This window comes from Cornus florida, unplaced genomic scaffold (genome assembly GCF_030987335.1).
Source record: "Cornus florida cultivar Cherokee Brave unplaced genomic scaffold, ASM3098733v1 CherokeeBrave_3.0.0_Hap2_Chr05, whole genome shotgun sequence".
Taxonomy (NCBI): domain Eukaryota; kingdom Viridiplantae; phylum Streptophyta; class Magnoliopsida; order Cornales; family Cornaceae; genus Cornus; species Cornus florida.
Window position 1 is genome coordinate 111,669,701 of NW_026775575.1, and position 144,179 is coordinate 111,813,879.

Below are 144,179 nucleotides of genomic sequence, written 5' to 3' on the forward strand. Positions count from 1 at the left end.
CCTGATATACCCTCTTTTTTAGAAACTATCAAGTCATTAAATCCACCCAACATTTTCAACTACCCTGTAATCTTATAGAAAAAATCAAAATATGTTGTTTGCTATAAGGATGCTATTAAGTCTACAAACAGTCCAAGAATTTTATGTACCAAGTGCCAGCTTTGGAACTGGAATGCTTCTAAGTTAAGGACCTAAATACATTGTCAAGCATTTCTTACATGACCAAAATATTTAGACTTCCTTAAGCATTTCCCTATTCCAGTAACATCCCAAACCACTTAATACTTGTAAAAGCTAAAAAGTGCCGTTTCCAACAAATTCCAAAAGGTAAATAGTGGGCCTAAACAAAAAAGAGGACAATGCAAATGATTTAATTGATGCCCATAGTACCACTAAATCAAGTGCTTAATTTGCTCCCCCCTGCCCCCCCAAAAAAAAAAAGTTCCCTGAAAAAAAGGCAAAAGTATTACATAACAATTTAAAAAAATTACCGTCCTTATCTCTGATAAAGAAAAATAATTTTAAACTAATACTTTCTTGAAAGAAATTTTGCATGCCACCCGGTACTACATATATTACCATCAATATATTTTTAGGTTCCCTTTTTTGGGTATTTGTCTTCAATATCATTGTATTCTTCACAATGTAAAATACAAGGAATGACATCACACAGACAATGAAACAAATGAAGATCCTTGTGATGAAGAAATAAACCACGAATCAGACACAAAGACCACACGAGTAAGGCTGTCGTCATGATACAAGCGTTCATCATTAGCAACAAATACTTAATAGCTTCGCTATGAAGAACATAGATGTTCATATACAACATCCACACAAACTAGAGGTAAGTTCAGTTCAGATAAAAACTTTAAACGTGTGTACAATTAATTGATATCTAAAATTCATCCACCTCGAAACTAGAAGACATGTTTTTCCAAATTCTACTAAAATCTCTCTCTCCAATAGGAATGTCTTACCTTAACTTTCCAAAATAGGCATTGCTTCCTTGTGACAGATCTTGATCATCAAGTGATATGATGTACTCTGTATGGGCACCATGCCTATACCTTCGTGCTGCCAAGAGAAACTTTCCGTTATCTGCAAATGCTGCCAAAATGCAAGTCAAAACTTCAGCAGTCCGGATCATGGATGACATGGAACCATGATATCATGGTCGAAAAATTTGATGGAGAAACATGTTTGTGTCGGCCGCAAATCTCTAGCTTTGACTGATCAAAGAACCTGATATCTTCTTTTTCATTGAAGTGTATTTGTAGAGTAAGTTTTTAGTTTTTTAAAATAATATCCTGTCACTTAAAAGCCTTCAGAAGATTTTCTTTTCATAGCATCCATCAAAAATATAATAAGACGAAGATTCAAGAAAAAAATCACACTTTTATTCCACAAGAAGTGGGTGGGATATAACTTCACATATATTAACAGTTGCATATTGTTTTAGTTGGGATCGTCATAAGTTTTCTGGAAGTGGAATTATATCTTATACGGAGAGCATGCAAATAAGCAGATATGCACTGTGCAATAAAGTGAAACACAGACAGGAGACATCAATAATGACGTAGGATCTAAAAATAAGTTTCCTGGAAATGGAATTATATCTTATGCAGAGAGCATGCAAATAAGCTGATATACAATGAACACAGACAAGAGACATTAATTACGACGGAGATCTAAAATTATTAATTTTAGGATGTAGGATCTAAAAATATTACTTTCAGGATGCTATTACTCAACGCTGCCAAAATAATTATATGTCAACATAAGAGCAACCAAAACAACATTTCTTCTTTAAAATTGCAAACAAGTCACGTTCTAAAGGAAGATTAGTAAATAGAACACCTTTGTTGCATAAGTAGTCTATCTATAGATGGTCAAATTTCAGACTAAGTCAAATATGCTATAAAAAAAAAAAATCAATGGCATGTCCCTGCTAAAAAGTTGAGGTAGGAGGATTCATCAAGTGCTTTATATATGCATATCCTTTAATTACACTCTTAGTAAGTTCTATGTCAGTATTTCATTCAGTTCAAAATATTTTACCCACTTTATAAGCAGAAGAGCTGGTTTTGAAGTCACTTTAATGTGGCTCTACTTTACATCCAAAAGAAAATAACGAATTGACTTACATGGGGTAAGAGCAAGATAAAGGTAAAATGTTGAGTTTTTCTTGTTCCGTCTTATAAGACATTGAAGCGGAGAGTCACGCGGTCCCGGCTGCAAGAATATAAAACTAGTTAGACCATCAACCCTAAAAACTTCTCCACTACAAAAGTGATGTAGTGGCATAACTATAACTCAACAAGTCAAATCAACAATGGACAATGAATCCCCGAATTTCCATCTTCCAACCAAGCGGTACAATGTCAACAGTAGCACAACATTGCAAGAGAAAAAATAAAAATAAAAACAGTGAGTATACTAGGACTTGATCATTTTCTAAGAAAGATCATTGTTCACTGGTTTCTCCCAGTTGACCAACTATATATATAAGCTCAATTCCAATCCAACCTAACCATCAACAACACAGTTCAAAATCAAATTTTTTTTTTTAGAACTTAATGGCTTACTATGTTCACACAAATTAAAAAGCTTTCTTGGACATTGTTTCAGTTTCTCATAGTGAGGATCTCATTCATAACTCCCAAGTTGAAACTAGTGGTTATCTACACCAAATTTTACTTCCATAGCAACAAATGAAGTTTTAAACAACGCATTCTAGCTCAATTCACCATCAAAGAAAACCAATTTCACACACACACATATACATATACACATATCAATTCTTCGAGCCTTCGAGGAGAATTATAAAATCACAAAAAGCAAATTACCAAATTGAGAAGATAACCCGAAAAGACACGAACAATTAACTTCAATTTCCAAGCTCACACAACCATCCAGATCAATAAAAATCCTAAATTTGCCAGATCCATTACTTCACTAACAAAAATTAAATAAATAAATCACTGAATTGATCTATAATATTACAAACTTTAAAAATTGATAGAAAAAAGTAGACCTGTTTAAGGCAAGAAGGGAAGGTGATCTTGCCACTGTGAAGTGGAGACTTAACGATATCTCTGGTAACTTCTCTCCACCTTTTGCACACACAAGCGCAAGCGACGACGTTTCGACGAATCGGCCACCGGTCTTCGCTCTCTTCGACTCGCCTTATAATTTCTCCGAGGAGCTCCGGCAGCATAGTAGACCACGAACGGCCATTGAAATTTCGATCAACACCGTCCAATTCGACCCCCACCACATCACTCTTCTCGTCTCGTGTTTCCGCTTCTGAAATTTCTAGAGCTTTCGCTTCTTTGAATGATTTGGAGAACGTGAAGGATCGACTTGCAGTCCTTCGTGAGAGGATTGATCTCCTCAGAGACATCTCTATCGATATTGTCTCATCTAGAGAGAGAAAGTGCAAGTGGAGAGAGAGAGTGTGGTGAGAATGAATGAAGGAATTTTTCAGAAGAAGTGAAAGAGATATGATAAAGTATCACACTGTTTGGGATGTAAAAGACAGACGAATAAAAAACGGTTATATGTTTTAGTTTGCGAAACTGACGATAAGATCTACCGACACGTGTCTTCAATCGACGCCTGCTGTTACTTTTTGTTTCCTGACAATATGTGTGGCATAGGTAATATACTACTTCCATATTAAATTATCCCAAATTAAATGACCATTTTAAAAATTCAAACAAAATAAATACCATTTTTTCATAATTTTCCTTCTAACTTTTTAAAAATTTTACAACTTGATATTATATATATTTAATGTTTAAAGGATAATTTAGTAATTTAAAAAAAAAAATAATACATTAATTATATGTCTCTTAAAAAAAATTATAAAATCAAAGATAGACAACTAATAAAGAACGGAGGGAATACAAGACTTGGTTTACTTTGACTTGCCACAGTCGCTTTGCGCGGCTGTGAATTTACAGTCGCTTGTCATATTAGTATGGGAATCAGATTTCATTTATGATTTGTTTAGGAATTAGTTACCATTTATAAATATAAAAAAAAAAATAGAGTAAATAATCAAATTTGTCGTATTGGTGGTATTATTATATTTATGTAAAGTTTGTAATTGGAACAAAAATTTTAGGATTGATAAAAATTGAAGTGTAAATTTAAATGGTATAGATTTTATTTAACAATAAAATATATGACCCAAAAATAAACAAACGCGTGAACGATATAAATCACATGACTTGCCAGTTGGATAAAGTAAAAGAAGTTACAGTTGTAATAGGTTTCTACACCTAGATAAGTTATAAATTCTTAAACAAATCATAAATGAAATCTGATTCCTATACTAACAGGACAAGTGACTGTAAATTTACAGTAGCTTGTGGTTAGCAAAACCGTTATAATAAAACATAGGAGTAATTTTTGAGTTCCTCCTTGGCTGGTTGGCCATATGAGATTGATCCAAAATCATACCTTTTATAATTTATATGGTCAATTCCATCGTCACAAAATCAGTTTTTTATTTATTTATTTTTCATTCAAATAGTGGACAATCTCATGCACATATATTTGTGGGCGTCACTTGCCTGATATATATATATATATAGAGAGAGAGAGAGAAAGAGAGGGGGAGGATGAAGAGCCTGTCAAACTATTATTGGTTGTCAACCTCCATTTTCTTATTTTAAAGACGTTTGATATTTGAAAGTGGTGGCGGAGAAGATTGACGAAGAAAGAAAATGAGATCTCTATACAGGAGGGGTATTTTGGATATAAAAATTAAAAGTCCCTATTTACTTTTTCTAAGTTTTCTTGATGTTAAGGTCACGAAAAGTTTTGCTTTTTGTTTTTTAATTGGTCACTAAAATTTAATTTTTTAAAAATAAAAATAAAAAATTATAAACAAAATAAATTTTGGAAAATTTTATTACATATAAATGGAGTCAAAATTAACATTTTTCAAATTTATGGACTTTGACAAAAATTTGACGTACATAGGAAAAATACTATTCATTTGCCCAAACTATCTTTAATATTTTCGACTATCACTTTTGTGCACACAGGTATTATATATGTGCAAACCAAGTAATCAAAATGTTCAGCACAAAAAAGTAATACATTTGTGCACAAAAGAGGTACTTACATGCATAAGCGTGGTACATATGTATAAAAGTGGTACTTACCTACATATAAATGATACTTACCTACGTAAAAGTGGTACCTCTTATCACAAGAGTGGTATTTATATTATATGCATAAAAGTGGTACCTGCACAAAAGTGGTACTTGATACACAAAAGTGATACCTGAAGATATTAAAGATAGTTTGGACAAATGAACAACGTTTTTCTATATCCGCATTAGATTTTGATAAAAATCTATGAATTTGAAAAGTGTTTATGGACTTTGACTCCATCTCTAAGTAATAAAACCTCCCAAAGTAGTTTTTTTTTAAAAAAAAATTCCATATATAAACTAGCTTTTAACTTGTAAATTAGGTTTTTATTTTTTATACAGAATTTCCCTTCCCTTCAGTCGCCCTCTCTCTTAGGATTCATGAACTAAGCAAGTGTACCAGAATACTTCTAAAACTACAATTAATTAAAGTTAAGTCTTTTTTTAACTCTATTTTCCTAATAGCAATTTTCAAACCACTATCACAAAGTAAATGTTTTATCACACATTTACTTAGGTTTTTTTTTTCAAGAACCTTCACCTTTTTCAATCCCACTTAAATGTTAGACATGCCTGTTTTCAATAGTTAATTGTAGAAGGTATGGGAATGCTTTTAAAAAACAATTATCTTATTTCGTTTTTTAAATAAAAACAAAGGCAATATACCATACACCTTACAACAAGCATTCTGATTTCTGTTTCAACAGCTCATGTAACTACAGTGTCTATTGAGGTTATTCCAAGTGTTTGTCAAGCTAGCTTTTTTCTTTGACAGGTGGCTAAGCTTTTTTTGTAATTTTTTTGCACCCAAATCCATGTTTTTGTAATTTCCCTTTCAAATTAGGGATTATTATATATAAATGGACTCAGTGATCCATATTTACCCATACATTGAGTCAAAGTCAATAATTTTTTTAAAATGTGTTTGACCCAAAAGCTGAGGTGACACATGAAAAAATACTGTTTCATATTTCTGTTGCCTAAAATACCTTTCTTCCTATTTTATGTGTCGCCTAAAATGCCCCTTTTTATAATCTGCAAACCCAAATGAAGAAGATACAGGGGGCGGCGCACTATGCCGACTGCAGCGGATGAAGCCGGTCGGTGGATCACGGACGGAGGATGATCTGTCCGGCGAGCATGGTGGTGAGGACGACTGCGGAGAGAACGTGTCCGGTCGTGAGAGGAAGGCTTCGGCCGTGAGAGGAACGGCGGTCGGCAATACAGAGCCGGCGATGGGAATAGCTGGCTATATAAAAATGTGAGTTTAGCCATCATATTCGGTGACAAAACCAAAGGAAGAAGGATAAGAGTCTTATGAGAAGATTACTGAACTTCTTCATCGCGTCTGTTCCAGTTCTGCAGCTGATAAGTGCTTAAATGTTGCACATTTCAGCACCTAAGCTAAGGTATTTTAGTCTTTGCATCTATTGTAATTTTATGTTTTAGTCCTAATTTATGTTTATGTGTATTTCAGGGCAATAAAGTTAAAATGAGCTAAGAACGGTCCAATTAAGCCTTTTTGGAGTTAAGCAAAGATTTTCAGACAATGGCACAAAGCGGTCAATTTCGGGCCTTTGATGATGTTCCCAAAGATGGAGAAGCAAACCAAATAGCCCGGGACAAAAATGGAGCTGAATAAGGCTTAAAGGAATTTGTCAACTCTGGGGGGATCGATCCCCAGGGTGGGGGATCGATCCCCCAGGACTTAGCAACATTACAGTTTTTATTTAATTTTTGGGCTCATTTTGGGAACTGTTGGGCTTTAATGAGATTGTTACTTAAGGCCCAGTGAGCCATTAGATTAGGGTTAGTTTTAGTTTTTATTTAAGTAAAGATTATTAGAGAAAAAAAAAAGAGTTTTATTTTATTTTTTTTTTCTGTATCGTAGTATCGTATTTTCTCTCTGGAAAAACACGCGAAGAAAGGGAAAAAGAAGAACAGGCTAGGGTTTGGAAGAAAAGTTCAGAGAAGATGAAGCAGATGATGGGGATTGTCCTATCTTCGACTCCATCAACCATGAGTGGCTGATTCTTCTACTTATGGTTGGATAAACCCTAAGCATGTAACCTATTCTCTCTCTCTTTTCATACTTTTTGGGGATTAATTTATGTAATTAGTGTATAGTCTTGAATATTATGAATTAAATTCTTCCAATTGATTATCTGTATTAATCTCATATTGTCTTGTGTGCGGTTGATTGATAAACAAATTTTACACACGAATTCTTTGTTAATTGATTCTTGTGATGGCTATGCATGGTATTGCTTAGTTGTAATTGTGTTTCAAATTGATGAAAAATGCTTACATTTGATGGATGGTACTACATGTTTAGGTTAATTTGTTGTTTAATTAGTTTTAAATTCATGTTTAATTAGTTTAATTTAAGTTTAATTAATTTAATTGCAATTCAATTATTAGGTAAGTAGACCATCCATACTTATGTTTGAATTCCATACTTTTTGTCACAATTGCATTATCTTCTAGATTAATGTGTGTTAAATTTGTAACTTGGATTGATAAATCATGCTTTGAATGGGTGAATTGCACTACACTTAGTTTAATTGTCATTAGGTAGTTGATTCATGCTTGAAATTGATGGTTTACACTTTTCATTGCTCTTGTTAGCTACATATAGATTACATAGTATTATTTCCCCAATTAGTTGAAAGTGAGTGAGTTAGGGAATGTGCTTAGTGGTGAATCCTACACCCTAAGTCTCTTTCCAATCTCTTAAACTCTATTTCTTTATTGCAATCATTTAGTTTAAAATTAGTTTTAATCACAAACAAAACCCTTTTGGCAATCACAGAAGCACTAAAGTATAATTCAATTCTGGAAAACCTATAATTGTTTAGATCTCTTGGGACGATCCCTGCTCACTTCATACTCCATAGTATAAGTGTTTAGTGGTTTTATAAATTTTAAAATATGGTGCCCACTTGACATTATTTCTAAACCTAAAGTGTTGTGCATTATTTTGTGCACACGCTCGGTCGCACCATAGTTTTGGCGCCGTTGCCGGGGATCTAACTGTTTTTAAAGAATTGAATTAGACATTAGTTCTTTGTTGATTGTTTACTTTTAAGTCATTTTTATTTTTATTTTCTCATTTAATGTGCAATTAGGTATTTGATACAAGAAAGGTGAACATTGGAGCTTAAAGCAATCATTGGAATTTGGAGTTGCTTAAGGACCTTTGTAAGCAATTCTTACCCTAATTGTTCATTTTTCTATGCTTGCGAGATAGTCCTTGTTGAGGCTTTCATAATGCTTAAATATTTTATCTAAGCATAGGTCCTTGTCGAGGCCATTACTTTCATTGTCATATGCATGAGCCATTGTCGAGGCAATTATTTTATGGTTTTTGGATTGTGAATATGAATGGAGCCGTTATTTGATCCAAGTTTGAAGGAAAATTTTACCCTTTATCCTTATGCATCTCCATCATATCATGATCCTTATGAGAGTGAGTCCAATGCATTTCATGAATCATCATCATATAATGGACTTGATCACTCTTATGACTACTACCCTCCCCCACCATTTTATGAAGAACCATCTCCATTACCTTACTTTCCCGGATTTGAAAATAAAATGTTAGCTCTAATTGATGAACTTAATGAAAGGAGACAACTTATTAATTCTCATTCTCATAGGCTAGCCATGTTAGAAACTCAAGTTGAGGAAATTGCAAGTACTCTTTCTTGTCAAGAGGAAGAGGAAGAAGAGGCAAGTCAATTAATGACTAATCAAAGTGAGCAAAACATGATAATAGAAAAGCGTGAGGCAAGTAGGCTAGTGACTAATCCAATAGAGCATAAATTGAATTATGAGGACATTCCTTGTAATCTTGAGCATGAGGAAATTGATAACTTAGAGAGTGAGGAGTTGTTGACCACTATAGAGGTAGGAGAGGAAAAGGAGGAACTTGTAAAAAAGAACCTTCCTTTTATTATCCCCAACGATCCTCTTGAGGCATGCCTTTTGAAAATGTATGAAGGATGTGGTTTTAACATCGAAAGCTCCACATATGAAGTGAACTCTCTAATGAACTCCATAGCTAACTTGGAAAGTGAAGAGATGGTGATCAGTGAGGAAGAGAAAAGGGATGAAAAGAGTGCATTTCCTAATAATTCAATTGAGTCTTTGAAAGACGTTGCTTTGCCAAGTGCAAGACTGTCCATTATTGATTTCATTTTCAAGACCATTGATGAAAGGAAAAAATTGCATCTTACATCATTTCTTTTCAAGTCATTCTTTTGGGAGATGAATTTGTTGTTATGAGAAAGGATCCACTTGGGAAAATAGACAAACGGATTAACGAGGATGTCTCATATCCGGTTTTTGATTCTTTCGACTAGTGAGTCACCGCAACGTTTTTCTAGTGACATTAAACACTAGTTTTTCGTAGAGTTTCCCGACTTTACTTCTCCCTCATTTCTTTTTATTTTATTTCTTACATCTTCGTCTAAATAAAATTTTATTTTATTTTCTTCTTTTACTTTATTTTATTTTTTGTACAATTCTGCTTTCAGAAATTCAAAATAAAAAAAAAAAAATTGTAAATGAGTAATGTAGGTTGGTGTTTGATTTTATTTCTATTTTATTATTATTTTTATTATTTTTGTATATATTTCATGTTAGTTTTGATTTATTCAAAAATATAAAAAAAAAAAAAAAAATTTAAAAAAGTATTAATTAGTATAGGTTGATAAGTGATTTTATTTCAATTTTATTTATTATTATTTTTATTTTATTTTTTATCTATTTTTCATTTTAGTGTATATATTCTTTTTAGCTTTATTTTGTTTTATTTTTTTGTTTATTTTATTTATTTATTTATTTTTATTTTTTTAAAAAAAAAATTGAAAAATTAAAAAAAAAAAGAAAAAAGAAAGATCGACCCCAAAATGGGTAGGAGATCGATCCCATTTTCTTGGCAGAGAGCAACAAAAAAATAGGCCAAGTGGATTGATCCCCCGTCCAAAGGGATCGATCCCATTTTACTTATGTTTCTCCCTTCTCATTAAACAGTGAAGGAGACATTTTTTGCCTAAAATTATCGATCCCCCATCAAAGCAGATCGATCGCCCCTTAACTTTGTTGTGACCTACCTTCAATCTCCAAAATACATTCCTCTCTGTTCTCCCAGTTTCGAGTCGCCACTCTAAATTTCCTCCTGGCGTTCACGGTGTACAGGAACCCACAATCTTCCGCTGATCTCTTCTCCTCTTCCACGGTGTCGCGGCTGTTAAAAACGGCGCCATGGTTCTGAGTTCTTCTCCGCCGACGGTTTGAGTTCGCCGTTGGCTTCGCCTTTTATTTTCCGACGCGGCTGTTCGTTACTTTCCGGCGAGCATCTGGGTCATCTTTCTGAAAAAATAAAAAATAAAAAAATAAAAAATAAAAAAAAACAGCAGCGGCGTTGCATCTGCTTTCTTTCCGGCGTCGCATCTGTTCATCTTCCAGCGCCATTTCCTGGTTCTTGTTTAATTCGTCGGCGTCGCGGCTGTCCGTTTTCTTCCGGCCGTGCTTGAATCAGTCCGATTCCGGATTGGTCCTCACCGGCGAGCTTGTGACTCGTCGTTTTCCCCAGCGATTCCGGCGGCTGGTTCATCAAACGGCGTCGCGGCTGGGTTCGTCGTCGATTACAGCTTCGCATCTGTTCGCAGTTCTCCAGCGATCTCGGCGTTGCATCTGTTCACATCTGTCTCGTTCTCCGGCGATCAAGGCTGTTTCGGCCTATATTTTTCCGGCGCCATGGGTCTGAGCTATTTTTACGGCGTTGCAACTGGGTTCATTTTTCCGGCGTCGCGGGTTCGTTTCTCTCTGGCGATCTCTGCTTGGATTCGCCGGCGAACAAGGCTGCTTTTTCTCCGGCCACGATTTCCGGCGGTTGGTTCTTCCAACAGCGGTCGCGGCTGTTCATCTTCTCCGGCGAGCTTTTGGCTTCGCCGTTACAATTGATACATAAATAAAAAAAAAAAAATTTTAAAAAATAAAAAAAAAAAAAGAAAAAGAAAAAGAAAAGAAAAAAATTAAAATAATAAAAAAAACAAAAAAATAAAAAAACTAAAAACATAACATAAAAATTTTAATAATTAAAAAGTATATATATATATATATATATATATATATATTTTGAATTGATTTATTAAAAAAAAAAAATAGATAAAAAAAAAAAGTAGCATTGATGTTTAAAAAAAAAAAGGGCTAAGTAGAATTTGTAGTAGTGTTTTTAGTTATTTATTTCTTTATTTATTTTTGATAAAAATAAATAAATATATTAAAATAAAATAAAATTTCAGTAACATTCCGTCTTGCTAGAGACGTTAAACTTAGCCCATTTTTTTTATTTTATTTTGTTGGTTGTATATACATGTTCTTTTCCTTTGTAAAAAAAAAAAAAAAAACAAAAACAAAAAAAAAAAAAAATTTGAATTGATTTATTTTAGTATATATTTATTTCTTTTTAGTTTAGTATATATTTTTTCTTTTTAGTTTAGAATATTTTTCTTTGTGTTAAAAAAAAAAAAAAAAAAAAAAACTGAGAGATCAATCCCATTCTTGAAATTAAAAAAAAAAAAAAACATATCACCAAAATTTCAAAAATATGTGTCCCCGTTATGCCCTTCTGCTTAGTTATGCATGTTTTCATCTTTTACAAAGGGCTTGATATCATATCTCTTTACATCTTATTCTATATTGTTTTGGAATGTATGCTTTACTTATTCCATTTGATATTTGATGTGAGTTGCTAGTGTGGCTTTTCTAGTAGGTTTTTGCATCTAAGTTTGGGGAAGACCTCTTTCGTCATGAATCATTGCCGGACGTCATTAACTTTTGCCATCACGGTATACTCTTTCCATTTCTTTCATTGTTCTCATTGCACATTGAGGACAATGTGCAGTTTAAGTTTGGGGGTAAAGTAGCCTTGTTACATTCTACTTTAAGTTGAGCTTTAAATGCATGATTGAGATTTGAGATATATTTGGCAATGATTTTGAACTTTTGAAGCATAGTGCCTTTCAAAAACAAGATGTTAGAGTCTAATACTTCTTGTATGCTCTAGGATGCCATTTAGGGGTAAATTTTAATTTTTGACATCATGTTTGCTTTTGTGGTACACATCATCTTGTTGGTTGAAAATGCTTTGAGAGTTGATTCTAGAATTCTACATTTGCACTTGCGCACACTAGCATTCAATTTGTGGGGTACATACTTAGTTGATTATTGTTTTGGTTTGTTCCAATTGAGCTAGTATGCTTTGAAAGCTTTCATTCTTGATAAAATGACCTTGCAAAGGAAAGAAAAGAAATAAATTAAAAAAAAAAAAAAAACTGCATTCTTTCAACATGTCAACTGATTAAAAAGGAAGACAAGGGAAGAATGTAAGATGTATGATTAGTTTGAGTTCGTAGCCTAGCCATTCCGAGTCATTACGCCCTTAGGAGTGTCTTTACACTTAACGCCCTAAGACCATCTGGTTTGGGAGTCGTTGGCTCAACGCTTGTTACATGGGGTGATTAGAGAGCTTAATGAACTTGGACATTGCACATAGTCATACATAAAAAAAAATAATAATAATAAAAATAATAATAATATAAAATAAAAAAGTAATTAAAAAAAAAAAAAAAATGAAATCAATAAAAAAAAATGTTTGATTGAATAACAAGGTTCATTCAATGTCTTGATGTCTGGTACTATATCTGTATGCTAGTTTGAAGGTAAGGCTATGCCATTACTTTGATTTGCTAAGATAGCAACACATTTTGATGCCGGTTCACTAAAAAAGGATGATAGAATTGATTCAATTTGCATGATTAACTTGCTTGATGTGTGGAGGACCATTGTTGCTTACATGATGTTGAAATATTGATAATAGCTTAGAAATGGCAGAAATTTGCATACTTGAAGTAGTTTACTTTAAACACTTATTTGATATATGTCGTTGCTTCTCAAGTAAGAAAGAACTGTTGATGTTTGTGGGTATCATTTCTGCAAACCCTCACGAGACTTCACTCGTCCACTAGGGGTAACCTAGGGGTTTAAAAGGCTTGTTACATATGCTAAATGCAACCGTGATCCCTACGAAAGTGGTGTTATCTTTATTTGCTTTATTAGTTCATAATTGTATATATGTTTGTTTCATTTCCATGCTGTAGTTTATTGCTAGGGACTAGCAATATCTAAGTTTGGGGGCGTGATAAGTGCTTAAATGTTGCACATTTCAGCACCTAAGCTAAGGTATTTTAGTCTTTGCATCTATCTTAATTTTATGTTTTAGTCCTAATTTATGTTTATGTGTATTTCAGGGCAATAAAGTTAAAATGAGCTAAGAACGGTCCAATTAAGCCTTTTTGGAGTTAAGCAAAGATTTTCAGACAATGGCACAAAGCGGTCAATTTCGGGCCTTTGATGATGTTTCCAAAGATGGAGAAGCAAACCAAATAGCCCGGGACAAAAATGGAGCTGAATAAGGCTTAAAGGAATTTGTCAACTCTGGGGGGATCGATCCCCAGGGTGGGGGATCGATCCCCCAGGACTTAGCAACATTACAGTTTTTATTTAATTTTTGGGCTCATTTTGGGAACTGTTGGGCTTTAATGAGATTGTTACTTAAGGCCCAGTGAGCCATTAGATTAGGGTTAGTTTTAGTTTTTATTTAAGTAAAGATTATTAGAGAAAAAAAAAAGAGTTTTTTTTTTTTTTTTTTTTCTGTATCGTAGTATCGTATTTTCTCTCTGGAAAAACACGCGAAGAAAGGGAAAAAGAAGAACAGGCTAGGGTTTGGAAGAAAAGTTCAGAGAAGATGAAGCAGATGATGGGGATTGTCCTATCTTCGACTCCATCAACCATGAGTGGCTGATTCTTCTACTTAGGGTTGGATAAACCCTAAGCATGTAACCTATTCTCTCTCTCTTTTCATACTTTTTGGGGATTAATTTATGTAATTAGTGTATAGTCTTGAATATTATGAATTAAATTATTCCAATTGATTATCTGTATTAATCTCATATTGTCTTATGTGCGGTTGATTGATAAACAAATTTTACACACGAATTCTTTGTTAATTGATTCTTGTGATGGCTATGCATGGTATTGCTTAGTTGTAATTGTGTTTCAAATTGATGAAAAATGCTTACATTTGATGGATGGTACTACATGTTTAGGTTAATTTGTTGTTTAATTAGTTTTAAATTCATGTTTAATTAGTTTAATTTAAGTTTAATTAATTTAATTGCAATTCAATTATTAGGTAAGTAGACCATCCATACTTATGTTTGAATTCCATACTTTTTGTCACAATTGCATTATCTTCTAGATTAATGTGTGTTAAATTTGTAACTTGGATTGATAAATCATGCTTTGAATGGGTGAATTGCACTACACTTAGTTTAATTGTCATTAGGTAGTTGATTCATGCTTGAAATTGATGGTTTACACTTTTCATTGCTCTTGTTAGCTACATATAGATTACATAGTATTATTTCCCCAATTAGTTGAAAGTGAGTGAGTTAGGGAATGTGCTTAGTGGTGAATCCTACACCCTAAGTCTCTTTCCAATCTCTTAAACTCTATTTCTTTATTGCAATCATTTAGTTTAAAATTAGTTTTAATCACAAACAAAACCCTTTTGGCAATCACAGAAGCACTAAAGTATAATTCAATTCTGGAAAACCTATAATTGTTTAGATCTCTTGGGACGATCCCTGCTCACTTCATACTCCATAGTATAAGTGTTTAGTGGTTTTATAAATTTTAAAATATGGTGCCCACTTGACATTATTTCTAAACCTAAAGTGTTGTGCATTATTTTGTGCACACGCTCGGTCGCACCAGCAGCAACCCATGCTCGTCGAAAATTTACTACTTCGACCAATTCTTGTGGTGGTAATTATGATTATTAGTTGTGGCGGTGCCTGGTTCTTTGGCCTCGTATGAACTCCTTTTCTCTCTAGAAAATTTTGTAGACCAAGACACATAAATAGGTGGATTTTGGGATTATTTACATACATACATAATTGACACCCAAAATGTGTATATCCGAGGCGGTGGTTCTGAATTTCCAAACATATTTATGAATCATAAATTGTAAAAACTAAGAACTGGGGGTTTTGTTTTGTTTGTTTATGGAGATGAAAAATAAGAACTGGGTTTGTGTGAATCAACAATTATTTGTCTTGCTGTGCTTTTTATGGATTCAATTTGAGCAAAATCAATTGAATCAAACATGGTTTATGATTTGAAAAAAAAAAAAATTCAAAAAGATATATATATATATATATATATATATATATATATATATATATATACACGCATGCATCTTCTTCCAACTCTGTTATACAGTAAGTTAAAAAAAAAAAAAAAAATTAAAAAAGAAACCCATTTACAGTCAAACCAACCATCTCATTAGCCGACCGTAAGCCACTGCTCGTCGTCACCCCACCTCCGGCCCAAGCCGCCATCACAGCCAGCCCTTCCTCACTGCCATTCGAGCCCATCGCCGGCTCTGTATTGCCGGCCGCCGTTCCTCTCACGGCCGAAGCCTTCCTCTCACGACCGGACCCGTTCTCTCCGCAGCCGTCCTCGCCACCATGCTCGCTGGACAGATTATCCCCCATTCGTGATCCACCGACTGGCTTCATCCGCTGCAGTCGGCATAGTGCCCCGCCCCCTGTATCTTCTTCATTTGGGTTTGCAGATTGTAGAAAAGGGCATTTTAGGTAACACATAAAATAGGAAGAAGGTATTTTAGGCATTAGAAATATGAAACAATATTTTTTCATATGCCACCTCAACTTTTGGGTCAAACACAAATATAGATCACTAAACCCATTTATAATATATGGATAAATATAGATCACTAAACCCATTTATATGTAATAATCCCTTCAAATTAAAACCCATCTATAAAAGCAACCTCATCCCCCCTCTCTCTCTCTCTCTAACCCCTCTCTCTGTCTCTCTCATCATCCACAAAATGACGAGCTTCAACCGCTTCTACCAGACATGGCTCGACGACCTCCGCAACCTCGTGGACGAACTAGCCAAGGCCCCCAAACAGCCCACCGACGATGAACAAAACCAAAACCTCCTCCAACTCGTCCAGGACACCATGGCTCACTATACCGAGTACTACCGAATCAAATCACTCGCCGCCCGGCATGACGTTTTCTCCGTCTTTGCCAACCCGTGGTCCACTTCCTTAGAGCGCTCCCTCCACTGGATCGGCGGCTGCCGACCCACTACCGTCTTCCACATCGTCTACACCGAGTCCAGTTCCCTCTTCAATTCACGCTTCAACGACATCATCAATGGGATCCACACCGGCGACCTTGGAGACCTGTCCCCCGGTAAGTTGCAGCAAGTCAGCGATTTGCAGTGTGAGACTGTCCGTCAAGAAAATTCCATCACCAAAGACTTGTCTGAGTTGCAGGTGAAAAAAAAAATTCCACTATACTTCCAACAACGTAATATATAATATACAATGTTAAATCAAACACACACAACTGTTTTGGCTCGAACTCGAACCTCCCATAGATCTGACATTTATATATTTCAGTATTTGCAGTTTGTATAGTTTTTTTCTTGGGTAAGTGCAGTTGTATAATAATTTGAAGATTTAAAAAGAATTTACAAACGGTTTGCTTTTCTTCTTTTTTGAAAAAAAAAAAAGAAAAGAAAAAGATTTTAGTAATTTTTTATTTTTCTTTTATAAATTAAATACAAAAAAGTGATTTTTTCTTTAAATTTTTAGATTAAGTTTTCATGTTATATATATATATATATATATATATTGTTATTTTTATCTTTATAACGTAATAAAATAAATAAAAGAAAATTTATTTTCTTCTCCTTCTCACTTTCAGTACTTACGTTTAACTATAAAATCATTCAGCAACATTTCTATATATGTATCTTCATTTTATTATTATTATTATTATTATTATTATTATTTTATCTACTTCACTCCAGGAAGGTGCGGTTGGTTTACTTTTGCCGGATTTGGCTTCCCATGGGAACACTAAAGCACTGGTGGAGATTCTGCAGAAAGCGGATGATCTACGGCTGACGACGCTGAAGAGAGAGGTGGAGCTGTTAACGCCGCTGCAAGCGGTAGAGTTCTTGACTGCGACCGCAGAGTTTCACTTTGTGACCCGTGGTTTGGGGGTGGAACTGGATCGCGACCGTCACAATTGGATCGCCTGAATTATGTTGTGGTCTGTTGTTTGTATGAAGTTAGGGGTGGGCTAGGGTTTGTTTCGTGTCAGGGACAATAAAATAAAGGAACAATACTGTAGTAGTTTGTGTTACCGGAATAAACGGTGTTTAAATGCATTGTTGCTTTTACAAAGAAAAAAAAAAAAAAAAATGCATTGTTGCTTTAAGTTGAGTCTAATATCCTATCACGAGCCGTATCCGCCAGCCAGAGACTTCAGAGACATCCATTAACAAATAATTTGAATCAAGATAAAATAGCAAATCAATTATTTTATTTTATAATTATTATTTTTTGGCACCAGACGTGTTTTAATTTTTTTTTTTTAGAGAGAGAATTTTTAAGAAGATTAGTGAAGGCACAACTATAATAATCAATTTTTTTTTTTTTCCTTAGAATTTTGATAAACTTATGGAGGTTTTATTATTTTTTATACAGGATTTTAGTTAACTTGGGACACAATTATAATTATTAAAAAATTTGTCTAAAAAAAATTATTCCGTATGAAATGAAAAGTCCGCCCACTGATTATGAGTTCAAATCATAGTTTACACGAGTAAGTTCGTAGTGTTCAGACTCGTAGTGTTTCGTGATTTATATCGAATGTTATTTTTTTGTTTTTTTTCTTACTGATTATGGGTTTTTTTAAAAAATAATACATAGACAAACATGCACGGCAACAGTTGTTGCATGCATTCGGTTGTTTCAACACGTGGATGTCCGCAGATATTCATTCTCCTTTTACAACAACACGTGTATGTCTGGTTCACAGATAATTTTACAACATGTGAGTGACGTGATACAGTTGTTGTTGTATTCCTCTGCGAGCAAACTGTTATTTCTCCAAAACTAGTGCTATTATTTTTCATTTTTTTAAAAATTTTTTTTAGAGTATTTGCACTTTATACCATATTATCCCATGTTACTAAAAAATACGGAATACTAGAAATAAATTGCTCTCATACTCTCCTATATAACTAAAAAAAATACTTTTATACTTTGATTTACCCAAAAAAAAAAAAAAAAAAAACTTTTATATTAATTTAGTAAGTAAAATAAACACTCAATATAATTATCGCAATTATACTATGGAATAATTGATATTTTTTTCTTCAGAAAATTTAATTCTTTTAATAAAATAGCTATGGGATAGTATTTTTTCGTATTTATGGTCACTTCGTTATCAATTTTTAGAATAAGATCTAGAATTTTTTTTTTGGTAAGTACTTTAAATATTTTTTTTAGATGTTCTAAACATAATCACAAGTTAGAAAGTGCTAACTAGCTAGATTTCTTGAAATATAATGTGATTTTTTCAAAGCGCGTTTAACTCTCAAGTTCTCATGAATTTACGGTCATCACAAGTTTAAAAATGGTGTTGAACTTACATATAACATTTCATATTTACCGTCTTCAATGTGGGATCAACTTGTAACATGCCAATGTAATAGCTCGTTCAGTGTCTTGCACCCACCTACAAAAGTCATCACAATCACCTCATGTGCCCAACGTTCTTGTTGGCAACATTTTCGGCTGAATTTCTCTCATACCATTTGTAATAGTTCTCATCGTACCTGATACAATATTATCCGTTTTTTGTTCGCCAGGCCATACTTTTCAGGAGATCATGCACTAATCCTGGTACTACTCCAGTATAAGCATACTAGCAACCACACTGACAGGTTACGGTTGTCATGATCCGAGGTTTTTTTAAAAAAAAAAAGTGTCATGATCCCACATTGCTTGAAGAAGGTAAATGATGAAATGTAATTTCAATAAAGCGTTTTAAAATCATGATGATCTGAACCCATCAAAATATTTAGAAGAGTAAAAAAATGGATAATATGAAGTATTTATTAAGTATTTAAAGGTTTATGTTAAGGAATTGCTTTGATATACGAAATAGCGAAAATAAGCATACCATCAAAACATATCTCAAGGCAACCTTGGCTATTCCAAAATTTAAAGGAATTTGAAGGCTTACCGCTACGGAATTGCACTGCCATAAACAGGTATTGGGTACTCGAGGAAATTAATAACAAGTTGAAGCTTTGAAGAATGAGAGCTCCTAAAACCAGCCGGCCATCCTACCGTAACCCTCAACCCAACCACCTCAAACCACCCTTCCTTCCACCCTCCTACAACCCTCATGATCATCACCCTGCACCTCACACTCAGCCACTACCTATTTCTATCCTCAAAAAACCAAACACAACACACTCTAAAGTGGTATCAGCAACCAAGCAAACAACTACAGCAGCAAAAAAAGGGGTATCAGCACCCAAGCGCACAACTCTAGCAGCAAAAAAAGTAACTTATTTATTTATTTTTTTTAAACTCTATTTTTCTAATAACAAAAAATTATCACTAATATGTTTTGTTTTTCAACTATTATAATTACTACTACCAGATTGCATTATTTTTTAAGAAAAAAAAAACAATAAGGATATTAATAATATGATATAATTAGTTTATTTTTCTAACATGCAATCCATTTAAAATTTTTAATAAACAAAATTAAAAATTATTTTCAAAAATTAAGTACTGTAGAAGTAACTGTTTTGAAAAGTTGTATAAGTTGAGAATGCTTTTAAAAAACAATTAACTTATTTCATTTTTTAAAGAAAAATAAGGAATAATTTACCGAGAAAAAGTAGAGTATACATACAATACATCCTAAAATATTATTATGTAACAAATTGATCCTTTAGTTTCAGTAATAGTGCATGCTGATGTGAATATCTTGTCAAATTGTGGTGAGCATACTTTTGTTAAATACTTGTGGAGCAAAAAAAAAAAAACACTTACCCAATTTCTGTAATTATGATAACCATAGAGAATGTCCATATAATTTAACTTAATTTAAAAAGTCTATTTGTAATTTTGTTATATGAATTTAAAAAACACTTGCCCAATGTAAGTGTAATGAAATTTAACTAGAGAGTTTATGTAATTAGTCCAAGTAATTCGGCCAGCAGATAATAGTTTTTGGGTCGGCCCGCTTGTAAGTAGGTATTGGATAAATTGGGAATATCATGTCATTGGTGGTCAGAACAATAAAAATCTAACATATTCATTTTGAGCTGTTTCTAAATCATGAATACCATGTGGTCTGAATAATAAGAATCAAAATATTCGTTGGTCAATTTTGAGCAATTTCTTTTCAAACGATGGACCAATTTATATATTTATAAGGTTGAGTACATAAAATATTTTTTTTTAGTTGGGACTCAAACATAGTGCCTTCACTAAAATTCAAACCCTTGACCTTCCTTTAAAAAGTAGGAATTTTGTATCGCTAGGCCACAGCCTATTGATAAAATCTCTTGAAATTATGTGCACAACGAGTCTTTTCTTTTTAAATTTGTGCATTTCAGTCTATAATATTAAAAATATATATAAAAATAAACACCTCTAATCACTTTTTGATAAAAAGTAAATTTAAAATTTTGATTTTATCCTTTTATTTCTATTTTGCCCGTCTTTTCTCTTTTATAAGGTAGCCTCGGGTGCACCACCTCAGCTATGGTCACAAACAATCCTAGCATCCATCTGTTAAAAAAAAATTACACCTCAGCAATTATCTTTCCACGTCAACTTCACATATTCTCTCTACTCTTCTCTCTCTACACGCTCCGTCAGCGCATCAGATTGACAATTTCCGATCTCTCTAATTTTCTATCTTTCGTCTCTATCTCTGTAAGTCCTCTTCTCTCTCTAACACCTCTCATTCTTGCTAGCAAGAAATTTGGTCATGGGTGAAAATTATTTGTTTAATTGGTCTGGATATGAAAATGCATTTAATTGTTTCAATCCCTACCCAATGATCTTCTTCACTGCCATTTTCTTCTCTCTCTTCGTCGAGGGCCGATCTCCTTTTCCCTGCCGTGGGTATCTCCGGCCAAATACCTCCACACACCATCGAAAATCTTACAATTTTTTGTGAAACAAAATTTTGAAACTCGAATACAATGTACATAGTGTCTTACTTCTACATATTAGCAACTTTGATGCAAGAGATTAAGGTATACAAGCTTAGGAGAGAGATGTTAGAGAAATTCGGAAGAGAATGAAATTAAAAGGGCGTTGCTCTAGTGCATTCATGGAACTTTCCTCTCCTAATTTTGGATCAAGATAATTGTGGGCTCAGTTGCTTTAACTTTCAAAATAATAATAATTATTATTATTATAATTGTGGGTTGGATTTGGTGGCAGTGATGATGGGTTGGAAGTGCAAAATAGGGTTTGGGCTATATATATATATCTGTGTGCGCGCGCGTGTAGGTTTGGGTTTGGATTTGTTTTATGGTTTTTTTAGTTTGGAAAATGTAGTTGGTGGTGGTGTTGGGTGGAGAGGGATTTCATTTTACAAACTTTTATATAAATTAGATAAAATAATTATTTTACACTGCATGTATTTAAATTTATTAATTTATTTTATTCAAATAAAATATTATCGTTATTTTTAATTTTTAATAAATTATTTACACTAAATTAATAATATAAAGGTATTTTACTATACACAGGTTTTTATTGATCAATTATACTTTACATATATGTTTCTTTTTTTTTTTTTTTGGAGAATACAGCAAATTATATTAATAAGATAAAGATTACAAAGCAGGCCATTTGGCCAGAAACAGCCCAAATAGAAGAACAAGGCCCAAAAACGGCCCATCCAAGAAAACCTAAACAAAAGGAGAAGCTAATAACCATAATTAACGGCCGTTAAATGTGGTTGTTAGCTCGTGTTCCGGTGAGTGGCCCTAGCCAAAGGTGATGAGATTCTCATCAGCCTCTACTGAAAGTAATCCGGCGGTCGAGGAGGAGGTCGACAATGAGACGGCGACAGGTTCCAATCCATAAGGATACGCTTTGAAGATATGCTATCTTCTAAAAAAACCCAATTTTAGGAGGCCTCTGATTGTGGAGGTAATCCTTGCCAGAACAACTCTCTGTGTTGATTTTTTTCTTTTTGAAAATCCATTCATTTCTTTCCTCCCAAGTGTGGAAGATCATGGAAGAGAAACAAACTTTGCGCAGCAGGTTCATGGCTGATTTCTTTCTCCATTGAGTGCTTATGGAGAGAATCAGGTCCTCCCAATTTGAAATTGCAAAATTGAACTTACATTTGAACTTGATAGAGCGCCAAATTGAGGATGTGAAACTGCATGCGAAGAAGAAGTGTTGGTGTGATTCCAGATGGTTTTGACAGAGAGCACATACATTCTCATGTTTGGACATAGACTTGTTGTCAAGTGTTAGAAGCCTTGATTAACTGCTAGCGAATTTCATTTTTGGAATTGTTGGTGATTTTCACACCAAATGAACCAATGAACTGGGGAGAGTGATCTGCAAGGTACCATGATGTTTACTTTACATATATGTTGAGTTTTAAGTATTGTTATTTTGCTCGGCTTTAAAAAAAATTTATGAAACCTCGTTAACGTGGGTTACTTTAAAATCTAAATATAATAAATATTAAAAGATTCTTTCTTTCTCTTTACCAAAGTAACCAAACAAAGTAATAATAATGCATCTCTCTCCATTTCGGCAACACACGGATCTTCAATTTCACACTCTCTACGTCGTAATTGTCGTGAAATTGCAATAGCTGATCTAGCAAATCAAGTAGTCCCTTGCCTTACCAACCTTTACTGTGCTTCCTGCTTCCAAACCATTACGTCGGGTTCTTTGGTTAGGACTCCCCTATTTACATCGAAAACTGACCCGTTTTCCGGTGAAGTCTCCTTTGTTTCTTCTGTCGCACTCCGTCCCGAACACCCTAGAGCAGCCGCAGTAAGTTGCGTACGTTACCAACCTTCAAACTCGTTAATTTTTTCTCTGTTCTGTTTGCTTCAACACTGGTTTATAATTCAAAAAAAATAAAAATTTCCATTCCAGTCTTTTTAGTGAAAAAATAATTTTGTAAAGAGAAGAATTTTTGGCAAAAAAATAGAGGAAATATACAGCTTACATAGAGAGAGAAGGGCGAAGAAATCACTCAAGTCCCTTCTTTTTCAGTTGTTCGCTAAAGGGAAGTCACTCTATAAGAGTCAAGCAGAAAGAAGCATCAATGGGCGAACCCCTTATCTGGGAAATTTCCTATTTAGTCTGATTGTTTTGATCTTTCTTCCATTCTTTTCTTCCTGAGATTATAAGTCAGTCCATGGCCAATTGTTGCCTGATCTCAATGAAGATTTGCCTTAGACGTAGCCCTATGTAAGTTCTGGTGAGATTCTGTCTTTCTTTCTCGAGCTCTGTGTACGTCTCCTTGTGTAGCAGATCCACACACAGGAAAATGGCGAAAGAAAACGAGGGATTACAAAAGGAAATTTTTTTCTAACCAAATGTAATGCATTTATGGAGACTTGGTACTGTCAATAATATATTGCCAGGTTAATATAGGTTTTTCAATCGGTATGAAATTGTCGTAAAAAATATCATTTTCCGTTTGAGTTTTTAGTGATCGACTATACCTATACCAACGACATGACCATGTCCCATGTGCCCGTTATGTAACTACAGTGTCTATGTGGTGCTTCCAAGTGTTTGCCATGCACTCATGCTAGCTTCTCTATTTGGCAGCTGGCTGCTTTTTCAGAAACCCATATATTAAATTAAGAAGCCCCCATCCCTAACCCTCTTAGCCCTCTCTCTCGCTCGCTCTCTCTCTCTCTCTCTTCGATCATCCACCAAATGATGATGAGCTTCCACCGCTTCTATGAGACATGGTTAAACCAGCTCCACCGTCTCTTGGACCAACACGCCGAGGCCCCGAAACGGCCCACCACCGCGGAACAAAACCACCACCTCCTCCAACTAGTCCACAAGATCATGAATCACTATGCCGAGTTCTACCGAGTGAAGTCACTCGCCGCCAAGCACGACGTCTTCTACGTCTACTCCGCCCCGTGGTCCACATCCCTCGAGCGCTCCCTCCACTGGATTGGCGGCTGGCGACCCACCATCGTATTCCATCTCTTCTACACCGAGTCTGGCATCCTCTTCGATGCCCGCATGGTTGACATCATTCGTGGTGTCCGCACCGGCGACCTCGGAGACCTGTCCACGGATCAGTTCCATCAAATCAGCGATTTGCAGTGCGAGACGGTCCATGAAGAAAATGTCATCACCGGAGAGTTGTCTGAGTGGCAGGTGAGAAAAAAAGGACAATTCTTCAATTTCTATCACTTTAACGTTTTCGACCTCTGTATTACGTTTTACTATTATTTTCTATGATATGCAAAAAAAAATTATATTTATTTTTTTGAGATATATCCATGTAAACTACAAAAATAAGCTAGGGAATATATATCCATGTTAGTTTTTTTTTTGTTTTTTAAAAGTATAATCTGTTTATTCTATATATATATCTTCACTTTATCGACCTTTTACGCACTTCAGGACGATCCGAGTGATCTCCTCGGAGTGGATATGCAAAAATAAAAATTATATTTATTTTTTTGAGATATATCCATGTAAACTACAAAAATAAGCTAGGGAATATATATCCATGTTAGTTTTTTTTTGTTTTTTTTTGTTTTTTAAAGTATAATCTGTTTATTCTATATATATATATCTTCACTTTATCGACCTTTTACGCACTTCAGGACGATCCGAGTGATCTCCTCGGAGTGGATTTGCTTGTGGATGCGAAAATGGAACGGCTGGCGGCAATTATAGAGAAGGCGGATGATCTACGGCTGAGGACGGTGACGAGGGTGGTGGAGCTGTTAACGATCCAGCAGGCGGCCGAGTTCTTGACTGCAGCGGCAGAGTTGCAGTTTGGGGTCCGTGAGTGGGGGTTGGATCAGGACCACCACCGGCACCATGGGGACGCCTGAATTATGTTATGTTCTTTGCATGCAGTTAGGGTTAAGGTTTGTTTTGGAACTGATGACGGTGATTGGAATTGGTCAGTGTGGTCTGTTTGTGTTTCCGGCATTACCAGTATTTGATTACGTATCTTTAATATTCGTTACCGTAGTTTTTTTTTTCTTTAATAAATATCTTGTCAAAAAAAATTGTTATCCGGGGTCACGACACGTTCGAGGGCAAGCGTAGGCTACCTACAACCACAAAGATGGGCCATATCCGAAGTGGATGATAACATGTATACGTTGATGTGTGATTAAGCGCCTAAAATTTTGCCAATCCAAATTACCTCCGCGATAGACTCTAAAATTTTTAACATTCCAATACTTAAAGCTCACACTAGAACAACGAGGTTATAATGGATAATTTATGTTATCAGAAAGAATTTGTTACATGTAGGACAACAAGCCGATGGAATACCAGAAGTGTGTAAAGGTCTATGAATATCAGCATGTTAAATTTGAACATTCCCCATTTATTTATTTTATTTTGTAATATGAGACTCAATATATTTATCAAAAGAATTTTCTTTTGTGCGATTTTAAAAGATAGATTTTTTCATTAATAAAACACTTGTGAAATAGGAATAGTTTTAAATTCGAGTATTTATAGCTTGCTTTTAATTTAACTATTATAAACCACTTCTACGACTTTTAGCTTCTCTAGATTTTTCATTCTTGCAATAAAATCTATACATATATTTTTTTTATTTTATCATTTACTCTTTTTGAGATGTTTAGATTTTTTTTGTTCCGTGCTAACGTCTAGAAAACTCTACCTAGACTCTTTTAAAAAGGTTTAACAAATAGTTATAGCTTTCTTAAATTGTTTTTTAAAATTTGAATAAAAAAAAAAAAAAAACTGAAAGAGATCCTCTAATATTTAGAGAACTGGTTTTGGAAATTGTAAAAGAAAAAACTAAATCAAGTTAAAAGAAAAGTGACGATGAATATTGATTGATGAGATGAGATACCGGGATTCATACTTATGTATATATTTTTAACGGATAACATAAGAGGCCAAAAAAATAAAAATAAAAACTGTACTGAAACGGAGAGGAAACATAACCCAATGACTACAGAAAAATATACTCAAACCAAAGAGGAAAAATGCACAACACAACAGAAACGATTGTCAAAACAAAACAAAGACAGCACTAGGATAGCCCTGAGCCCGAAAAGTACAAGTCTTAAACCCCTCACAGGAAACCAATCATTTGAAAGACCTCAATAAACACAATTTTTTTTTTTTTTTTTTTTCAAGACAAGAAGTGTTAGAAATTAAATTAGTGGATGCAGAAAGTCAAAGCGAGGCACTCCAAAGTCCACCGGAGGCACTAACCCACGGACTTTCGAGACATATGCAATAAACACAAAATAAATGCATCTGTTAAATACTAGGATATCATAACAAAAATCCCAAAAATTGCTCACAGTATATATATTCGTAACATTGACGAATTATCAGTGACACAAAAATAAGTGACTAGAAACCTCCCCGAGGAAACATCCTTTAAACCTAACTTTTAACTTGTAAATTAGTTATCTCAATGCCTTTATATTAAGAATCTTGTTTCAATTATTGACATATTTCTAGGACCTGCCAGTCTGCCCCCAAATATAAATATAAATATAAATATACTGTCTTCCCTCAAATAGAGTTGCAAACCTATTGAAATATGCTGAATTAGTACGCGAGCATCTGAGTCTTATTCATCAGCAACATGGCTGTTGTAAGCATTGTTCTTTAAATATTTTGAGGGTTCAACAGTCTACAAAATCTGTTGTAGGGTGGTCCCTTGTATCATTAGGCACGCAAATTTAAGTTGGCAATATTGACCATCTTATCGAGTTGATCATAATACTTACAGAGGAGTGTTCACTTGTTGGTTTAACCACCCCTGCAAAGGAGGTAGATTTGTAACTTAAGCTCATCCGTGATGGCAGAACTTTAAACTGAATCACACTTTTATGTATCACTAAAATTGAAGAATTGAACCCTCCACCTTTCAATTTGAAAGGAGAGGAGATACCACTAGGCCAATAGGCATGAGAGACTTGAGGGTCTATTTTTCAGCTGTTTGGTAAAGTGATCTCTCTTTTAGTCTATTCCAATTTTCAGCTGCCGAGTAAAGTGGTATCTCTCTGTGTCTTTTTCTTCATTCAGAAGTATTAATCTCAAGTCTCATGTCAAATTTGCGCAGAACTCTTACAATTGACTCATGTTTCTTAATTAACTCCTACCCCGCCTCTCCATTTTTAGACTTTCTTTAGTCGATAATATGTATGCTAATTATTGTATATCTTTTCTTTTCTCGGTAATAAAATTTTATTTATCACAAAAATAAAAACTCCAACCCTGAACTATTTAGATAATTGCCACCCAACTCATACATATGGGAGCATTACTCTCAGTATGCCAACCCCTCTCTCCTCTCCCCAGTTTTTCATAAGATTCACTAGTGTAAAAATTGGGCTTCTCATGGCACAAAATTGTGCTTATACTCTTGTATTTATTTTTGATAAGTTAGAAAAAGAGATAACTACTGCTTCTATTCAATTGCCCTTAAAACCGATTGTGTCCATAATACACTAGCACTGTCTTCTTTAGAAATCTCTGCTCGATTAGGTTTCAGAGTATATGCAGGAAAAGTAATGAAAAAGTACGTCTTGTGGACATATATTATGTATTCTCTCTTTCTGTCTTCTAGATGCATAAAATTCCACTGTTAAAGAATTACTTGTGATTTACATTTTAATCTTCTAATATTCAGTAACATAGTTTGGATTCTCCTTGGGGGGTGGTGAGTTTCTGTTCTTAGTTCTTTATTCTTTTGGGTTTAGGGCTCTGATTGTAAATCTATGATGATTCTTTTCTCTTTTGTGGATAACTTGAGGCTATAGTTTTTGTGTAGTTGTCCTAGGTCGCGTCCCCCTTTTGGGCGATCTTCAATGAATTCTTACTTATAAAAAAAAAGCATATATTCTTCAATTTTGTAAATTAAAATGTTATACCCTAAACCTATTGAGTATTCATGCATATTTTACTTAAAAGTGTTCAATTCTTGATTAAATATGCCACAAACTTTACAAGAAAATGATTTGGAGAGTTTTGAGAAACTTTTGCTTCTAGTTAAACTTTTAATTAAAAATCCATAACAATAACGGTATATTTTCAATTGTATGGAATATTTATCATTTAAAATTGTAGCATACTTACATGTTATGCATCCACTTAGTTATTGATATTTTTCTTATTCTTTTACAGATTTGTATCACCTTGAACCTAGTCATTTTATATATGTGTATCGCCTAATCTAATTGGAAACTCTGCAACCATGTCACTCCCTAGCTCCCAAGCCAAATTTCTATACTACAACTGTGTAGCATGCCGTGGAGTCTCATTTTTTGATAAGCCATGCCACAGAGCCTCCTGTTGAAGAGAGTTTGAGTTTGCATGCATGTCATCTTTTCCTGCAGACCAAAAGAATAAAAAATAGAAAGAGCAGAACTTGGAACTTTCCAAAAGTTCCACACATATTTTCCATGGTTAAGAGGAAAATTAAGAGTCGACCTATATGAATAAATGTCTTCTGAAGGTCCAACCATGAGCACCCAATAAGGACAAGCCTAACTCACAAGGGCAGAATGGCCGTTCAGAAAGCGGCTGTTAGATCTTTGGTTCTGACCGGCTCTACCTAAATCAACCACGCATGACATTCCTCAAGGCTTTGCTGACCCAAAAGGTACCCAGAATCATATGTGAAGAGTAAAAGTTCAAAATATCTCCTAGACATTTAGTCACACATTCTACAGCATCTACCTCTTTCAAGCACGCTGCACTTTACTGTTAGTCTGCAAGCTCCCAAGTAGGCGATTCCCATCTAATCCTATTGCCACTGTCTCTTTTTTAAGGATGATATTTATTTCAGTAATTTCATATAGCAAAGTCACTGTACAATAGAGCTACTTGCGCAAGGCAGTGATTTAAATGCTTGTGACAGTGTGACGTTCTATACATTCACATCCATCTTCCTGACTCTTTGCTGAAACTAGAGTATGCTTACTTTAGTTGACTCTATGCTTCACAGATTGAATCAGAGACCTCATAATTCTACTTGCTACTTGCAAGCTACCAACAGCCATCAAAGTTAGACGAATTCCATATATGAATAAACAATCATACCACCTGGTAAATTGATAGAAAGAAACTTAGAGAGCAAACATATATGCACATTGGGATGGATAATCTGATTGTATGGGACTAGCTAGGAAGAAAGGTTAAGACCAAAATGATCCCATAATTCATAAAATGCATACGATAAACGACGTACTTTAAGCCTTCGATTGAGTGGATAAAACATCTACTTAATTTTCCAAACAATAATATCACCATTTGGGATTTGCTTATAAAAGAGTACATCTCAATTCATCAAGTTCTCTATATATCTGAATTTTGACAATCTTTTTGATAAGTCAAATTTAAATTTCGATATGCACTTATCTCTCTTCATCAACCAACTAAGTCTCCGATTTTGACAATCACACCTAGTAATTAATTACTTCTCAAGACCATCATCATACTTCTTTTCTGTTGGTGTGTCAGAATCATAACCACATTAAGGAACCCTCAAGTCTTATTTACTTCCCCTATGACTTCAATATAAATTATTTGAGTTCATTATTTACTATATTTTGTATTAGGAGTTCATTATTTTTTGTATGAGGAGTTCATTATTTACTATATTTTGCATATCAGACCATTTAATTATAAACTAACAAGACACAATCCAGAATCTATGACAAATATCTTCGTTGTATCAATAAATTCCTCATCGCCATTGTCGATTTCTTGGAAAAATAAAAAAGAAATTGAAAAGCTAGAGACTTTAGCTGCATTAGATCAGAAATTTTTCCATAGTATCCTTTCCGAATTCAAAATCCAAATACAAATCGAACAGAGAGCAATAGAAATATGAAATTACTACTTTTATCTTTTTCTAAAATACTCCGTATAAAAGAAAAGAGAGCTCAACAAACCTAATTCATACGATTATTAATCCACAGCCGCATTGGATTGCTTTTGTGGTGCTTGATGCTTGTGTTGCTGTTGAATCGACGCTTTTCGTTCGAATTCTCTCCACTTGTTGATCGCTAAAGTGCAAATGACTGAAAAAAAAATATATCGCCCCAATATTTTCGATCAGAGAGCGTCAAGTGAAATGAAGATACTTCAACGAATCATGTATTGATTTTACATATATATATATATATACACATGTGTGTGTGTGAATAGGGGGTAAAAGAGAAAATACATCCGGCGCCGACGAAATAGAGCAGACGTGCGAGCTTTGGACCAGCCGGACCCTCTTCCCCCGACATTTATCTCCTCTGTTCGTTCTCTTTCCGATCTTGGATGCGACGTTACTTCAACAAAACATATGGAAAACTTATAGCGACACCAATTTGTTCATTGTAGGGTTTCGGGTCGATCGTTTGGGTTGGGAATTCAAGTAGTATTTCATTATATATATTTATTTCATTATACATGGCAAAATCCTTATACCCGGCTAGTACCTGCCCCACTCCTGTTATGACGGATTTAAGGATCCATTTATGTAAACGGAGAGAGTAGGAATTGTATTTGAAACCCCGACGGGAGACGAGGCCGGGCCGAGGGAGGGTAATCCTGTCTCTACCCACCCCGTTTATAGTGTATTTTTATAAAATTGCCTTTACATGTTATAAAATATTAATAAATTACTATATATATAATATATTTACTTCTGAAACCCTAGATCTATTTCCTCACAGCATAGTCGTTGTTGGAAGAATGTTATTTGTTTTGATTGATCATGTTGAAAATTTTCAAACTATTCCAAAAAATATTATATGTGATTTTATTATAAGTTTGATCGGGTTTAAATGATATGTTTTAAATTGTTATAATTGTGCTAAAACTTTATTAAATTATTAGGTTGAAAAATATTATAGTTGTGCTGATTTTATTGAAGGTGAATTGAAATTTTAAAAAAGTTATGCAGGGCGGGGTGAGGCGGGGACGGGGCAAATGTGGCGGGGCAGGGTGGGGAAGAGGGAGTGGTTGAAATTTAAACAAGTATGGGGGTGGGAATGGGGGTAAAAAATTTGACCAGGGATGAGGATGGGGAATGAGATCCCCACCCCAATGCGCCCCATTGCCATCCCTATATACTCCGTACCATATTAATTGTTACTTTAAAAAACTTTCATTCACTGTCATCTTCTATTTTTGAATCAATTGAAATCACTTTTAATCATATTTATTTTATATACTTATATATTATTATCTATATCTCGTATTACATGTCTATTTTGATAATTTTGTCTCACAAAAATTGTAAATCAAAAATTTTTAAGTGAACAATTAATATGAAACGGAAATGGTATATTTTTAATTTTATGTCTCCCTATCAAAAATTATGGTAAATATCTTAGGTATTTGATGCTTTTCCTATTTAATAATATATTAATATTATTGTAAAAATATCGATGATTTGAGCTGAATGTGAAGGTAATTCAATTTTAATTCAAATTTATTACAATTCATTAGACTAACTTGGTCGGTCAAAAAAAAAACATGTGCATAAGCTTCTTATTTTAAGTCTATTGGTTTTTAACCTGGACATTCTTGTTCTGTTTAGTAGGATAATTTCAATTTTTTTCTCTCAACTATTTCATTTCAAATAAAAGAGGAATGAGAGGGACATAAATCTATTTAATTTTTTTTATTTTATAAACTTGAATTGATGATATTAGTTGGATAAAATTATAATATTTAGGTATGAGGACGGCAATAGTAAGTTATTCACAAACTGTTTAAATTGAGCTTTGAGTTGAATTCGATTTGTGTTGGTTTAGCGAACCGACCTCAAACAAAATTATTAAACGAGTCAGACTCAAAAATCACTCCACTCAATTTGTTTGTTTATAAACAAGCTGGAGTCAGGCTCGATTTGATCTTGTGAACATATACGCATATGTCTATGTATTTTTATATTTCTATGTCATATTATTTATCTTCTGAAAATAAAACTAGCCCAACAACCCAGCCAGCCCAATCTGATATCATTATCTCTTTTAAAAATAAACTAACCCAGTCTAAACACTAAACATCATTATCTCTCTTCCCCCAGTTCTGCCGTCAAACCAAACCCCAACCCCTGCTGTACTAACAGGGTCGAGTTTTGAGAGCAACTCGGGTCTTATGCTAAAGCCCAAGGTCAGTTAAGAACTTCAACGAGGTTTGTTATACCCAACACAGCGGGGTTAGCATTGAATTTGGGTGGGCCGGCCCAATTTGCACCTATCTGGTTTAACTCATGGGGCAAGTCCGTGTAATCCAACAAGGTCTCTCTGACTCTCTCTAATCTCTCTCTGGAAATCAGAAGTTTCCTTTGAAAAGAAGGGAACAAGCAATGGAGAACAGAGGAAGTTCAAAGATGAACATCGCCATCATTCATCCAGATCTCGGAATCGGTAATCACTCATATATATATATATATAATACTGTATCTTTGATTATACTTGTTCATACTTTATATAATATATATATGCTATGTTTTGAAACAATTGGTTAGGTTTCTCTATGCATTGTTGATTACATGTTTTGACACTTTGGATTTACGAAGAGGAATTGTTATAAAAATATGGGGTTACTTTATGTTCAATTTTCCCGTCTTTGGAATCCATAATTTGGTCCAGTTTTGATGTGTTTGTGTTAGCAATGGTGCTGAGAAAGATGTTAAGAACTTGTGTGATTTAAATTTGCTGAAGGGTGTGGATGGGAAGATTTGTAGAGGTTTCGAATGTGGATTATCGGAGTAGTACATGGGTTTTTATGCTATGATCTCTATTTGGAGTATTTATCATTCAATTGAACTTTATTGGCTTAAAAATGTAGTTTTGGTTTACATGTATTTGCACAAGATGCACGGCATAGGTAGTAAAAGCGAAGGGCAGAAGCAAAACTCTTTAACCCTTTAAGGGGCAAGTCAGTGCGTCTTTGGGCATAATAACAGGCTTGAACTCCAAAGTCTAAACATTTCCATTTGAAAATGCTGGGATCTGATATAAAAAATTCCATTCCAATCTATTTGTAATGAAAATTCTTTTAAACCTTTTAATTCCTAAAGCCTACTGAATTTATCAAACACAGAGGTTTGAGTGGTTGATTATCAACATTTAAGTTGTAAAACGTTCTGTGGTATTTCATCATATGTAAATTGATTGCAACTCTGCTTTTGAGTGTATGAAGTGCCCTGGCCTACCATGAGATATTGTCAATATTACTTTTGTCAGTGTACTCATTCCATGGTTCCATATTGTATAGGAGGAGCTGAAAGATTAATTGTTGATGCGGCCATGGAACTTGCATCTTATGGGCACAATGTTCATATTTTTACTTCACACCATGACAAAACTCGATGTTTTGAGGAGACACTGGCAGGTGAGGATTTCATATTTTATCCCATATTACTTTGGCTAATTCTACTTCTGTGATTCTGCTAAGGTGTAGATTAGTGAAGTTAGAATATTCTCGCACGTTATTATTATTTTTTCTTTCTGTTATTAAATTTAAACCATAGCATAAGCAGTAGATTTAGAAGAGATTGCATGAGATAATGCCCATTTCCCCATACTAAATTGAATTAGCTAAAAGTAGCAATTTCAGAAATTGTTCTTTCGGTCAAAAGTGGATAATTCTTCTCTTAGATAGGTCTATAAACCAGATATGCTGCAGTTGCCAATGATCTAAAAGTAGCAATTTCAGAAATTGTTCTTTCGGTCAAAAGTGGATAATTCTTCTCTTAGATAGGTCTATAAACTAGATATGCTGCAGTTGCCAATGATATATAAAGCACCCGATCAAGCCAGAAGTTCTGCATTTTATCTACACCACAAGAAAGGTGTAGATAAGGGATTCAATCTTTCTGTAATCTGTGAGGGAGTAAAGGAAATTTTAGAGGAGGAGGAGCTTGTCTGTTGTTTCCAATCTCTTAAATAAGGGATCTTACCGAGAATTTATGGTTAATCACTTGCCTTATGTTGGACCTTTCTGGTACCATTCTGGCATGAAAATGAGAAAAAGTTAGGTTCCCACTTGCCTGGTTTCCTTAGCTCACGCAATATGGAAATAGAAAATATGTTTCAGCGAGACTTGCTCCATGTTTTCATTACTGACACTTTCTATCTGCCACATTGAATTCCAAGCAAGGGATGAGACTTGATTGATGCATGCTTGCATCACTATCTCAAATTCAATTCAAAGATCTCATAGCATTGGACGGCTGCCCGATAGATAAGTGAATTGGCTATCCTTCTCTACTGGTTCTTAGAGTTCATTTGTTTAATGGACACTGTCTTTGCTTCTCTTACATCATTCATATCTCGCTTTCGGCATGCCATCGCCCCATTTGAGACTCGCCTGGAGTCGTTCTTCACTTGCTTGTAGTGCCGGACTCGCCCCTGTCCCATTCGGCCTGCTAAAACACTTTCCTTGTTAGGTCAACTATTCTGACTCCCTCCTCGTTAACCGGAAGAGTTCCGTGCCCTGTTAAGCTCACTGGCGTTAACTTCCTAAAGTGAAAGAAAAACTTCCATTTTTGTGGGCTCAGTCAGTGCCGTACTACTTGCCTAGTTCAAAGCCTAAGATGGAAATCATTTCACTATTGACAATAGTACTGAAAAGTAACCATTTGCTGGAGTTATGACCAATCCTTACCATAAGGTGGCAATTGGCGATTAGTATGAAGCAATAAATATCCTCATATAGTGATAGCGGAGCACTACAAGGATGTTATTATAGCACACATATAGAAGAGAACAGATTCATTATTGGAGGAATGTTGTGCACAGTATTGAAGGGTCATATTGTGGTTAATGTGCCAAGGATAGGGCCATTTGAGTCCTAGGAGATGGTATATGAAATTGTAGAAAAACAAATGTCTTGACAATAGTTTTGTTGAAGCTCATTTCTATTATAGTTTCACATGATATGAACTTATCTAATACCCATGCAAATGCAACAAGCTACAAGCTTTGGAAGGTGCTCTTTTTAAAAATTTAAATTTGTGATCCTCGTGACACTAAGAACGGAGAGCAAAATGGAACTGTCGCGCTCCTTATTTTAGAAAATAAAGAGAATTAATAATAATAAAAATAATAATAATAAATTGACATACTTATCATCCAAGAAAATTATTAGATAAAAAATCTCCACGTGAGGAAATTGAGAAAACAAGACTTAATAGTTGTCTAGCCATCTTCATTAACATTGATGGGGGAACGATTAATTGGTGAGTTAATTATTTAAACCCCATTTTCCTCTGTTTCATTGGTTCATTCTCCTTATAACTAAACATCCTCCAATTTTTAAAGTTTGGAAGAAAATGAAAAAGTAACCTATAAATGGACTTATTTGTTTATACTACACAAATAATTATCTGCATGCACTTCCCCCCTTAAATTCTCATGTTTTGTGGTAATCTGTATTTACTCTTCTATGTAAATTTCATGAAATGTGGCTTTAACATCAATGTATTGTCCAGGTACCTTTCCTGTTACAGTGTATGGTTCTTTCCTCCCCCGGCATATTTTCTATCACCTACATGCAGTATGTGCATATCTGAGGTGCATTTTTGTTGCTCTCTGTGTGTTGTTCATGTGGCCGTCGTTTGACGTTCTACTTGCAGATCAAGTCTCTGTAGTCATTCCATTGATGAAACTGAAAAAGTCAACCAAGGTGATTCTAGCTGTTTTATATTCAGTCATTTAAAGGTCCGTCATTTTTTTTATGTTATAAATTCCATGTCCAGGTTGTATTCTATTGCCATTTTCCGGATATGTTGCTGGCTCAACACACAACTCTTCTTAGGAGGATATACCGAAAACCTATTGACTTCATAGAAGAAATAACAACTGGTCTCCTTCTTGTCTCATGCCTTTTGTGTTTTCCTGTGAATTGTCTTTTGAATCCTTAAAAGTATTACCTTTTGCTATATGCAATCTACGAACTTATTGAAATGATTGATGGAACTGCAGGCATGGCAGATTTGGTTCTTGTTAACAGCAAATTTACGGCATCAACTTTTGCAAATACATTTAAGCATCTTGATGCACGAGGAATCAGACCAGCTGTGCTTTACCCAGCAGTGAATGTAGATCAGTTTGCTGAACCCCATGCTTTTAAGTAATGAACATGCTTGTATTTCTCGGTACCTTTCTTAATATTTCTTTTCTAGTTTTTCTTTTTCCCATTCCCTTCTGCATCTTCGGAATTAATTTATTCTATTTTATTTTACTGTTATAGGTTGAATTTTCTCTCCATCAACCGTTTTGAAAGGAAAAAGAACATAGATTTAGCAATATCTGCCTTTGCCATGCTTCACGCCCTTGAAGGAGACGTTCTTCAAGGTCATAATCTGGCCGATGTTTGCTTGACTGTTGCAGGCAAGTCTCTCTATCTATTTTCTGCTTAATAATTACAAACCATCTGTGTACTGGTATTTAATCATAGGTGTGTCATTGTAAGCTTTTCTTGATTGATGGTATATGTTGGGTGTGGAAGAGTGGCAATTGTGCTTAATTAGCCTAGTTGATACTATGTGCTTCAACAATTTAAAAGCAACACTATTTGCATATGTGCTATTATGCTCAATAGGTTTTTGCCATAAATTTTTTGAAATTTTATGGATGAAAATACACACTCTTCTTTTCTTTTTTCTTTTTTTCTTTCTTCTTATTTATTTCAGGTGGCTTTGATAAACGCCTTAGAGAGAATGTAGAGTACTTGGAGGAATTGAAAAGCTTAGCAGAGAGGGAAGGAGTTTCTCACCGTGTTAACTTCATCACATCTTGCTCCACAGCTGAAAGGAATGCACTTCTCTCCCAATGCCTATGCGTTCTTTATACACCGAAGGTGCGATATTATCCAAGATTCTCTTCAAAATGGATTAAATATGGAAGAAAGATAAGTTTCATAAAGATTTTTTAACAAATGCAGGATGAACATTTCGGCATTGTTCCCTTGGAGGCAATGGCAGCCCATAAACCTGTTATTGCATGCGATAGTGGAGGGCCAATTGAGACAATTAAGAGCGGTGAGACGGGGTTCCTTTGCAGCCCTAACCCACGTGAGTTTTCTTTGGCTATGGCAAAATTCCTTCAGGATCCGCAAATGGCAGAGAGAATGGGTAGAGAAGCCCGGCAGCATGTAACTGAATCATTTTCTACAAAGGTATTTGGCCATCGGTTGAATCGATATCTTGTTGATATAGCTAGGGGAAAGAGGGAGTGAGGACTGCCATAAGAGTTACGTTTCATCACTCCTTTTTAGTTAATGGAGAAATTAAGTGCCTCAAAAGGAAAATATGGTGCTAAAATACTTGTTAAAAAAGATTTTTTTTTTTGTTTGGACACACTTCTCATGCATGGATTGGTATGTTTTTTGGGTGGAACTGCTGTACTTGTTCATCATTTTTGCAGTTTGCAAAAATTTCCATCTTTTGTTGGGCAAAAGATGCAGGAAGATAATGTACAGCTTAAGCACTAACAATGCTTTCTAATGAGACTTACCACTGAAATGATTGATAAATGATTGCAGTTTAATGAAGTGATTGCATTGAAATGTATGGATAAACAATTTCAATGATACAAATGGTGCACGTGATAGAACTGTTTAAACCCTTATCATAGGGAGATTTTTTATATGATACAGTTCAACAATTATAGCCGCAAAGCAGGAGACAAGAAGCCCAGGTGATGAAGTTGTATCCTCCCAAGAAGCTTAGCAACTGGAAGCCACGTCTCTCATGTTCCTATAATTCAAAAGAATTACCATTTATTATGACCTCCAGTTTATCTTTGATGTTTTGGGTCCTCATATACAGAATGATTCAACCCTGTCCAATGGCAGATAATTGGCTTACCAGAGTTTAAGATCAGGAGAGATACACCTGACACTGTATAACAGTTATACCAATCCTGAATCCCGGAACCACCGTGAAGGCCACTCGTGGGTCAGATTCTGATGTGCTGTCAGATGACAATAATGCTTCGTTGTTCACACTTTTCATGTACACTTCTGAAAACAGACCCCCCCTCCTCACTTGAAATGTTGAGACCTCAGGCTCAAATGAGAAGGCCAAACGGTGTAAGAGCCAAACACTCTTTGCCATTTGAGCAAATTTGGTGAAGAATTTAGTTTCTGGGTATTCACCAGAACTCACTAAATTTCGCTGATTCAAATTCCCAGAAAGAAATAATTCCATCTTGGGATGAACAAGTCGCAAGTACTTGATATAGCAAAATTTTGCAAATGCTGATATGGGATTCAGAGCTATATATTCTTTTGGTTTCATGGATTTCAATTCCTTGAATCTGTCAAAGAAGAGCCTTTGATGTTTCTTCTGCTCAGGAAAAGACTCATTTGGAAGATAGAAGTTTGGACAATTGAAACCATCAAACATTTCGCGGCAAACAAAGGACTCAAATGCATAACATCTGTGGTTTGTGTTCAAGTAACCAATACCGGGTTGGATTGAACTAACCGCGGCATCAAGATCCCATCCAGATGATTCCATATCAATGATCATCAACCTCACAAAGGTCCTAATAGACTTAATTGTGTGCCCAAGAACTGTAACAAAATGGGAGGGCCTCAAGCCTGACAGATGAAGATTGTCAAGAACTGATAAATGCCGACTTAAATTCAATCTTTTGTCTAACAACTTGTTCTCTCCATTGGCTTCAACCAACTTCTCTTCAAGAAAGGTAATCTCTGAGTTCTTTAGCTGAAGCTCATAATCCAGCTTCTTCCCCATAATTTGACATGTTATTAGAAGACTCCTCTGCTCCTGAACTTCAGCCAAAAACTGTGTAGTTTCGGGAGAAGATTCATTAAACTGTTTCTTCATGTAACACTGTTTCATTTCGGATAAATTCTTCAATTCTGAGACCACCCTCTGATCAGCTGATTGAATCCCACTAGCATCATAAGGTATCTGAGAAAACTGCAACTGAGCATACGCTGCTTTGACGGCTGAAATGCTGGCAAACATGCTGGCAAGAAAGCCTTCCACAGCTGCTCTTTTCCGAAGGTTGTCATCGTCAAAACAATGAGGCCTGCCATTAATCAAGTCCTCATGCTTGACATTTTCATGGAACTTGGCTTTCTGAATTCCATCAATTGGAGCAACCCCAGTTCCAGCTTGAATGTGCAGAACCTTGGCAAAAGTGCGCACCAATCTGCTCTTACCAGGAGTAACCGCTCTTTGGTTGGCCGAATCCATATGAAGTATCACAAAATGATGACAATGGTAGGACTTGGGAGAGAGGTTGAGGTATTGATTTTTTTTTTTTGAGGTGTTTAAAGTAATACAAAACAAAGATGCATAAACAGGAATGTCAATTTGATGATGGCTATGAGCCTATGACAATGTTGAGCGTGCTTCAACAAAAGAGAAAAGCAATTTGCTTTAACACTTGGACCGAGGCCATCAACGGGTATATGGAATTTCTTATAGTTTTGCCTTTTGAGAATTTCCAATATGCTTTCCTATTGTGGGTGCAAAAGTAGATGTGGATTTTAAACGAAGGGAAAAAAGAAAAAGATGAACGGGAAGAACACACCCTCAAAAGATGCATTTAAAGTTCAATTCAATTTTCTAAACGCTTATCACTTTCGCGTTGGCAAAATTCTCATGCCAAATTAGGCACACCATTTTACTGCTTTCTTAGTTTATATTTGTATTAGGTCTTGGAAGCACCAAATTGTTGCATTGTAATGGAATAAAGTGGATTGGGTGCTCCGAAACTAATCCTTTAGTAACTCCTACACTATAATGAAAATAATACCACCACTTTCACCGTAGTGTTAGTTTCTCCCACTTTGCTAGCGAAGAGCCATTCCAGAGGAACTTCTAAGGAACCTCAAATGAGTTGCACAATAACACACTTTTTTGGGTTTAATGCATCTGAATACTCAACACTGATGGAACCATCCAAGAGAGGACAGTCATAACTCATGTCTGGCTGACGTTTAATATCAAGAACATTACTTTTCCATAGTTAAATCCACCTGATAAATTTCAAAGATTGCTGGTAACTAACGTACCATGGTACTATTGATGTAAAATTGTTATCAACTACTGTCAGAAATGCTTAATGAACACTTAAAAATCTTCGGCCAATAATTCCTAGTCCACAGCCTAAGCGTTTTGCTCATGCAGATCCAATATCACAAAGAACTGACTTTTTGAGAGGAGAGAAAAAGAAAGAGTGGAAAAAACATGAAGCAAGCATCGCATTTTAGATGAAGCACATCTGTCTCCATAATCTCATCGCATCAAACTCACCAACAAAGAGTAATTATAAACCACTCTAAAATCTTAAGTTTGAACATTCGTGTTGAAGTGAGAATCTACTTCTCTCAGCTCACCAAAATTGCTGGGGAGCTCATGGGCACCACCAACCATTGTGCAGGAAACAGTATACAAAAACTTAGAAACCAAAGAAACCAAGCTCACTGGCTTTTTCCTTCTCAAATGTCTCAAAGTACTGATATATGATGGTAACTGCAAGCAGAATCCCTGTCCCTGAACCAATTGCCCCCATGAAATCTGCCAACACTGTCAGAGCACCGATACACATGCCCCCAAAGGCTGCCGCAGTAGGAATGTAACGGTTCAGCTCTTTCTGTAAATTTGATTCTCGATGCCCAGGCATCACCATTTGTTGTTCCTGAGAATCAAAAAGGAAGAATAAGTGAATTCGAGACAAAAGTAATAGCAAGTCTGCCTCAGTGACCAAGTGTAACACTGAAAAATACCTGTAGATTCAATTAAACTCGCAATCGTAGTTCCCACTTTGTACATAAACCCCACAAATATAGCTCATTGCACTCATCTTTCTCATATTGCTATAAGTTCGAAATTTGCATTTGCATTCAATTCGAGAAGAAGGTACTTTCTGTTGCAGTAATTTTACGAATCTGAAGTAAATTTTTGCACAATATCTCTGTTCTGTTGCCAATTGAACCACTAGTTGATTTCACATTTTCCTAGTGACACATTTTTCAGAATTTCATCTGTTTTCACTTCTAAATTTTCAACAATGTACATTTGTTAAAATGAAAATCAAATAACTCTACTACAATGGCCATAAGTTGCAGTAAATGAATTCAGTGGGAATTTTGGGGTAAGGTACTGTACAAAAATTCAAGGTACACGTCACTAACTGCATTTGCCAGCACAAACCATGTATATCCATTAACGAAATAATATATTACCATTTTCCCACAAGAGGATTGATCAAGAGCAGTGACAAAGCCACATGAGCTCAGCGGGGGCAGTTGACCTATTTTTTCTATTTGATATTGTATATCAATTTTTCATTAATTATGTAGTTAGCCCGTCAAAATTCTCAAAACCTCTCTTTCTAAAACTCTAGACCGCGTTTGGGATTGATTGCTTTTCAACTGCTTTAAAAAAATTGTGTTTAGATGTGTTTGGTAACCATTAAAAGCACTTTTAATGGTTACCAATTTTAGCTTAGTAGAGTTTTTGAATGAAGCTAAAATATCTAGCTTTTAAAACTGCTTTCTAAGTGGAGGTTCAATATTTTAGGTAACTGTTTTCCCTTAGACAATTTTATCCTTGTTTATTTTTTATAAAGACAATTTCACGAGAAGACAATTTCACGAGAAGATATTGGGTGAGCCAGGCAGCCCGATATGCCCACCTAATAAAAATGCACCATACAATAAAATTGGTCCCACCTACATATAAAAACGGCTCTCAACAAACTTGTACGGCTCATTTTCATTGGGTGGGCATACCAATGACGTATGCTGGCTCACCCAATATTTACTCCAATTTCACCCCTTCCTTTTTAAAGTTGTTATTATCAAATATAATAACATTCTATAAAAGGACATTATTGTAAAATTAGTATTGGAAGTGCTTTAAAAAAATGTTGCTACGAAACAGATAAATTAGTACTTTAATTGTGAAGAGTGCTTTATATAATGTATCACCAAATGCCTACCATGTTATTTACTAACAGCAATTTTTTAACAGCTCTACTAACAAAAGTGTTTTTTTCATTCTAACAGCAACACCAAACAGGCCCAAAAGATCTCTCTCTCAACCTGAAGAAGTTCATCTCTCATCAATCTCTCTTTGACTCTTTCAATCTCTCTCAAAGGAAGAAGAGCGAAGAATTCTAAAACCCTATTTTAGGCTATGCTAGTTTAAAATTTTCAGACACTCATTCATGTAGCGGTTAAATCAGTATAACTCTGATGACATTGTGGCAACATGCTCCTTGCACTTCAAGCTTAACAAAAAAAATAAACCATTAAGGGAAAGTTTTTGTTAATCTTCTCCAAAATAGTCATGAATGGCTCATCAATGTCACAAAAAATCAATGGCTGGGGTATCTTATGGTCTATTTGTAAGAGAAATATTTAACTACACTCCTTCCACAGCCACATTATGCTACATACTGTGTTGTGGTCAATAGGGAAAATACCAGATGCTCAAAGATGAACAAATGACGTATCACACAGGAATCATGCTAAAATAATTTGGTAAAAAAATACTGTGCTGCGAATGGTCATTCCCATGATATCTCTGACTACCTGAAAAGTAAGAAAACTTATTGCAGCATACAGATCATACCTTGAGCTGCTTAGCCACATCTTTAGCTGAGGATCCAGATACTTCAATCCAAGTTTTTGAGAACAAAGCACATGCTGACAACATAAACACAATATAAAATAGTGCATGGAAAGGATTGGCTGCCATATCTGCCAAGCTGCAAAATCAGCAATTTGTATTAGCTGAGAGTGAAGACAGCAAATGTAACCAACTTTATTATTCCAGCCAACAGAAATACGAGCTACAAGATAGTGTGTGCTCACATACAGAGAAAGAGAGTTTATAAACTACCTAGATGGTGCAGTTATATAATATGCAATACCACCAACAGGGACAGATTGACCAGAATATTCAGATTCCTTCCACTTGCCCAAGAGATTCACTAGAAAATTTCCACTGTACCTCCTATACAACAACTGTGCAGAAAAATATCTCTCAATATTAACATAAAATAAAAATGACTCCAAACTGTTCAGCTAGCACTAAAGTCCAGTACCTGGGAGATGAAATAAAGATTGGATACAAGTGCAGACTGTAGAATAATGGGCATATTAGAGGTGTAGAACAGCTTGATTGGATATGAGCCCTGTTGTCCACGGGCATTCTTTGACCTCACAGGCAAGACCACACGGAATCCTTGGAAGTAGATAACAATAAGAAAGACCAAGACTGTGGCAAGCAAATTTGTCACGTTTGGAAGGTTCTGCCGGTAGAATGCCTCACGAAGCGCACGAACCTTATCTGTTCGAGTAATCAGCAGATGGAATAAAGCAATAACAGCACCTTCAAACTCAGCCCCACGCCCACTGTTAATTGTTGTGGGACTAAACGCTTTCCAAATTATGTTTTCACTGCAAAGGAATTACAGAACTCTAAAGCAATAAATATCCAGAGACGTTGCACTAATAGTGATAAGAAATTACATAATAGTGATAAACTAGAAAAGATGTTGCAGCTTACCAAATGTTGGTTGCTATGAAAAGGGAAATTCCTGAGCCTAGACCATATCCTTTCTGAAGAAGTTCATCCAAGCATATGACAATGATACCAGCAAAGCAGAGTTGAATAATGATAAGAATCGCATTTCCTACTCCAAGTTGGCTGACACTACCATACATCCCTGAGAGAACATATGCAACTGCCTCACCGATAGCTATTAAGATGCCGAGTAACTTCTGTGCACCATTTCTGGGAGGAAAAGGAACCATCAAGTGAAAATAAATAGCATAACGTGCAAAGACGGGGATTAAATAAAGAAATAGATAAAGGCACCTAACGTCCACAAAAACTTTAATCTGTTCAAGCAAATAAAGGCATGAGTATACATAATGCAATATGTTGTAAAACATGGTACTTTAAACATAAATTAACACAACACCAGATCATTTTGAGTTTAAAGTATCTTCTCCATGGTACTTACTCATGAAAAAAGAGTGGATTAAGGCATTCTTAGTGCTATCACCATTTTCTACTTTTATGATACAAAGTTTATGGTCAAACTAACTTATTACTCCTGGCTAACATCAGATCGGGCATAGAATTCCAGACAAAGAAGATAGAGCTACTGGCTGACTAAAGAGAGTACAATCTCATACAGTACTTACAGGAGGGCACGATCCTCGCGTACGTTATTGTCCACTTCAATTATTTTTGATCCAGCCAATAGTTGCATTACCAGTCCAGATGTCACAATTGGAGTGATCCCAAGCTCCATGACTGTCCCACGATTTGAGGCAAGAATAACACGCATCCAATAGAATGGATCGGCACCTGTTGTAGAGTGTATGCCATACAGAGGGAGCTGACTGCATACCAGAAAAATGAAAAGAGATATCACGGTATATATAACCTTCTCTCTAAATGGAACTTTCCTGTCAGCACTCTGCACTTCAGGCAGAAATGAAAGAAACGGTCGAACAAGATGAAGCACCCTAAATCCACCTCCCATCTTATTTTGGCCAAACTAAACCAAACCTGCACTGTCAAATCATTATTAAACACAAGGTATCAAAAAAATTGAATAACACCCGTGATTCTAATAAACATTGCATCAACTTGAATTATATGTGGTAAAGAATTTTTAATATATGATATGCATTGTCATGAAAAGCAATGATTTGTAACTGGACCAAAGGTTCGTGCTGAAATCATCTGCCAATGGGCTGAACTACTTTGAATGGACTGTTTGTGGAACCCAAAAATATAAATGTTGATAGATAATTAGTTTAATGATAAATAAACACTATCAAAGAAAAAGGTTCATAAGAAGGAATACTCGTGTTTATGCAAGCAAACTGCAAACAATAATCATCACGTTATTATACGTAGAGAAACGTTTACGCAAGCAAACTGCAAACAATAATCATCACGTTATTACATGTAGAGAAACAAAGGGACGTGACAATACAATGAATATAATAAGCACAAACGCCCAGAAAAGGAAAAATATTTTCCCTCCAAGTGGTGATGATGCCCCACCCTCATCGAATTTACATCATCAACATCCTATAAGTTCGCAATTATAGCTGAAGGTCTTTTGTCCTAAGAAGTCATACGCCCACCTTCACTCCCTCATTGGGTGCAAAAAGTATATCTTCGCCTCAAATTTTTGTAAATACACTAGCAGCAGTTCTATGTCCTGAATGATTTAAACTTTGAACCCTAGATAGGAAGGAAATAAAGATAAAGAGCCATTTTGTACATATACACCGTGAATGATGCTCTCTGTAGCTACCTAAAATTCAGAGATAATTAACGAAATTTTGATTATTGAAGATCTAGAGACAATCTCCAGAACACTGGCTTTAAATATAATAATAACAAATATATATGACTAGAAAACGAAAAAGAAACCCATCAAATCAAAGGCAAACAACATTTTAGTTATCACGAATGAGATATATTGCTGATGCTCGAATAATAATGCCACAAGGTCATAAAAATAAACAAACAATATACTAATATAACATAAAATTGGCTGAAACTTGAGATAAGAATTCGGGTGTTCATAAAAATCCAGAGACCTAAAGATATGCAAAATTCCAACCCATCGTAGAACATTATCCAGATTTGATTAGCAAAAAACATGTGTCCAAGATGCAGACTGTTATCAAGACTCAAATGAAATTCAAATGCCAGCTAAATCAACAACATTACAATGGTAAACAAATCTAAACAAGCGAATCTGAGAACTCACCTCCGATTCCATAATCAAATTAATAAAAACCTATCAATTTATTTATAAGCGGACAATTCTGACTAAACAAGCTAACAAAACGCAGTTAATTAAATAATTTTGTTATGATTGTATGACGGATCTGTAGGTATTCAAATCGAAAGAAATCAGATTGAACAAATTCAAAACATACCGTTTGGATGCAGAGTCGCAGACTGTACGTATCTCTGCTTTAGAGACTTCGATCTCAAATCTCAGATGGGGACTCTTTGAACCCGAATTGGGCGTTATAAAAGAGGTGCAGATGTGGCCAATTTAGTTTTAATAGATCTACACACCAATTAGTGGATGACACGTGTAATGTGGTTAGTCATACTTGACCAGATTTCATACTCTGCGCCTTTATAATTAACGGGTAATATACTATCATTATTATTTTTTTCACTACCATATTTGTTTTTTGGTAAGTAGAAAATGTATGAAAGGCAGTTAATATGTAAATTAATAATAAAGACATCAAAGAAAATAAAAATTCTAATTAGTTCTAGAAGTGAGGCAATTTCTATTTTTATTTGTTTGGTACTTACTTTTTATTATTATAATTAGTATTAGTTAAATATTAAATTTAGAAACTAGAAATAATGATAGTAGTTTCGTATTAAAAGGAAATTATATAGATCAGTTTTGAATGTGACCATTAGATTTAATCTAATGGTCACCATAGAAAGTGCAGAAGAATTTTTTTTACTCCAGGAAGTAAGAGATCATTACCCAGTATATCTAGTAAAAGGCACGTGCGATCCACGTAATAAATATTTTGTAAGAATTTTTCTTTTCATATATTTTTTATTATTATAGAAATTATTTTATTTTATTTATATATATCCTTATCTAATTAGATTTTCTTTTATTAAAAAACTCATAATAAATAGATAAATACAGAGATCATATATTATAGAGTTCTATTTTAAAATTAATTAATAAATATTTTTTTATATTAAAAAAATATTGAAATGTTAAATCTCATTACACTTTAATATTTTATTTATATGTATTATTATATTATTATATATTTTCTTTAAATATATCATTTTCTAATGTGATAAAGTTTTATAGAAAATAAAATAGGTAATTTGTGGTACAGTTTTTATAAAATAATTTTTCATTTGTGGTACGGTTTTATAAAAATTATTTTATTTTATTTAAATATATCCGTGTCTAATTAAACTTTCTTTTATTAAAAAAATTCATAATAAATAGATAAATACAGGCTATATGTGATAGAGTTTTAAATAAAATAAAATAATTAATTTGTCTTAGTGTTTTATAGAAACTCTTTTAATATATCCCTATTATATGTGATAGAGTTTTATTGAAAATAAAATAGGTAATTTGTGGTAAAATTTAATAGAAATTATTATTATTTTTTAAATATATATATCTTTGTCTAATTAGATTTTCTTTTATTAAAATATTGTAATTTGTGTTAGAGTTTTAGAAATTTTATTTTAATTTTTATATCAATTAAAAAATATTTTTTATATTAATAATTCTTGGCTAATTAGATTTTCTTTAATTAAAAAATCATGATAAATAGATAAATCGGTAATTTATGTTAGAGTTTTATATAAATTCTTTTAAAAATTTATTTTACTTTCTTTAAATATATCCTTGTCTAATTAGATTTACTTTTATTAAAAAACTCATAATAAATATATAAATACAGATTATATGTGATGAAGTTTTAAGAAAATAAAATAAGTAATTTGTAATAGAGTTTTATATAAATTATTTTATTTTCTGTAAATATATTCATAATAAATAGATAAATACAGGTTATTTGTGATAGAGTTTTATAGACAATAAAATAGCTAATTTGTGGTAGAATTTTATAAAAATGATATTATTTTCTTTAAATATATTATTGTCTAATTAGATTTTACTTTATTAAAAAACTCATAATAAATATATAATGTGATAAAGTTTTATAGTGGTAGATTTTATAGAAATCATTTTATTTTCTTTAAATATATTATTGTTTAATTATATTTTCTTCTAATAAAAAAACTCATAATAAATAGATAAATAGGTAATATGTGTCAGAGTAAATCTTTTAAAAATTCTTTTTATATCGATTAATAAATATTTTTTTATATTAATAATTATTGTCTAATTAGATTACCTTTTATTAAAAAAAACTCAAAATAAAAGATAATTTGTCGTAGAGTTCTAAAAAAGTTATTTTATTTTTATATTAATTAATAAATATTTTTTATATTAATAATTCTCATCTAATTAGATTTTCTTTTATTTAAAACTCATAATAAATAAACAAATAGGTAATTTGGGTTGTTTTATATAGAAACTCTTTTTAAATCAATTAATAAATATTTTTTTATATTAATAATTTTTGTCTAATTATATTTCCTTTTATTAAACATACTCATAATAAATAGGTAAATTGTGTTAGAGTTTTATATAAATTCTTTTAAAACCTTTTTTTATATCAATTAATGAATATATTTTTATATTAATAATACTCGTATAATTATATTTCCTCTTATTAAAAAAACTCATAATAAATAGATAAATAGGTAATTTATGTTAGAGTTTTATAGAAACTCTTTAAATATATCTTTGTCTAATGTATTAGAGTTTATTGAAAAAAAATAATAATAGGTAATTTGTGGTATAGTTTTATAAAAATTAGGGTAAACTACAATGACCTCCCTTGAGGTTTGGACTATTTGCAACTAAACATGAGGTTTGCCATTTTTTTACAAATACCTCTCCATTTCAGATTTTATGATGTATTTACTTATTTACCATCGTTATTATATTGTTAAATATGATCAAAATATATAAAAACAAAAATAACTATTTTACCCTCAACCATACAATTACGTTTTCCCTTTTCTTTCTCATTCTCACACGTTCTCTCTCTATCAACGCCGCCGCCGCCATGAACTACTTTGAACCTATCACTGTAAACCACGCCACTACTATTTTGATCTAACCTTGAACCTGGTCGCGAGATCAATCTCTCCGCCGCCGAGCGCAAGATCTTTGGCATAGTTGTTTTGTAATCCATCGGTGGTGGTTATGGGGGGTTGAGGACGGTGGTGGCGGCGGCGTCGGCATGGATTGTGATATTTTGAGGCTGGACTTTCGGCGACCACCATAGCTGTGGAGTTTAGTCGCCTTCACAGGAAACAATCTGAAATGGCAATGATGACCTGCGAAGAAAACCTGTAGCGATGATGACAATCTGTGGCGGCGATCTGCAATGTGATCTGTGGTGGCCGACATAGCTTCGGCCCACGGCGGCGGTGGCATGGCTGCGATGTTGCCCCTTTTATTTGGGGTGAGAGAGCTCCTTTGGGCCTATAGGAATTGAGTTCAATTCCGTTTATTTGCATCTTCTAACAGCAGCTGGGACTCTTTTTTTTTTTGTCCTCTTAGCCTTCTTTGATTTGTTGAACAAAAAGTGTGCTCATGTACGTGGGTTTGTTCCACAGAAAAGGGTGGTGGGTTGGTGGTAGTGATGATGTTGATAATTGTGATCCTAATCTTAACCATAATTGTAACAATGACCTCAGGGGTTTTGTTTAATTCTTGTGGGTCTTTAATTCATAGAGCTTAGACTCGTTGGTGAGCCAACTTGGCGAGATCATAAGGGACATTTCTGGGTTACCCGAGTGCGACACACCTTAGAGAAGATGTACAGTACTTTGTTTCGAAATTGAGGCCTCTGTTTGAGGAAATGAAGATCAAAGTGATGAGTTCTGGTCAGCGATTGCGGACCCAAATTGCCATTCAGGTGCGATTTTGATTGAAAATCAATTTCAGATTTGAGATTAACCCAAGTACCAGTTTGTTATTGATTTGGTGATAACTGGTGCATGTAACCGTGTAGCCATGGTTGCCGATGATTGGTTGTCTCAACAGCAAGGAACGGAATTAGGTTCCGGTTGGTCGGCAGAGGAATTTTCAGGCGTTGCACACAAATACATTATTTGATTGGGAGGTTACAGATGGATTTCGCAGAAGGGATGGTGGCAGTAAAGTGGTGAAGGTGGGCTAGAGAGAGAGGCAATTGGTTTAAGGGTAGTTTGTGTGATACCCTTCAGATAAAAAACGCGGGTTGATCAGGCCCAGGCCCAAACCCGAGGAATATCAGACAATTAATATTTTATAACAAACACATAATACAAAATGAATTAAAGAAATAATAATAATAAGCTGAAAGAAACTAGAATAAAATCCTCAAAAGTTAAATAATTGAAATCCGTTACTCCCAAAACTCCATAAGTTTACAACTCGGAAATCCATCCAGTGGACCCCTTATTAAAACTGAAACTGAAACTAAAATAAAGTCTAAAACTAAACATAGAAAAGATTCATACGCAGTCGGTAGAATGAGTGTCTGTATCTGCGCTGCACGTCCAAGCTCTAACTCTGGAACTGACGAACATCTGAAAAATAAAGAGTGGGTCAGGCCCACATGCAAGTCCTGTTTTACTACGATCCATACAGTAATCCGATAAGCAGATACATCCTAGATAGCTCAACAATATCTATCTAGTCCATACATATATATATCCACACTAAGGGATATTCACTGGACTACAGTAGGGGTCTCAACCTGAATAGAAGGCAACATGCGAAAACGCACCCAAAGGTGGGCATGAGTACCTAGACCTAACAGGGTACACCTCAACCTACTTTAACCAGCTACGCATCAGTTGCATATACGCACCTTAACCAACGAGTCTGAGACTCAAGCTCATCTCGTGGTACCATAAACATATATATAAAGTCCGTCCAAAACTAGGGTATGTCATTCAAATACTTATTGAGATGACATGCAATATACAAACTAGTTAGTCACTCAACTTATTCAGTTGATATGACTTAACTACCATCCATTAATCAAATAAGCCATTTAACTTAGTCATAGTTGATCTGACTCAATCACAATTTGGATTCAATATTTTTCAATCCATCTTTTAATCCATTATGGTAGGTTTAAGCGTTTTGAGCTAAACCATCCCTAATATGTAACCGTCCCATACCGGTGCATACAATCCTCCATATTCATGCAAATTACAAAACATAATAATAAGCTAGTAATTTACAATCCAAACCATTATCCATATCATTACAGAAAAGTATTAAAAATTTCAGCAATATAAATCCCAGTATTAATTAATGTAATTGCACTAGAGAATTTGATATTCCAACAATTTACATCCAGAGCATGCATAATTCAAACCTTAAACATAAAATGATCTATCATGCATCCAATATAAGATTTATAATCTTATTATAATCCATTATGTTGCCTAAAATTAAGCTAAGCAATTTGGTTCTTTCCATCCATTATCAGTATGTTAAGTTGTATGTTTTTATACTGATTCATCCTTTAAATAATTTATAAAAATTTATTTACATATCCGTATTGTCAAATTTCTTAAGCATAAGAAGTGTATTATGCATTTTAGAAGCACCCAAAGTCCATTTAACCCATTTAGATTACTTAAAATAGGTTCTAAAACAATTCTGGACAATTAAAACTAAGTTCTAGGTCGCGGTCCAACTTAATCGGCTTAATTGCCAACTGAGCAGGCTAAGTTGCTAACTTAGTCGGCTAAGTTGCTAACTTAGTCGACTCAGTTTCCAACTTAGTCGGCTAAGTTGCCAACTTAGTCGACTCAGTCTCCAACTGAGTCGGCTAAGTTGCCAACTTAGTCGGCTCAGTCTCCAACTGAGTCGGCTAAGTTGGTGCTGATGCCATTTTCTTCGTCTGTTCAGCCTCTGTAAACCTTAAAACTCCATTGCTAAAGCCTCTGAGCTTCAACCTACGTTCCATACGTCCATACTAAATTATTTTAAGTGTTTTAACATGCAAAGATTCAATTTAAACAACAGTTCATGCATAAAGATCACAAAACTAAAGAAAACACGAACATGTATGTATAACTCTGCAACCCTCTGTTTTATTTTGATTAAGCATGCATAATTAATTTGTTTTAGCATTAATTAAACTCCTGGAGTCTAGCTAGGCATGCACAGAACACGAATTAAAGGGAAAGAGCAAGAACAAAAACTTGTCTTGAGTTTTAGTTTTGAAACTCTAAACCAAAGTCTTTGAATTTTCCGTCAATGTCCTAGGCTGTAGTTCTACACCTCCGGTACTTTGGTTCCACCTAGAAGCAACCACGTTCCTTCCTCCTTGAACTGCTTTGTTAATCACCCAAGTTCCACTGTCGGTTCCTCTCTGCCTCTCACAACCTTACTCTGTTTTCTCTCAATATACTAAGTACGTGAATAGGGTTTTCTCTAACCCTAGCAGACATGTTGCTTTATATATATATAGGCTTGAACCAAAACCCTAATCCCTGTATGATTAGAGACAGAACCCTAATGTAAATTAAACCCTAGTCGGCCCATTTGTGTAATCTAAAAGGAATTAAACTCCAACTTTTAATATTAAAATTGTTACTCATTTAATCTAATTACACACGTGAGAATTTCAAATAAAAATAATACAAACTTACACTAACATATATAGAAAACAAAACACAGACAACAGTTAATTTAAATAAATAATTATCAATCATTAAAATAGCCACATAAGCACATAATTAAACAAATGTCAGTTAAATACAATAAATAAAACAAATAAATAAATCACATAATTCAATTAAATTAGCAAATAAACAATTAAACAAAAATAAATGCAATTTAAACAATGTATTAAATATCAGGACTATCCTTCTGAAATTAGGGGTATTACAGTTTGGTCCACTTAAGATGAATTTTATTGTTATTTGTTTACATTACAAGGGTAATAATGTCTTTTTTACATTGTTGATAGGCATTTTAGTCACTTCAAACTAATTTTCTTATAAAAAAATTATTATTTTTGTACGGAGGGGAGGTCATTGCAAAATGGGGAAAACCTTAAGGGGTCACGTTGCAACAAAATGGCAAACCTCAAGTTTTGTTGCAATTAGTCCAAACCTCAGGGGAGGTCATTGTAGTTTGCCCTAAAAATTATTTTATTTTCTTTAAATATATCCTTGTCTAATTTGATTTCTTTTTATTAAAAAATTATAATAAAAGGTTATTTATTTTATTTTATATATCAATTAATAATTTCTTTTTATATTAATAATTATTGTCTATTTAGATTTTCTTTTATTTTAAATCAAAATAATAAATAGATAAATAGGTATTTTTTGTTAGAGTTTTATAGAAACTCTTTAAATATATTCTAATGTGATAGAGTTTTATCGAAAATAAAATGGGTAATTTGAGGTAGAGTTTTAAATAAATTATTTTATTTTCTTTAAATATATCATTGTCTAATTAAATTTCATTATATTAAAAAACTCATAATAAAAGATAATTTTGACAGAGTTTTAGAGAAATTATTTTATTTTCTATATCAATTAATAAATATTTTTTTATATTAATAATTTATTGTCTAATTAGATTATCTTTTATTAAAAAATTTATAATAAATAGATAAATATATTATAGAAACTCTTTAAATTTATATATTTGTGTTAGAGTATAGAGACTCTTTAAATATATCATTGTCTAATTAGATTTCCTTTTATTAAAAAAGTCATAATAAGAGGTAATTTGTGTTAGAATTTTAGAGAAATTATTTTATTTTACCTATTTAACTTTAATTGGTAATTGATTTGTGTCAAAGTTAACATATTTGAAATTGAATTATCAATTGAACTCCTTTTAATATTTAATGTAATATATTAATGTTGGTAACTTATTACTTAAAAAAATGCCCAACCTTATCATGAGGATGTAAACCAATATATATATATATATATATATATATATATATATATATATATATATATATGAGGATAATATGTGGTGAATTAATTATTTATGCACCAATTGATTTATTTCAATATAATTAATTTATTAATTTATAAAAATTGAGTACAATCCTCTTTGTTGGTTGGATCCATGTGCTAACGAATCTTGATCTCGAACTACACGATTTTAGATGTACTTGTTATTTGTTGAAGTTGAATTTGAGGAAGAACGGATGTGCTTGTTGTTCTTCTTCAGATAATTTGTGGAAGAACTGGATGAATGTCGACAAAACTTCTTTTGAAATTATGATTTTTTGAATTTCTGCTCTCGTTGGATTTCTAGAATTCTCAATTTGTGTATCCTTCCTCCTTCCTTAATTCCTCTATAAATAAGATAATGACATGTGTCGACATAATCATAACTGGGTGGGGCCGGGTGAATGTTATTATCTAATAATATAGATATAGATACATATTTTGTGTTACAGTTTTATAGAAACTCTTTTAATAATAGTATAGATTTATTAGGAAATTTGTAATTTGAATTTATAGAAACTCTTTTAATAATAGTATAGATTTATTAGTTAATTTGTAATTTAAATTTTATTAAGTAATTTGAAAGTCGTGATTTACTTTTTTAGGTAATTTTTTTAAAAAACAAATAGATAAATAGGTAATTTGAATTTTATTAGTTAATTTTTAGAGTTTTATATCAATTAATAAATATTTTTTTATATTAATAAATAAATACTAAAATACTGAAACACTGAACGCTTTGCACATTTAATAATAGTATATATATATATATATATAGAAATTGTAAAGTGATAGTATTTATTTAAACGACTCAAAAAATTTAGTTATTAATTGCACGCATATTCTTCTTTTCTCCTATGAAATTTCTCGTAAAAGCCATTCACATGTTTAAAAATTCAATAGTTTCTTGTATATCTATTGCCTTGTAGAAACTCACATGCACCATTTTGTTTATCTGGAGTCTCGAATTTTCACCATCCACTTTAAAAAGTAGAAAGATATTGCTGGCCACAAAGCCCTTGGATGTCTATTGCCTTGCTTAAAAAATCAACAGTGTCTTCAATGAATGTTAATTTTATTCTTAATGTTTAAAAATAAACACAGCTAAATTATAAAAAAACTCACAATTGTAGAACCGAACCCGTCCTTCAGGGGTTTATTAATCATGCACCCCTTTACTTTTGAAAAAAAAATGATGGAATAATTATACCTTCAGATTGAAAGTAGAGTTTGTGCAAATTATTAAAATGATGGAGTATTTTTTGATATAAAACTAATACTGTACCATTTTTTTAAAAAAATTGTATTTAATGTACCATTTTTTTAAAAAAATTGTATTTAATGAGTTGTGAAATATTGTTGATTTGTTGTTTATAAATAATTTGTTTCCTCTTACATATTAGGAATATATATTAAGACTTATTTTGTTAAAAATATGCATTACCATTTGTATATCATCTGTTCTATGATGACATTTGTACAACTCTACAAATGCATTATCAGTGGAAGTTAAAGCGGTTCAGGAGACAAGCTAAAATATGGCTCATCTGTACAATTTTATATTTTAACGAAAGTTTTATTGTCTTTGAAAAAAAAAAAAATAGTTTTCCTACATCTAAAATACACAAAGAGGCAGAGTACTCTTTATTTTTTATTTGATTCATTATATACGTGGTAGTTAGGATTTGTAAACATGTGTGATTGAAAACAAAAGCAAAGGAGTATATTGGAAATTCATGAAGTTTATTCCATCGGCCATAATCAATAATATATTAATTTTCATGTAAATTTGTGAAAAATAAAATTTTGAAAATTTTAAGTGGTGGATTGTACGCTTCATCTAAATATGTGAATATAGTTTTGTATTTTTAGGGAACTTCCTTTGTATCTTTAGGAGTTTGCCCGTTGTATTGATATGAATACAAGTTATTGCCTTTGAAAAGAAAAAAAAAAAAAAAAATATATATATATATATATATATATATATATATTGTCAGGAAAAAAAGAAAAGAAAAAAAAAGGTCTAAACAAAAAGAATTCGAGAGTAAAAACTCTTGTAGCAATACCATCATCATTTTATATACGTTTACATTTGCATTGAGTCTACATTTTAAAAGGACTTTCCTGAACCGGGCGTCAAATAAAGCAGGATTTTTTTTTGGGGCTGTTGATTTCTTTTACTCCTAGAAAAACGCACTTTATGCAATAATATTGATGAAAAGATAAAAAAGAAAAGAAAAAGAGTATGTAGAGAGAGGGAGAGAGAGTGTGTGTTAAAAAGCTGTCAGCATTCAGTGCCATACCCAAGCTCCCAAAGTACAGAAGCAACGCAGTTGGGGCTTTTAATCTCTGCCCACAATTACAAACCCTCGATCTCATGGTTCAGACGCATGATTAATCTCTTACGCATTTAACCCTAGACTTCTCTGACATATCTATCTCACAAATTTGATTGTCAGTACAGCGCCATGAGAGCATCCCTTCTTTTTCTCACCTTCTCAACACTGTTGGTCATTTATGTTCTTCAGTTTCAAGCTCATGCTGCTCCTGCAGGTAACATCTCACCTCTCTCTCTCACACACGCACACACACTGATTCGTTTTGATCTATTATTTAATGGGTATGCTTGTTTTCATTGGATTACTTGGCTTATATATGATACTGTATTTCTTTTTACCCAGCACCCTTGGTTAAACACTTTGCTTCTCTTATCAAATGGACCAAGTCTTCTTCAAAAACACCCCAATCAGGTAAACTCAGGATTACAATTTATTTTTAATTTGAGGCTTTATTCGATGATCAAACAAAAAAATTACACACATAAAAGCACATATGTATATGCATTTGTTTGTGTAAACATCGCACCTGGAGACAATTTTTTTTTTTAATTTTATTTGTTGCTTTACAGATGGGAATGTCCTTCAATTTGAGGATGGCTATCTAGTTGAAACCGTTGTGGAAGGAAATGCGCTCGGAGTTGTGCCTTACTCAATCCGTGTCTCAGAGGAGGGTGAACTCTTTGCTGTTGATAATGTTAATAGCAACATTGTTCGAATTACTCCACCATTGTCTCAATGTAAGAATATTCATCTCCTTAGTCTTACTACAATTTAGTGTATTTAACTCTTTTTGACAATTGACTGTTGATAGTTTTCCATTCCTGTTATCTATGGCATCTTGGAACAATCAAGTTACGCCCCATTTGGTTGCCTAGATCACTAAAGGAAAGAAAGACTTAATAAAAAAGAGTTGGATCCTTGTGTACTGTATTGTTTTAGTTTCAAACAAATAAGAAAACTGACCTCTGAAAAATCAATAATTATGCTCAGCTGAGTGAAGGCTTTTGCTTTCTTGGGTTTTGAATAATGAAATATAAAGATTCGACAGTTTGATTCAGTTTCTTTCCACATGTTTCTTAGCAAGTAGATCAAGGCCTAGCCTTTCGTGTGAGAAATGCTGACGTGATACGTCCTATATTGCCTTTTTTATTTTTATTTTTATAATGATGGTTGAAATGAAATTCTCTGCCTGTTTGCATTTAAATTTTGTGACTGTATTTGTGTTCATTTTTTAATTATTTTTCTTGCAGATAGTAGGGCAAGATTGGTTGCTGGGTCATTTCAGGGTTACACAGGACATATTGATGGAAAACCGAGTGATGCTCGTTTTAATCATCCTAAAGGCATAACCATGGATGATAAAGGAAATGTATACGTTGCTGACACCTCAAATCTTGCCATAAGAAAAATAGGAGAAGCAGGTGCGCGTACTTTATGTCATTTCACCCATATACTAATTATTCATGGCTTGGTTTTATAGATCTTTATAACTGGAATGGGATCCTGAATGTTGAGTATCACAAGATATTTACAGTAATAACCTGTTATACATAAAAAATTGTAGTTATGAAAATTGCAGTATGTGATCGTTGCTGAGAGTTTGTTAAAAATTGCACTCACAGAGACATCTTTGAAGTTCGGAAGTTTGTTGAAATTGAAAGATTGATAACAAATTATTTTGATGAGAACACCGGGATATTATGGAAAAGTCATTCCGGTTTGGAAATCATTTGCAGGTGTGACAACAATTGCTGGAGGGAAATCAAATGTTGCAGGGTACAGGGATGGGCCAAGCGAGGACGCAAAGTTCTCTACTGACTTTGATGTGGTATATGTTCGGCCTACCTGCTCATTGTTAGTTATTGACAGAGGAAATGCTGCTCTTCGGCAGATCTCTCTCAATCAAGAGGATTGTGATTTCCAATATAATTCCATCTCTGCAACAGGTCTGGACCTCATATAATTCGTTAATATTTTTTTGTTCCTAAAACTTCAGCGTTGCGTTTTGTTGATTAAAGGTGCATAGGGTCCATATAATTTGTTAACATTTTCTTTCTTAAAACTTCAGCATTGTGTTTTGTTGATTAAAGGAGCATATCATCGTCATGGTTATCACTGTGGCTGGTATGAATCATATGACAATTGAAGCAGCTTAGTCATGCACAAATATGCGATGTCATTACCTTGTGTATAACTATATCTGTATTATTGTTATCCGGTTCTATATAAATCATACAGTCTATTCACATTGTTTTATCTGCTGCATAGAATAGAAAATTTGAAATTAGTTATTGCCAGTCTAGTTATACATTAGCATGATGATTTCTGCTATATATTTTCTAATATTAGTGAAAAGAAAGTGACTAAATTGAATGTCGGCTGAAGCGAATGGAAATGTTCTCATAACAACAATCTATCCATTAACTATAGGTGCCAGTTAAGATGCTAAACCTGTGACAGATTGTTGTCGGCAGAAGAATGGAAAAAGACTAGAAAATTCTTTTACTTTTAGGTGATCCAACAATCACTACTTGATTACGGTTTCCTTGTCCAATGACATTCACTGATGGCCCCAATGGGAAGGCAGCTTATTCAGGTTGAAGACTTTTTGAGTATGGTTGAAAGGAGTGCATTTAAAAGGAATAAACAATTGGTTTGAAGATATTTCTAATGGAAAATATGGTCACTTAGAGAATGGGAATTGAATGCAAGGAGAGACATAATCCCCAAATGCTTATCCCAAGTAATAAGACACATAGGAACCACTGAAATACTGCACAGCCATGGTTGACAATAGCGAATTGTTGCTTACATTTGTAATTTTAGAAGATTTTTCTGGCTAGTTTTATCAATTCGACTGATTGGTGTCTTGCTTTGCGGTAAGCTGTATATTTTCTTATTATGATGTTCACTGGGTGTGCATGTGTTCTTAAATAACTGTGTGCCTCTTGCCTTAAAGAGAACTTGCATATTATAAATGTTGGATGTAATTTATTGGATTTGCGACTTTCTAGATTTTCCAATGGTTTGACATCTATTGTTCTGAGGGTTTGCTTATCGCTAGTTCCTCTTTATAATGTGATGGCTAAAGGATATGATTTTCACATACATAGTTACTATCTCCTACTCCCTTCTTTTCTTTAGTTGGATAGTTATGGACTTGGTTTGATGCCTTGAGTACTAAATGTATTTGGATTTTGTAGATATGATTAGATTGACCTTCTGGCATTCTCAAATATCTTGACCATCTTAGCACCTGAAAAATTAGGCTTGAACAGATCTATCTATCTTTTAATTTGGATTTTGCCCAGGCTATCAAATAGTTTGTCTTTCTTTACCCGTAGATTGTTTCTAATGAAACTAAAGTTCATAATAAATGCAAATTTTGATTCACTGCTTGTCTTGCTGGAGTTTGCATGGATGAGCTGATTGTGGACATGCATAAATCATCCCTGCTGTTTACTTTTGAGACTGTGTAGTTCTGTTGTTTGTTGGTCTTTACTAGTTTGTTTGAGTATCCGTATGGTAGATCGTGAAGAAATTGTGAAGGATTTAAATATTTAAGTTCGACCCACTCGAACAGCTTAAACTTTTGAAGTAGATGGTTGTTAATATGGTATTAGAGCAAGCAAGGTCCTATGTTCAAACCTCACCATCACCCTGATTTAAAAATTGAAACACGTGTTGTACCAAAAGAAAGTCACACGTGAGGGGCCGTGTTGAAGGATTTAAATATTTAAGTTGCACCCTTCCTAACAACTTAAGCTTTTGGAGTAAATGGTGGTTAACAAATTGCATATGTTTGTCTTCTTTGAAGAGATTGGTTCTAGTTGTATTTGAATATATGCGAGCCTTTTAGGTGAAGGCTCTGGTAAAGGTCCGTAAGTGAGAACTGCTCATGTTTGAAAAAATCAGTTTATATTTGCATATAATCTATTGAGGGAGATTGAAAATATTTTATACCTATTATGAATCCATGAATTAGTGCAAATGCTCTAAATTGGCTGTGTTAAATGTTGGTCAAAAGATAGCTCGAATATAGCATCAACCAACCAAAAAGAACAAAAAAAATATGGATCTGTAATTTTTATTAGAGAAATCATCTTGTGCAAAACTCAGCAAATACCAATTGCTATTGCATACATCTTTGAATAGCCAGTCCCAAGTCCAGAGAAAAGGATTGTTTTAGACAGTTGATAGGCAACATGAAACCTTTTCAAAATGTCCATAAACATGAATCCTGAGTTGATACTAGGACATTGTTCTTAAGTCTTTAAAAAGGATTGTTTAAAAAGGTTGATAGACAACACGAATCCTTTTTTAAACCTCTATAAACATTGATGGGGGTAAAGATGGGAACCTTAAGCTTTGATAGAGATTATGCGCCAAGTTCTGTTATTTACTTATTTAGACCTAGAGGGGTGGCTCAAATTGGTCTTGTTGGTTAACTTAACACTGAGTTTAACTAATTTTAAATTTTAATTAAATTACCAGAATAACAAAAATTTGAACTAATACTAAATTACAATAACCAATCAACCCATCATGCTTTAATCATAACATATGCAATCACAAACAATATGAAATAAGATGAAAGCACGTGCAATGGACACCAAGATTTTTCACGAGGAAATCCTAAAGGAAAAAACCTTGGGATTTAGTCCAGAGATTTACACTAGGTTAACAGTTCAATAAACCTACTTACCTCTTAACTCAAATTGATCAACCAAACTCACAATCAGAGTTTCAGGCACACAATTTGCCCCCGTCAACATATTGTGCTCCTCACACGATCCACTTCTTCAATAGCAATATGATCTCCAGACTAGTCGTCCAGCCAATCTCTGTTGAATGATTGTTTGGTGTTAACTTCAATTCAATTTCGTATAAATATCGTATCAACCTCATTTAAAAACACTCGCCAATCTAATGCAATATGATTGATGAATGCACAAATAATAATATGAATCCACTCTTATGCTCAAAATCTCTATAGCTTGTTTATCAAACGACATGCATCCAGTGCCTTTTGATTGACCAGTTGATCACTCGAAGTGCCTGGTCTTCTATATTTGGAAAAATTTCGAATTAGCAAGTTCCAAAAACACTTTAATGCAATTCAGTTAGGAATTCCAAACTAAAATCCATTATTTGTAACGCCTCTCCTGTTCTAAAATCCATTACTTGTAACACATATTGCTTTGTTACTGACAATGGGAAATTTGTGACTAAGATTAGTTTCCCATTCCAGATTGCTTTGTCCAAGACTCCATATAAAACTGACATACTTTTTGGCTTATCTTGGCAGATGTCTTTATGGTTATTGGTGCTGTCTTGATAGGATATGCTTCATGCATCCTTCAGCAGGGATTTGGACCTTCATTTTTCTCGAAGGTGATGATACTCTTACTTTACAGTTTCACATTTAATTTGATTATTTTCGAGAACGTGGAGGAGAAAATGAAATTAATATTCAGCAGTTACAATTCTGATCACACATGTTTGCACAATCCTTTCTTTTTTCCTCCATCATCTTGCAATCACATGCCGTATTATATGAGTTGCTTTATATTTCGAAAAAAAAAAGTGCCGTATTATACAAACTTTCGTTGAAGTTGTTGCTCTTTCTTTATTTACAAAGGAGAGCGTCATGAATATGTTGGAATTTTCCTCCCGTGGTTTTAGTATTTCTGAATTTGCTTTGGCCTTGTAAGGTCAAATCATCTAGATTTTGTTGCTCCAAGAAAAAGATCTGTGAATTTTCTCTCATACTTTCTTATGCTGTTTGCTGAATCTGGTGACATTTATGGGTGCAGCAACAATTGTTGGAGAGTGAATCTCAAGATCTACCTATGAAGGAGAAGCCAACTCTTATTGTGGAAACCATAAAAGATGAACCAGTAGAAGCAGGGTGGCCATCATTTGGCCAGCTTGTCATAGATCTGTCCAAACTCGCACTTGAAGCGTTGGCTGGCATCTTCCTTTACTTCATACCATTCCAATTCAGACGTAAGAGCCCCAAGGGTAGCCTTACTCCGTTGAAAGATTCTCTCATAATGCCCGAAGATGTTGTGGAACCCCCATTTGTTCAAAAGCAGAGAACTCCTGCTCCTCTTACTGAAACCCAGCAGGCTCATATTCCAAATGCTAGTGATAAACATTCGGAAATGAAGCCTCCTAAGATAAGATCAACCAGCTTTAAAGATCCTTCTTTGTCAACCAAGCACAGGTCTTCAAAACGACAAGACTATGCAGAATTCTATGGACCAGGCGAGGTTCCTACTTATAGCCAATCCAGGTCTAAGAGCCATAAAGAAAGAACAAAGCACCGCCAACGGAATAAAAGCGGAGAGGTTGTTTATGAAGCGGCTGGTGTAGAGCCAAAACCTATCGAAACCAAGGCAGTGAATTATGATGATCAGAAGTATGACCGTTTCAATATCAGGAGCAAGTACGGGGAGTCATTTCGTTTTGATTAGTCTGCGATCGTTTAATGACCCCCTTTTCAGCTCTTCTTCCATGGAGTTAGGTTTCTTTTTCAGCTGTAGTCTGTATAAGTGCGTACTGAGGCTGGAAACTAGAGACTTGTTTGTGTCTCATTGTAAAAACAAGTGAATCTTTGTGTCTGAGATTTAAATGTGTTTAGATTCAGGAATTTTCTTGGTTCCTTTAAGAGGTGGGTGTGCTGGTGTGATGTTCTCTAAAGTGCCTTGCAAATTGAGCTATCATACAGCTGTGGGTACTAAGATCATTCTAGTATGATGAATAATTTTGAGGCAGACAACACTGAAGAGCATGAAATGCTGCCATGGGTTTAGAACCGAGATGATTTTCAAGGCTATTTTTCCAGTCCAAGAGGGGATGTTTCGGACAGTCCTGACTGTAGATCAGTTATTAGTATATGTATTTTTGAACTATTGTTGCGTCCTCCATGATTCTTAATGTTTTTATTTAAAGAATTCCAAAGATTATGCATTCTTATCCTAATAGCACGTTTTTCCAAAGACTCTGCATTCTTATCCTAATAGCACATTTTTTAGGACGATATTGTGAAGAGAAGGATGGACGCTTTATGATTTACAAGGAAGAGAAGGTGCAGGTGGATGATTGCTTCTTTTTTTCGATAGTGGGAGGGAAGGAGGGAAAGCCCTCCAGCTTCTTTTCAGTACACCAATGTGTACACACAAGGACGTTTAAATGGTCGCGGCTAATTACCATCTAACATGCAAGTAAATGCGTCAACTTATTCAATTTTTATTCAGTTTTTTGCTTTGTTATTAGGTTGTGATTGATCGGAATTATGTACACAATTCTCTCAAAATTGAAAATAAGAACTAATTCATTTGCACGTTAACATGAAGATTACGTACTTCTATATTTCTTCAAATTTTACAATGTTAGAAGTTTGGTGGAACTTTTTAAAAATACAGACATGGGTATAACAATAAAATCATGAAATTTATTTTATTTCCTTCTCATTTATTTCTTATCCTTTCTTTTCCATGCCCATTCCTCTTTTTCATGAATTTACCTGCCATACCTCTTTTTCATGAATTTAGGTAAAGTGTCTCTTAACTTGTTTTCCTCAAATTTTCACTCTTTCTACCAAATAATGAAGAGAAACTTGAAAGTCAAACCGACATTCCATAGCAGAAAACTTGACGAGTACTTTAAATAAAGGGGGTAATTTGGTGCACAAGTTATATTACAACAATACAACTCCTGTATCAGATATAGTTATTACATGATTTTGGTGCTGAGAAAAACAGGCAATCCATAGCAAATCATATTCCAAATGCTCGTGCACCAATTGGCATGGATTGTTGTTGTTATTGTTATTAATAATATTATTATTATTTTTAATATAATTTATGGCAAATAATTTATCAAACATTTGAGTGAATGAGTTCATTATATCTTGAATTGAGATGTGGATGTTCATTGGTTCAATTCAATGACAAAAAAATTGATAGCTCAGTGAATTAGTGCTTTCAATAGATTTTAAAGTGTTCTTGTCTCGAAAAAAAAAATATATATTTGGAATTAAATAGGGTTTCGATTTTTTAAAATCTTTTCTGAAAAAGAAACTACATATTTTTAATTAAAACACTAAAGCAAAAACGAAAGTACACGTCAAGATATGAACATGATAATATGACAATTTTTTATTATTATTTATTATTATTTTTTTTTTTCAAGAATAGGATACAAATATGACATAAATATATTAAAAATAATAATATAATATATTAACTATATATAATTAATTGTTTTTTTTTTTCTCATTTTACCCTCATGATTAATTACCAATTTAGAGTTTAGAGTTAAATGTTGGTTATTTTTGCTTCTTTTAATTTAATATTAACTTTCTAATTAACCTATAATATGTAAATTGTATATATATATTTTTAGGGATTTTTACATATAAATGTACTTATGGAGCCATATTTACCATATGGTTAAGTCAAAGTCTGATAGTTTCAATAAAATGAGGTTGACCCAAATGCTGATGTGTACATGAATTTTTACTGTTTATTTTAATTTCTTACCTAAAATACCCTTTTTACTTTTGAATCAAATTACATTACTACCCCCTTTCTCTTTCCTCTTCGGCAGTTCGTTTTCTCTCTACTCTCTCTCATCAGACCAAATCTCATTATACCGCCCCTTTCTCTATGGCCATTCTCTCTCTACCCAACTGAAACCCAACAATTCAATCTCCTACCACTCTCTCTTTAAATTGAAAATTAGAAGCAAAACAGAGCTTAAGTATCATTTTGGCCCTACCTGGTACGAACTGGGTCTTGCAACTCTCGCCGAAAGTAAGCCCGCCGCCTCTTATCTTTTCCTTCCATCACATACATATTGCAGACACACCCATCATATACATCACACATATATTTGCACACACAGAGGTATATATATATATATATATGGGTAAATACATATATGTACATGTATATATAACAGAGAACATGAGAGATGGTCGACGACCATCGCAACGTGGCGAGCTCAAAACGGCGGTGGCCCTCCATGATTTCGCGATGTTCCACAACAAAGTTCACCAGTCACTACCACCACAAAGGCGGCGCCGTAGAGCTCGGATCGTCGCACCCGCCGTTCGCTGTGGGTCGAATCAAGATCGGGCTGTGGTCGTGGAACTGGGTTCGAGGAGCGTCGTGACCGGAATCGTTGCTGTCTCAGGCCGTTCGTTGTGGGTCGAATCAAGATCGTGATCCATGGTCGTGTCATCGGGTGACGATTGAGAGGTTGGGTATGGGGTTGATGATGAGGGCGATTGAGGAGGAATTGAGGGTGATATGGTGTATCAAACTTCTGTTGTCATAGAAGACCTCTGTTGTTGGGTTTCTTTGTGGAGAGAGGCTGAGAGAGTCCATAGCGAAAGGGGACTGTTGAGAAGAAAAGAAGTTCTGGTCTGATGAGAAAGAGTAGAGAGAGAAAATGAGCTACGGGGGAGGAGAGAGAAAGGGCCAGTAATGTAATTTGATTCAAAAGAAAAAAAAAAAAAAAAAAAGGGTATTTTAGGTAAGCAATTAAAATAAACAGTAAAACTCCATGTCCACGTCAGCATTTAGGTTAACATCATTTTATTGAAACTATCCAACTTTGACTTAACCCAATAGTAAATATGGCTTCATAAATACATTTATATGTAAAAATCCCTATATTTTAAAATATTATTACAAAATCACCCGTTTGAGTTCTAAACGTGTCCTAACAACATTCATGTGGTGTCACCAAAAAAAATAAAATATCATGTGAGCACTTAAGACCCGACCTTTTTGCATAAGGTCACACCTGTTAGAATATGATTTGTTATGCTTAAAGGCCCCAAAAATAACTAGGAAGAAAAAACACACACACAAAAAAAAAAAGGGCCCAACTGATTTTTTTACGCTGATATGGCAAATTTTTATTGGTAAGGGACTACACCGGCGAAGAGTAGAAAAACACCCGATAAAAACTCTCCACAAATTACCAGGACTCATGAGAAATGAAACATGACAGCCAACAACCACTACCCCCCCCTCTCTCTCTCTCCCTTAAATTTTCTTATAATTGAGATTTGGGAGAAGCCAAAACCCTTTTGACCAACACTTCCATCTCTTTCCTTCTAATTTTCCTACGCTTTCCCGAAAACTTTCCTGAATTCCAAACACCAAGCTCATAGCTATAGTAGAGGTTTTCATTTTTTTCTATGATCTTCATTTTCTGAGCTACTTTTGACTCTCTTGATTGTTTACAAAGGAACAGAATGGGATGTGCTGGATCGTCACAGATCAAAGGAGACGGTGAGTTCACAGCTGTCTTGTACTCCTTTTTCTTTTCTTTGAATACATAATTATAGCCCTTTTAAGTTAATAAGCTTTTTGTTTGATTTTGATTTTGATTTTCCTCTTCAAATCTGTTCTCTCTCTCTTATATATATATATATATATTCGAAAACATATGTCTGCATGTGTGTATAATTATGTTATTTTGTATTTGATGCATGCATTGTCTTCTTTAGTTCATTAATTTTGTTCTTCTGAAGCAGAGCATGAGGGGTTTGTTTTGATTTATAAGCATCGACACATTGAAGCTTAAAATTCTTGTTTGTTATAACTGTAATTGTTGCTAAATAATTAAATATTGTGCCCAGTTGCTTGTAGTCTCGGCTAATTAGCAGCCTGAATCAAAGTGGGTTAAATTTTCAGCATAATTTTGGAAAATCAGAACTTATTTATTTATTTATTTATTATTATTATTTTTGTATAATTAGGTAGATTGAGCTTGTTTAACGTTTTCTAATTCTTCATAAATTCGTTTGATAATTTTAGACAAAGATATGGTGATATTTAGCAGCGGATTTTAAAATGATAATAAAAAAGGATGAAAGTTTCTTGAATTCCTATAGACTCAAATATCTATTTAAGGTTGGATTTGAGCTTGAAAATTATTGTCCCATGCCTCCGTATTTTTTCAGCAGAGGTAATTAGGGAAAATAATAATAATAAAAAATTTGTACAAGGCTTTGTGATTGTATAAGTGTGCATTGTGTCGGATTCTTGTCTCACGTCGAATCCGGATGGGGAGGGTCTTGGGCATATAAGATTGGGTGTTAACACTATCTAATAGCTTAAGCTTTTGGGTTGGATCGCAAAGTATTCGGCCCGTGACAAGTGGTATCAGAACAGGCCCAATCGGCCTTGATCCAGTGTCACGCCAAGCAACCACATGGAGGTGTTTGGTTTGTTATCGGGTCCCTGCCGTTAGGGTGGATGGGTAGGCAGGGTGGGTTTGGGCGGGGAAGAATGTCATGGATTCTTGTCCCATGTCGGATCCGGATGGAGAGTGTTTTGGGCATATAAGGTTGGGTGTTAGCACCATCTAATATAGCTTAAGCTTTTGGGTCGGACCACAAAGCATCCGGCCCATGACATTTAGCTTGTCTTTCTACCTTGATCATGATCAATAATATGTTCGACCAGGCATCGGGGGCTTTGCTGTCAAATTCGCTATGATGTCCTCAGGAATGCTTAAACTCTTATTTGTGAAAAAAAAAGGAATGCTTAAACTCTTGCTATGTCAGCATGAACCAAGGTCGATAATTCAAAATTTAGTGTGTTCCATTTAGTCAACATGGGAACAAAATTTGTATTTCATCAATTAAGCTTTATGGATGCCATCTGTATCTTATTCTTCAAATCATTGTAAAATGTTTTCCCCCAATCTGAGAAGTAAATGGCTGATATGATCTCACCAAGAAACACCATGGTTTAATTGACATGACTATTTTTATTATTTCCTATCTGTTAGGCTCAATATCTCCATGACAATGAAGTGGAAATAAATGGCTGTGTAGTCTAGTGGTATCTCCTCTACCTCCCAAAGGGGATGGTGAGGGTTCGAGTCCCTGTAGGGATAAATGGGTGTGTGAGTTTCTTGCTGATGAAAAAAAATATCATACTTAAAGCAAAGTTCTGATGGTAATTGTTACTAATATAATAGTCAATACTTGTTACAGGGGCTGTGAAAAAGATCCGGAAGCCAAAACCTTGGAAGCATTCACCACAAATAACAATGAGTCAGCTTATGAAGATGCGTGATGAATTCTGGGACACTGCTCCTCATTACGGTGGCACGAAAGGTAGTATAATGATAACACTGCCTGTAGTTGTTACACTTTGATACAAGAAACTGTAGTTAGTTTATATCTAGAAGCAGTCAGATAAACACATTAGATATCTATTTGGAGATCCCTTAAAAAGGAAAAATTAAGGATGAGTGCTGATAAATCTACAGCATGTCAAAACATGAGGAAATAATACTTTTTTAGATTTTTAAAGATCATACATCATGAAATCATTCTTGTTAAAACCAGTCATCACCCAGTACGATAGATTCAACAATAGATAGGTTAAAACAAGAAGAGTGAAAAAACTTTATGATGCTGTATCTCAGAAGACCTGCAGCAAACAATTCTGGTTTTCATTTTATTTCCCCAAGGATAAAGAGTCAAGGGTTGAGTGGAGAAGGGTTTACTTCAATTAAGGCTCTCTCAAACTCTTTTCATTCTTACTTTGTACTTTTGTTCCATGTTGTGATAAAAATGGATTTTAAGAAAGGGATATCTTCCCTTCTGTATTCTACACTATCATTTAATGGTAATAGGTACATTGTATTCCCATTATTTGGACATGGTTTAGATTCTGATATTTATCATTTTTTCCTTCACACTCAAGGAAAATTGGCCTAAAGTTCAATTGTTAAAGTGATTTCTTGGAAGTCCTGCTTTTTATTAAGCATTTTAATAATGTGGACTGACCATTAGGTTTGAGATAAGTAGGTGTGTAGGACTACTAACTGTAAACTTGAACCATGTTTTTCGAAAACTAGTAGAAACTAGAAAGTAGAAACATAAAACAAAATTGAAATTTAACAGTTAAAAGATACCCGTAGTAATCATTTTCATATTTTGTGACTGTCTATGCATTATAGGGAGACTAGAGAGTTGTCTGTATAATGATTTAGATTAATGAGGTGTGAATTGTTATTGGAATGATGTTTAACTGGTAAAGTACTTAACTAAATATAGGACCATCCATGGTTGTGGCACAGAATTTGAGTGAATATAACAAATATATGGCTACTTGCCATCTATGGTTAGTGGCACAGAATATTGAGCAATGAGGAGATAATCAAACAAAAGTCAACTAAATGTTTATTAGAATATAGACATAGAAGAGAGGTGAGCCATTGAGATGTGAAGTTTAAAATGAATTCATCTAAGAGGTCTCATCAAAAGATTGATCCATAATATCATTCACTGGTAAATAGCGCAATACTTCTTTGTAAATTTCCGCTGGACAAAATTAGAGAGCTGATTATTTTTCTTGTCAATCTCCTTAAGAATCTTTTTGACTTGTTATTGATACATAATTTTCCTTTTTATAATATACTTTGCATTTCATCTCATCTTTACTTGAGAGACTGTATTATTTCTTTGTGTATGAGTTAAAAGTTGAAAACACTTGGTTAGTTGAAAGAGAGGTGAAAAGGATCGAGCTGCAGTCAGGATAGAGGGGGAGAAAGTTTGATAAAAAGAATTTTTATTTTTATTGAAGTTTTTTTTTTTTTCGTTAAAATATATTTTTATCGAAGTTGCTTAACTTAAAAACATATTTTAAATTTTGTGGATTTGAGGTTATAGAAGGATGGAAACATTGCCTTTTAGTACTAAATGGTTGGAGTTTGAAAGATTCTGTGTTTGAAAAATTATTATAGTTGGCATTCTGAAGTGGATCGTCTTCTACCATGGAATGTACGAAACATGGTGGAATTGATCTTTATATCAAGTCATAAAAAATAATAATAAATAAATAAAAAGAAGAAGGAGGAGGAAATAGGATCAAGCTTTTTATATCTATCCTCGTATGGCCCACGTGAATATTCTACTCCTACTCTGGAAGCAGACAAATTAGTGGAAGCAGCAAGTAGTGATGAAGATAATTCATTAATGCAACCTAAATTTGAGAAACATAATATATTGTTGGAGTAGTATTCTCGATTCTTGTATCATTGAAAAAACCAATTCTCAAAATTTTCAACAAGTACTTGGGGAAAATGAAGACTTTCTTACCTGCATGAATAGACTTGAGAATATGAAACTTGTGCCTCAGACAATGATAACAACTGGAACAGCTGGCCATGGAAAGCAATGGTTCGAAGAAGAGAGGGCTATCAGGAAAGGAATACGGGCTTTTGCTCTAATTGAAACTATTGCATCATTTGCCTATAAGCTATTGTTGGAGTAGAAGATTCGGCTTTAAAAAAATTAGGTAAAAGATTAAATTTGGATTTGATGGAATCATGGAAATTATTGATTTAGATTTTAATTTTTTCAGTGAACAATTAATTTCCTGGAGATTGCTTAGAGGATTGGAAGAAGTAGGAGGATTATTCCGATGTAATTAAATTTGTTTGCCAATAGATTTGAGAAACTAAATATGTGGAATTTCTTGGTCTTTTGGGTTCTGTTCAACGATTAGTCTAGAGATTTCAGTTTCAGTTTCAGTTTTGGAAGTGGCAAATTATGGATTTCATTGGATCAAATTTATCATGAATTGAAAATTTAAATTTGTTAGAAAATTTTATATTGTATAAATGAATTCTCTTTGTGGCAATAATTATTGCAGAGGTATCTTTTTGTTCAAAATTCTTTCTGGAGGAAGATTTTAGTGGTTTGAAATTCTGACAGTGGGCAAGTATTGATTCATTCTTTCTGGAGCACAATTGGACTGCATCCATGAGTGAAGATGAATATTCGATTTGATTATTAGATGGCATGTTGCACAAAGCACTTACAGCAAGTGATCCGCATTGGGGATTTTGGAACATGCCCTGTTTGGCAGCTCAATTTAGAGGCAGTTGGAGACTTGATATACTATTATCAAATAGAATTTGTCTTCTTCCTGTAGCATCTTGACTTTGAGATTTAACTTCAGCATCTAGCTATGCAAGTGTTTTCACTTTTAGATTTAGATTTCTTTGGTTGCTAACGATAATCAAACTCTAAAATTAATTGCGCACATAACCAACACATGATTCTCTCAGAAACCTTGTGCATATATATCTTCTCTCTCACTATGCCATGTAAAATAGTTACTATACACTGACCATGCTACTCCTTTTCCACATTCAACAATTGCTCTCTTTAAATTCCAAATGTACATATTCTTCTTAACAGTACAAGAGTGGCTGATTAGGTCCCAGATTACTATAATATTGGTTTTCTAACAAAAACATACCATGTCAACAAGACGCAATATGTAATTATCTATGTACAATTGTAGTTTTATTTAATCTGAACTCAATACCATTTTCTTCAACGCCAGAAATCTGGGATGCACTTCATGCTGCTGCTGAAGCTGATATTACCTTTGCACAAGCAATTGTGGACAGTGCCGGGATCGTCGTTCAAAGTGTCGATTTGACAGTATGCTATGATGAAAGAGGTACTTTAATAATGTTCTTTTTTTCTTTTTTCCAGGTTAATATACTCCCCTTTCTAAATTAATTAGTTTTTTAAAAAATATTTAATCTTCTTTTTCTTTCTTTGTTTTTGTTTTTGGTAATTAATTTCATGGTAAAGTCATTGTCCACAGAATATGCGTTTAGCGCTAAACATGGTGCTTAGTTTCTCTACCCCGTACATTATTTGAAACATGTCTTATTTCTTCCTATTAATTTATCTAGTGTTTTTTTTTTCCTTCGTGTGTGCTCCAGCCTCCTCCTGTTTTCTTTATTCCTACATCAGTCTAAAATGGCTTGAAAAATCTTGTTGCAGGTGCAAAATATGAAATACCGAAGTATGTTTTGAGTGAGCCGACGAACATAATCCGAGATCGTTGAAGACGAAGAATATCAGGCACCGTGTGTGGCACAAGATTGAATGTAAATAAATTTATGTATATCTGATGGTATAATTTTACCAAAAAACAATGGAATTCAAGGAAAAGCTATCCTTAAAAACAATTTGGTGATCTGAAGGTTCTATCCCCACTGGATGAGTATTCTTTGTTGGTTCGAAACGCAATCTACAACACGTTCATCTCCAATACTATCAAACAATTGCATAAAATTATCCAATTAGATCTAATTTACCTTTTTTCTTTTTCTTTTATACTTCTTTTCCCCGTTTTAGTAGTACATTTTTTTCTTTTATACTTTTTTACCTGGGCTAGAACATTTGCCTTAGTTTTGCTGGTGTTCATAATTTTCTAATCGCTGCTGAATAATATTTATCATATTGAACCTGCACAGGTGGTTCAGTGGTTAAGGAGTCTCAAGGGAGTTATAAACTCGGATGTCCTGTGTTTGATTTGCACTAAGCACAAAAATACTGGGGTTTAAATAATATGTGTGGTTTCTGAGTGATTGCACATATTTGAAGGAAAATCATAAAAAAATATTCGGGTTAAAATAATATGTGTGGTTTCTGAGTGATTGCACATATTTCGGATTTATGCACATATTTCGGTTTAAATAATATGTGTTTTCGAATGATTGCACATATTTGAGATTTACTTGGGATACAAAGGGCCAGTGGTTGGAAGAAATATATATATATATATATATATATATATATATCATAATTTTTGTATAGTTTTGTAAATGATTCAATATTGCAAGTACAGGAAAGATGATTCTTTCTCAACTTAGATTTTCCATTTAAAGGTTTTGATAAATTTAAGCGTGTGCAGTTTGAAATTGCAGTTCAGGCTACGTCTATTCGGTTATGTTATTGGGCCATTTTGTGTTTACAATTGTGGAACATCTACCACCATTGCCGAAAATTACTTCAAATCACAAGTTAAACTGTGTTGGTTTAACATTCTTTCATAATTCCTGAGGCCATTTAATTTTAAGTAAGCAGACTTCTGTTTTAAGTATGATTAATACCAGCTAAAGTTACATCTGAAAATCTTCTACTCTTGTCAACCATCGTCCACACTCCACAATAAATAAAACACACCAGGTAAGTACATTTTGTTAATCTTATGGCCTTATCACACAGACATACTTGTTTAAGCTGCCATCTAAACAACAAATTGACTGGTTTGATTACTTCACATGGGTGAACAAACGGCCCCATTTGTCCAAAATTTTGTTTTCCCATTTCTCATTGGCTACATGGAATTGGTGAAATTAAAAAAAAAAAAATTTAGTTCAATTTTATGAGTTATTTTTTTTTTTTTTTCAATTCCAATACTCCAATTTCACGTAGCAGGACATAAGCAACCTGGTATAGAATCTCCATCCCATCATCATGAATGTGGTCTGACATTAAAGAAGATAAAAAAAGATTGATCACTTTACGATAGCTTTGTAAAAAACCTCACCAAGGAGCTTTGACAAGTGCTTAAAGCTAAACAATCCACGCTGTCATAACTAAAAGCTACACCCGTAAGAAAAAAAAAAAAAAAAAAAAAACATGATTACATGAACAACATTTGCACTGGAAGAACCAAGCAACCGGACAAAAGGGATATATATATATATATATACCTTAAACCTTCTTGAAGAATGATAGAATGTTTCCTTGTTTAGGATCCTTCACACTTCCTGCTTTCTTGTTTCCTGCTTTGCCCACTGGGTTAGATGAAGCAGTGCTCCCCACGGCTGCTGTCTTCTTATTTGCAGGTGGCCTGAAATCATAAACCCATTAGAGAAAGTTGGTACAAATTAAATTTCGAGCAATAAAACAGTATTGACAAGTAGAATCTAGCATATGAAAGCTAACCAGACAAATGCCTTCCATAACTGAAAGGAAAATAAATTTAGAAAATCACCCCTTAAAAATCACACAAACACGTAGAATGACAGAGAAGAGAGGTGACTTTCTTCCCAAATCTATCATACAAGTAATAATGATGTCTTATTCAAAAAATGTTCTATTCTGTGCAAATGCTATATTGTAGCCACTGAACGGGTCATCTTTTGTTTACAATGTCCCATATTTTTGGCTCCAACTCTTGCAATCTTTAGGAGCCAACCTATCCTCGGCAAGCAGGAAGAGAGCTTTATTTATGTTTATCTACTTTTACCCCCCCTAGGTTTATGTTTATCCTTTTTAGTGAATTAATAAGACATTAGTTACAAAGTGATTAGTAATTTACCTTCTAGTGATGCAAAAGTAAGGGAACTGAATATTTTAAAATCAATTTATTGATTATGTATTCCCAATTTGTTTCCCAGATCACAAGAGCCAAATATCAATTAAAATAAAAAAATATAAGCAAGCAACAAATCTGCACCAACAATTCCGGGAATGAATTTTCCATTCACATGCGAAAATGAATTTCCAAATGGATGAATATCAGAACTAACAGTTGAGTGAAATAATTGGGGAATATGCTTACCGGTTGACAGCATTGTTTACTGCGTGATTGTCAGCTTTCATCGTGTTACTATCAGGTTTTTTGTCAGTCTCCTCACCCTCCCAAACAACCTCATTTACTGGAGCATAAGAAATTGAATCAATTGGAACAAAGGTCATAAAGAGGAAACTAATAAGATAATATATACTCTCTTAACAAAGTAACACTAAGGAAAAAACATACAGAGCAGCAGAGGACAGCTCATTAAATTTCTCAGGGCATACAAATAAAAATTAAGCAAATGTTAGGGTGATGACCACTGATATATTAACATCACTTAAACAATATCTTCATTACTTTTAACCATACCCCAGGCTCCCAACACAAGAACCGATATGATCCTGGAAAATTAAACAATTATTTTAATAACATTCCCTCCAATATTAGGAATGTCAAAACCAGAAATAGGAAGAAAAAATGCAAACAAAGATCTTTACCACTATCATCATATCAGATTAGGTAATCAAGAAAGAGCATTGAAATTTACAAAACACAACCAACTTTAACCAACCAAATTTAAATAACATGAACCAGGATCCTTGCATGGTCATACCTTCTCTCCCACGATCATCGATCCGTGTCTTCAACACTTTTCTTCTTTTAGGAGAATTTGGAGTAGCATCTGTTACTTTATCCTTCATAGTCGCATCATTTTCAGGAACATGGCTCTGGGTCTTATCTGTAGAGGAAATCCTACTGTTCTTGCCTTTGCTGACAACTGAAAAATCTTCCCCCACAGGTTTGTTAGATTCCTTGTCAGTGACTTTCTTATCATCTGTCACTTTATCCTTCAGAGTCGCATCTTTTTCAGGAATATGGATCTGGATCTTATCTGTAGAAGAAATCCTAGTGCTCTTGCCTTTGCTGACAACTGAAAAATCTTCCCCCAGCGGTTCATTAGATTTCCCGTCAGTTACTCTCTCTTCTTTGTCCTTTGGCTTCTCTTTTTTCTTGCCAAAATTAAAATTGTTTTTCTCTGGAACTGAAGTTTTAATACTTTGTTCAGACTCTAAAGAAGATTGCTTTCTTGGAAGATCTGGTGATGCCAGATTGACAGCATCCTTATATTCTTCTTCATCATCTGAAAAATCGAAAACAACCCTCCTCTTCCTAGAAACTTCCCCATTGGAAGCCCTCTTGAAATTGACATCTTGATCATCATCGTCACTGCTAGCACCCTCTGCTTCTTCACGAGCACAAATCTGAGCTTCAGCACTAACTAATAACATTAAAAAATTGTCAGCTAAGAATAAGAATTGTTGGGAAAATGAAGTCACCATTTGAATTAAGCAGAGAACATCCAACTTCTTTTTAATTAATAAGGATAAAAGTAAATGGAACTAACCAGCAGAGTGTGGAATGGAATCGTTCTTTTCTGCCAAGGTAGTTTTCGACTTTGCACATGCACGGCCCCACATATTAGCTAATGAGCCTCCACTTCCAGATGAGATTCTATCATTCTGACCTTTCTTTTTATTAGCAGGCAATTGATTAACTTTTTCTTTCTCTGCAGAGGGCTTATTAACCTGTTCATGACCTCCATAACTTCCACTTTTGACATCTGTTACCACATTGGGAGTCTGCAAATTAGCCTTAGGGCTTGATTTCTGCACTTTTCCTTGCTGAGGTAGTGGAATAGTCACTGTTCGATCAGTAGAATTACTTTTGAATGCCCCCGAGACTCCTACACTTCTGGGCTGTGGAGCCACCAGAGTTGCAGGTGTTCCCTCAGCATTGCGCTTGACAAAGGTATTTAATACCCCACAGAACCTGAAGAAACAATGATGTGAACATCAAGAAGACGGGCCAAGAATTATAAAACAAATTATAATATGAAGGCATACAATGATGCAGATGATTGGAAATGCCTAAAGGTCTTAGTTGTTCCAAAAATAAGTTTTCTGGTTTTTTTAAAATGCCAACAAATCCCCTCCCCCCCCCCCCCCCCCAACAAAAAAAAAACCTTTTAAGGCATTCCAAAATATGGGCAATTTCTAGACGAATATTTTATACACATTTTGAGAAATTTGTACATGTGTTTTCCAAGTCAATTTCATTTAAAAGTTTATAAATTAAACTAAAAACCTTCTTAATACATCCTGATTGTGACTGATAAAATTCATGATTTGCTGCATCAATTTTTGGGAGGGAAAGAGTAAGAACTTCTTTGCTGAATATAAGGAGTAAAGGGCAATGAAGAAAGCATCCTTCTATGAGCTCCCTGAAAATCTATTCATGGCACAAAATTCAACATGCATCTAACCAAGTTGAGGTACACATTAGATGCATTATACAGCCAATTTGGGGACCAGATTGAGTAGGAATTTTAGACATACACAGTTCTAAGTTCTTTACTCAGCCTCATCTTAATAGGACCAAAAAAACTCATTTGACTTGCAAATCAAGATCAAATTTTTTGCAATGCAAATCGTCCCAAATACACACCTACCACATGTTTCGGTAAACATATTAGAAATGTGCCAACTAGAAAAGCTCACTTGAAATTACCTTCCATATAACGAAGTATAGATGGGATGCCTGCTAGTTTTAAAATTACTGTAATTCCTAATGAATCTCCACTTCTTTTTATTTTTTTCAATTCAGAGGAATTTAAAAACTACACTAACCTTATGAAAAAATTATTCCTTGATCAGAACATTTTCTACAACAAGAAGTTATTTAGTCCTGACAATGGGACATATTTAACATTTTAGAAGTTCAAACATTTGTAGGGCGTCATAATCAAATTTGTCCACGAATAAAGTTGAAATTCATTGTTCTACCTACCAAAACAAAAATCATTGTTCTACATGAAATAATAGCTCTCTTCCTTGAAAACCCAGAGGCAATAACATGCCCCCCAAAAATAAGAAATGAATAAATTAACAAGGAAGACATGCATACCTGTTATCTCGCAAACAATTACTAACTGCGGGGTCTTGCTTAAAGAGCTCTTCTGCTTGTACAAATTCGGCATTCCAAAGTGTTGCTGGATCCTTTGGGATGCAAGCTTGCACACTATAGACCTGAACTGAGCAATTGTCATCAAATTCCGCTTTGGCATCTGCAAATGAGTCAGGATAAAGAAATCCCAAATCAATTATTCTTCACCAGCATTTCCTTTTTATTTTTTTTATGACAATTTTTCTTGCCTATTATTAAATTGTAGTTTATAAGAAGTACAAGAAATATTACTTCTAAATAATTAGGAAGTTTTAATAATTGGTCGGATTCCAAGGCAGAGCCTGTTCAGAATCATACAGAATCAAGTTTGCGTCAATTTTTGTTTTATGTTTTCTTTAAGTTAGTTTTCTGTTGGTGTAGTTTCACTCTTATGCTTAAGATTAGAGGATATATCGATATATTCAGATTTGATCGACGTACTGTAGTATGGACATTAGTCTTATTTCTGTCAAGTTGTGTAAGGTCATCATATGTGAAACTTAGTGTGTTTTATATAGGTTTTACATATCAGAGCCTTCAAGTTAATAGAGACGTAGATGAAGTCTTATTAGAGATAGAATTACCGAGTGTACCTAAACTTCAGTAGGAATTAATTTAAAGAAATATCAAAGTTTGTGAAGCTCTTTTGGAATTGCATGATACACTTCTAACCCTAGGTTTAATGCCTAATGATTCGTTTGGTAAAAGAAAGGTGGGAGGAAGGAAATGGAGGGAGAGGAGAAAAGGAGAGGAAAGGGTACCATTTTGGCCCACCACTTTTTGTTTTCATTTTTTTTTTTTTTTTAATTCAAGGTAAAAGTGGTTGTCACGGAGGAGCCAAAAAGGAATGGGAAATAGTATGTTTCTAGAGCTTCAAATATTACCCTTAATTTTATAAGGGCATACTAGTAAGATAAGCAACACCTCATTCCTTCCTGCTGAACCATACAGAAGGGGAGAAGAACTGCTTCCTTTTCCCTAGGATGCGTTTTTCATGCCTCTCAGCTTCCTTTCCTTTCGGTTTTCTATTTCTTGCACCAACCCTAGCATTAAGGGAATATATCTATGACGCCTAACTTCTTATTCTATTATTCATTCACTTCTCTTACTTTTCTAAACTTCATCATCCTGAAGCAAAACCTTATTAATTACTCTCACTCTTTACAAACTTCACCAACTTTGAAGCCTAATCCTTACACTTTCTTCAATTTAACCCTAACACCCAAAAAAGACAGACCAGTCCTCAGTTTCTGTTCAAGGGTAAAGTTAACGCTTAACAGTCCTGAAGCAGCCCAAAATATCCATTTCCTGACATAACAAGACCCCAAACGCTTGTTCCTTTCTTTAACCCTTTCCAAACCTAAAACTCAATATCCCCACTAATCTTTAGCGACAAAATTCCAACAATAATCAGCCTCGAGGACCTCCTTTAGCTCTGTCATACATCAATTACAGTATAAGAGCTTGTCAAACAATGGTTTCATGCACTTGTCCCACATCACATTGCTAATGGCATTATGGATCAAGATAATACGAGGAGGCAAAATACAAGATCTGACAGAACATAGGCCACCAAAAAAGGTGACAATGGCATAAAAGGGACAGAACACATAAAATTTAGAGAGAGAAAAAGAAACAAATTACTATCGTTGAAATGGTATGATAATCTAACATAAAATCTAACCTGCAAGTTTAGGCCCAGAAACAAGCTTTATATGGTAAATTGAAGGATCACTCTTCAACCAGCCAGACAAAGTATATACTACTTCCAACCCACTTCCATGTTTCTCAACGAACTCCTGAAGCAGCCTATATAAAATACCGACTAACTTCATCAAGGGAAAAAAATAAAAACAAAATAAGTAACAAGGCTATTTCTGATGACAATACTTGCCTCTTCGCAGCGTTTGATGACACCAAAAAATTGCGACTTAGCCACTTGTAAGAAACCTAGGGGACACAGGCATTAGCTTCAACTAATTACCAAAGCATTTAAGGTTTTAAACAGAATACTGAATGCATGTTCCACATCTTAGGATACCATGGTAAAAATCTTAAATAGAATTTCTTAACAACCAAACACACAATTCTAATCTAATTGCATAAATATGAACATCAACAGAGCTTTCCAGTATAAAGTGCCAAAAAAATCATAAAGGAATGATATTCACAAACCACCGCATAAGAAAGTCCTTTAGCTATAGCAGACGAGCAAGAATTTTCATCACACAGATGAAGTTACACAACATGGATTTCTTCTTGCAGCGACTACCTTTAATAGGTTAGGAGTTAGGACAACTAAAGTCTAGACAATAAAAGCTAATCCCTTAACTCACTGACAATTACCAAAAAAAAAACAGGAACCAATCAACTAGAGCAAAGGAAGTAATTTGAAGGTCTCACCTGCCACAAGTGCACTGTCACTAGACAAAGAGCTCCTTGCTTCACAATCGTTCAGTGACAGTGCAACTGCAACAGGTTATAATTTCAAAATCACTACATATACATATATGTATATGATAGATTATATATAGACAAGAAACTAGACCTTTTGGGCATAACTTGGAGAACTTAAAAATTAGAAAAAGAAATCTTAATTATTATATTTTTAAAATAAAAAATCTTTTTTGGGGAAACAAGTATAACCCGCAACCCCATATCTCGACCCTTTTGTCTCATTCAACAAACACCCATGTGATTGTTAACCAATTCACTAACTTTTTTGACAAGTACCTAGACCAATTCAATAATTCATAGTGAAACACGCGAAAATTCGATGACCATCATATATGTGTGTGTGTGTCTAAATAGAACATTTAACAGCAGCAACCCATAAGTAATAGCAACGATAACACGAACAGATTCAAAAAAAAAAAAAAAAGAAAAAAAAAAAGAAAAAAGAAATAACCATACATAACCCATTGATTAGATAATGACTGATGAATTCATAGAGAAATATGAGGATTCCGAAAATTCATAGAGAGAGAGAGTTGTTACCACTTGAAGGTTGTCAGAGACGAGGGCTTGAATCTCTTCAAGTATACCTAGGGTTTCGATTTTGTCCATTTTTGGGGTGTGTCGGAGAATTGGGTCAGATCCGCCGAAGCAATTGCGTAATAGGGCCGCTACAAAGACAAAAGTTTCCCTCCGCCAGGGCACTTGTTTCCCGCCATTATCCCGTGTGTGCTTTTTGGGGGTGGGTGGGGTTTATGACTATGGAACTTATAAGCCGGGTTCATTTGGGGGCACTTGTGAGCGGTGAGTTTTGAGGGTCCAATGCTCACGTGACTGCTGCGCAGCACGTGCTTCCTTGTTGGGCCAACTTTGATCTTTAGCTCCGTTTGGTTAGGTTATGTGCGAGAGAATTAGTACACATTAAACAAGCGACAGTTTTGATTAAATTTTGTTTATGGCGAAAATATAACATGTTTGTTTGATTTCGTCTAAAAATCCATGACTCAATTAATTTAAATTAAATTAATTTTTATTTATTTTTTATTTATTTATTTTTTAACATGCTTGGATGTTCTTGAAAAGTCTATTTGTAGTTATAGCAGTTCAAAGTTAAAAGAAGTGTCATGGGCTCTCTCAGGTTTACCAGAATAATAAATGCTTTGATCACTTTGCCATAAGCTTTTCTAGCAGTGACGCGGTATGGAGCTCCCACCATTTCTAGTGGAGAAGAGCCCCCAAGGGAACCCCATTCGTCGAGGACAAACACGGAGAAGAGCCCCCGAGGGGACCCCATTCGTCGAGGACCAACACTTCTGAGCCCCAAGGGGACCCCATTCGTCGAGGACCAACACTGATGTCTAGCAAGCAGTAAGAGAAGCGTCCCTTGACTTTGCTGCACAGTTGGCTTATTAGGGATGCAGGGATTTGTTCAATCCAAGTATCCCAGAGAGTGGCTGCTTTGAAAGCTTGGGTTATGGCCACTTTCAGAGGTGAGATTAGAGTTTTGTTAAGCATGGTCTTGTATTTACTTGTAATGGTTCCAAGAAGCACCAAGTGTATTTGCCATTCATAACATAGTAAATATAGAGATGAGCTTGAAGATGATGCCTTGCCAATGAAATGTTATTGTATGATCTGATTTTATATTTACTTAATTATGGTTATTTTCTGCTTTTGAAAAAGGAAAGTGAAAGATCTCGTGTGTAAAAAAGGTCAAGGTACACCAATTGATGTAATTGTTTTCACACGAGCGTGTCCTTGTGTAGACCTTGAGGACATGCTTGTAAGGGCTCCAAGCTCTGGTTTTTATTAAAATACACCAACAGTGCCTCACTATTTTACATTCCAACCAGCTGGAATAAGATGCAGAATGTAATACGGCAGAGGTTCCAGTTTTATTTGAAGGATGTGCAAGAAAGCCTACATACAGTGCCCCACACCAACCCTTCACCGGCATTAATCTTTATTTAATAATTTTTGGAACCTCTTTACATATCCAACAATCACATCTTTGAAGCTTTACAAGCAATAATGTAATTGACATGACCATGTACATTTCACAAATACCTTGAAAGACTTCAGGCTCAAAGATTAAGTGAGAAGATATACACCTCGTCGTATCCTTTCCTGCAGAACAAGATACAAAAACCTAGTTAGTAAATTAAAATGCTCACCCTAGTCCAGTCCCAAGGGCATCCTGTACATACCCAGCCTTCCCACAATAAGTGGGACTGTAATTGTAAATGAGGTTGTCAAGCACTTTTCGAGCAGGCGGCCTGTTCAAGGACTTCCTAGCCTCACTGCAACAGAAAAGGAAAACTTATATAATGCATGGAATTAAGCGAAAGGGGGATTGTAGAATTCTGGTCAAATATGACTATTATTTCTCTTAACAAATTATGAAAGGAGAAAGAAGAAGAAGAAGAAGAAATAGAAGCATGGCCAGATATAGACCTCATTGTTTTTGCCAAGGAAACCACAATTTGGTTTTTTTACCAACTTAGTCAAACATTACATAAATTTTTCAACATTAAATTCAAGTTGCAAACTCCAAGGAAGGCTGCCTGTTTAGAATTCCTCTACAAAAGAACTTTGACATTATTATTACTATTTTTAACAAATAAAATGTTCATTGGAGGGCACCAATCTAAAGTGATGATGCAACGGATAACCTTGTGATGTTACATTGAGCATACAATTTCTCAGATGAGAGGTTTTAACTAGGGCTGTAAGATGAAAAAAACTAAGCTCGGATCCATAAGCTAATGCGCATTTTGAGACTATATGAAAATGCAAGCTACTTGAGATAGGAATCAAGCAGAAGCTCTCTTGATATCATCTGTGAGATAAACAAGCCAAGTTCTGAGTTTCATTTTGTGGTTTGTTGATTTTTCAAGCCGAGCTTAAGCATTCACTATGCAACTTTACAGCCCAACTTAACAAGTTCTCTGCTCCTATTTACTTTCTTACCATATAGCATCAGGTACAAATCTGAATTCAAAATCAGCTACCTGTTCACAATATCCAGCAAAATTTTATGCTCTAACTAATTATTAAATTTTTTTTTTAATTTAAAGCAGTACCAACCTGACAAAAAAGTTTGCAACTTGTTGAGTCACTTGAATTGCATCTTCAGAGTGTGGAATCATTTTTAAGCCCCATTCAAAAGCATTTTTCTGCAGCCAAATAAGGTCAGTCTTCCGTATTTAGAAAAGCAGTAACCGGATTGCTAATAGGTCTAGCACTACTGTACTAGCAACATAATAACAAATTAAGTAAGCAAAATAATTAAAGGGAAGAGAGAGAGAGAGAGAGAGAGAGAGAGAGAACAAAAACAGCAATTTGGTGCACAACTATTGATTCCGAGATTAATCTTTGCACATGAATTATTCAATACAGTTAAGTTGTCCAGCAAAATCGTCACAGTTAAGACCAAAAAGAACCAACACTATGTAAATTTAGTTTTAAAGGCTTAGCAGGCAGTGGAGAGACCCAAAAATCCATGTATGGCCTGTATTGGATGGCACTGTATGGGACAATCAGTGTTCCAACATGGTATCAGATCCTTGATTTTAATAAATAATTGATTCAAGTCTCCACATCTGCATTTGTTCCTGTTCAAGTTTGCACTTGTTCAAATCTTGATTTGGTGTGTTAAGCTTGGAGAAATTGATAGTTTAACATCAAGCAATGTTCTAACATGGTATCAGAGCTTTGGATCTAGGAGGTCTTGAGTTCAAGTTTCCATATTTGCTTTTGTTTCCCAGTCTGACAAGTTTGAGCCTTGTTAGTTTTCATTTGTTTTCCAATAATAACTAGTAAATATAATTATAAGTTTAGTAGTAAAAGTTCTAACAATAATAATAATAATAACAATGATAGTAATTTATATACACAACAAATATGATAAAATATACAACAGGCCTTGATCTATATCACCTCTTATTTTTTAATGCTTAATTCAAAAGAAGAGTGCTAGCAGCAGACTCACCCAACTTTTCCTTATCACATACAGGATGAAGGTTGCCCATAAGGGGGGAAGTTAGGCTATTGTAGTTTGATATACATTGTTGGTCCCATTCTTTAACAGCTTAAAGTTTTGGGGCAATTGGTGTTCTAACATTAGAATAATGAAAATGAGGCAGAGAAAAGAAGAGGAGAGAGAGCCTACTTCATGAGGGTTGTTTTGAGAACAAAAGTGCAACTATTAACTAGTTCCCCTCAATTTGTCAATCAAAAAAACATTAAAATTGAGAATTCATTTGACATCACGGTGCTCTACTGATAGAAGCTATTTTTTTCCCCAGTAAATAACTGATAGAAGCTAGTTAGCCCAAGTGTACAACATAATCCTCTAAAACATGACCCAGTCAATGTAGTAATCAAATGAGCATCAAATTCCATTAATTAAAATGAAAAAATGCTGACAAAAAGAAGGAAAAAAATAAAATAAAATAAAATAAAATAAAAATAAGAGAGAGAAAAATTTCATCTCCCAAAGTAGGAACTCTTGAACAGGGAGATTCCATGGGAAGTATTAACTCTTGAAAAGTAGACACTTCTAAATCAAGCATTCACAACAAATAAGACCTTGTAAACTCCTAGAATGACACAACAACGCCACGTGTATTAGATAACGAACCCCCTATAACCAAAGGCATGCCAATGATGACACCAAACAATCCAAATGCAAAAACAATACAAATAATAAAGAGAAAAAAAAAACATAATTACTCACAACACTAAAACCAATTGTTTTGGGCATTACATGGGCCCAACTAATAAAAAGGCCACACTTCACTTTCACTACTATCACTAATCCACTAGAGTCGAATGTGAGTACTTCTTTTACATCTAAGTATTCATGTGCATTTTTACTTAACTACTTTTGCAATAATTAGCTCAATCTTTTGAAGCCCTGACCAACCAATTTGATACAAAGTTTCTTGGTTTGAATTGCCCTCTTTGATTTTGTTTTCAAACAAAAACTAGCCAATTGTTATACCTTATTAGCTGTCTCCAATAACAGGAATCATGTTCAGCTGTCGTTACAGCTTTTTAGTGATTAGAAAGAAACCAGAAAGGCAATTTTTAATCAAAAGTAGAAGAAAACATCATATCTTTTTGGGTTAATTTCACTCACACCCCCCTCAAGTTTGGCCAAATATCACACTCAAACATCTTTTGAAAATTACAATCACTCCCACTACAAACGTTTGTTCCGTCTTTTACTCACGCCCCAACTGTTATGTTCTGAGCTCTGACACTACGTAATATGACTTAAATGCCCTTTGACTTGGTCAAAAGTGCTCTCTAACCAAAATAATTAAATAAAAAGACTACAATACCCCTAAATACGCTACAAATTTACAATTATAAATATATGATATATATATATACCATGTCGCCTCTCCTCCCTCCCTCGCCACCACCGGTGCCATCAGCGCACAACTAGACCAATCAAAGTACCACTAGAGGACTGGAAGGAAGAAAAAGAGAGGTCATTAACCTCGCAACAGATGTAGGATAGGAAGATTGTTGCCCGCGTCGACTTTGCAGAGCCACCGTCATTCTCACGCCGACCAATCGCTGCCCAAAAGCATTTGGGCCCTGGGCATACATGTACAACACTTTGAATTCTATCTACTCTTCTCTCTCCTCTCCCTCTCCCTCCCCACCACCACCTATTTCGATGACCTCCAAACGCAGTTATATAGACTTATATATATAACCCAGAACGATGATTACAGGAACCCAATTTCAACTATATATAGATATATATCCCAATTAACGAATATATTATTATCCCAATTCTTTTAGGACCACTGGAAAGCTTTGCTCTTCAACAACCCAACCATTCCCAAGTCACTGGTGCTTTCAAGCTAACCAACCCCTTGATCCAGAATATATTATTAATCCAATTTGAACAAATTAGATTGCAATAACAATGATTAAAAGAATGATAAAAAAATATAACCCAACCCATTGATCATCAACCCATCAAAATCCTAAATTAAAACTAATGCTAAAATAATGTAACTTCAGTTAACCTAGAAATTCAAGTGGGGATATGATATACACCAATTGTTAAGAGTGCCAAGAAAGAAACAGTAATGTAACTGATGCGCTCACAGAGAGAGGAAGATTGGAGGTGATATTGATCATAAAACTAAAACGGGATGCGTTAAATGAATTAATGCTTCTGTATTTTCCAGCAAAATTGTTAAGAGAGGGAAAAATGGGTGTATTAATTAGGGATATAATGGTAATTTGGGTAATATGATATTTTAGAATAATAGGATTAAAAAATTAGGGGCAAAGTTGTCTTTTTCTACTTTTTAACGGATTCTGTGACGAAAAAGTAAAAATGGATTTAAGTGGTAGTAATTTTCGAAAAATATTTGAGTGTGATATTTGACCAAACTTGAGGGGGTGTCACTAAAATTAACCCAATCTTTTTTTTTTTTTCCCCAGTTGGTACTCACACACACTTGTCTCTTCTGAGACTTGAACCTCTGACTTCCCTTTGAGAGGGAAGAAACTGATACCACTAGGCCACTGGCTCATTGGTAGAAAACATCATATCCTTAAAAGAGATTCATAATTTCATTCTTTTCAAGGAGATTTGACTTCTAATCAGAAACCTTGATACGTGTAATATGATGAACTGCATATAAAATATAATACCTCTGGATGCCACTGGAAAGCAGTTACAGGATAGCTGTGTGCTTGAACTGTGGACACATAGACCTGATATTAATGAATTTAGAAAAATTAGAACCTTCTTGTGTATTGATAAAGTACCAGTGTCTTATGTATTGATAAAGTAGCAACAAATTGGTTACAATCTCAATACCTCATTATCTTCATCTGCGCTAGTTGTTAAAATATTAAAGAAACTACAGAGATCCTCGTTCTCTTTGAATCTTCCTGGTGATATACCATACTGTTTCAAAGAGGAATTCAATAAATTTGAATTAGCTATTATTTTATTTAAGTATGCCGCCCATTAAGATTAAAAAGCACTAAATACAACAACTATAGTTCTGAAAGAAAAAGAAAGAAAACAGAAAAATATAAAAACAAACCGGTTGTGTCTAGCACTCACAAGTACTCCCCACATCCAAAGTCAAATAATTATAAAAAATTCCAGGACAAGCAACAGGGATAACATCACCAATTTATTCACGGAATTCCCAAATTATATCTTACCTTTTTCATCAATCTTGCTCCATTAAATTTCCCCAATGATTCAACAATTCTTGTCTTATTTTACAGAAGTCCCCAATTACATAGATGTTCGCAAAAAGCGTCGGGGAAGATGATAATGATGAAAGCTCATTAACTAAAAGCGCAAAAGTGTGTAGGACTTGATTAAGAAGTCTGCATGCTGTAACGACCATGAAGAAGTGAGGAAGCAAAAGCACCTCAGAAGATGATATCCACGAACATAGTATTTTTTTTTTTTGATAAGTAAAAAATATTAGAAAAACGTTCAAAAGGGGAATGTGTCCCTAATACACAAAAACGAAAGAGCAAAAGCGAAATCTTCGGACCAACAGAGTCCAATAAAACAAAAAAATCATCAATCGAGAAGCAAACGCTGCCTCTAACATAACAGAAAAGGGAGCGAAGAATAAGAGACTTAAGGTTTGCAAAAGACGATTCTTTCCCTTCAAAGTTTCTGTTATTTCTCTCTCCAAAGACACCACCAAACACAGTGTAGGGTGACCCTCCAAAAATCACAAGCATGACCAGAAACAGGGCAACTTCTCCAAGCGTTAATAAATTGGAAATAGTGCTTAGGCATTACCCACTGAACGCAAAAATACTGAATATGAGATTCCAACAATCAGATGCAACAGGACAATGCATAAGAAGATGGTCCACGGACTCACCATCAGCTTTACAGAGACAGCACCAATTAACAATGATATTACCTCTCTTACGCAGATTATCCAATGTTAGAATTTTTCCCCAGGTAGCAGTCCAAACAAAGAAGACAACTCTAATAGGAGCTTTAGAGCGCCAAATACACTTCCATGGGAAATTATGCCCAATAAAATTAGACAAACACAAAAACATAGATCGAACTTCGTATCTACCATGAAGAGAGGGGGTCCACAAAATATCATCACAACCTCTGCCAACATCCTTCTGTCTATACAACAGGTCCAAAAAGACGCAGACTTCTACAATCTCCCAATCCTGAAAAAAACGCCTAAAACGCACATCCCATGTAACTCCACTGTTATGAAGATGATAACAGTCAATTACATAAGCATGCTTATTCTCAGCAATGCTAAAGAGACGAGGAAACGAAATAGACAACAACTGATCACCACACCATAAGTCTTCCCAAAATCTAACATTCATACCATTACAAACCTTGAACCGAATATGAGTGGAAAACACATCCCAACCTTTCCAAATGAACTTCCAAACGCCAACGCCCCCAATAATAGAAACAGGAAGAGAGGACCAACCTCCACTCTCCTCCCCAAAACGACACGAGATAACTCTTCTCTATTGTCGATGACGCTCTTTACCGAACCTCCATAACCACTTCCCCAATAAGGCTCTATTAAAAGGGACCAACTTCCGAATACCTAACCCGCCAAACTTCAACGGTTTGCAAACCTGCTCCCAATTAACAAGATGATACTTAAACTTCTCTCCTTTTCCACCCCAAAGAAAATCTCTCTGAATTTTTTCAATTCGTTCAGCAACAGAACACGGGATTTGAAACAGAGATAAGAAATATGTGGGAAGGGACAAGAGGGTGCTCTTAATAAGAGTGACCTTCCCCCCTTCCGAAAGATACTATTTTTTCCATCTCGCTAATCTTTTTTCATACCTGTTAATCACCAGATCCCAAGTCCCCACTCTAATGGAGGAGATTCCCAAAGGTAATCCGAGATAAAGGAGTGGAAAAGCACCCACTCCACACCCAAGAACAGCAACTAAAGAGAAAATATCGGAAACCTCCCCCACTGGGACAAGCACACTCTTTCCAACATTAATCTTAAGACCAGACACTGCTTGGAAGCATGTAAGAATGCACCTCAAATACCTGAGTTGGGAAACATCAACATCACAGAAAACCAAGGTATCATCCGCAAACAACAAATGGGATATCTGAATCTGGTTAGCAACATCTCTACCAACAATGAACCCACTTATGTACCCCAAATCCACTGCCTTTTTCATTAATCTACTCAATCCCTCCATGACAATAAGGAAAAGAAAAGATGACAAAGGATCTCCTTGTCTCAAACCACGCGAGCTCGAAAAAAAACCAACAGGAGAGTCGTTCACAAGCACAGAGAACAAGCACAGACACTCTAATGGAGGAGATTTCCAAAGGTAATCCCAGATAAAGGAGTGGAAAAATACCCACTCCACACCCAAGAACAGCAGCTAAAGAGGAAATATCGGAAACCTCCCCCACTGGGATAAACACACTCTTTCCAACATTAATCTTAAGACCAGACACTGCTTGGAAGCATGTAAGAATGCACCTCAAATACCTGAGTTGGGAAACATCAGCATCACAGAAAACCAAAGCATCATCTGCAAACAACAAATGGGAAATCTGAATCTGGTTAGCAACATCTCTGCCAACAGTGAACCCCCTTATGTACCCTAAATCCTCTGCCTTTTTCATTAATCTACTCAATCCCTCCATGACAATTAGGAAAAGAAAAGATGACAAAGGATCTCCTTGTCTCAAACCACACGAGCTCGGAAAAAAACCAGCAGGAGAGCCGTTCACAAGCACAGAGAACATAACTGACAAGATGCAAGATTCAATCCATTTTATCCATCGATCCCCAAACCCCATTATCCGAAGCAAGTAAAAAAGAAATTTCCAATTCACGTGATCAAAAGCTTTCTCGATGTCAAGTTTGCAACACGAACATAGTATTTTTAATCTCACCATGTTTGATCCTCTTATGAAATAAAATGTTGATGGAAATAAAGATGGCCCTCCAATTATCACAATGAATTTTGAAAATAGAGAGGAACCATATTATGTACGACCCAAAAAGTAAGTGATGAAATTCTGCTAATACGTGTGACCGTGAAACAAAAAATACAATTGCTAAAAACTCACATGATGATTTTGCATGACAAGGCAATCCGTACTCAACTTTTTAAGCAAATCTGGAGGAAATCTGCAGAGAAGTACAAAGATTCACTTGAAAAATCATAGCTCGAGCAACTAGTAGCCAATTGTGCTAAAACTAAAGCATTAAATAAGCTTAGTCACCCTTGCCACATATATTGAAGTAATCTCTACTTAATTTCAGGAAAAGATGAGATAAATATCACCTTTTGATCTAATCAATAACAAATGACAAATATATCTACACAAATGAAAGTGTTACATTATTTCATAATGTTCTGGTAGAAATATATATACACGCGCACACACAAACGCGCACACACACACACACATATATTTATAAAGGAAAACTATTTACAAGGCAGAAAGTTCTCTCTTGTAGATACAACATTAAAGTATTTATGGCAAAGTTAAATATAGATAACAAGTAGCTCTTGAGTTGATTTGTGACCCACAGTACCATTATAAGCATCATTTTGTAGTTACACTAATAAGCCTATGATATTAACACTAGAACGAGCTTATCAAGCTCAAGATCTTGACAGAGACAAACCACAGCTAATAATGAAAATTATGTAAAAAAAGGTCAAAAGATAAACATAAGAGATCTATTTTAAAAGGTATGCTTAGCATAATAAATAAATTGCGTTACTGGCATTACCAGCAGAACTAAGGCTGCGCTGCTTCTGTATGCCAGATTTAATATAATATACCAGGGAATTGAATCCATAGAGAAATTACCCAATTTACAAGCTAATCCTGCATTGGATGCCATCTGAATTATAGTCTGGATAAAATTTTAGCAATTCAGCCTCTTCATCAGCCATGAAGAAGGCAAACTGACATTTTGGAATTCCATTTCAAAAAGAGAAACTATAATGCACAACAGTGTTCCAACCCTCAAATTTGTCAATATGATTGCAATACATATATTTGCACATACATATCAATTTCGTACCCAATTTAATTAAAGAACTAAACAATATATAGCAAAATTCCAATCAGCATCAATTTCAATGTAATAGCAATATATACATACACACATGCACATGTATATAAATTTCATTTCCATTAGAATCAAAGAACAGATCAATATGTAAAAATGTTCAAATCACTTATATAAATGCTGCTCTCTCATACATGGGATATTGTAACTCGGAGGATAGTACTACAGACAAACCTAAATTTTGGCATTATTTTGTACAATGTTGCATTCCCTATCCCTACAAATATTATAATTAACGAGAACAGACCAGTATATTACAGTTTCCAATTATTGTCTCGGTCGAGGCAACTGCTATGTATATCAGATAATCAGTTCCATTATTCATCTCAATCAAATACATATCAACTTATAAAAGCGTGTCAATTCTCAAAATCATATCATTACAATATATATGCATATACAAATATCAATTTCATCCTCATCTTAATCTCATATTATACATATATATATATATATATATATATATATATATATATATATATATATACACACAGTGTTACAATCCCGTCACCTTCATAAAGTTAAAATCAGTACACAGACACACATCTACAAGCAAATTTCATCCTCACCAACCAAATAAAATATCAATATATAATAGAAATTCAATTCTCACTCATGTCAATACAAATATTGATTTTGCCCTCGTTTAACCAAAGAAGTGATCATATCGCTTCATATGAGAACGCAATTTCTTATGAAATTTTAATCAAGTCAAAATCAATTGATATATCAATTACATAAATCATATACCTCTGGAACACTGTTCCTTCAATATTTATGTTTTTCACGAATTGGAGTGTAGATGCCTGATCCGCCGCACTAAATGTTTCGAGAATGTTATTGTCCTATTATCATTGAGAAAATGTCAATGCATTGAAATTATAAGAAAATAAAATTAACTAATAATCAACTCATACAATAATTTTTTTTTAAACACCATAAAGTAAGTACAAGACTTTTTTTTTTTTTTGATAAGTAAAGTACAAGACTATTAAAGAAAAATTTACCCAAGCTAGACAAGACTTTGATTTAAACTAAAAGAGACTGTCTGATATTAAGACCTGCAGTCAGGAATACTAATATACAAGGAAGCAATATACTACAAACATTCGTTACAATTGTAAATACTAAAGGGTTATATTTAGGAAGAAAAAAAAATACTAAAGGGTTATATTCTAGTTGTCCTGAGTAGTTGGCCTGTAAAATCCGCAGATAGAATATGTATAATTAATCACTCCCCGTCTACGCATGTGACTCAACAGAATAAAGACCAGAATATTGTTTGATAAGAAAAGGCACATGCACACACACCAAAGATATACATCCTGTCAACATCCAAAGAATGAAGTGCCAGCAAATGGTAACAGATCAAGTACCATGACCAACAGAAGTGACTTCTGAATTTTTTGAAATAGGATGAAAAGCCTCAAGAGACAAAATGATGGGGGAAAATATATGAAAAAAGAAAAGAGATGTGATTTGAAATAAAGTCTAATAAGTAACTGCATATCAACAAAGGCATTCATATTTAAAGAAAAATAATATGACAAAATATATTTTGCATGTGCTTCTGTAGCTTACTTTGCTGACGATCATTGTTAAAAGCTCAAAGCCTAAACAGATGGCGAGTAAAGGGAAATGGTCTCCCACATCATTCTTCTCTAAAATTTTCTGTGAGCAACAGATAAAAGAATAGCTCATGATCAGAAGGAGAAGCGTTATCAACTTTCTAAGCACAGATCAACTGATTTTTCACTCAATAATTTATTTTCAGAATTTCTTTGGACCGTATAAATTTTATACATCGGAAACCATAAATCAAAATTAAACTCAATGAAGTAAAGTTATTATTTCTTTCCAAATTCTCCCACTTTAGGGAGGACAATCAAAATACCATTCAAGGGGTTATGTCCACTCTCCTCCTCCCACTTAATCCTCTCCTTTCCTCGTCGTTTTCAAAACAAACACAAGATAAGTCTTCCCGCCTCCTTTCTTTCACTGCAATTCTCTCAAAGGTGCAGTATATGATTTAGAGGCTTGGTGGAAAGCATTTCAAGTGGTCATAATGGAAGGGTTATATTATATATTCCTGTCTGGCCAATCAAGATGATGTTGATTAAAAAGGAAGTTTGCTTAAAGGCCTTGAGAAGGTGGGCTACCTTGGGCACAAATTGTCTTATGATATTTTGCAACTACTCAAAACCCTTGGTTAGGCGAAAACAAAGAAGAGAGATTCCCGGTAATATGCATGTCTTCTTAAACCAAAATTGTACAGGACAAGTGAAGTCTATGCATGTATCCTTTTCATGATCCAACATCTATGGCTTGAGTTATGGTGAGGTAGATTTCTTGGCTAGAACATATTAGTGGTCATTTCCACTCGTTCGAGGCTGGATGTCATGAGGACATTTTATTTCCTTTTTCTTTTAGCAGTTGGACACCATGTCCTGTACTTGGGTATGTGGATTCATGTATTTCCTCACTGTGAATCGGTTTAGAGCAGGGTAATGGGTGTCATCTTGTTTGGTGCACTCGCAAAAAATAGTCAATTACCTTGAAAATTCTTTCAACAACCTCAAAGTAGAGACCACTTTTAGCCCACCCTCCAGTAAAAAGCACTCCATTGACCAGGTTGAGTTTCTGCAACACAATTACAGAGTTAGCATAATCACAAATTATTATTATTTTTTTTTTGATAAGTAGCATAATCACAAATTATGGGGAAAGGAAAAACAAACATCAATTTTGAAGTATGTAATTTATTTCATCGCGGTTTTACACTTATCATGGCAAATGATTCAGAAACCTTCAAATTCTACAAAAACGACAACTTTCATAGAGAAAGAATTTGGAGACCTTTGAGTACAAAGTCTTTAATCCTGCATAATTAACATAACTAAATTGAAGAATCCATTAAACTAAAAAATAAATACAATTAGTATTTACCAATGATTTAAATCCAATTGAATTTCTGAGACAGTATAGACTAGAAAAATGTTAAGCAAATAATGCAGATTATTATAAGAATGAAGTTATATTATACGAAGAGAAATTTATAACAAAACAAAATTCCACTTTCATAAAATTATAATTCTAAAGTGAATAAGAGAAATTAAAAATAAAAAAAATAAAAAATAAAAAAAGGAATAAACTTGTATACATATCGTTTTAAATCGTTTGCCTGTGGATGTTAAATAGTTCAAGTGCATCAAAATATTAATATGAACAGAATGGTGTCCAGAATTTCATCTGTTTAGCCAATGAGAATATATAGCTTTTTGGGAACGAAAACAAACACAAATTAGCACTCTCTCTTCCTTAAAATATATTTTTCCTATCAAAATCAAGCACTGAACCAATCCAATTAAAGTAATCAGGAATCCAATAAATTGAATTGTTGCAACTTTTTCATGCAAAACCTTCCCACATGTCAGAATTTGAAGTGTATTTACATTGTAGAGAATCTCAGGAGGCTCGTTATAAATAAGAGGAATAACTCTAGCACCGGCCGATTCCACGAACTTCACGTACGATGCAGCAATATAGGAAGCGTTGGTGTCATTGTTAAGCCTACCGGAGGCTCCGTCGCCGGGATGGGTCAAGATTCCGATCACCGGCCGGAAATTGAGCTTGGGGTCCGGTAACGGACAACTCGGCAACCTCGGCGGCTCGAGGCCGACCTCACTCGGCAACAGAATCGTCGACTGAGCCTTGGCGGAAGTCAACTCTTTGGATAAAGCGATGAGAACTGGAATCCAGAGGTAGTTCCACATGTCGGAGTACCGAGACGGCGATGAGGAAGACGATGAGGTGGAGGGCGATGGAGAGGGGTTGGTGGGAGAGTCGGTAGGGTTGAGGGTGAGATTAGACAGAGACTTAGAGAGAGAGTGAGGCGACATTGGTGAGGATTGAAGGTCTTGAGGAGGAGTTAGGGTTTGGGGAGAGGAGAGAGAGGATGGAGAGAGAAAAAAGGTTTTGTTTTGACATCGCTGCCGGCGTTTTTGTGCGGTAAAAGGCGTTGAGCAAATGAGTCACTCACTTTGGACAATTCTGAATTCACAGCGTTCGTACCAGACCAGATATGGAAAATGAAGAATACAAAATTCTAAACAAAGAGAAAAAGAACAAAACATGTGCGAATTACAACTTATTTTTTGTCTTTCGCTCGTAAATGAAAATGAAAATGAAAACATGAGAGATTCTCAATATGTTACAAAAATTTATAATAGTAATAAGTTTCACTTATTTTATCTTTACACGTAAATCACATGAAAAGATATTATTATTATTGTTATTATTTTTGACACACATGAAAAGATATTTTACCTACCACCTACCAAGTGATATATGATATATTTGAAAGTGGACTTGAAAAAAAAGGTAAATAAATAAAAGAGATTTACTTCAACTCTATCAATGGAGTTAAAGTTGGATTGAAGCTATGGATTTACTAATGTAGATATTTATAAAATATTGTTTACAATATTTCAAAAAATTAATTCTAGAACTATTAATATATGATAAATCAAAATTTAAATAAAATTAAGTTGAAAAAAAAAAGTTGATCACAATTTTATAAATCGGCTTTTCAACCAAATTCAACCCTAATTAAAATTTTGAATTAGGCTTTCCTCCAAAATAAATTTGTGATTGTCATCCTAAATAAATTTGATTGTGCCGAAAATTATCAAAATCTATTACTACGTATTAAGAATTACTTATCTTTCTTCTGTCTTGATTATTCAATTCCATGTTAACAACTTTCTCTAAACTTTTACATTTACTTTTGCCCCTACTAAGGACTAGAATTTTCGATCTTCCACTACAAAAACAAATAACCACTGCACTATAGTCCCCGTTTTTATTTTAAAAAATTGGATAAAAGTACTTTTAATATTTACCTAATTTAGCTTAGCGGAACGTTTAAAAGAAACTTTTAAAACTGGGTCCTTATGAGTAGAGATTGAATATTTTTAGATAATTATTTTTCTTTAGATAATTGTTCTTTTTATTTTTTATAAAGACAATTACAGTCATTTATTAATAAAGTTATTATTATCAAATATGATAACATCATATTAAATGTTATTATTGTAAAATTAGTAATAAAAATATTTAAACAAATATTGTTACCAAATAAATTTAAAAATAATTTAATTGTAAAATATATTTATTATAAAGTGCCACCAAACACCTAATAAGCTTTTTAATTATTGTAATTTTTTTACAGCAAAATTGTAAAAACGTTTTTTTTAATTCCAAGAGACTAGTTATTTCAGAAAAGAAGCTTTTTCTGATCTTTCCTGCTCTATCCTAAGTCCCTACACGGCATTAACAGTATTATTTACCGGTGAGTAGGTACGGAAAGTTATGTAAAGTGGCGGGTAGCAAAGTTGCACTCCATTGGATGTCTAGAACAACCTAAAGAAGCTTTCGGCCCATTTGACAGGGTACACATATAATATTTGAAGATAAATTCTTTTCTATTCTAAAATTTGTCCGCGTTTGTTTATTTTTGTCCAAACGACTGGGGGAATCAACTAGATTAGGATGTGTTTAATGTTTAAATATGTGTTTGGTATAAGTTGATTTATATGCATTATCTTGAGCCACTTAAGTTCAAGTGCAAAAGTTAAAGTCTAAAATGCCATTAAATAGGCTTGTTTCAATCATTGAGACCTTAGACATCAAATACTCCGTATGGAGTATTACATTTGAGGACCATTGTCAAATTGGACACAGATCTCCGCCAGGACCACCTGTCAGATCTCAGTTCCTATAAGGGCAACCATGTCCACTATGGGATGGTAATTTGTATTTTCGTGAATCATAATTGTGTCGTGTCGATATAAGAATATTTTATTAAAAGGTATTCCCGACTCAATTTGAAAAAATAAAAAATCGACCCATTTAATAATCGTGTTAGAAACCCTCGACATTAACCTAATTTGTTTATTAAACAGGTCCTATTTATTAAAACGAAACATTTAATATTCAATCAGATAATAAATACTATAAAAAAAATTGTCACGATTAACTCAAATATTCAAAATAAGAAGAAAAATCATAAGTCGTGGTCAAGGTTTACGTTGAAATGACTTAACTATCATAGTAATTCGGTTTAAATATGTAACATATTACATAAGTCATATTAAAGATTATGACATGTTAAGTTAAACGGGTTGAACCCCTCAATCCTGACCTGACACGAAGTAAATAGGTTAATAGTGTCAATTCGTTTATAACACAAACTCGTTTAAGGTCAATTAAAACCCACTTACCTTGTATCGTGTACACGAGTCGTGTCATAATTTGCCACCCCCAATCTTACCCCACCGGTGATGTCTCTTCAATTCATTCCATCTCTTTTTCTTTCCATCTATTTATACCCTCTCTTCACATTTCTTTCAACTAAAATTATGGTTTCCTTTTCCTTTTCCTTTATGACCATCCAAAAGTCCAATTTCACATGATGATAGATTTGACTCATAACCTAAGTCATACAAAGAAAAAGCGAATACGAGGGCAAAGGTGAGAAGAAGAGTGCAAAAACGATAAAATTTAAATCATACATAATGGGATTAAAAAAACACTAGTCTATGAAATTGAGTTTTTTTTAATTCAATTTTCAAAAAATTGTTTTTAAAAAGATTGTCAATCAGTGCCAACATCATATTTTTCATTTTTGCAGAAACTATTAAAATTCTTAAAAAAAAATAAACATGCAAACCTCGTGTCAAACACTCTCTTTTCAATCTCGTTTAACCTTTTTTTTTTCCCACATACTACTTGAAGATAAAATTTGATTTTCGAGTTAAATTAGCACAAGTCATCACGTCATGAAAAAAAATTTAATTTGAATATGAATTTGTAGGTTTCCTAACTAACGAATGTTGAAATTTCATTCCTTTTATTTCCTTCTCTTTTAAAGCTTGGTTCACTGGTTTCGAGGAATGAAAAATTAAATTAGGGTAAGTGCAGAAAACACCCCTCAAATATAATTTGAGTAGCACTTTTACCCCTATTTAAAAAAGTGTGCAATAAACACCCCTAATCTTTTGAAATTGTGCAAAATTACCCCTCTATCACAAATCTGACATAAATTACTATTGTAATATACATTTTGCCCTTTTATTCCGAAAATGCCCAAGGGGGTAAATATGCTACTAACCTCATACTATAGGGGTGTCATGTTGTGACGACCCTGGATTTTATAAACCCAGTGTGTCCTGTGATGACCCGAAAAGGATCCAAAATGCGAAAGTTAAACATAAACAAGTCTATAGAGATGTACGTCAGCCCTAAGACACAAGAACGACCTTCCGAGGAGTCCCGTGACTCAGCGGAAGCATGACCGGAGTTAGGGTTTTAAAACCCTCCAAGGAATGGACCAAGGGTAAAATGGTCATTTCATATTGAAATGGGTACCACTGTGCACACCATTGGAAAGACAACGAAAAAATAACAAAAATAGACTCAAGAATCACTTGATTCAGAGTATGACAGCAAAAATATCAAGTCTTGAAGTCGAAAGAAGGAAAACCCCATCCGGGTTTGACCAAAATCCTAACGCTACCTCACTAAAACTTGAATATTTTGATGTAAAAATGGAATCTAAAGCTTCAATTGGTACAATTGGAAAGCTTATTTCGACGCGGTCAGTTTAGATTTAAGAACAGAGATACAATAATTTGAAGTCGAATGTGCAGTGTTGAAAAAGGGACGGACGAGCGCTCGTCCAAAGGCGATGAGCGCTAGTCCAGAGCATGCCCAGGGCAAAACCCACTGCCCTAATTACGAGCGCTCGTCCCCCATGGACAAACGCTCGTCCTGCAGATAAGCTTAGTAGATTTTTGAACTTGAAATGTGATTTTGAGGACTTTCTGAGCTATTTTAAAAAAAACACAAAAAAGAAACCCCCCTAAAAAAAATCATGTTTTCTAGCCAACCATGCCAAAAGAAAACTTTATTTTCTATGTGAAACCCCCAAAATGCCCCTTTGCATAATTTTTGACATGAATAGTGCAAAATGAGCTCATATGAGGCTCAAATCACTAAGGAAAGGGTTTTGCTCAGAAACAATCATGCACGTAGACGTAACTTATCTATTAGGACATGCTACAATGATCCACGACTTAAAAATACCACCGATGCAAAATATGACCTATCAAATCTCAAATGCAAAAATTTTGTCCTTCAAAGGCAAAAAATGCAAGAACCATACCTTAATGCCATTAAAAGACCGTTTGGCCCTTGGCCACACTTCATGCATAATATATGAGTGTTAGTGAATGTGCCGGAATACATTAAATGCCACCCGATTTAAAAATGAACACTTAAAAGCTTGGATTTTTCTATTTTAACCCAAAAATGCAATATATGAAACCAAATTTGTAAAACCTAACATAAAATGGTGTTTGGCCATTGGCCACACCTCATACATGATAAATGAATGCCAAATGATGAATTGCATACACAATACACACACCGGTGCAAAAATGACATGTCAAAACCCTAGTTTTCATACTTTTCTCATTAAAGGTAAAAATCTACATTTTTCAATATACATGGATTTCAAAAGAAGTTTGGCCCTTGGCCATATATTATATACACGAAATAAGTGTCAAAAAGTGTGCTTAGGCACACATTACAAGTCCAAGACAAAAATGACATTTTGACCTAACTATGCATTATAACTTTAAAAGAAAAAAAAAAAATCAAGCATGCTAACACTTGCATGTGAACATGAATGCACTTAAAAAAACTTCAATTCATCGAAATGACCTAGGGATGTTGTGCATCCCAAACCAAGGCATCTGTGATGTTTCCAATTTTTCTGCATTTTTCATTTTTTTGGAATTTCGTCGAGGCGAGGGCAATTTCGTCTTTTCAAGTTTTGCGTACGGGATTTTAGTTGGGTCCATTTGTATTTCACACGTTTTATTTTATGTGAATTAAGTGGCATTTACTTGGTGGTGCATATATTTAAATGTGTGGTGTAATTTTGAGACAAAAAGAAAAAGGGAAAATAAAAGAAAATTGGTGGGACCCACCACTAACCACATAAGTGGTCTAAAGACCACCTTGCTCCCTCATTTTTTCTCTCTCTCCCGTAACTTCTTCTTCTCTCTCAATTTTCTCTTCATTTTTCTTTTCTTTTGGAAGCAAGCTTTGATCTAAGGTTTCTCTCTCAATCCTTAGTAATTTTAAGCGCCGTTTGAGGCAAAACGGAGAGCACGACGAGCTTTACGTGTGAGTACCAACAATTTCAGCTTTGGGTCTCCCTTTGATTTTCGAAATTTGAACCCATTTTGAGGGTTTTCGCATTCTAAGAGGTAAGGGTCCTTAATCCACGAAGTTTTGTGCTTTAGTGAGTCAATTTACTTGATTTGTGTTTTAGCATGTTTAATTGTATTGATTATAGTTTACTTTGACTTGATTGAACATATATGAATATATGAGGATGTGTATTAATTTAAGTTGTATGATAAGCATGCTTGTATGTGAGTTCCTAAGTCTACTATGTTGTTAACATGCTATAAATGATGTATGATAAAATGTTTAATTGTGTTGTAGGAAATTTCTTAGTATTATTGCAATGAAAGCACGGGACACATATGCACATCATTGGGCTTGCATGGAAGGAATCGTTTTGAATTGAAAAAGGGAATTTTGGGAAGAAGTTTTTGATTAAAATGTTTTATAAAAACTCGGTCGCTGTGGAGGTATCAAAGGGCCGAAGGGTTAATATAGCCTAAAAGGAATTAGGGAGATTGCCCTAGCGTGGTTGAGCTAGCTGGGCCCAAAATGACACTGCGGGGTACCAAAGGTTAGAGACACTAGCCAATCCTTCTCTCGTGTCGCTACGGGGTCACCAATGGGCGGGTTATATTAACCGTTTAAAAGTGATGGTTTTGAAATGTTGAAATTGGGGAGTGACATCGACATGCATTGCATTCCATTACATTACATTGTTTATACTTGAGATTGATTAGTATGTTGTTATATCCTGACACGGTATGATCCCCATTCCCATTGCTCTATTCTTTGTTATGGGTTCACGGGGACACAAGAGACGTGTCTTAGGTGCCATCTACTGAGTGATTCGCTCACCCCAATATATTTAACATTTTTCAGGAATGGCAAGGAGTTGGCAGATGATAATCCACCACATGCTTGAGGGCACTTGGAGAACATTTTAGATGTATTTTAGTAGAGCTTGAACTTATTTTGTAAAGCACATGTAACAAGATGTATTAAGTTCATTTGGTATGTAAATGATGTAACAAGATGTCGAACTCATTTTTTATGTAAATTGTCCATGATGTAAAGCTTAAGTTTAAAACTCATGAAATTGGTTTCGATGATATTTAGTGTGATCAGGGGTTGGTTCTTTCATTTGTAATCGTAGAATAATTCTTGATTAAAGACTTATTACGAGTTCAAACCATTGTTAAGTCTCCATTATAGCTTTCCTTTCATTTTCATAAAGCAGTATGTCAAATTCAGGACCAAGGCTAGAGGGACCTTTTTCGGTCGACCGAACTGAGTTCACACTCTCAGTATCTTTCATTTCGGTCGACCGAAATGGGGTTCGGTTGACCGAACCGTTTTCAACTCTCGGGATCTCACCTTTCAGTCGACCAGAGGGTTATTTTGGTCTACTGGTTCTTGAGGGTTTGCTTCGGCTGACCGAAGCTCCACTTCGGTTGACCGAAGTGCCCCTGTTTGGATTGTTTTGCTCTTCCTCACTTGTTTCTCCACTCTTGATTCTTGGGGATTTGATTTGAGCCAATGTGAAAGCCTAGTTATGATCCTATAAGTGTCGTCACACCTCTAGAAATGATGGGTTTGATGTAGATGACCTCGGGTTCGAGTAAGGACCCAGTTAACGGTTCGGACCTCTGGGTTCGGGTCGTCACAGGAATGGTATCAGAGCGATGGTTCGAAAACCTTTAGAACAACGGGTAGAGGCCTATATAGGATTGCATGGGATGTTGATTGCATTATTTATGTGACTATTTGCTACTTGCTTATTACTTGAAGAAGCATGTTTAACTGCTTATGTGCTTACGTGCTTAAATGTTTATGTTAAAATGTTTCTTGTATAGTTATGCATACTAAGTGTCGTTACGGCATCATTTCATGTTGAGTCAACCGCAGTGGACCTTAGTGTCTTATTATTGAACTGTTTTCTCGTTTTATAGCATGATGTCACGGCGTGAGGAACCCATGGAAGTTGGCCCTAGGCCGACTAGGGGTGATGTTGGCAAGAGCTCCAGCTCCTATCCGGAGGAGCTAAATGATGAGGACACACTTCTTAGAGATTTGATTCCCCCGAGAGGTGTCCCCATAAGGAGGGATAATGTTGAAGCACCTGTAGAAGTGGATGAAGGTTCTGCGGAACTAGTATTGAATTGCTTGTTGCAGAGGGCCGTGAGGGCCACCATTGCTGCTCAGCCGCAGCCGGCACAACAACCTACAGTTCAAGTTGAGGATATGCCAGCTCAGAAGCGTCTTAAGATCATTAAGGGGATTTTTCAGTTGATGCCGGTAATGTTTGAGGGCGGTACGGATCCAATGGTAGCAGACGACTACATGGATCAAGTTGAAACTCAGTTGACCTCAATGGATGTGACAGAGGATCACTTGAAGATCATCCTAGCAACTTATAAGTTTGCTAAGGATGCCAAGCTTTGGTGGAAGTCAGTACGAATCAGTATAAGGTGGAAGAGATGAGTTGGGACAGGTTCAAAGAGCTATTTTACGAGAAGTATTTTCCGATTTCCAAAAGATGGGAGTTAAAAGACCAGTTTCTTGGCCTTATCTAAGGTAATATGTCAGTGGCGGAGTATGACAATTAATTTACTTCACTTTGCTCCAGAAATGGTGAGAGATGAAGTTGACAAAACTCAAAAATTTGTTTCCGGTCTTCATGACAGAATGAGGCCGTTGATAACGGCACAGTTCATCAAGGTTTATTCTGAAGCAGTAGAGAGGGCTTTGATGCTTGAGGCTGATATCAAAGATAAGGATGCAAGGAGGGAACAGTGGAAGTAAAAGAGAAGTGCAGGGCTATCTTCAGAAGAATCTTCTTAGAAGAAGAGCAAGGGTGGTTCATTTCAGTTTCAGGGGCAACAGTCCGCACGATCTGCTCCTACCACTCCTATACCAGCTGGGTCTGACAGGAGTGGAATTGTTTGTTTTCAGTGTCAGCAGCCTAGGTATTACAAGTCCAGTTGTCCCATGAGATTGTCTTCAGTTTCTTCAGCTCCAAAGGCTTGGGGTGTGGCCAGCAGGGTCACTTGATTCAAGACTATCCTAGTCAGGGAGAAGGCACAGGTAGTGGCAGAGGGTCACGACAGAGGCCGTCACAGTCAGCTACAATTCAGTCAGGTTTTAGACCACCGCCACCACCACAACCTGCTATGTCTTCTCAGGGTTCACGATCCGTTAGGAGGGATGCTCCTACTATGCTAGCATAACAGTCCGGTATTCAGGTTGGTAGTTCTTAGGCACAAGCACCACAGGGCCGTGTCTTTGCACTCGCAACGGCTGATGCATCTTCTGGACCGTCAGCTCTCCGAGGTATCTTTCCAGTGTTTGGTTCTTGGGCTCGTGTTTTGTTTTACTCTAGTGCATCTCATTCCTTCATATCATCATCATTTGCACTTGTATCGGGGTTAGAGGTTAGTTTCATGGATCAGGCGTTGCGTGTTGATACGCCAGTTGGGGTTTCAGTGTCTTTGAGCTGAGTTGTACGAGATTGTTCCATTGTGATAGTTGGACGGACTTTTGTGTTTGACCTTATCCTCCTGGAGATGACTAGTTTTGATGTCATTCTCAAGATGGATTGGTTAGCTTTCTTTCGTGCCACGATTAATTATTTCAGAGGTAGAGTTACAATTTGCACTCCAGAAGGAGATTATATCTTTTTCATGGGAGATCGAAGTGATTCCCAGCCTTCATCATTGTATGGGGTTCGTAAACGAATTCGTGGAGATTATTTCTTGGCTAGTCTTCTAGCCGAAAAAGATGATGTTGTGGGAGAAGACTATCCGGAGGTAGTTCGTGATTTTCTGGACGTGTTTCCAGAGAATTTGGCAGAATTGCTTCCGCACCGAGAAGTGGAGTTTACTATTGACTTGATGCTTGGTACCGCACTGATTTCTATGGCACCGTATCGTAAGGCACCAGTTGAGTTGGAAGAGTTGAAGAAACAACTTGATGATTTGAGGATGAGAGGTTTCATCTGACCGAGTGTGTCGCCATGGGGCGCACCGGTCTTGTTTGCTAAGAAGAAATATGGTTCTTTGAGATTGTGTATTGATTACTGGAAGTTAAATCATGCCACCATCAAGAACAAGTATCATTTGCCAAGGATAGATGATCTATTTGACCAGTTGAGGGGAGCCAGTTGATTTTCGAAGATTGACTTAAGGTCTGGCTATTATCAGTTGCGGGTTAGGGATGAGGATATCCCGAAGAAAGCGTTCCGTACACGGTATAGACACTATGAGTTCCTTGTTATGCCTTTTGGCTTGACTAATGCGCCTGCGACATTCATGGACTTGATGAACTGCGTCTTTCACGATTACTTGGACTAGTTTGTGGAAGTTTTCATGGACGACATTCTTTTATATTCACTGACTCGGAAAGAGCACGAGATCCATTTGAGCATTGTATTGTAGATTTTACGAGAGCACCGATTGTATGTCAAATATGAGAAATGTGAGTTTTGGCTACAGGAGGTGAAGTTTTTGGGGCATGTTGTTTCGGAAGAAGGAGTGTCGATTGATCCATCAAAAGTTAAGGCAGTTTTGAATTGGGAGCAACCCAAGAATATTTTTGAGATACGGAGTTTTCTTGGTCTAGCGGGTTATTATCGGAGATTTGTGAAAGATTTCTCCCGTTTGGCAGTGCCTATGACCCGTTTGACCCGAAAAGGGATTAAGTTTGTGTGGAATGAAGCCTGTGAGTCATCTTTGCAAGAGCTGAAGACAAGTGTAATGACCCAGTCATTTTCATTCCTTTCCCTTTCCTCAGATTTTTATGGATATTTTTTTTCCGTTGATCTTTTTCCTTTCTGAGTTCAATTCCTCGTCACTTAGTGTCGTCTCGAGTGCTCTAAAGTGATTTCTGAGACTCTTTTATGTGGATTGACAACTTCTTTTGAGGACCGAGTCAATTCCGCATTTTTCGTTTTTCGGCACTATTCACTTTTCGTCCTTTTCCCTATTTTGTCTTTTTCCCGTTTGGCACTTTGTTGCGTAACCACACTTCTTGTGTTCGGAGTTGGTTTCTGACTTTACGTATCTTTATTCTCAATGATTTCTATGAGATACGTATCTTTACTTTCGTGAGAAAGTACTCTGGTTGCTCCCGGTGTCCATAGGGGCATGGATGCATTGTTCTTTGGAAACATTTCCTTTTCTTGGGGTGTTTTTCATAAATATCTTTTGAAGATATTTTATTTCAGGGGTATTTAAGAAAATATCTTTTGGAAGATATTTTTATTTGGGGCAGTTTCGCAGTTTTCACCTTTTGGAGGGGCCGTTGTGCAATTAATGAGAGTTATTGCTAAATATTTTATTTTGAGCTTGGATCCTCGTGCGGGATTCATTTTGACATTTCGTCGAGTCATGGACTCTTAGAATTTCCTCCTGATCGACGTTTTCCAGTTTCAGGGTTTTTGGCCCCGGTTTATGCTAAACTTGTTTCAGCGATGAAGACTGAATTTCTGGATCTGCAACAGGAGGATATGACTGTGGCTGAGTATGAACAGATGTTCATTAATTTGTCATTATTTGCACCAGAGGAGGTCAATACGGAAGAAAAGAAGCGAGACCGCTTTGTGAATGGGTTGATATGGCCGATTAAAGTGGTGATCATAGGGAGTCCGGCATATACTACTTATATCCAGGTGGTTAATGCCGCTTTACAGCACTGCCAGATGAGGAGTGATTACCGGAAGTCCAAGGGAGATAAGCGGACTAACCGAGACTACCAGACAGTGGAGAAAGGAAGCAGCAGTGGTACCAAGTCCAATGATCGGGGCAGATTTCAGGGACATCAACCGTGGAAGAAAAACAAAGGAAACCCAGATGTGCAGAGGGATGGAGTCCCTAATCAGGGTAGACAAGGTGGGGTACCTCAGACCGGACAGGAATAGTGGTCGGGAAATCAACAGAGAAGGCAGGCAGGTCCTTTTACGCGACGTTGTTATCACTGTAGAGAGATTGGGCATCCGGCCAAGATGTGTCCCAAAGCTAAGCAAGGACAGTATGGGCAGCCGAGACCTAATCAGTCGTTACCTCTACCGGCCCCACCGATGCCACGTGGGCAAGTTCAGAATTTTCCGGCACTTCCAGCACCACCATTTCCTCCGGGACAACCTCCACAGCAGTTGCATCATGGCAGAGTTTATAACTTCATGCCACATAATGCGCAGGCTCCTCAGGCTATTGAGGGTATGTTTTCTATACATGGTAGAACTGCTCGTATACTGTTTGACACTGGTGCATCACATTCTTTTGTGTCTAGATCTTTTGTTATTTTATCTGGTATGACGACTCAGTTATGTGACCAACCTCTTAATATTTATACACCATTGGGAGTTGGCGCAATTTTACGAGAGTGTAGCGGTGATATCGTTATAGATATGGGCCGGCTTCGATTTCTTGCAAATTTGTTAGTGTTAGATATGCATTCGTATGATGTTATACTTGGGATGGACTGGTTATCTCAGTACCATGCTCAGGTTAACTGTTACGAAAAGTCTATTGTATTTGCTATACCAGGACAGGAGATGTATCTTCTTGTTGTACCACAACCTGATAGAGGGCCTAGCACTTATTTATTCGTTCTTGAGGAGAACTCACAGGAAGCGACTGCGGTATCTCTTGACAGCATCCCGGTAGTACAGGAATTCCAGGATGTATTCCAGGAAATTCCAGGCTTGCCACCGAGTCGAGAGATAGACTTCGTTATTGATTTAGCTCCGGGCACTACGCCTATTGCTAAGGCGCCGTACAGAATGGCACCAGTGGAGATGCGAGAGTTGAAAGATCAAATTCAGCAGTTGCTCAGCCAGGGATTTATTCGTAGGAGTACTTCACCATGGGGAGCACCAGTACTGTTTGTAAAGAAGAAGGATGGATCTCTTCGTCTTTGTATTGATTACAGAGAACTGAACAAGGTCACTGTTCGCAACAAGTACCCGTTGCCCAGAATTAATGACCTGTTTGATCAGTTGAAGGGAGTTACTTACTTCTCAAAGATCGATTTGAGGTCTGGTTATCATCAGCTACGAGTCAGAGAACAAGATGTTCCAAAGACAGCATTTCTCACAAGGTACGGATCTTACGAGTTTCGTGTTATGCCTTTCGGTTTAACGAACGCTCCAGCTGTCTTTATGGACTTGATGAACAGGGTATTCAGAGAATACTTAGATCAGTTTGTCATTGTTTTCATTGATGATATTCTGGTTTACTCTAAGTCGGAGAAGGACCATGCCAGACATTTACGCACAGTGTTGCAGACACTTCGAGAACATCAGTTGTTTGCGAAGTTTGAGAAGTGTGAATTTTGGCAGAAAGAGGTTAAATTTCTGGGTCATGTAGTGTCAGAAGAAGGGTTAGCAGTAGATCCAGCCAAGGTTGCGGTCGTTATGGAATGGGGACAGCCTACCTCACCGACAGAGATTCGCAGTTTTCTGGGATTGGCGGGGTATTATCGCAGGTTCATCCAGGGATTTTCAAAAATTGCGGGTCCACTTACTCATCTGACTAAGAAGAATGTACCATTTGTATGGGATGATTCTTGTCAGACTGCTTTTACTGAATTGAAAAGTAAGTTAACTTCTGCACCTGTCTTAGCCACACCTCAGAGTGGAATCGAGTATTTAGTATTTACTGACGCTTCTCTGAAGGGTTTGGGTTGCGTGTTGATGCAAGAAGAGCGACCAGTTTCTTATGGGTCTAGGAAGCTTAAGCCTCATGAGCTTAATTACCCGACTCACGATCTAGAGCTCGCAGCAGTGGTTTTTGCCTTGCGTATTTGGAGGCATTATCTTTTGGGGGAGACTTTTCGATTGTTTAACGATCATAAAAGTCTACAGTATTTGTTCACACAGAGGGAACTGAATATGAGACAGCGCAGATGGTTGGAGTTCGTGAAAGACTATCATTTCTCTATTCAGTATCATCTAGGGAAAGCGAATGTTGTAGCAGACGCACTCAGCCGCCGACCCTATGTCAGCCTTTCAGCTTTGTTTGCAACAGAGTGGGATGCTTTAAAGACTGTTGATGAGTTAGCAGACGCTTTTATGGCATGTGTGGTAGTAATCCCTTCTATCATTCATCAGGTCATTCAAGCGCAACTCTCAGATCAACAGTGTATTGATCGGGTTTCGGAGTTAGCCTCCGGAGATGTTCCTTTTTATTCTAGAGGGACTGATGGAGGATTGAGGTACAAGGGACGTTTAATTGTGCCTTCAGCTGACAATTTGAGAAATGTTGTGATGAGAGAGACACACACTTCTCAGTTCTCTGTACATCCAGGGGGAGACAAGATGTATCAGGACATGAAACGCCAGTTTTGGTGGGCCGGCATGAAAAGAGATAGAGCTATCTTTGTCTCTAAATGTAGCACCTGTCAGATGATTAAGATTGATCATCAGAGACCGCCAGGATCGTTACAGCCACTTCCCATACCAGAGTGGAAATGGGAGAGTATTTCCATGGACTTCATAGAGGGATTACCTACTTCACAGCATAATCACAACTCTATTTGGGTCATTGTTGATAGATTGACCAAGTCCGCTTATTTTTTGCCTGTTCGGTCAAACTTTACGTCAGAACAGTATGCTAAGCTGTATATTGCAGAAATGGTGAAACTTCAAGGCGTACCATTATCCATCGTATCAGATAGAGATCCGAAGTTTGTATCAGGATTTTGGAGGAGCTTTCAACAGGCTTTGGGTACAGAACTTTATCTTAGCACTGCCTATCATCCTCAGACAGATGGACAGACTGAGCGAGTTAATCAGATTTTAGAAGACATGTTGCGGGCATGTGTTCTTGATTTTAAGGGCAATTGGGAGGAATATTTGCCGCTTTCCGAGTTTGCTTATAACAATAGTTATCAGAAAACTATTGGTATGGCACCATTTGAGGCTTTGTACGGTAGACCGTGTAGGTCTCCTGTCTGTTGGCTTGGAGTTGGTGAGAACAGCTTTTTGGGTCTTGAATTTATTAAGGACACGTCAGAAAAGATCGCTATCATTAGGGATCGGATGCGTACAGCTCAAAGCAGACAGAAAAGTTATGCTGACCGTCGAACTCGTGCTTTGGAGTTTAAGGTTGGTGATCAGGTTTTGCTTAAGGTTTCTCCCCTGAAGGGAGTAATGCGGTTTGGGTCAAAGGGTAAGTTATCGCCTCGTTTTGTGGGTCCTTTAATGATTACAGATCGGATTGGGGCAGTAGCTTATCGTCTGGCTCTACCAGATAATCTTCATAGGGTACATAATGTTTTTCATGTATCTATGCTGCGAAAATTTCTACGGGACGAAGATTGATATCAACACATTGATGTGGGTGAAATTGAGTTGCAACCCGATGCAACCTATTTGGAACAACCTTACTGTATTCTCGATCGTAGGAATCAGATATTGCGCACGAAGACTATTCCATTAGTACGTGTACAGTGGAGTCATCATAGTGCTACAGAGTCTACTTGGGAACGGGAAGATATTATCCGTGCCAAGTATCCAGAGCTCTTTAATACAGGTATGTAGTGAATTTCGGGGACGAAATTCCGTTATTAGGGGGGGAGAATGTAATACCCCGTATTTTATTAAAGAGTTTAGTTTATTTAAATTCAATTATGTGTGGATTCCTTTACCTATTATTGTGCATGCTACATTGTTATATTAAGTTCATTTAATGGTGCATGTAAATTAATTGTGTATGTTAAAATAGTAAATTGATTCATTTAATTGTGCATGTATTATTATAATTAATTTTATTTGTTGATTATGTTTAATTAAGCAATATTAGTTAATTAAAGTATTATATTTATGTTATAAAGTTTATTTAAATTCAATTATGTGTGGATTCCTTTACCTATTATTGTGCATGCTACATTGTTATATTAAGTTCATTTAATGGTGCATGTAAATTAATTGTGTATGTTAAAATAGTAAATTTATTCATTTAATTGTGCATGTATTATTATAATTAATTTTATTTGTTGATTATGTTTAATTAAGCAATATTAGTTAATTAAAGTATTATATTTATGTTATAAAGTATTATGATGGTATAATGTATTCTTATGTAATAATAATAATAATAATAATAATAGTTTAATAATAATAATAATAATAATAGTTATAATAATAATAATAGTATTAAATCAATATAATGATGAAAAATTAAATATTAGGATAGAATTTCATTTACTATGGTAGAATGGTGGATCAAATAACTTGACTATGATTTGCATTGCCTTAAAGCCATATAGGTGGGAATGTTGAAAGTTAATGAAAATTTAGATATTTGTATTATATATATTATATAAGTTGTATATATATATTAGTTAGCCATCTTACCCTTAAGGCAACTCACTTAAGTTAGAAAGCTTAAAAATTTTAGAGAGCTATTTTATAAGAGTTAAAGGAAAGGAGAGAGAGAAAGAAGCTTGGACCGGTGTAGGCGATTTTACCCGACTACGCACAACCGGCAGATTTATTTTAAATCCATAAGGCAAGTTATTATCTACTTTTCCCCTTTGAATCCATAAATTAATTGTTTAGATTATTTAAATAATTATAGAGCTTAGAGATCATGCTAGGAAATTTATTAAATTAATTTTTTAATTTATTAAAGAAAGGAAATTTTAATTATTAAAGGTGGTCGATAATTATTTTATGGCCTATGTAATCAAAATATAGCTAAAAATAATTATTATGGCCTTTGGGATTTTTTTAGAATTTTCTAGAATTTTCCGGTAAGTTTCTGCAATTTCCGGCGACCTTCCGGCGAGTTTTCCGGTCGCCGGCAATGGGGGAGATGACCGGAGTGATCCGGTGTGATGCGGCGCACCATAGGAGGGTGTGCGCGCGCATCCTGGGCCTTAGATGAAGCTGATTGATCCGGTGCATCGCGGTCCATGTTACCGCGGTACACCCGGATCTATGAGCATAGGATTGAGTGATGAGAGGGTGAGATGATTCAGTGTAGCGCGCCCATAGTAGGATGATGCAGCCAACGAATTAGGACGAGCCACGTCATCAGGATGCATTAGTGCGCGCGTGGGAGCGCGTGCGCGCGCGTGGCTGATGCCAGACGCGGGTGGAGGCGCGTGGGAGAGTGGGGAAGGTTGGGCTGCGCGTGGGGAGGCTCTGGGAGGCGCGTGAGGGCGCGTATGGGGTCTCTACAGCTGCTAAAAATTACCAGAATACCCCTAGGGCCTGTTTTGTAAATTCCAGAACCTTAAACTTGGATTTTTAGGTACTGTGTCGATATTTACGGGTTTAACGGGCCACGAAATTATTATTTTAATACCCGTTACTTATTCTTATGGCCAATTAATCTTTTCTAAGCATTTATTGGCTCGTTCACAGTACGGATACTAATGTGATTTATTTAACGACATTGTTAAATATAAATAGTGTTATTATCTTATTAAATGGTATCAAACATTACTGTTAAATTAAATAATGCCATGGTTTTAGTCAGATAAAATATCCATGATATCTTATGGGATGTTTATACTGTTAAATGATATATAAACCATGATTATTATGCTGTGTGCATTTCAGGAAATAAATGGACTGTTTAATTATGTCGCATTTATATTATATGGATGTGTTGCCATATAGAACCATATGAGCTGGCTAATAAGTTTAGACTCATTTATACCTTATGCATTCGTTGCTATAGACAGATGTGTGGCTGTCGGGGTATGTGGTTTAATATTATTGGCATGTGTTGCCTAATTTATATGCTCAGTATATTCATCAGTACTTTGAGAGGTGTTATCACTGTGTAGTTCGTTATAGTCTGTGTTGTCAGTACCGTGCACCATGTATAATAGCTGATTTCCCGGGTAGGGAAAGGCGACACTTAACCACCTAGTGTGAGTCTAAGCGATCACCGTCTATTCTGGTTGAGGTCATGTTATACATTGGATAGTTCCCTTAGGATGTATACAGATATAGTACTCATCCGATTCATAATGATTAATTTATTTGATTATCTGATTTGGGTCATAGTAGAGAGGACTTGCTCGTGGGGTTGACCCACCATTGTTGTTATTTCAGGATACGGTCAGTACCCGTTCCAAGGTTGAGGTTAGCAGTGAGGGACCACCATCCGAACTCATCTACTCTTACGATCCAGTTCAGGGTAGAAGTTTTATGTATTACTTCAGTTTCAGTTTTTATTTACTTTGACGTTGAACTCTCAGGGTTATATTTAGGGATCCTTGACATAGGATTTCCAAGTTGTAATGGAGTACTGTATTAAATAAAGGATGGATGGATGTTGTATTATATAGTGTTCCTTTCCTGTCTAAATTCTTTTATTATCATCACTTTGTATTCCATGCTTGTATATTGCCAATTATTTTTGATATCCCTCGTTTTTCATGTATAAGCCTGATCAACTTATGCGTGGAAAATGTGGGGGTGTTACAGGAATGTTTTAGGATTATTTGTGTGTTGTATTGTGTGTTTGCCATGATTATATAACATATATGTATGCTTTGTATCAAATCTAGAAAGTTAGTAATTTTTATTTCTTTATATAAGATTTAAAATTTATGATGATGTGCAACTTGGATTTGAATTGTGGCATGCTAGAAAATCTTGTTTTAATGTGTTGGTTAACATATATTAAATTTGGATTAATTAAACAAGAATTGCACTTTTTAATTAATATTTATCTTTTGTGAAAGATTAAGGGTAAATTTCTGTAAACCCCCAATACTATCAAAAAGTGATCATGAAATCCCAACCAGTTTTTAAAACCCCCAATAATATAATAAAGTTATCATTTTACTCTAACTCTGTTAATTGGGGCCATTAACCCAGCGCGTGGTTAACAATTGCTTTGACAATTTGACTTTTGTGACGAAAATACCCCTGCTATCACATGTGCCAAACAAGTGATGTGTATTTAAATCTGTTATACCGAAAATACCCCCAACTATGTAATAGTAAAAACCCACCAAAGTTAACTTCACGTTTTACCAAAGTTAACTTCACTACGAATTTACCGGTTTTTAAATTTCAATCATCGTCCTCTTCACTCTCTCCCGGAGCTATTGCCGGAATTACGATTGCATCTGTTGTATTCATTGTTTGCTTATCTGGGTTTTACTGATTTTGGCGAAACACTACGAAAGAAGAAGAGGATGAGATTGAAGATTGGGAGCTCGAATACTGGCCGCACAGATATTCATACGAAGAGCTCAGTGAGGCCACCAATGGCTTCTCCAAAGATGAGCTTCTCGGGACTGGTGGGTTCGGCAAAGTATACAAAGCAACACTACCCAACAACACAGTCGTCGCCGTGAAGTGCGTGAACCATGATTCGAAGTAGGGTTTGAGAGAATTCGTGGCAGAGATTTCGAGTATAGGTCGTCTTCAACACAAGAACTTGGTTCAAATACGAGGTTGGTGTCAAAAGGGCAACGAATTGATGCTTGTGTACGATTATATGCTGAATGGTAGCCTGAATCGATGGATATTCGACAAACCCAATACACTTTTGGGTTAGGATGATCGGAGAAAAATACTCGCCGATGTTGCAAAGGGCTTGAACTATCTCCACCATGGTTGGGACCAAGTGGTGATTCGCAGAGACATTAAGTCGAGCAACATTTTGTTGGGGTCTGACATGAGAGGTCGATTGGGTGATTTTGGTCTAGCGAAGTTGTATACGCAAGGGGAGGTGCCGAACACGACGAGAGTGGTGGGGACTTTGGGATATTTGGCGCCGGAGCAAAAATATACAGAAATTTGCCCTAAAGGATGAGAAATTATTGTATGAGGCAGCACCACTCCAAGTCACAGTCGCCATCGTCGGCGAGCCCTCTCAGGGAATTGCAGATTCCCTCCCCGTTCCAATTCACCGTACTCCAAATTCGCCTATTTGACGGCAAACCAAGCAATCTTCGAAGCCACCTACAGAGCGATGAAGATTCACATCGTCGATTTTGGGATCGGGCGATGGCGGAGCTAGACTACGAAGCCAATGATCAGCGTTGAACAGAGATCGGTGTTAAATAGAGATCGGCGTTGGTGACAATAGGGGAAGACTCCAGTGAAGGCGACAATGGTTCATACAATAATTTATCCTAAAGGATAGTATTGGCACTAAACGTGGTCGTTTTGACCTAAAGGATAGTATTGTAATTTCAAAAATATGATTTTTTTAGTTTTTAAAATAAAAGGGAATATAATAAGGGTAATTTAGTCATTTCACATGCTCTTAACGCCCAATTGACAGAGTTGGGGTAAAATGATAACTTTATTATATTATTGGGTGTTTTAAAAACTGGTTAGGGTTTTTTTTATCACTTTTTGATAGTATTGGGGGTTTACAGAAATTTGCCCAAAGATTAAAGTTCATGGCCGTACCTTGCATAAAATTGAGCTGTATTATGCTTCTAAATTAAGTTTTGGCATGTTTGTTAACATACTTTAATTTAAGAGCATTTGGTTGAGTTTGAAAATCTAGAGGCTTTAATTTAGAGAATTAATTAAAATCTATTTTGTGGTTTCATGGGCCTAATTAAGCTTGTGTGTGAATAAATATAATGATCATGATATGTCTTTTAACATATATTAAATTGAGGCCATTTGGAAATGATTTGAAATCCAGAGAGTTTAATTATTTTGATGTAATTAAATTCTATCTTGTTTATCTTTGGATCTAATCATGTTTTAGAAGTTGTTTATATTTTTAGAGCATGGATTTAGACTTGTGATGTATTTACTTGATTGTGTTATATGCATTGAAGATCATTGTTGTTAAATTTATATTCATGAGAGTATGTTTCTAATATGAATATATTGTTGGCTTGTGATTTCATAGCATTATGGATATGAAATGCTTATTATGCACTATTGAGAGTTATATTGCTAACTTGTTACTATGTAGTAGTAATATGTATAAGTTATGAACTTATTTGGTTTATTTTGGAGTCTTGGGACATTGTTGTTACGTATGATATGGCTAAAGTTCGGCTTTAGTGCGGGAGGTATGAGTTCTCCTCAATTGAGATAGTGCGCACTTAGGGTGGTTTTCTGTAATACCCCTAATTTTAAAAAGGATATTCTTGGTATTTAATGGTATTTAATTTATTATTTAAGTGCATTTTATTTGATTATGTGTCATTATTTTTTTTATTAGATGCTTAATTGTTTTCTTTTGTGGTGATTGAATTTATTTCTTTTGTGGTGATTTAATTTATTTAAATGATATTTATTTTTAGTTATTTGATTGGAATTACTTGTTAGTGTTTTAATTATTTAATTGGCATTAATGATTTAAGTATAATTGGTTTAGTTATTTGATTGGAATTACTTGTTAGTGTTTTAATTATTTAATTGGCATTAATGGTTTAAGTGTAATTGGTTTAATTATTCTATGTGTGTCTTATTTTATGTGTCTCTTATTTGGTTTAATTGGGTTTACTAATTATTATTTTGTTCAATTAGATTATTTGTTAAGTATTTAATGGTGAATAGGGTAATTAGGTAAATACATCTAACTAGGGTTTTAATTACAGTATAAATTAGGGTTTTATATTAGAGCCGTCGTAGGTTTATACGTTAATTGGATAGGCCGGTTAGGATTGTGAGTTGGACTTAAATGAATCTAGGGTTTAGGAAAACTCTATAAGTATAAGGTAGACGTCTGTGTAGGTTTTTTTTAAAATAAAGCACACGTTTTGTGGAAGTGGAGAAGGAAAAACGCAGTTTTTCACATTCTGCCAAGGTTTGATCAAAGCTCCGATCCCGCTTCGTCCGTGGTCCGATCGAGCTGAATTTTGGAGGAGAGGTTCATGATTCAGTGTCGCACAATCTGAACGGTGAGATCAGATTTTGAGTTCGGGAATAGTGTTTCGTACCCGTGAACAGTAACCGGGTTTTGGAAGTCGCACGGGTTTTTTTTCTATTCTGCCCAGATTTCATCAAACATCCGATCCTGCTTCGTCCGTGGTCCAATCGAGCTGAAATTTGGAGGATAGGTTCATGACTCAGTGTCGCACAATCTCAACGGTGGAGATCAGATTTTGAGTTCGGGAATAGTGTTTCGTACCCGTGAACAGTAACCGGGTTTTGGAACTCGCCGGGATTTTTTAAGAAGACGACGTTGAAACTTTGAACAAAAGTTTCTGAGGCAAGATTCTATCCTTACTCTTTCCCTTAGGTTTCATACTCTTTGCACTCTTAAATGATTCCAGGATTAATGAAGATTAAACCAAACTAAAATGATATCTATTTTGCTATGAAACTAATAGTTACAGTAGTGTTGTATGCTTGTTCAACCTAGACTAAGCATGTTTGTGGATGCATTGTGGTTCTGTGGTTCACGTTTTTTCTTACCACTGCTAGTATAAATTATTGGAAGGATGGGTCTAGATGATAGCTATCTTAACTTCTGTAATAGCAACTGTTGGAACTTAAATACTAGGAGGATTTGAGTTTAACACTAGATCGGTTTTGTGGAACACTATAATTTGAGCATGTCTACATACATACTGTGAATATTGTTTTGATGCTTACATTATCACAGTTAGTATCAACTGTGGAGGTTAGGATTTTGTGATACATACCCTACATATCTGTATGTCATTTGTAAGGTGTTAAATGGAAGTTTAAATTAATTCTGTCTTTATATCAGACTAAAGGGAACAACTTAAATTGGGCATGTATATGTTGTTGTTGTGACCCTGTTTATCAACGCTTATTTTATCACTGCTAACATTGAATGTTGGATGTTGGAATTTAGTTGATATATACTTGATTTATTGGTATTATTGACTACTGGAGGATTGGAAAGTAGGCATCGGTATGGGACGGTGGCATACTAAGGATGGGTTTGGTTTTTAAAACAATACCATTACCCACCTACTTGGAATAAGGATGGGATTAACTAAAAGTTAAGTCCCGTGGATTTGTATTGTCATGGCAACTACTTGTTGAGCGGCAATACTAGGGATTTTGGATGGATTTTATATATGTACTGTTATGGTGCCTCGGTATGAGCTTGAGCCTCAGGACCGATGGCTAGGGAGCGTATATGTATCGGGATGTGTAGCTGGCTACGATGGTTGGAGGTGTACCCTGTTTAGGTATAGGTACATATGCCCACTTCGTGTGCGTTTTAGCATGTTACCTCTATTCAGGTTGAGACCGGCCTGTAGTCCAGTGAGAGTCCTTTAGGGTGACTATATATATATTTACGGACTATTAGCTATTGTTGAATTGTTTAGGATGTTCATGCGTATCGGGCCTCTGTTTGGATTATAGTAGTATAGAACTTGCGCGTGGGCCTGACCCACTTCTATTTTTCAGGTACACGACAGTTCCAGGCTTAGACGTGTTCGTGCTGAGCAGAGGTATCTATTCACTCTTCCGACGATGTAGGGCTCTCTCTATAGTTTTATTTCTGGACGTTTATTACAGTTGTTCTATCTTCCGTTTGGATGTTTAATAGGGGTCCACTAGAGATGGATTCCCAAGTTGTAAACTGATAGAGTTTTGGAGTTTGGGTTTGATGAATTTTAATAATTATAATATTTTGCGGATTCTATTTTTAGTTCCTTCCATCTTTAATTTCATTTCTTAATTTATTTTGTATTCCGTGTTCATTATAAAATATTAATTGTTTGATATTCCCTCGGGTTTGGGCCTGGGCCTGATCAACCCGTGTCTCGGATCAGAGGAGTATCTCATTTTCCCTGCGGGTTAGTGCCCGGAACAACCATTTTGTTCTCGGCGGAAATCCGAGACGTGATGTCCAAGTCTTCCACTAATTGTTTTCACATTCAATTCCAAGTTGACAATCATGTTTAATTGTGACTTGTGGTTTTGGTTGTTAGCGATTTGATGTTGTTAAGCACATCCATACTAAATTGTTATATTTAGTTGATTTTAGACTTTTAGATTTCTAGTTGATAACCTAGAGAATCTATGTCTTGATGTGTAGTATTAGATATTCTAATTATGCTAAATTGTTATATTTAGTTGATGTTAAATTTTAGATTTCAAGTTGATTACCTTGAAAATCTATATGTTGTTGCTTTGTGTAAGCATGCTCTTATGTTGTTGCTTTGTGTGATACCCCTCGATTCTAGAACCACGGGTGATCAAGTCCGGGCACAGATCCGAAGGATACCAGACAATCAATATATAAACAAGCAGGATTAAAACTGAATTAAGAATAAAATAATGATATGCTGAAAAGAATTCTAATTGTAAAACCTCAAAAAATAAAAGTTTTAATATAAATTAACTTTCCAATCCGTACAACTCGGGAATCCAACTAGTGGACCCCTAATAATCTCAACTGATAAAACTTTACAGAATAAAATCCAAAACTAAAACCAGAAAGAAAAATCCTATTTAGTCGGAAGAGTGAATGACTGCATCTGCATCACCACGAACAAGCTCTAAACCTGTTATAGACGATCACCTGAAAAATAAGGGTGGATCAGGCCCACATGCAAGTTCCATGCCACTACAATCCATACATAAACCCGATACGCAGATACATCCTAGATAGCTCAACAATAGCTAAGATAGTCCATATAGATATAAGTACACACTATAGGACGTTCACCAACCCACATAATCCGTCTCAACCCGAGTAGAACAACCAAGGAAACATCATCAGGCCTGGTTATCAATCCTAGGCGATATACGCACCCTAACCATGATCAGGAGACTCAAGCTCGTATCACGGCACTTAAGTATATATTTAAATCTCTTCCTAATACAGAAAAATAAAGCAACCATCCATTATGTCGTTCAACTGTTTTAGTTGACAGGACATGCATCCATGTAGGAGTTAACTGTTTGAGTTAATCCATTCCATATGTATGAAAGGGTTAGGACTTAGCTTTTTTTTTTCTTTCTAATCCATCCCTAATATGTCACCGTCCCATACCGGTATATATAATGCAAATGATTCATCAATGATGCACATATGTTTGAACATCAAATCCATCCGGAAACCAACACAATAGAAATCAGATATTGATAAGATCCTATCATGCATCCAGTATATGTTTATAATCATAGATCCTCCTTTTAAATTGTTAAAATAAGAATAAACAATTTAAACCATCCATTTCCATGTAATTGACATAACCAAAATTAAGACAGTTCAGCAATTATCCTCCATAACATAATATAATGAATATCATAATTTTAAACTGCACATTATACTAGAATTCCAAATCAACACATCCATACTAGTTCGTTTTAAATGTTAAAATGACGACTAGCATTTACATCCTCCCAAATCCTTTACGGCATGCAAATTTATAATTAAATCTCATGGCATCTATGAAATTCCCCATCATAAATTATGTGTCGGATATAGTGACACTCCAAAGTTTAAGTACATCATATGAAACTTCAAAAGTATTTTATACCAGTTTCATTTACTTTGCTAACACGAACTAGCAACTAACCTTCCACTACTCCCGACAATATACAACTTATTAGATACGAGTACATGACGTCATAACCAACATTCCTGGAACTGAACTATGCTAAATATATCATTGATATAAATTCTAACAATAATTACAATGTCAGTCCAAATTAAGTTGTCAAAACAACTTAGCAAAACAAGCATTCCTCCTTCCTTGACAGTAATCCTATATAACCATACAAAAAACCCTAATCCTATATAACCATACAAAAAATATATATACCAATAAGTCCTATTAAAACATACGTCATTTAATCCTACGTTTAAGTAAAAACACAATTAAATTAAAGCAAAATTAAATAGTTAAAACAACACAGCCAATTAACATAAAACAGATAAATAATTAATTTAACATACATAAACAATTACAATACAACAATTAAATTAAATACACACAAATAATAATAAATCAACTAATTTAACCAAATAACAAATAAGTCCAATAATTTAAATAAAAATGAAAAACAAATCAAAATATTCTCATTTTATCCTTTTGAAAACTAGGGGTATTACACTTTGTGTAAGCATGACCCTATGTTGTTAAAATTGCATGAATGAGGTGATTGATGCTAGAAATGATCTTAGGTAGCTAGGATGCTCCCCGAGTCTCACCTTTGACATAGACGTTAGGTGGAATGAGCCACAATAAGTAAATTATGCAAACTTGTAAAACGTAGGTCGATGCATGCTCATTTCCTACGAGTAGCTTTATGTTACTCACCCACGTAGTGGGGACATTTTTCACGTACAAGAATCAGAGTTGAGGTTTTCATTATGCTTGGATGATTTGTGGACTTGGAGACTTCCATTTTTGTGAAGGTTGGCTCGGAATGCCAATTATAGTCTTATTTGTCAAATGTGTATATTTGATTCTAAACTTGTAATGTGTGCCTAAGCACACTTTTGATTCTCATTTTATGTATATGACATGAGGCCAAGGGCCAAACATCTTTTAGAATCACATTTATGTCATGGATGTTGATTTTTGCCTTTAATGAGAATACATGAAAACTTATGCGTTTTAGTATGCTATTTTGCACCGGAGTGTGCATTGTGTATGAAATTTGTCCATTAGCATTCATTAATCATATATTAAGTGTGGCCAAAGGCCAAACGGCATTTTGAAACCATCTCATGATTTTAAATTCCAAGTTTTCATTCCAAACTTCGTTTTTGGCATTTTGGCCGTTGGGGGGGTCATATTTTGTATCGGCCATATTTTTGAGCCATGGACCATTGTAACACATCTTTTTAGGTAAGTTACGTTTGCGTGCATGGTCGTTATCGGGCAAAGCTTCCCCTTTGGTGAAATGAGCCTTCTACGGACTCATTTTACACTTTTGTTGCATAATCTGACCTAAGGGTATTTTCAGAATTTTCTTTGGGAAATAAATTCCGTTCCTCACATGGTCACTTAGAAAATGTGATTTTAGGGGGGGTTTCTTTTTCGTTTTTTTTTTTAAAATGTCGTCTTAGCATCGGAAACCATTTCCAAAGTTCAGCTTCTGTTTTTCCATTTAGCAGCTTTTTCGACCCTCTGGACCAGATTTCTTGGGAGGGCATTTTGGGCATTTCACAATGTGTATTCTTCCATTTCTTTCACAACTCACATAGAAAACTCAATTTTGAGGGAGGTTTCTTTTTTGTGTTTTTCCAGAAAATGTCATCTAGGCCCTCAAAAATCCATTTTTTCCCAAAAAAACCACAGCTGCCAGGTTTTTGGGTTGCACCTTACTGCCCTCTTCACATCTAACCGGTTAAAAGGGGTTATCTAAACGGTTAGATGACTTGGGGCAGTGTCTTGGTCATGTTTTTTGGCCTTCTAACCGGTTAAATAGGTCATCTAACCAGTTAGATATTCTTGGGTTGGTATTTTTTGACCGTTTTGCCCCTGTTTCTTCTGTTAGCCATATCTTCTTCATCCGGATTCCGAATCAAGTGATTTTTGAGTCTAAGTTCATTGATTTTTCGTTGTCTTTCCAATGGTGTGCTCGGTAGTACCCACTTTTAAGCTGGAAATGACATTTTTTCCCCTAGGTTCATTCTTGTTTGTTTTTGAAACGTTGCTTCCGCATTTGACTCCTTTGGGTTCCGTGACCTCGTTGAGGGTCACATTGGCGTCTTAGAGTCATGTTGTATCTCTAGAGACCGTTGTTTTTCTTTTGATTCCGTATTTCAAATCCGTTATTGGGTCATCTTTCGGTTCATCACAGACGCACCGAGTTGAAAAACTTGGGCTGTCACAACAAGATTGACTACAGCTCCAGTGTTGGTGATACCTGAGCGTGGCTTGGGTTATGTGATTTATTGTGATGCTTCACGTGATGAGTTGGGATGTGTGTTGATACAGGATGGTAGAGTAGTGGCTTATGGGTCTCGACAGTTAAAAACTTATGAGTATAACTACCTTACTTATGATCTGGAGTTGGCGGCAGTCGTGTTTGCACTAGGAGACATTATTTGTATGGTGAGAGATTCGAGGTATTCTCGGTTCACAAGAGTCTCAAGTAACTTTTCTCCCAAAAAGGACTTGAATAACAGACAGAGACGATGGGTTTAATTCTTGGAAGATTACAATTTTGATTTGCAGTATCATCCGGGCAAGGCAAATGTGGTAGTAAATGCCTTAAGCCGAAAATCTCGTGGAACTTTGGCCGGATTAGCTATTCGAAAATGGAAGATGCTTAATGATTTAGCGAAAATGGGATTGTATTGTGTTGACGACTATGGTTGCAGTGAATCAGCATTCTTGTTTAGTCTTGTGGCTTAGCCTACTCTTGTTGTACGAGTGATTGAGTCACAGAGACATGATTTGGATTTGGATGCCATTCACGCTTTAATCTCCAGTGGTGAGACAGTGAAAGATTGGACCTTGCATGCAGATGGGGGTTTACTGTTCAGGGGTTTGTTGGTGGTCCCCACAGTTTGTCGGGAGGACGTCTTACGGGAATTTCACACTTACCGCTTTACAGTTCATCCAGGTGGTACTAAGATGTATCATAATTTAAGACGCTAGTATTGGTGGAACGGGATGAAGAAGGATGTTGTACAGTTTGTGGCAAAGTGCCTTACCTGTCACCAGGTGAAGGCCGAGCATCAGAGACTGGCGGGTTTGTTGCAACCATTGTCTGTAGCACAATGGAAATGGGAATATATTGTTATGGATTTTGTGACAGGTCTTCCAAGGTCGCGGAGAGGCAACGAGGCCGTATGGGTCATCATTGATAGACTGACCAAGACGGCTCACTTTTTGCCTATTAAGGTAACAGATGATGCAGAGGCACTTGGTGTTCTTTACGTGAAGGAGATTATATGTGACATGGAGTCCTAGTAACCATTGTCTCAGATAGGGATGCCAAGTTCACTTCCACGTTCTGGGAAGGACTTCAAGCAGCGTTCGATTCAGCGTTGCATCTTAATACGACATTTCATCCATAGACAGACGGCTAGTTGGAGCGTACTATTCAGATCTTGGAAGATATGCTTCGGGCATGTGTGCTTGACTTGGGTGGCAGTTGGGAGGACCACCTTCTACTCATTGAGTTTGCATACAACAACAGTTATCAGGCGAGCATTGAGATCGCTCCTTTTGAGGCGTTGTATGGAAGACCCTGTAGATCTCCAGTTTGTTGGACTGAGGTAGGCGAGATAGCTGCCTTAGGACACGACATGGTACTCGAGACTACCGAGAAGATTAAATTGATCAGACAAAGATTGCTCACAGCTCAGAGCCGACAAAAGAGCTATGCAGATAGGCGGAGACGACCGCTATCTTTTAAGGTAGGAGACCATGTTTTTTTGCAGGTTTCTCCACGGAAGGGTTTGATGAGGTTCGGGAAGAGTGGCAAGTTATCGCCACGATTCATTAGACCGTTTGAGATTTTGGACCGTGTAGGAGAGGTTGCCTACAGACTTACTTTGCCACCATAGTTGGACAGGGTCCACAATGTTTTCCATGTATCGATATTACAGAAGTACGAGCCGGATCCATCTCACATTTTTAGTTAGGTTGATGTGGACATTGATGAAGATATCTCTTATGAAGAGGGACCGGTACAGATCCTTGACACACGGCAGAAGGTGTTGAGGGGTAAAACAGTCCAGTTAGTAAAAGTTCTTTGGAGACACCACGGAGTTGATGAGGCTACTTGGGAGCTTGAACAACAGGTTTGCTCCAAGTACCCAGAGTTGTTTTCTTTCCTAGATATGGTTTAATTTCGGGAATGAAATCCTTTTAAGTTGGGGAGATTGTGATGTTTCCAATATAACTGCATTTTCATTTTTCTGGAATTTCGTCGAGGAGAGGGCAATTTCGTCTTTTCATGTTTTGCGTACGGAATTTTAGTTGGGTCCATTTGCATTTCACACATTTTATTTTATGTGAATTAAGTGACATTTACTTGGTGGTGCATGTATTTAAAGGTGTGGTGTAATTTTGAGACAAAAAGAAAAAGGGAAAAGAAAAAAAAATTGGTGGGACCCACAACTAACCACATAAGTGGTCTAGAGACCACCTTGTTCCCTTGTTTTTTTTCTCTCTCTCCCGTAACTTCTTCTTTTCTCTCAATTTTCTCTTCATTTTTCTTTTCTTTTGGAAGCAAGCTTTGATCTAAAGTTTCTCTCTCAATCCTTAGTGATTTTAAGCGCCGTTTGAGGCAAAACGGAGAGTACGACGAGCTCTACACGTGAGTACCAACAATTTCAGCTTTGGGTCTCCCTTTGATTTTCGAAATTTGAACCCATTTTGAGGGTTTTCGCATTATAAGAAGTAGGGGTCCTTAATCCACGAAGTCTTGTGCTTTAGTGAGTCAATTTACTCGATTTGTGTTTTAGCATGTGTGGAGGGAAAAAAACTCCCTCCAATAAGAAGCGTACACGTCATCACTATACATATCTACATTCCAAGGACATATAAGGCCTATCATGCTCAAGACCAAATTGAGGGTATTTTTAGCCCAAGACCATTGTTATTTGTCTTCTAACCTCCATCAAGGCCGAATCAAGAGGTCATCAGCCCAACTTGTTAATATTTAACACCCGGTCCGTTACTCAAGCCTAGCCGGATCAAAGTATGTTCAGCCTAGTTATTCAAGAATGCACAAGTCCTACCAGTTGAAGGATTTACCGTAGAAGGAAAATTCTGAGATAGGAAGTTCTGTACAAGGCAAGTTCTATGTATGGAAAATTAGACAATGGAAAGAACTCTATTAGTAAAGAATGTTTATATAGAAAGAATTGGAGGACAAGCAACGCGAGTCCTACCATAATTTTATAATCTTTTGTATATAAATAGAGGCTTAGACCTCCAATAAAGGGATCAAGCAATTCTACGCTTCGACATATATTGTTCTTGTTTATTTTTACAATTGATTGAGTGAGTTGTTTTATTTTTCTTAATCATTATTGGTTGAGCGAAATTCTGCACCTACACTTTGGCCCAATCTGTGGGAATCGTATAAAAATATACTCCCACTTGTTCTTCAAATCAAATCCTTAGTCGTATCTGGAATGTCAAACGGAGAGTCAGCAATGAATCAACAGATAGAATTGATGCAAAAGATGCGAGAGGAGTTCTTGCACCAATTTGAGACACTCCGGCAAGCAAACGATACGAGTGTCGCCCAGATAGCTGCGCTTCAGCAGCAAACTCATACGCTGTACACGGCAATGGCCAGGCTAACGCCACAACCACCACCAGGCGATGCTGCAGCACCACCCCCCACCCAGAATTTACCTCCAGTTCACGAGCCTCCGGCCAACGGGACACCACCCAACGGGGCTCGACCTAATGAGGTTCAGCAAAAGTAAGGGACGAGGTCCGAGGCGGTTGCTTCGGATAATCTCCCGCGTCGCACACAGGACGAACAGGCCGAGTCCAGCCATAGGCTTACGGTATGGTCCAATGGTGTTCCAGATGGCGCACGCGTACAAGATGCCTTCGACGAAAAGAAACTATTAAGAGTTCAGACACCAGCCGAGATGGCTAGAGAGCACAAGAACTCCTTGGTCAAGACCCCCTTTACTGACGATGTGTACCTTGTGGAGAGACCAAGGAAGTTCACTATGCCATCCTTCACCCAGTTCGATGGGGCAGGAGACCCCTCTCGGCATCTCGATCATTATGCGCAAAAGATGGCACTGGACGATCATAACGATCCGTGGATGTGTAAGGTTTTTCCAACCAGTTTAACCAGAGCAGCGTTAGAATGGTTCAGGAATAGGCCACACAAGTCTATCCCTGATTATGAGACTTTGTGCACTATGTTCTTAGCCCAGTATTGCGGAAATAAGAAGCAGAAGAAAAGTATAGCCAGCCTTTTCACCATAAAGCAAAGGAAGGGAGAAACTCTGCAAGATTTCTTATCCAGGTTTAACATGGAAGCCTCGGAGTTAGCAGATTGCCACCCTGCCACGGCAATCGAAACATTTAAGTTGGCAATGATCCAAGGAACCAAGTTTCACACATCCTTGATCAAATATTCCCCCCCGGATATGCATATTTTGAACGCTAGGGCACAAATCTACATTCGGTTGGAGGAAAACGTAGCCCACCGCGCACAGCACGCTACCCTCGTCACAGTGGAAAACAAGTCTCGAGAGAAAGCTGCAAGCACAGGGATGCAGAAGGTTCCTCATGCCACCACACAAGTCACCCAAGCGCCTGAGAAGAGGCAAAGGACAGAGGACAGGCTTACCCCTCTCCGTACTACCTTAGCGCGCCTATTCCAAGAGAATAAGACGAGGTTCGCAACTTCTCAGCCCATGAAACAACCTTTGGAGCAGAGGGACAAAAACAAACATTGTGCCTACCATAGAGACTATGGTCATACCACCAATGACTGCAGGTCCCTTCAGTGACAGGTAGAAAGCATGATAGCGAGAGGAGAGTTGGGGGAGTATCTCGCCACGAAGGAGTACGTAAAACCTTGGGAGGTTAACCCTCGACGGGTAGAGGGCGGTCAGGTAAAGGTTATCCATGCCATACACGGAAGGTCAGAGGATGATGAAAAGTCTGAAGAGTTGTACAGATCCAGGCTGAGAGAGGCTCATAAGTTACGAAGATTGTCTTCGGTAAACACGGTTGCACCAGGCAGCATTAACATTGGATTCGGTAACAATGATCTGTCTAGAGTCCAGCGCCCGCATGAGGACCCCTTGGTCATTAGCCTCCTAGTAGCGAATTATATGATCAGAAGGGTGCTGATAGATCCGGGAAGTAGCGCCAACATCATTACAAAAGCAGCCTTCGATCAGTTGGGGGTTTCACCATCGTCCATCAGGCCAACTTCCAGCCCCCTAATGGGGTTTGATGGTACTAAGGTGAATCCGTTTGGGGTGATCGATCTATCTGTTACTGCAGCAAAAAGGACTCTGAAGGAGAACTTTGTGGTGACGGAAATTCATCCATCTTATAACCTCATTATGGGGAGAGGTTGGATCCATCGTATGAACGGAGTCCCCTCTACCCTTCATCAAGTAATGAGGTGTTTATCCCCAGATGGCAGGGAGGTCATCGACCTCTGGGGAGACCAGGTTGCTGCAAAAGAATGTTACATGCTAACGCTACATGAAGCAAAGAAGGCGTCGAAATCACCTCAGCTAGAGGCGAATCCCAAAGACGCAATCAAAATGCAGTTATAGTATCCTCTGCCCAAGTATCTCAAGGCAGAGGAAGAAGCCGAGGCTGAAACACCTACCGAGGAGTCCCTCGAAGCTATAGAGGTAGTCCTCGGAGACCCTCAGAAGGTCACCTACATTGGCTCATCTTGCACAGCCGAAGAGAAGGAAGCATTGATCAGGGTCATTCGGTGCAATTCGGATGTCTTTACCTGGGATCACTCGGACATGGTAGGGATCAATCCTACGGTCTCATGCCATAGTTTGAGGGTTAACCCAGAATTCAGGCCAGTCAAGCAGAGGCACCGACGGTTCGTACCTGAACAGAATCGCATAATAGCCGAGGAAGTAAATAAACTATTACAAGTAGGATTCATTCGAGAGGTGCAATACCCACAATGGCTCTCAAATGTAGTAGTCGTTCAAAAGAAGAATGGGAAATGGAGGGTATGCGTAGATTATACCAACCTTAACAAAGCGTACCCAAAAGATAGCTTCCCTCTGCCCAAGATTGATCAAATGGTGGATGCTACGACAGGTTATGAGAGGCTCACATTCCTCGATGCATACTCCGGCTATAATCAGATTCCCATAAACCCCGAAGATGAGGAGAAAATCGCTTTCATCACAGAGACGGGCACTTACTGCTACAAAGTGATGCCCTTCGGTCTAAAGAATGCCGGAGCCACCTACCAGCGACTTGTTAATAAAATTTTCAATAATCTACTGGGGAATACAGTTGAAGCCTATATCGATGACATAGTGGTCAAAAGTATACGGAAAGAGGATCACCCGAAGCACCTCCAGGAGGTCTTTGATACTCTCAAGAGGTACAATATGAAGCTGAACCCCACCAAGTGCTCTGTGATACCCCTCAAATCCGAGACACGGGTTGATCAGGCCCAGGCCCAAACCCGAGGGAGTATCAAACAATTAATATTTTATAATGAACACGGAATACAAAATAAATTAAGAAATGAAATTAAAGCTGGAAGGAACTAAAAATAGAATCCGTAAAATATTATAATTATTAAAATCCATCAAACCCAAACTCCAAAACTCCATCAATTTACAACTTGGGAATCCATCTCTAGTGGACCCCTATTAAACATCCAAACGGAAGATAGAACAACTGTAATAAACGTCCAGAAATAAAACTATAGAGAGAGCCTTACATCGTCGGAAGAGTGAATAGAGACCTCTGCTCAGCACGAACACGTCTAAGCCTGGAACTGTCGTGTACCTGAAAAATAGAAGTGGGTCAGGCCCACGCGCAAGTTCTGTACTACTACAATCCAAACAGAGGCCCGATACGCATGTACATCCTAAACAATTCAACAATAGCTAATAGTCCATAAATATATATATAGTCACACTAAAGGATTCTCACTGGACTACAGGCCGGTCTCAACCTGAATAGAGGTAACATGCTAAAACGCACACGAAGTGGGCATATGTACCTATACCTAAACAGGGTACACTTCCAACCATCGTAGCCAGCTACACATCTCGATGCATATACGCTCCCTAGCCATCGATCCTGAGGCTCAAGCTCATACCGAGGCACCATAACAGTACATATATAAAATCCATCCAAAATCCCTAGTATTGCCGCTCAACAAGTAGTTGCCATGACAATACAAATCCACGGGACTTAACTTTTAGTTAATCCCATCCTTATTCCAAGTAGGTGGGTAATGGTATTGTTTTAAAAACCAAACCCATCCTTAGTATGCCACCGTCCCATACCGATGCCTACTTTCCAATCCTCCAGTAGTCAATAATACCAATAAACCAAGTATATATCAACTAAATTCCAACATCCAGCATTCAATGTTAGCAGTGATAAAATAAGCATTGATAAACAGGATCACAACAACAACATATACATGCCCAATTTAAGTTGTTCCCTTTAGTCTGATATAAAAACAGAATTAATTAAAACTTCCATTTAACACCTTACAAATGACATACAGATATGTAGGGTATGTATCACAAAATCCTAACCTCCACAGTTGATACTAACTGTGATAATGTAAGCATCAAAACAATATTCACGGTATGTATGTAGACATGCTCAAATTATAGTGTTCCACAAAACCGATCTAGTGTTAAACTCAAATCCGCCTAGTATTTAAGTTCCAACAGTTGCTATTACAGAAGTTAAGATAGCTATCATCTAGACCCATCCTTCCAATAATTTATACTAGCAGTGGTAAGGAAAAACGTGAACCACAGAACCACAATGCATCCACAAACATGCTTAGTCTAGGTTGAACAAGCATACAACACTACTGTAACTACCAGTTTCATAGCAAAACAGATATCATTTTAGTTTGGTTTAATCTTCATTAATCCTGGAATCATTTAAGCGTGCAAAGAGTATGAAGCCTAAGGGAAAGAGTAAGGATAGAATCTTGCCTCAGAAACTTTTGTTCAAAGTTTCAACGTCGTCTTCTTAAAAAATCCCGGCGAGTTCCAAAACCCGGTTACTGTTCACGGGTACGAAACACTATTCCCGAACTCAAAATCTGATCTCCACCGTTCAGATTGTGCAACACTGAGTCATGAACCTATCCTCCAAATTTCAGCTCGATTGGACCACGGACGAAGTAGGATCGGATGTTTGATGAAATCTGGGCAGAATGGAAAAAAAACCTGTGCGACTTCCAAAACCCTGTTACTGTTCACGGGTACGAAACACTATTCCCAAACTCAAAATCTGATCTCACCGTACAGATTGTGTGACACTGAGTCATGAACCTATCTTCCAAATTTCTGCTCGATCGGACCATGGACGAAGCGAGATCGGATGTTTGATGAAATCAGGGCAGAATTGAAAAACCCTGTACGACTTCCAAAACCCGGTTACTGTTTATAGGTACGAATTACTGTTCCCGAGGTCAAACTCTGATCTCCACCGTTCAGATTGTGCGTCACTGAGTCGTGAACTTCTCTTCCAAAATTCAGCTCGATCGGACAACGGACGAAGCGGAATCGGATGTTTGATGAAATCTGGGCAGAATGGAAAAACCTGTGCGACCCAGTTACTGTTCACGAGTACGAATCACTGTTCCCTAGGTCAAACTTTGACCTTCACCGTTCAGATTATGCGTCACTGAGTCGTGAACCTCTCCTCCAAAATTCAGCTCGATCGGACCACGGACGAAGTGGGATCGGAGCTTTGATCAAACCTTGGCAGAATGTGAAAAACTGCGTTTTTCCTTCTTCACTTCCACAAAACGTGTGCTTTGTTTAAAAAAAACCCTACACAGACGTCTACCTTATACTTATAGAGTTTTCCTAAACCCTAGGTTCATTTAAGTCCAACTCACAATCCTAACCGGCCCATCCAATTAACGTAGAAACCTACGACGGCTATAATATAAAACCCTAATTTATACTGTAATTAAAACCCTAGTTAGATGTATTTACCTAATTACCCTATTCACCATTAAATACTTAACAAATAATCTAATTGAACAAAATAATAATTAGTAAACCCACTTAAACCAAATAAGAGACACATAAAATAAGACACACATACAATAATTAAACCAATTACACTTAAACCATTAATGCCAATTAAATAATTAAAATACTAACAAGTAATTCCAATCAAATAACTAAACCAATTACACTTAAACCATTAATGCCAATTAAATAATTAAAACACTAACAAGTAATTCCAATCAAATAACTAAACAAATTACACTTAAACCATTAATGCCAATTAAATAATTAAATTCCAATCAAATAATTAAAAAGAAATATCATTTAAATAACACCATAAAAGAAAACAATTAAGCACCTAATAAAAAAAAAATAATGACACATAATCAAATAAAATGCACTTAAATAATAAATTAAATACCATTAAATACCAGGAATATCCTTTTTAAAATTAGGGGTATTACATGCTCCTTCGCCGTCTCTTCAGGACAGTTCCTCAGGCACATTGTAAATAAAAGAGGAATAGAAGTAAGCCCAGCTCAGGCAAAGGCACTCATACAGAACCAAGAGCCAAAAACCCGCAGGGAAGTGTAAGTTCTAACTGGCCGAGTTGCGGCCCTCCGCCGGTTCATATCCCGATTATCTGATAAGTATAAACCTTTTTTTGACGCTATTCGATCCAAAAACAAAGATATGTGGGGACCTCAGCAGCAGGAAGCTCTCAATCAATTGAAAAGCTGCATGACAAAACCCCCAATCCTTTCTGCTCCAACGCCCGGAGACACTCTCATCCTGTACTTGGCAGTATCAGCTGTAGCAACAAGTGCAGTGTTGATCAAAGAAGGAGGCAAGGTTCAGCACCCAATCTTTTACACAAGCAAAACGATGACGGATGCCGAGACACGGTACAGCAAGACAGAAAAGATAATCCTGGCGTTAATTTATGCCAAGAGGAAACTTCGACAATACTTCGAATCTCACAGCATAATGGTACTTACAAATCACCCTATACGGGCTATCCAAGCTAAACCAGACTTGTCTGGTCGAATTACAAAATGGGCTATTGAACTTAGCTCTTTTGATATCACCTATGCACCGAAGGTATCTCACAAGGGGCAATCAGTAGCGGATTTCCTACTAGAGTATGAAGATCAATCTGAGGAACCGACATTTCAAGAGCCGTACTGGGAGTTACGGGTTGATGGCTCTTCCAACCAGAAAAGGGCAGGGGCCGGGATTGACATCACAACACCCGAGGGTACCGAGCTGCAACAGTCAATTTTGCTAGATTTCCCAGCTACTAATAACGAGGCCGAGTATGAGGCGTTGCTTGCCGGACTTCGGCTAGCTAAACAGCTACAGGTACGGTGTTTAAAAGTTTTTAGTGACTCACAGCTTGTGATCAATCAAGTGACAGGGCACTATTATCCCAAGGAGGAACGTATGAAGTCATACAAAGATGCTATGGAGAGTGCCATCCGGGAGTTCGATCAAATCGAATTCCATCAGGTACCACGAGATGAAAATACCGAAGCAGATCGATTGGCCGCAGCCGCATCATCTTCAGACGAAGAGTTGATTCGGCTTGTTCCAATCGATGTCCTCGAAGAACCTAACATTAATCCCCGGCAAGAGGTGATGGTGATCCCGGAAGTTCCACGCGAGCCATGCTGGATTGATCCAATCGAGGCCTACCTCAAGGAGGGAGTTCTCCCAAATCAAAAAGCTGAGGCAAGGAAGCTTAGGCTTACCACGGCTAAGTACTCAATCATCAATAACCAGTTATACCGAAGGTCATTCTCCGGTCCTTATCTCAAGTGTTTAACCCCTACTGAGGCTCTTACAATTCTAAAACAAATTCATGAAGGAGATTGTGGAAATCACTTGGGAGGAAGATCCCTTGCACACAAAATTCTAACCCAAGGTTATTTTTGGCTGTACTTGGCTCGGAATGCCGAAGAATACTCAAGAAGATGTGACAAGTGTCAGCGCCATGGTCCAATAAAGCATCAACCTGCCGAAGGTTTGCACGCCATGGCTAATCCATGGCCGTTCGCCCAATGGGAGATTGATGTAGTAGGACCGTTACCCAAAACCGTGGAAAAAAAGGAGCATGTGCTTTTGGCTACGGATTACTTCACCAAGTGGGTGGAAGCTCAAGCCTTCTCTAGCGTCACCCACGAAGAAGTAAAGCATTTCATTTGGAGCAACATTATTTACCGGTTTGGGGTACCAAAAGTCATCGTAATGGACAATGGTAAGAACCTCGATAACAGAAGTACAAGAAAGTTCTTTAGCGAACATGGAATCCTGCAAAAATTGGCTGCAGTTAGTCATCCACAAGGCAATGGGCAAGCTGAAATAACTAATCGCACGATATTTGGGTGCTTAAAGAAAAAATTGGAGAAATTGAAGACAAAATGGTACGAGAATCTCCCTCAAGTGCTCTGGGCCTATCGAACCACTCCAAGACGACCCACGGGAGAAAGCCCATTTGCTATGGCATATGGATCCGAAACTGTCATTCCTACCGAGTCCATAATCCCAACCCTTCGGACATCCTTGGTACTGGAAGGGAACAATGAGCAACAACTCGAACATAGCCTTGATCTTGTGGACGAAAGGAGAGATGCAGCAGCAATTCGGCTCGCGGCATACCAACAGCAGGTGTGTAACAGTTATAACAAACGCGTCAGATTCAGGAGCTTTGTGGTAGGCGATTGGGTTTTGAAGCAAGAGACAGCTCATATAAAGAAACTGGAACCTAATTGGACCGGACCCTACAAGGTTACCGAAGTAGTGGGGAAAGGAGCATATCGTTTGGCCGAAGCTGGCGGACGTCCCATTGCGCGTCCTTGGAACGCAATATACCTTAAAAGGTATTTCCATTAGATAAGTTTGTCAATTTTGCTACAAATTCTTCACAAATAAAGCTGAGTATGTCCACAGTCAGCCAAACTTTTTTTTATTTTGCTTCTATATTTAGTACAACTCTACTGTATTTTTTTTTTTTTTTTATAAAAATGGGGGCCATACTACTCTATGATTATGCAACTTTTATGCATGCAATTTTTATGCATGCCAAGTCGCACTATGCAATTTTTATGCAAAGCAATGTTAGAAGCAAGCTGTTAAACAGCATTCGTCACAATGATTTTTAAAGAAAAAAAAACATGAGTGCTCGATACCAGAGGCATTTCTTACACCGACCTTTTTGACAAAATATTAGTCTATATCCCACATTGGATAGAAATAGAAAAGAAATGCGGTTCATATATGCGTAGTCCACTACATTTGGTTGCCAAGAAGGGAGTATCAATGGAGGAGGAAAGTCTCCAAAGTCAACAAATAGGAAACTTCACAACCACTGTTACTCGCTTTCTTGGCTTCTTATCATTTTTGAATCCTCGGCCTCATGATAAGTTGTTTGAGAAAAAATATAAACAAACTTACCCTCAGGCTCAGCGACGGGGAGTAGTTCATTCGCCTCGGACCCTAAGTGTCCGGCTCGGCAAAAATCTCACCTCGGACCCTAAGTGTCCGGCTCGGCAAAACCTCCCTTCAGGCTCAGCGCCGGGGAGTAATTCATTTAACCTCGGACCCTAAGTGTTCGGCTCCGCAAAAATCTCGCCTTGGATCCTAAGTGTCCGGCTCGGCAAAACCTCCCCTCAGGCTCAGCGCCGGGGAGTAGTTCATTCGCCTCGGACCCTAAGTGTCCGGCTTCGCAAAAATCTCGCCTCGGACCCTAAGTGTCCGGCTAGGCAAAAATCTCGCCTCGGATCCTAAGTGTCCGACTCGGCAAAACCTCCCCTCAGGCTCAGCGCTGGGGAGTAGTTCATTCGCCTCGGACCTTAAGTGTCCGGCTCCGCAAAAATCTCGCCTCGGACCCTAAGTGTCCGGCTCGGCAAAACCTTCCATCAGGCTCCACGCCAGGGAGTATTTAATTCGCCTCGGATCCTAAGTGTTCGAGACAGCTTCGGACCCTAAGTGTCCTATTCAGCACTATTCCTCCACGACTCAGTGCCGAGGAACAGTTCGCCTCGGATCCTAAGTGTCCGAGACAGCTCTGGACCCTAAGTGTCCTATTCAGCAATATTCCTCCACGACTCAGTGCCGAGGAACAATTCGCCTCGGATCCTAAGTGTCCGAGACAGCTTCGGACCCTAAGTGTCCTATTCAGCAATATTCCTCCACACTCAGTGCCGAGGAACAATTCGCTACAGACCTCTGGTGGCCGGATCAGAATTTTTTCCTCCGGACTCCAAGTGTTTAATACCCTGTGGATGTGGATATATCATAAGTTCATCATGATCCACCCCACATCAGGAACACACGAGAAAGAAAGAGTATGTATACGCCTACTTCAGGCAAGTCAAAGGCAAGAAGAGTTCACTTAACAGTTAGATCATTGTCCATATGAATCATCCTGAGATGTCAATTAAACTGTTAAAAGGATCTCCTTCTTCCCACCATCCTTGCTTTTTCTCGGATAGTATAAATCCGAAGCATAAAGACAATGTGTTTTGTTTGTCATAAAAACATTACCAGTCAGAAAAGCATGAACAATATCAAAAGCATACAGCAAAAACAAATCAGGTATTGAAAGCCTAAAACAAAAATTATATTTATTATCCCAAACATACTGTCAATAAAAAAAAGAGTACATGGTTCTACTTCCTCTTCGGATCGAAGGGAGTAGATTCAAAAGCATCCACTACAGTAGGACTTGAGGTAGGAGGAATTGAAACCGCAGGGGCAGAAGAGCTAGGAGTACCCTTCAGGTGCGCCTTCACCATCTCGGCAAAGCGGATTTCAGCTTCCAAAGCCTGTGGCCCTTCATCATATGGGAAGTGCACCCCCACCTGCTTGTCAAAAGCGTCCGGATCCATCATCCTAGGACCTGAGCCCTGATTATAGCCAGACCGGAACGCTTTAGCACTAGCCAGGTGTGCCAGACAGGAGTAACGCCCCTGCATTTGCTTCCCCGCCTTGAAGCAAGTAGTAAGAGCCTCGGTCAGGAGTTGAATTTCGGCCTGAAGAGAATCCACCTTAGCCTCAGAGGCAGCCAACTGCCTCTTATACACATCCTTCGCTTCAGTAGCTATCTTCAGATTGGTAGAGGTAGTGGTGGCTCTCTTCTCTGCATTGTTAAGATCCTTTCCAACTTCTTGATGGAAAGGGATTGGGCTTCAGCAGTGGCGCAGAGGGCCATGGTGTGGTATAGACTTTGTATAATAGAGGAACAAATATGAGCATAAATGGAAACATAAGTAAGCAAGAGTAACATAATTCTGAAGGAGAGATACGAACCTCTATGGCCCGGACCGGGGCAGAGGGGAGTAGTTGTTCCAGCCCCATTTGGCTGATGGCTTCCTCGTCCTTTGGGAGCCACATCCCTCAGGCCACAGCCAGTGCAGCTGAAGGGTCTGTGATCACAGAATCCCCTGAATGCATGACTGACTTGTCAGCCCTAGTGAAGGAAGGAGTCCAAGGAGCCCCAGTTTCAGCCAGAACAAATGCCCTGACTTCATCTTCAGGTTCGGCCTCTCCAGCCTTCTTCCCTCTGCTTTTAGAAGGGACCTTGACCTTGCCAGAGGATGGGGGGTTGAGGCGAGATTTCTTCATTGGTGGTTCCTTAGCCTCCACCTCACCCTCAGTAGACCTAATAACGACCAAGGGTTGGGCATCTTCGGCTTTCTTTTTTAAAGCCTCAGCCCTCCGTATCTCCTGCTCAGTCATGGGGAAACTATCAAAGGATAGTAGAGACAGATCCATGAGGTCTGCAGCAACAGCACTGGAGGCAATATCCTTGAGGTTTGAAGAAGTTAGCAGGTCCTCGATAGGCGAGGGGTCACTCCAGACTCGTTCCTCAAGAAAAGAAAGTCTATTCCTTGCTGCGGAGGATGGGAATGTAGCTGAAAAAACACCAAGAAACTCATAAGTACGGCGAAACATTAAGACTTGGCAAGGAAAACAGCCAGAACACTTGGTATGAAGGGAGGTTAAATATTCTATACCTAATTTCCCGAACTTGCGCGGGATGGGGAGCGTAATTGATTGGGGCACGAACCATTTTCCTTTAACTATAACCATCCTTTCTTTCCACTTCTTCTTGGATGAAGGAAGGTTTGTGCATATCCTCTGATGAAGGGGAGAGGTAAAAAAGAAGCGGCAAGGCTCGGTCCCATGCTTAGATATAGTATAAGTAAGCAGAAGGTTGGCAAAGGTCAAATCCAGAGCCTCTAATTTCCGGCGCACCAACAGTGCCGAAAGGATGCGAAAGAAATTAGGATTTACCTGAAGGGGGGCAAGACCTAACTTGTTGAAAACTAAATGATAGAAGGGGTGAAGAGGGAACCGGAGGGCGCTAAGATGCGCTACCGAAAGAAGCAACTCACTCTCTTCAATTCCCTCGCCGGAGGTAAAATCGGCACCCTCGGGATATTCTGCAATTTCTACTCCCTCAGGAATATCAAATTCTTCTATTACCGAAGCAATAGAGAACTTGATGCGGCGAATAGAGATGATTGCTTTATTCTCTTCATGAGTAAGAACATTATCAGAGCCTGAGGTGGATGTCTCGGCTGGAAGGGGGGAAGTACCTAATTGATTCAACGAAAGACGATCTGTAGAAACCCTAGGAGGGGGAGCCCTAATGCGAACGGGGGAAGATGAAGGTGTGGATTCAGAATCCCCAATGTCTATACGTTCGGGAGTAGATGAAGTACTCATAATGAAATATTGAAGAGAAAGATGCGAAAAAAACTAACCTGACAAGGCGATGGAATGAAGAACGCAGGAGTGCAGCTAGGGCGAATGTAACTCTTGCAGAATCTTGTACGACGGAGTAATAATGAAAGACCTCGAACCGTCTCTGAAGTAAAGTAAAAAACCGGTTTCAATTCCTTCTTTAATGGGAGCCGTCACTCAATTAAAAATGAAATTTGGGGCAAAGTGTGGAGGGAAAAAAACTCCCTCCAATAAGAAGCGTACATGTCATCACTGCACATATCTCCATTCCAAGGACATATAAGGCCCATCATGCTCAAGCCCAAATTGAGGGTATTTTTAGCCCAAGACCATTGTTATTTGTCCTCCAACCTCCATCAAGGCCGAATCAAGAGGTCATCAGCCCAACTTGTTAATATTTAACATCCGGTCCGTTACTCAAGCCCAGCCGGATCAAAGTATGTTCAGCCCAGTTATTCAAGAATGCACAAGTCCTACCAGTTGAAGGATTTACCGTAGAAGGAAAATTTTGAGATAGGAAATTCTGTACAAGGCAAGTTCTATGTATGGAAAATTAGACAATGGAAAGAACTCTATTAGTAAAGAATGTTTATATAGAAAGAATTGGAGGACAAGCAACGCGAGTCCTACCATAATTTTACAATCTTTTGTATATAAATAGAGGCTTAGACCTCCAATAAAGGGATCAAGCAATTCTATGCTTCGACATATATTGTTCTTGTTTATTTTTACTATTGATCGAGTTGTTTTATTTTTCTTAATCATTATTGGTTGAGCGAAATTCTGCACCTACAGCATGCTTAATTGTATTGATTATAGTTTACATTGACTTGATTGAACATGTATGAATATATGAGGATGTGTATTAATTTAAGTTGTGTGATAAACATGCTTGTATGTGAGTTCCTAGGTCTACTATGTTGTTAACATGCTATTAATAATGTATGATAAAATGTTTAATTGTGTTGTAGGAAATTTCTTAGTATTATTGCAATGAAAGCACGAGACACATATGCACATCATTGGGCTTGCATGGAAGGAATCGTTTTGAATTGCAAAGGGGATTTTGGGAAGAAATTTTTGATTAAAATGTTTTATGAAAACCCGGTCGCCGCGGGGGTACCAAAAAGTCGGAGGGTTAATATAGCCTAGAGAGAACTAGGGAGATTGCCCTAGCGTGGTTGAGCTAGCTGGGCCTAAAATGACGCCGCGGGGGTACCAAAGGTCAGGGACACTAGCCAATCCTTCACTCGTGTCGCTGCGGGGTCACCAAAGGGTGGGTTATATTAATCATTTGAAAGTGATGGTTTTGAAATGTTGAAATTGGGGAGTGACATCGGCATGTATTGAATTTCATTGCATTACATTATTTATACTTGAGATTGATTAGTATGTGCCATTTACTGAGCGATTCGCTCACCCCAATACATTTAACATTTTTCAGGACATGGCAAGGAGTGGGCGGATGATAGTCCACGACATGCTTGAGGGCACTTGGAGAGCATTTTGGATGTATTTTAGTAGAGCTTGAACTTATTTTGTAAAGCACATGTAACAAGATGTATTAAGTTCATTTGGTATGTAAATGATGTAACAAGATGTCGAACTCGTTTTTGATGTAAATTGTCCATGATGTAAAGCTTAAGTTTAAAACTCATGAAATTGGTTTCGATGATATTTAGTGTGATCAGGGGTTGGTTCTTTCGTTTGTAATCGTAGAATAATTCTTGATTGAAGACCTATTATGAGTTCAAACCATTGTTAAGTCTCCACTACAGCTTTCCTTTCATTTTCATAAAGCAGTATGTCAAATTCAAGACCAAGGCTCGAGGGACCTATTTCGGTCGACCGAAATGGCTCATCGGTCGACCGAACTGAGTTCACATTCTCAGTATCTTCCATTTCGGTCTACTGAAATGGGGTTCGGTCGACCGAACCGTTTTCAACTCTCGGGATCTCACCTTTCAGTCGACCGGTTTTTGAGGGTCTGCTTCGGCCGACCGAAGCTCCACTTCGGTCTACCCGAAATGCCCCTGTTTGGGTTATTTTGCTCTTCCTCACTTGTTTCTCCATTCTTGATCCTTGAGGATTTGATTTGAGCCAATGTGAAAGCCTAGTTATGATCCTATAAGTGTCGTCACACCTCTAGAAATGATGGGTTTGGCATAGATGACCTCGGGTTCTAGTATGGACCCGGCTAACGGTTCGGACCTCCGGGTTCGGGTCGTCACAACATTCGTACCTGAAATTGACCCGATAACTTTGGGGTGAGTGAATAAGTTACTCGTAGGGAATGAGCATGCATCGAGCTAACTTTTTACAAGGTTTTCACATTAACATGAAACAATTCAAAGGGATCATGCAACCTAACGTCTATGTTAAAAGTGAGACTAATGGATCATCTCAAGCTACTCATGCAATTGAAATGAAACACGGCACACAAGTATACATGCTCAAGTATACTAAACAGTGTTGAAACATGTTATACGACAAATAGGCATACATTTTCAAGTATACTAAACCATATCAAAACAAGTTATGCCATGTTTAAGCATATCTACACAAGTATACATTTAATATGGAAATCTCGTGAATCAAGTACACAATACAAGTATACTAAACTAAATAGGATTGCGCATAAGACAAGTATACACGGCACAAGTATACTAAATGAAATCTACACACGTGAAGTAAGTATACAAGTTCAAGTATACTAAAAGAGATTCGAATACACAAACAAATACACTAGTTCAAGTATACTAAATAGAATTCAAATACCCAAAGTAAGTATTAATTCTCGTGCTACAAGTAATCCATGATTAATAACTTGAAATTGAATGCGAAATCAAATAGTGAAAAGACTAGGACATGCGGTTGCTAGACCAAGCAAGTGTTTCTGGATAATTATGACCCACAAGGCACTACCTAGTGCGCACGTGTATAAGTTATTCCGAGTAATTACGACCCACAAGATACTACTTAGTGCGCACTTATGATTTAGAAGACTATTGTCTCCGTACTAAATCCAAATCCTAGCCATCACATAAATTATGTCCTCACAAGCTTTCCAAAATCAATAAGTTCAAAACTTATACCAAAATTAATAAGTTAGACCAAACTTATATCAAATCCCAAAAATGCATAAAACTATCTTCCATGCACAAGTAAGGTTGAATCCACACAAACCATGTCCTAGAATTCAACTCTAAATGGCATATGACATGTCAAGTCTCCAATATGCAATTTATACACAAAGCAAGAATATTTTACAACAATTGAGTCACATTACCATCCTAAGCCACAAGTACTAAATAAGCTTCAATTTAGTAACTAGCTTTCAAAGTAAACAATTGTAATATTCTAACAAACTATATACCTACATAAGATATATTTAAACAAGTTATGCAAGTCAATGATATTTTATATCATGCTAAGTCCAATTACCATTTCAAGAGGCCACAAGTACTAATTCTACATCCAAATAGTAATATGCTCACAAGGTAATAAACATACTAAGTTTTAAGAGGTTATCAACCTAACACGAAAAGCCTCTAGATTTCAAATCAATTTAAAAAAGACTCAAGTTAATATATGTCAAAGGACATAGCACGGCCTTCACATATATTATACCAAAAATCAAATTAAGTGATTACAACACTTAAAATAAAATTAATTAAGCTAATTAATTAATTTTCTCTAGATTTTTAAACAACTCCAAATGTCCTCAAATTAACATAGGTAAAAGAACTCACCACGGCCTACTTTAATATCACATTACAAGTTGATTTCATGTTTGTTTCAACTATGTGAATTAAACTTTCATAAAAGATAATTATTAAATAAGTTTTGCAATTCTTATTCAAATATTCCAAATTTAATATATGTTAGTAAATATATTAAGGTTTAATTTACTAGCATGTCACAATTTAATTCTAAGTTGCATACTATCATGAGAATTAAATCTTAAACATAGAAAACAATTAAATTATATTTTGGAACTTGAGCTAAAGCATGCTTACAAGTTGTATATGCTTAAAAAAACCATCAATACAACACATATATAATCCTAATACACCCCCTACCTCATTTTGTGATGAAATCACAAATCCCCACCGAAATGAAACCACTCCGAATCCTATGAAACTTCGGGATTTTGTCGGGGACAACAAGGTGATCATAAAACCTCATAGGAGTCCTACCAAAACCCCAACTTGGCTTCAAACCTGAACTAAAAAAATGGTCGAAACGGGATTCCAATTGGTTGGAATCGAAGGACTCGTCAAGGCGAATAATAAAGCCTAAGGCATTACGGTGTTTATCACGAGAGAAGAGGTTCAAAGGAGGATAGAGAAGGTGGCAGCCCTTGGCTGACATGGAATCTGGCCAAGAGAGGGTAGAGAGAGAGAAAAATCTGATTTTTCGTTTTAGAGACCCCTATTTATAGAAAAACACTAAAAGTGCCCCGAACGGGTCCGGAAAAATGAAATTTGAGCAAACACGCTTAAACGGCAAAACTCCGTGAATGAAAAAGAACCAAAATGAGAAAATATGATCAATGGAAGAAACTGTGTCGAAAACTGAGTCCCGAGTAGAGAGATATACTCTAAACAAGCTTGGCGCTAACCGGGACCAAAAACCCGAAAACTGTAGGGATAGATCGCAAGACAATTCTAAGAGTACACGATTCGACGAAATGTGAAAATGAATCCCGTACAAGGATTCAAGCCCCAAGGAGACACTTAGCAATTAACTTTCATTAATTGCACAAATGCCCCTACACAAAAGGATAACTATGCAAGTGACCCCAAATGAAAATATCTTCCAAAAGATATTTTCTTAGAAACCCCTAAACCAAAATATCTTCAAAATTTATTTATGAAAAACACTCGAATAAATAAAAATATTTCTAAAGAATCTCTTCATCCACACCCCTACGGAAAAAAGAAACAACCGACGAGCTTTTTTCCAAAAGTAAAGCTACGCCTTTCAAGGAAACCAACAAGAATGGAAGTATGTGAAATCAAAAACCAACTCTAAGCACCAAGAGTGAGGTTACGTGAAAGGAAATTTCAACCAAAAAAATTAACCTGCAAAAAATGGAGAAAAAAGAAAGGAAGGAAAATGACCGGGTCATTACATATGTGCACATTACCTTATATATTATTTTTTGTATAACTTTTTTCACTGTATATTACTTCCCTCTAGCATTTCCAAGCATTGTATCTCTCTATATTTCTTTCTTTTACATGGAATCTTCAACCTTAGAAAACCATTCTTACTCGTACGGAAGAGTTTTGAAAGAATGTTATTGCCATTGTTAAGTTAAAAGTCCTTTGAAGATTTGAAATACAAAAAGAAATTCGGATAGAATGTTTAATGGTTGTGCAAGAATGTGTTGTGGTTCGTTTGACATTTTTCACTTTGACTTCTTAACCTATATTATATTTCTCAAGATAGTGATGTGAATCTGTTATTTGAGTTCCTGTATTGTCTGCTTGTATTTTAGTTTCTGGAGGAAATCTGTTCATGTAATATTGCATTTAACTTTAATGTTTCAACCCTATGAATGATTTTTTTTTTTCCCCAAAAGGTCATATGAATAAATATTTGTCATCACTAAACATTCGACAACCTGTCATTCATCAAACCATTCAATGAGTGTAAACCCAATTTCACCTTCAGCAAATGGAATTATGTTCATATACCTACATTTCTCCAACATTCTCAAACTTTGTTTTTTAAGATATAAATGACTAGATATTGGACTTTTTTTTATTGCTGACTCCTATTTAAGGGTGGCAAATTATGACACGACAATACGGCACGAACACAATACGAGTTAAAAAGGTTTGGATTTGGCGTAAATGGGTTTGGGTCATAAAAGGGTTGACACGATTAACCCGTTTACTTAACCGTGTCGGGTTAGGTTTGATGGGTTCAACCTGTGTAACCCATTTATGACCCATTTAACTTAACATGTTATAATTGTGAATATGACTTATGTAATATGTTACATGTTTAAACTTAATTAAGTTAAGGCATTTCAACATAAACCTTTTCTATGACTTATGATTTTGCCTTTTATTTTGAATATTTGGGTTAATTATGACAATTTTTTTCTATTATTCAGTATTTTATTAAATATTAAATGTCTCGTTTTGATAAACAGGTCATTAAACGGGCTGGGTTAGTGTTGAGAATTCTTGACATGATTATTAAATGGGTTGGGTTCAAATTTACCTATTTAGTATAATACTTATATATCGACA

At 36.1% G+C, this 144,179-nt stretch overlaps 11 protein-coding genes across 16 annotated transcripts in view; 6 read left to right on the top strand and 5 right to left on the bottom strand.

The window, feature by feature from the left end:
• LOC132308620 (tubby-like F-box protein 7) overlaps positions 1 to 3,484 on the bottom strand; it is a 5,544-nt gene extending 2,060 nt beyond the window's left edge. Inside the window, exons 1-3 of one of the 2 annotated variants that reach the window (XM_059806751.1) lie at positions 3,038 to 3,484; positions 2,148 to 2,235; positions 981 to 1,101 (exon numbers count right to left, since the gene is read on the bottom strand). In XM_059806751.1, the coding sequence (XP_059662734.1) occupies positions 981 to 1,101; positions 2,148 to 2,235; positions 3,038 to 3,406 (578 nt within the window). In that variant the 5' untranslated portion in view covers positions 3,407 to 3,484. Of the gene's footprint in view, positions 1 to 980; positions 1,111 to 2,147; positions 2,236 to 3,037 lie in introns of both variants that reach the window. The other variant, XM_059806750.1, reaches the window with a different exon arrangement.
• Positions 3,485 to 16,158: 12,674 nt separating this feature from the next.
• On the top strand, positions 16,159 to 17,387 carry LOC132309980 (protein DOG1-like 1). Its single transcript, XM_059808223.1, has 2 exons — positions 16,159 to 16,614; positions 17,154 to 17,387. The coding sequence occupies exons 1-2, from the start codon at positions 16,159 to 16,161 to the stop codon at positions 17,385 to 17,387; spliced, it is 690 nt and encodes a 229-aa protein (XP_059664206.1).
• A 6,715-nt stretch (positions 17,388 to 24,102) lies between these two features.
• On the top strand, positions 24,103 to 25,336 carry LOC132308621 (protein DOG1-like 4). Its single transcript, XM_059806752.1, has 2 exons — positions 24,103 to 24,555; positions 25,011 to 25,336. Exons 1-2 carry the CDS (start codon positions 24,103 to 24,105, stop codon positions 25,242 to 25,244), a joined length of 687 nt encoding a protein of 228 aa, XP_059662735.1. The 3' UTR covers positions 25,245 to 25,336.
• Positions 25,337 to 32,668: 7,332 nt separating this feature from the next.
• LOC132308625 (uncharacterized) lies at positions 32,669 to 37,908 on the top strand. Its single transcript, XM_059806756.1, has 8 exons — positions 32,669 to 32,792; positions 33,646 to 33,762; positions 35,864 to 36,057; positions 36,131 to 36,236; positions 36,357 to 36,504; positions 36,625 to 36,764; positions 37,067 to 37,233; positions 37,318 to 37,908. Exons 1-8 carry the CDS (start codon positions 32,732 to 32,734, stop codon positions 37,609 to 37,611), a joined length of 1,227 nt encoding a protein of 408 aa, XP_059662739.1. The 5' UTR covers positions 32,669 to 32,731; the 3' UTR covers positions 37,612 to 37,908.
• Positions 37,909 to 37,919: 11 nt separating this feature from the next.
• LOC132308624 (protein GRAVITROPIC IN THE LIGHT 1-like) lies at positions 37,920 to 40,251 on the bottom strand. Its single transcript, XM_059806755.1, has one exon. It carries the CDS (start codon positions 39,602 to 39,604, stop codon positions 38,255 to 38,257), a length of 1,350 nt encoding a protein of 449 aa, XP_059662738.1. The 5' UTR covers positions 39,605 to 40,251; the 3' UTR covers positions 37,920 to 38,254.
• Positions 40,252 to 40,593: 342 nt separating this feature from the next.
• On the bottom strand, positions 40,594 to 46,443 carry LOC132308622 (uncharacterized). 2 transcript variants are annotated; one of them, XM_059806754.1, is made up of 7 exons: positions 46,342 to 46,443; positions 44,578 to 44,952; positions 43,934 to 44,161; positions 43,470 to 43,824; positions 43,265 to 43,389; positions 42,995 to 43,130; positions 40,594 to 41,054 (listed from the first exon to the last, which is right to left on the bottom strand). In XM_059806754.1, exons 2-7 carry the CDS (start codon positions 44,919 to 44,921, stop codon positions 40,815 to 40,817), a joined length of 1,428 nt encoding a protein of 475 aa, XP_059662737.1. In that variant the 5' UTR covers positions 44,922 to 44,952; positions 46,342 to 46,443; the 3' UTR covers positions 40,594 to 40,814. The 2 variants fall into 2 exon arrangements, with proteins under 2 accessions (XP_059662737.1, XP_059662736.1); XM_059806753.1 differs by having other exon boundaries at positions 44,578 to 44,947; positions 46,342 to 46,430.
• Positions 46,444 to 56,252: 9,809 nt separating this feature from the next.
• On the top strand, positions 56,253 to 63,363 carry LOC132308626 (uncharacterized). Its single transcript, XM_059806758.1, has 7 exons — positions 56,253 to 56,590; positions 56,719 to 56,787; positions 56,946 to 57,113; positions 57,627 to 57,797; positions 58,113 to 58,322; positions 61,685 to 61,770; positions 62,193 to 63,363. Exons 1-7 carry the CDS (start codon positions 56,506 to 56,508, stop codon positions 62,853 to 62,855), a joined length of 1,452 nt encoding a protein of 483 aa, XP_059662741.1. The 5' UTR covers positions 56,253 to 56,505; the 3' UTR covers positions 62,856 to 63,363.
• Positions 63,364 to 66,404: 3,041 nt separating this feature from the next.
• Positions 66,405 to 72,562, top strand: LOC132308627 (uncharacterized). The gene is made up of 4 exons (XM_059806759.1): positions 66,405 to 66,689; positions 68,405 to 68,527; positions 71,775 to 71,894; positions 72,227 to 72,562. The coding sequence occupies exons 1-4, from the start codon at positions 66,653 to 66,655 to the stop codon at positions 72,289 to 72,291; spliced, it is 345 nt and encodes a 114-aa protein (XP_059662742.1). The 5' UTR covers positions 66,405 to 66,652; the 3' UTR covers positions 72,292 to 72,562.
• A 1,065-nt stretch (positions 72,563 to 73,627) lies between these two features.
• LOC132308628 (uncharacterized) lies at positions 73,628 to 81,000 on the bottom strand. 3 transcript variants are annotated; one of them, XM_059806762.1, is made up of 9 exons: positions 80,760 to 81,000; positions 79,657 to 79,712; positions 79,447 to 79,571; positions 77,724 to 77,883; positions 76,165 to 76,589; positions 75,373 to 76,038; positions 74,802 to 74,898; positions 73,948 to 74,087; positions 73,628 to 73,719 (listed from the first exon to the last, which is right to left on the bottom strand). In XM_059806762.1, the coding sequence occupies exons 1-8, from the start codon at positions 80,826 to 80,828 to the stop codon at positions 73,949 to 73,951; spliced, it is 1,737 nt and encodes a 578-aa protein (XP_059662745.1). In that variant the 5' UTR covers positions 80,829 to 81,000; the 3' UTR covers positions 73,628 to 73,719; position 73,948. The 3 variants fall into 3 exon arrangements, with proteins under 3 accessions (XP_059662745.1, XP_059662744.1, XP_059662743.1); XM_059806761.1 differs by lacking the exon at positions 73,628 to 73,719 and adding an exon at positions 73,736 to 73,837; XM_059806760.1 differs by lacking the exon at positions 73,628 to 73,719 and having other exon boundaries at positions 73,857 to 74,087; positions 80,760 to 80,999.
• A 994-nt stretch (positions 81,001 to 81,994) lies between these two features.
• Positions 81,995 to 95,477, bottom strand: LOC132308629 (gamma-glutamyl hydrolase 2-like). 2 transcript variants are annotated; one of them, XM_059806763.1, is made up of 10 exons: positions 94,804 to 95,474; positions 93,905 to 93,991; positions 92,933 to 93,022; positions 92,102 to 92,196; positions 90,334 to 90,394; positions 87,073 to 87,162; positions 86,904 to 86,966; positions 83,304 to 83,392; positions 82,424 to 82,516; positions 81,995 to 82,343 (listed from the first exon to the last, which is right to left on the bottom strand). In XM_059806763.1, exons 1-10 carry the CDS (start codon positions 95,248 to 95,250, stop codon positions 82,301 to 82,303), a joined length of 1,158 nt encoding a protein of 385 aa, XP_059662746.1. In that variant the 5' UTR covers positions 95,251 to 95,474; the 3' UTR covers positions 81,995 to 82,300. The 2 variants fall into 2 exon arrangements, with proteins under 2 accessions (XP_059662746.1, XP_059662747.1); XM_059806764.1 differs by lacking the exon at positions 92,933 to 93,022 and having other exon boundaries at positions 94,804 to 95,477.
• An 8,722-nt stretch (positions 95,478 to 104,199) lies between these two features.
• On the top strand, positions 104,200 to 104,607 carry LOC132309981 (uncharacterized). Its single transcript, XM_059808224.1, has one exon. It carries the CDS (start codon positions 104,200 to 104,202, stop codon positions 104,605 to 104,607), a length of 408 nt encoding a protein of 135 aa, XP_059664207.1.
• Positions 104,608 to 144,179: the final 39,572 nt, after the last annotated feature.

Excerpts from the sequence above, each read along its gene's own strand:
- LOC132309980 (XM_059808223.1), top strand. The coding sequence starts at position 16,159 with ATGACGAGCTTCAACCGCTTCTACCAGACATGGCTCGACGACCTCCGC. Across the intron at positions 16,615-17,153 it reads AAGACTTGTCTGAGTTGCAG|GAAGGTGCGGTTGGTTTACT; the intron begins GTGAAAAAAAAA and ends ACTTCACTCCAG.
- LOC132308621 (XM_059806752.1), top strand. The coding sequence starts at position 24,103 with ATGAGCTTCCACCGCTTCTATGAGACATGGTTAAACCAGCTCCACCGT. Across the intron at positions 24,556-25,010 it reads GAGAGTTGTCTGAGTGGCAG|GACGATCCGAGTGATCTCCT; the intron begins GTGAGAAAAAAA and ends TACGCACTTCAG.
- LOC132308625 (XM_059806756.1), top strand. The coding sequence starts at position 32,732 with ATGGAGAACAGAGGAAGTTCAAAGATGAACATCGCCATCATTCATCCA. Across the intron at positions 33,763-35,863 it reads TTTTGAGGAGACACTGGCAG|GTACCTTTCCTGTTACAGTG; the intron begins GTGAGGATTTCA and ends TGTATTGTCCAG. Across the intron at positions 37,234-37,317 it reads GCGTTCTTTATACACCGAAG|GATGAACATTTCGGCATTGT; the intron begins GTGCGATATTAT and ends TAACAAATGCAG.
- LOC132308624 (XM_059806755.1), bottom strand. The coding sequence starts at position 39,604 with ATGGATTCGGCCAACCAAAGAGCGGTTACTCCTGGTAAGAGCAGATTG.
- LOC132308622 (XM_059806754.1), bottom strand. The coding sequence starts at position 44,921 with ATGGGAGGTGGATTTAGGGTGCTTCATCTTGTTCGACCGTTTCTTTCA. Across the intron at positions 44,162-44,577 it reads CGCGAGGATCGTGCCCTCCT|AAATGGTGCACAGAAGTTAC; the intron begins GTAAGTACTGTA and ends TTTTCCTCCCAG. Across the intron at positions 43,390-43,469 it reads ATCTTTATTTCATCTCCCAG|TTGTTGTATAGGAGGTACAG; the intron begins GTACTGGACTTT and ends TTTTCTGCACAG.
- LOC132308626 (XM_059806758.1), top strand. The coding sequence starts at position 56,506 with ATGAGAGCATCCCTTCTTTTTCTCACCTTCTCAACACTGTTGGTCATT. Across the intron at positions 57,114-57,626 it reads TACTCCACCATTGTCTCAAT|ATAGTAGGGCAAGATTGGTT; the intron begins GTAAGAATATTC and ends TTTTTCTTGCAG. Across the intron at positions 58,323-61,684 it reads TAATTCCATCTCTGCAACAG|ATGTCTTTATGGTTATTGGT; the intron begins GTCTGGACCTCA and ends TTATCTTGGCAG.
- LOC132308627 (XM_059806759.1), top strand. The coding sequence starts at position 66,653 with ATGGGATGTGCTGGATCGTCACAGATCAAAGGAGACG. Across the intron at positions 66,690-68,404 it reads GTCACAGATCAAAGGAGACG|GGGCTGTGAAAAAGATCCGG; the intron begins GTGAGTTCACAG and ends TACTTGTTACAG. Across the intron at positions 68,528-71,774 it reads TCATTACGGTGGCACGAAAG|AAATCTGGGATGCACTTCAT; the intron begins GTAGTATAATGA and ends CTTCAACGCCAG.
- LOC132308628 (XM_059806762.1), bottom strand. The coding sequence starts at position 80,828 with ATGGACAAAATCGAAACCCTAGGTATACTTGAAGAGATTCAAGCCCTC. Across the intron at positions 76,039-76,164 it reads TTCCATTCCACACTCTGCTG|TTAGTGCTGAAGCTCAGATT; the intron begins GTTAGTTCCATT and ends TAATGTTATTAG. Across the intron at positions 74,899-75,372 it reads CGATGATCGTGGGAGAGAAG|TAAATGAGGTTGTTTGGGAG; the intron begins GTATGACCATGC and ends CTTATGCTCCAG.
- LOC132308629 (XM_059806763.1), bottom strand. The coding sequence starts at position 95,250 with ATGTCGCCTCACTCTCTCTCTAAGTCTCTGTCTAATCTCACCCTCAAC. Across the intron at positions 93,992-94,803 it reads CTCCTGAGATTCTCTACAAT|AAACTCAACCTGGTCAATGG; the intron begins GTAAATACACTT and ends ATTGTGTTGCAG. Across the intron at positions 90,395-92,101 it reads GAAGGAACAGTGTTCCAGAG|ATTTCCTCCAGATTTGCTTA; the intron begins GTATATGATTTA and ends ACTTCTCTGCAG.
- LOC132309981 (XM_059808224.1), top strand. The coding sequence starts at position 104,200 with ATGGATTGGTTAGCTTTCTTTCGTGCCACGATTAATTATTTCAGAGGT.